This window comes from Zalophus californianus, chromosome 5, assembly GCF_009762305.2.
Source record: "Zalophus californianus isolate mZalCal1 chromosome 5, mZalCal1.pri.v2, whole genome shotgun sequence".
NCBI classification, from domain to species: Eukaryota; Metazoa; Chordata; class Mammalia; order Carnivora; family Otariidae; genus Zalophus; species Zalophus californianus.
In genome coordinates, this window is record NC_045599.1 from 14,661,532 (window position 1) to 14,805,710 (window position 144,179).

At 41.5% G+C, this 144,179-nt stretch overlaps 2 protein-coding genes and 1 non-coding gene across 3 annotated transcripts; 2 read left to right on the forward strand and 1 right to left on the reverse strand.

Annotated features, from left to right (window-relative positions):
• The first annotated feature begins 8,838 nt into the window (after nt 1–8,838).
• HSD17B4 (hydroxysteroid 17-beta dehydrogenase 4) lies at nt 8,839–92,292 on the forward strand. Its single transcript, XM_027604844.2, has 24 exons — nt 8,839–9,028; nt 14,224–14,277; nt 20,838–20,948; nt 23,187–23,246; nt 24,601–24,622; nt 24,737–24,783; nt 25,822–25,906; nt 27,001–27,188; nt 41,376–41,467; nt 44,404–44,428; nt 46,272–46,400; nt 48,695–48,798; nt 50,746–50,982; nt 53,505–53,556; nt 56,073–56,144; nt 58,025–58,128; nt 60,971–61,036; nt 68,877–68,946; nt 69,551–69,657; nt 70,742–70,828; nt 73,826–73,912; nt 75,303–75,441; nt 84,911–85,038; nt 91,604–92,292. The coding sequence occupies exons 1-24, from the start codon at nt 8,971–8,973 to the stop codon at nt 91,691–91,693; spliced, it is 2,214 nt and encodes a 737-aa protein (XP_027460645.1). The 5' UTR covers nt 8,839–8,970; the 3' UTR covers nt 91,694–92,292.
• TRNAM-CAU lies at nt 13,012–13,084 on the forward strand. The gene has a single exon. It is a non-coding gene; the product is annotated as a tRNA-Met (tRNA).
• A 42,135-nt stretch (nt 92,293–134,427) lies between the features above and the next one.
• Nucleotides 134,428–135,277, reverse strand: LOC113929898 (inositol oxygenase-like). Its single transcript, XM_035727816.1, is given in 2 exon segments — nt 134,428–134,617; nt 134,619–135,277. Coding segments are annotated over 2 exon segments (849 nt in total).
• Between the last annotated feature and the right edge of the window lie 8,902 nt (nt 135,278–144,179).

Consider the following 144,179-nt stretch of genomic DNA (forward strand, 5'->3'; position numbering starts at 1 on the left):
GTGGTTGGAGGTAGAGGGTCTAGGAAGACTCTCTGTCCTTTATGCTCACTGATGCTGGAACCTTAAAACTGCTCTAAAAGGCTTCTTATTTTTAAAGAGATGGCTTTATTTATTTATATGTTATTTATTTTTAAATAAATCTGGCTTCTATCTTGGGAGTCTTCTCTTGCTCTGTCATTTGCTCACTCTGAGGGAAGCCAGCTGCCGTTGGGGATGGCCGCCCATGCTGCAGAGAACTGATGTCTCCACCCAATAGCCAGCAAAGTCCACCAATGGCCATAGGGGTGAGCTCACAGTGGATCCCTCCCCACAGGAGCCTTGAGATGACCACAGCCACAGTGGACACTTCGATGAGAGACATTTTGAGAGACTCTGAGCTTGAGGTACCCAGCTATACCATGCCCAGAATTCTAAACCAAAAACACCAAGATAGATGAATGTTTGTGATTCTAAAGGTTTTATAATAATTTGCTATGTAGGGTAGATAATTCCTATGCCTTTTAAGCTACCTCGCACAGGCAAATGTCAAAGAGATTCTTTAATACCGAGAAGTAGAAGAGAGGATGCATAGTTCATACCAGGAATGCCAGGCACAGTTAAAGATAAATATATCCAACTATCGGCAAGTATAAAGTTAGAATCACTGTGTTGTTCTAGAGTAAAACATCAATCCCTTCTCATAAAATAAAAATAATTTTCGATGGCACTTATGATTTACTAGACACTTAAATGGTATCTCTCAGGAGGAGATTGGGGTAGTTAAATAATTTAGATAGAAGGAGAGGAGATGGAAAGAAAAATCAAGTGTCACTTTCAAGTGATCAGTCTTTCCAGAAACTTCCCTTGAATCTTCTATATCCCCCAGTAACCCGTGACAAAGTTAGGCCTTCCCCATAGTCCACAATCATAGTGGGATAATTGATACATATTTTTCTCAGTAACCGATAGAACAAACAGGCAAAATGACAGTAGAGATAAACAAGACTTGAATAACATGATCTGCAGTCTTGACCCTGAACCCCAAACTTCAAAATACACATTCTTAAGTACACATAGAACCTTCACTAAAATTGACCGTGTGGTGGTTCCTAAAGCCAACCCCAGTATATCTAAAAGGATTGAAATCAGAGTAAGTCCTCTGATAATAATGCATTAAGCTCAAAATCAACAACAAAAAGATTACGAGGAAATTTCCTTATGTTGGATATTAAGAACTATACCTGTAAATAACACCTGTATCAAGAAAGAAGTGACCATAAAATTAGAAAACATTCAAAACTGGAAAACCTGAAAGTTTTCTTCGAGGAGTGTGCAGTAGGTGGAAGAGAAACAAGGCCGTGGATTCTAATGATGAACCACAGGGACTGAGCAAGGCCGAAAGAAGACAAGAGGCTGGAGGCATTGAGGGAGACGTGGGAGTCATGCACTGGAGGAGGTCATGATGATAGGGAAGAATTCCACAGGGGGAGCCCTTGAGCTGGAAAGGTAGCATGTTTGGACATATTTTTCAGACGTGGTAAGAGGCGATGAACATGTCCAGGATGTGACCGTAGGAGAAAATGCCAGCAGTGGATTGGAGAGAAAAAAAATCTCTGGAGGTGAGAGGATGAATAACGAGGAAGCACTGGACGGATGGTGCACACGTTCCTGAGGACTCCAAGCGGAATTAGGGAGTCGAGGGGAACAGGAAGGCAGCCGAAATATGCTGTGTGATGAATGCGGGCTTGTGAACGGGAAGCCGGGAGATTGAAAGCAATGAGGAGCTATGAAAGTGGGCGGTAAACCCCCAGGGGCTCAAGTGTCAAAAGAGCAGGTGTACGAGATAAGCCGGGTTTACTCCCAGAGCACATTTCGTCAGGTTCGTTCTATAAAGAAAGACAGAAATGGCAGCAACTCCCCATAGACTGAAAATGTTTTTCAACCTTTATGTGATGCCCTGGATTAATGGCTGCTTCCCCCTGGGAGAAACCAGCGAAGGTGCTAGTCCTCACCATGCAACCTCACTTAGCATGCCTCTTCTCGGTATTCTCGGCTTCCCCCTGCAATGATTTTGTTCACTGCGCAATACACACCCTTGCTTGCGATTTCTCTAAGGGAGATACGCATCCTGGAATTCAGGTGCAGCTAAAACAGGCTTCACAAGCCGCACAAATGTTGTGATTTCTTTAGCGTGACGTATCTGCTTGCAACTGAGCGGGTTTTAAGCTGCAACACATGGGATTGTATGGGGGTTCAATTGTTTATAAACGTTATTCACTTGTATAATAACACAGGCACATTTTCCTGTTAAAAACAGGTCAAGCCAAAGTCTCCTTGATCACCGACATGGTGCCCAACCCACGGTGAGAACTGACGAATTATCTGCTGTTGTGTTCCTTCTGGGCTTTTCTCTGCGCATTTATAGACTTATAATGTAGTTCGCACGTCAGATCATTTCACTTTCCTGCTTTTCAAGGGTTTCCTATTATACTTCGAATAAAATCTATACTCCCAACCGTGGCTTACAAGACTAGACACAATTGGGTCCTTGTCTATCTCTGACCTCCTCACTGTTCCAGGAGGTGCGGAGGTGTTTTCCCCCACAGGGCTCTGTATGTGCTATTTCTTCTATTCTGAAACCTCTTTCCCAATCCTTGTCTGACAGGTTCTTCTCACTGTTCAAGATACAGCTCCAAACTCACCTATTCACAAGCTTTTCCTAGGTATACACTCTCTAAATTAGTACCTCCCTCCTGTCTCTGCTTCAAATCTCTTCTGAATCCCGTTACCTTGTTTGAGCAACAGAGCTATACCCTGTGGGGGGGGGGGTGGGGGAGCAATTCGTCCTGGCTAAGTTATTGACCATTTTTGTGCTTTGAGGTTCCTCATCTGAAAACAAGGATAATGACAGTTTCTCCTTTATAGATTGTTATGAGACCATATAAGCTAATATTTATAAAACACCAAGAAAGTGCCTAGAACATAGTGGATTCTGACAAATCGCTCAATTTTTTCCTTGGCACTTGCAATCACTTGGAATCATTCCTTTATTTGTATGTTTATCATTTCTCTTCTCTCGAATGGAAGATAGGTAATTCCAGGGACTTTGTTTTGTTCTTAGCACCAAGAAAAATGCCTGACTCATAGTGCACAAGTATTAATAAATGAAAGTGGAATGTATGAATATTCAAATCTTGACTCCAGCATAGGGTTCTGTGTGCACAAGAGATATGTTTAAAACAGAAAACATGGTCTTCCTTTTAATCCGTGCTTTTAACTTTTTTTTTAAGATTTTATTTATTTATTTGACAGAGAGAGAGAGAGAGCGCGTGTGCACAAACAGGAGGAGTGGCAGGCAGAGGGAGAGGGAGAAGCAGGCTTCCAGCTGAGCAGGGAGGCCGATGTGGGCCTTGATCGCAGGACCCTGGGATCATGACCTGAGTGGAAGGCAGACGCTTAACGACTGAGCCACCCAGGTGCCCCCCCCCACCATGCTTTTAACTTTTATAGGCTGGCTACCACTAGGGGATTCCCCATAGCTTATGCATCTTACCCTAGAATGGCTATAACTCCTCCAAGACTGCAGAGGACTGAGCCAACTGCTGTTCACTCATATGTCTGAATCTTCCAGAAGAGCACCGGATACATAAGGTCAGGGTCATAGCAACCACCCTCCCATGATATTTATAAAAATACCGCCAGCAGTTATCACAGGCAAAAATAACATTTCCAGATCCCAGCACAATTCCAGACCTGTACTGCAGTTGCCAGCGCGTTGATTTAGGATTATCTGGGGAATGGAGAAAAGAGAAAAGCTTCTTGTCTGAGCTGTCAGCTTACCAGTCACACTGGGCAGGTTAACCAGGGTCTGCGAGCCTGAACACAATGGGTGAGACCTCCTGTAAAGAGGTTAGCTGTGCTTGCACAGACCCTGGCTTTCTTCAGCTGCTTTGTAGCCCACTGTCACCAAGATGGTGCTTTTGAGGTCCAGGAAAGGCACGCTCCCAGAAACTTGCCTACTCCAAAAGAAGCATAAACCTTTCTTTCCCGAAAATATCTTCTTACTGCATCGAGTCTAACCTGGGTCATCTATCCAAGGCTGAGAAACAAGATAAAGGAGAAAACAAATAACAAAAAATCCATTTGACTTCTACCTACTAAGTTGAGCTTGAGAAAAAGCCAGGTGTGAAGGGTTCCATTCCTGCTACTAGCAATGGGTCTGAAGTTCACACAAAGGACAGTTGCTCTAAGGTCCCCCCAGAGAGCTCCTTGTGACTCAGAAAAGAAATGTCTGTCTCCATCCAGGACTTGATTCTGACTTAGGCAGTCTGAGTTCCTGGAAAGCCTGTGTTGATTCCCAAATGGATCTCTTCTTTTATTAAACTCAGCTACTGTGGTCTTTAACTGCACTAAATCAGCCTGCACCGGTACCATCTCAAACCAGCCATGGGGAATACTGAAGTTTTCATCATTCCTGGTCATCTTTTAGTTCCAGGGGGTGATTCTTATCTTTTGCCACACTGGGCCCCAGTATATTTGGGGTTCAATGTGGACCTCTCCCTATTTCACAACCCGAGCTCTGCCCAGTACAGGGTTGGAAGAGGTATGCCCACAGGAAAAAAGAAAAGAAAGCAGATTGTGAAAAAGCATGTGTTTGTCCTAATGCCCAATGCCAGGCAGCCTAGGTGGGCCACTCCGTGGCTCAGGTGATTGTGGAGACCAAGTTGCCATATTGGGAAAGAAAGGACAGTCTTGCCTGGCTTGCTGATCCATGTGATAGATGGGAGGAAGCAGAAGAAAACCCTCTGTGTGGGTGCAGGAGGTGAAAGAGACATGGGGCTTGGTTACCGCCTTTAGAGCCTGGTATCATCACCCAGTAGTAAATGTGGTTCAATGTGTGTCTCCTTGGCCATTCAATCAGGTTAGCCAGTCTTCCTTCTTTGGGGGATATATATTAAGTGGGGCCCATATGAAAGAGGGCCTAGATATGTCCTCTTGTTCATTGTTGTTAAAGGTGTTCTCCAATAGGTTGGGGCGCCTGGGTGGCTCAGTCGGTGAAGCGTCTGCCTTCGGCTCAGGTCATGATCCCAGGGTCCTGGGAGTGAGCCCCGTGTCGGGCTCCCTGCTCAGCGGGGAGTCTGCTTCTCCTTCTGCTGCTCCCCCTGCTTGTGCTCTCTCTCTGATAAATAAATAAATAAAATCTTAAAAAAAAAAAAAGGTATTCTCCAATAGGAAGTGGCTTCTGTCTGGCAGCAAAAAGAATCCCCTTTCTCTGCCCTGTTATAAACCTCTGTGCTCTGCCCGCTCTCCATATACCAGTAGAACTAAGCCATAAAGCTCACTCAGTGTGTCCCTTGGAAGAGTAACCCCTTAGAAAAGAGACATCCGTAAGGTGGGAGCAAAGAGGACAAACTTAGGAGAAGTTCTGACTGGCAGGAAAGATGAAGAAGAATTCTCAATGGCAAGAGGATGGAAAAAGAGGAGGAAGGTAGCTCTTAGGGGGTGGGCTTAGCATGGGTTCCTCAGGGACCCAGCCTCCCTGTTCCCTTCCCGGGCCTGAGCTCGAAGAAATAAGGCCGTGAAAAGGATAATTCTGAGTCTGAGAAGTCACTGCCAATGCAAGTAACTTGAATCAGCAGAAGGTAACCACCTGTGGCAGAATGGTAATGGCCCTGGCCTGGGCTTATGGGATGGGGGAGCCGAAGGTCCTTCTCCTGTCTCTTTGGCTCCTGGCTGGCATGGAAGAGATAGAGACATATATATTTTTAGTTTGTTTTAAAATTCTGTTTGAACCATTTTTTTATTTGCCTACATATGTTTGTAAATCTAGACTTACATAGAAGTTGCTACAATAGTTCAGAGTGAGAAAGAACACCCAGCAGATTCTAGAAATATCTAAGCCCATGCCCTTTATCAGTAGCTACACAGAAAGCAGAGGGCAATATGGCTTTAAGGTCCACCCCTGCCTCTGCCAAACCTTTCCTCTATGTCAAGGTGACATTTAGGCAAGAAGGAGGAGGGAGAAATCTTGAAAGAGCGCATTTCCCCCAAACAGACCGAGTTACCTTTAACTGGCAAGTTTAAATGTCCTTTTTTGCCTCTCCTCCCACAAGAATGAGGACTTGAGAGCAAGGTAAGATGCCTAGAGAATAATCTACACCTAATGTAGCAGCTCTCTTGCAGAATATTGAGTTACACACCTCACTCTACTTCCGAGACTTACATCCTAAATCTGCACCACCTCCCATAGTGAGGACATATTTATTTGGGGACTCACTGCACCAAACACTAGTATTTACTCAAGCCCCATGCCCGTTGGCCCTGGTCTGGGACAGGTGAGCCCCAGTGTGAGTCTTGGACTTGGACGTATTGGAATGGCTCCCCAGCAATGGCTGAGAAACCTTTCCTTCTCGCTCCTGTTGCGAGCCTTAAGTTGAAAGCACTTCATCCTCAGTTACAACTGGGTTGATTTTGCACTTGCATTTCTAAGAGTAGGAATCACGAACCTCGCCTTTGTTTTTTGCCTTGTACTTTTTTTTTCTTTTTTTAAACAGAAGAACAGGGTTATTGGATTAAACGAGAAAGATTCCAACACAAGATAGAAACAGATGTTCAGCCATTGGGATCTGGGCCCTGAAGCCACAGGAAGCTTGGTGAAGGGGCCAACGCACCTCTCTTTAGGCCCCCTTGTGGGCTGGGGTTTAAGGCATTTGGGCTGTGCTCAGTTGTCCTAATTCCATCCTTCGCGGGTAGGGAGCAGGGACGTGGAGACCAGGCTGAGTTGTCACATAGGCTCACTCTTGAACTGAGGATTCCCATTCGGTTGAGCCCCAGGCTCACTTTCACTCGAAATGCTTGTGGACAAAGGCCAGGCCTTCCTGGTGACCAATGAGCAAAGAAGTTTGCGGTTGGTCAGGTCGGAGGACAGCGTGGAGGAGCCTCTGGGGAGAGCAGAAGGTGGGGTAGCAGCAGTGCCCCTGGGGGACTCAAGTGAGCTCCGTCTCCAGGCATAATTTTTCCCAGTAGGTTTTTGCTCGTCTTGTTTACTTCCTCAATAATAGGGCAGAGTGAACTTTCCGCGATGCTAATGTGTAGCCTGGAGTAATCTTGCTTAAAACAATTTGAAGCAATCAATTCAAACATCTAAACGTGATCTGACTGGCTGGTTATTTCCGCGGCTTTACCACCCCCAACCTCCCACCCCTCAGCCCCATCTAGCTTGTGTTTGCATCGCCTGTAATGTTCTTTATTTGCAGAGCTCCTTCTTAAGGTGCTTTGTGTGTCATCTCCTTTGGACATTTTCCTTTGTCTCCAGCAGGGCTAGGGACCCTTTATTTTGGCACTATTGATGTGATGTTTTGGGGTGGGGTCCGGGAGTGAACTCTCATGAAAGAATTCTTGAGATGTTTCAGTGCAAAAATGTGGTTTTATTAAAGCACGAGTGTGATGCCAAAGCGGGGTGTCTCTCGGTCGGATGGGGCCCCCCAAATGTGGGGCGATGATCTGGTGGAGGTCAGTGGTGGGGCTGTGAAAGTATTCACCTGAGGCAGAACAAGGCAATAGAAGTTTGTTGAACACACTGCAAGGAGCGGCTATCTCCAAGGAGGTAGGGGGTGGGGGCTGCTTTTAAAGGGGGAAGATTGTGGACTTTGCTGCTATAAACATCGGGGTGTCCACAATAGCCAAACTATGGAAAGAGCCAAGATGTCCATCGACAAATGAATGGATAAAGAAGATGTGGCGCGCGCGCGCGCGCACACACACACACACACACACACACACACACACACACACACACAAATGGAATATTATGCAGCCATCAAAAGGAATGAAATCTTGCCATTTGCAACAATGTGGATGGAACTGGAGGGTATTATGCTGAGCGAAATAAGCCAATAAGAGAAAGACATGTATCATATGATCTCACTGATATGAGGAATTCTTTTTTTAAATTTATTTGACACAGAGAGACACAGCGAGAGAGGGAACACAAGCAGGGGGAGTGGGAGAGGGAGAAGCAGGCTTCCCACCGAGCAGGGAGCCCGATGCGGGGCTCGATCCCAGGACCCTGAGATCACGACCTGAGCCGAAGGCAGACGTTTAATGACTGAGCCACCCAGGCACCCTGGAGATTTAATTTTTCTACATTTATTTTCCCTTTGTTCTCCACATCACTGTTAGCAGACCTGTGCAGATTTATCATGGTTTAATCATGATGCATTGTTATGAAAGGTTTACCTTTAATAACTTTGAATAGCTCTGGAGGAAATTATTCATCTGGAAACTTGTGCTTACTACCCATAGATGCTTGATAAATGTTAAATGAATGAATTACAACATATGACCTTTCTCAATATTCAGAAGCAAAGATCATTTAGAAGCACTTGTTAAGAGCTTTTTTTTTTTTTTTCTGCCCCAGAGATTCTACTTTGGGAGATCAGGGTGAGGGTTCAGGACTTTCTGTTTTTGACAGTTCTTGGATGATTTTCATGCACGAGATTCATGGATTACATTCTAAGACATCTTTACCCATTGGTAAAGGGTGCCTTTTTTCCTTTGGGGTTTATGTCTGAAAGCTATTTGAGGATAGGGGCTGCCTCCTATTTCTCTAGGCTACCGCCTAAGTCCAGAAAACACTTGTTGAATGAATGACAAAATGGTGGGAGAACGGATGTACGCTTGGTGCCGTGTCAGCCATTTACCACACAGGTCCTAGAGGATCCCATTACTTCTAACAGCGAAAGTGCCCCTTTGAAGTCAAACCTCTTGAGGAGGCTCCCCAACCCCCTGGAAGCACCCTGGACTACATTTCCCAGAGTTCCAAGGGATTCCTGCGCAGGCGCACTTGCAAGACTGCGGCGTCCTTTTCCTTCCCTGAAACCCGCAGGTCACTCCCATCCCCTCCCCTCCAATTCCCCTTTCCTCCGTGTCTCGCAGTGCCAGCTGCAGCTGTTCGGCTGGTGTGTGTGTCTGTCGCAGCAGGCTGGACTCATGGCCTCGCCCCTGCGATTCGACGGGCGGGTGGTGCTGGTCACCGGCGCGGGGGGAGGTGAGCACGCGAAGGCCGGAGGGCGGACGCCGGCCTAGCTCTCGCGCCCGGAGCCCCCCGTTTCGTCCCGGGAAACGCGCGCAGCCGCAGCTGCTGCCCCAGCGTCGGGGCTGCGGGCCCCGTGGGCCGGCGGGGGGAGGCGGCTTGAAGAACCAGCCAGTGGTCGGGTGGGCAGGGTGCGAGGACGGGTAACAGCAGCGATCGAGGCGCCGACTCTGCCGAGGAGGGAGAGGGGGGCCTGGCCAGCGTTGAGTCACATAGTCCCGTGCAGCTCCCCGAGGCCCCGGGTCCTGCAAGAGAGAGGCCGGCCTGGGCCGTGGTTGGCGGGACTCGGTAAAAGTTCTCACTGATGCTCGATCGCCTCTCTTCTTGCTTGTCTTAGGCCTCAGTCAAGTAGACTAGACCGCAGAGACCGGTACGCGGCAGGAATCACCCCCCAGAGGAGTAGGGATGTCAGCCCCTTGCCTTTGAAAACAGTCAGCCGTGCAGCGTTCCGCTTCCTCTTTGGGATGGTTTTAAGTTCTTGAGAGGTTGTTCTTTAGAGAGGGGATCTGATAAGAGTCTTCTCCTTGGGGTTTGTGTGCTTATCAAGCCAAGCACCATACTGGACTGACTGGAGTCTTGGTGCGAGTTGTAAATTCAAAATGCCTACGGGAGTCAGGCAGGTGCTAGGGTGGGGTAGGGACAGTAGGAACTGGGGAGCACACGTACTTCTGAAGTGGGCCAGATCTTCTAGGTTTCAGGAGAAACAAAATGGGGATTTGTTAATGTAACCCTATCTTGAAGGAGAGGAAAAAAAAAAAAAAGAAAGAAAACTGCCCGTACCCATGGTGATGCTCTACAGTGCGATTTTGCGCTGTTTCCCACGAGCAGGTGACCTCAAATCTTGACCTTCCTTGCCTTTGATTCCCACTGGTGGTACCTTATATCTAGAATAGACCTAAAGTGTAATTAATTCAAATTGTGTATTAAAAGTCACAACAGTAGAATTCTGTTAATCCATTTGTAGCTACATCTCCCATTGATAGAATGGATTCTAATGCCACCCTTCAGAAGGTGCTTTTACTATTAATTGGTGGCCAAGAATTTTATACTCATAGCTATATTCATCCTAAAATGATCATATGTTTTTGGAAAACTTTGTTTTGTTTTTTAAAGTAGGCTCCCTGCCCAGCATGGAGCCCAATGCGGAGCTTGAACTGATGACCCTGAAACTGAGACCTGAAATGAGATCAAGAGTTGGTTGCTTAACGAACTGAGCCATCCACGTGCCCCTGGAAAACATTTTGTTTACACTTTGCTTTCCATGGAAATAATTAAGTGATGTACTCGGTGTTTTAAGCCTGTTTAAACAGTGAGTGAGTCACAGTATGAAATACATTTTGCACCATGACCCAGGGACACCGATACACCATTCATGACACAATACATAGTAAATGAAGTGCACTCTAAAATTTTGTTTCATTAAATGCACATTGCAATGTACTAAATTGATTTTATGAATCATTAATGAGTTGTGAGTAAATAGTTATGGACTTAGGACCTCCTGTTTATAGAGCCCTGCAGACTTTCCCTTGCCTGGATTATGGTACGGTCGCTAGCTCTTGTTGATCTGAGGGAGAAATACAATTTTGTAGTGAAGTTGAGACTGTCCTAGGTCATCATTGAGGAAGGGAGACAGAGATCAAGTTGCAGTCCTATAATGGAGGCTGTTATCCTTGAGGTCTTGGGTTTCTCATTTGGAGATTCCTACCCATAGAACTGAGGCAGTGATGAACATCCCAGGAGGGTGTCCGTGAATGCCTGCTGGGCCTGTGTCTGAGAATTAAGTCTGACTCCAACCCACTCCTATTCTACAGATAAAGAGAAATATATCAGGGCGCCTGGGTGGCTCAGTCGGTTAAGGTCTGCCTTTGGCTCAGGTCTTGATCCCAGGGTCCTGGGATCGAGTTCTGCGTCGGACCCCCTGCTCAGCGGGGAGCCTGCTTCTCCCTCTCCCTCTGCCTGCCGCTCCCCCTGCTCGTGCTCTGTCTCTCAAATCAATAAATAAAATCTTTAAAAAAAAAGAGAAATCTATCTGTCCTATTGAGGTGCTGTTGTTTAGCTTGAAATATAGATTAGTTTAATGGGAGAACTGGAAGGAGAGTTACAGAATTGTTCAGACAATTCTCTGCTTATCAAGCCAAGCACTGTACTTCGACTGGAGTGTTTTGCCGTGATTGGTGGTATTACAGGGGAATAACGGTATAATAGCCATTTATTGATTGACTAAAGTGGTTGTTGGGGATGTAACTTTTGAGGGTGGGGGATTTGGGCCATGGAAGAAGGAAGGAAGTACAGCCATTTTGAATTTCAGATGGTTCTGAGACAGCAGATGTTGGATCTGGAGCTGGTGAGAGTGTGAGTAGCTGGAGATTCTGAAGTCACAGGGAGATGTTGAAGTCATTTGAATTCCTTCAGTTGGTAAAGCTGGAAAGGGAAATAGTCTAGGAAGCTATTTTCAGGGGCTTTGTTGTTAACTTTAGAGTGTAAACCACCTAACCCTGAACGAGCAGTCTGAGTTAAGAATCAATTGAGATTTGACAGTGCTAAAGAAATTAAGGTCAAATAAAAAAAAAGAGAGAAATGGAGGAGGAAGAATTCGGAGAATTAAGAAGGTGTGGGAGAATTAAGAGATTATGACAAAATGGAGGCTCTTGGATTTAACTCTTTGTGCTTTTGACTCTAAAGCTGTGCTGGGTGTTGTGGGAAAGGCAAAAGAGTGACATATTCAATCTCACCCATCAAGGACCTTCTAGTTTAATTGGGGAGGCGGATTAATGGACATAAAGTATTTACATAATGTTTATTTAAACACAATATTAAAACATGCAAGGACCCTTCCTAATCTGCTAATGAGCTAGTGGTGTTGGAGGGAAAAGAAAGGAGACTGTCACTTTTTACTTTATTTGCAGATTTGTGTATAGTTTATACGGGCCTTGATGATAAAGGAACATCACTGACATTATCTTTTGAGAGAACTATATAACTTGATTTTAAGTTGAGACAATTCTCTGATTAAATTAGGTCACTCTCTCTACCAGAGACCCACCCCATTCCTTTCATCTGATGATTTTCTACTGTGTTAACCATTAATTTTACATTCTGGGATTTCTGGTCATAAGCGTTTGATTTCCTTAAAAACACAATGTTTAGAACACATGCTTCAGCCTTGATCTGATAAGATATGAGAAGAGTTATTTGTATTGGCCAAAGACTTTTATTTATTTATTTATTTATTTATTATTTATTTGTCAAAGAGAGAGAGAGAGAGCACAAGCAAGGGGAGAGGCAGAGGCAGAGGGAGAAGCAGACTCCCCGCTGAGCAGGGAGCCCGATGCGGGGCTCCATCCCAGGACCTCGGGATCATGACCCGAGCCGAAGGCAGACGCTTAACAGACAGCCACCAAGGCATCGGCTAAAGTCTCTCTTATCCATTCAAAGTGAATTAACTTCTAAAATAAATTATTTGGTGATATCTTTCAGTTTTGGATAACTTTATATTTCGGGTTCTTTTTAGAAGAGTGTGATACTTTAGCGATCTTGGTTTGTTATTTGTATGCTTCTTTATCAATTTAAATTAAATTTAAACTACTAATTAAATTTATCAGGTAATTTAAATTAAAAAATTTATACATGTTAAAACGATTTAAATAATTTAAAAGTAAGCCTTCCACTCTTGGTTGCTAGTCACACAGTTCTGTTCCCCAGAGGTAGCCTCTTAATTGCTAGTTTCTTACATATTCTTCCTGAGATACTCTATGCTTCTAAAACCTACATAAGTATATGTATATATTTTGGATAACAAATTTACACCTTGTACCTTTGAGTTGGAACTAAATATTTTTTGTATTTGGTAACTGTGTAGGCAAGGTTCAGTACAGGATACAGAAATCGGTAGATATTTGAAGCAGGAAAGGATTTAATACAGATATCTGGGGGGTGCCTGGCTGGTTCAGTTGGTAGAGCATGTGACTCATAATCTCAGGGTCGTGAGTTCAAGCCCCATGTTGGGCATGGAACCTACTTAAAAAAATAAAATTAAAAATTAAAAAACAAACCACCACAGGCAGTTGGGTCTGCCACTTCGTCTTGCAGTGGCTTGTGGAATAGTTGCAACTGGTTCAGTAGGGGACCTCCTCCCTCGGAGGCAGCTGTTAGAACTGCTACAGCCCAAACAGCCCCTGGATACCAAGGGTCTAGAGAGTGGAGGCTGCTAACTGGAGCTCGATCAAGAAGTTGGCACTACACGCTCTGTTTCTTAATACCCGGGAAGCATCAAGAAAGCAGCTTCTTTTTTAAATTTTATTTTATTATGTTAATCACCATACATTGCATCATTAGTTTTTGATGTAGTGTTCCATGATTCATTGTTTGCATGTAACACCCAGTGCTCCACGCAGAACGTGCCCTCTTTAATACCCATCACCAGGCTAACCCATCCCCCCACCCCCTCCCCCTCTAGAACCCTCAGTTTGTTTCTCAGAGTCCATCATCTCTCATGGTTCGTCTCCCCCTCCACTTCCCCCCCTTCATTTTTCCCTTCCTGCTATCTTCTTTTTTTTTTCTTAACATATATTGCATTATTTGTTTCAGAGGTACAGATCTGTGATTCAACAGTCTTGCACAATTCACAGCACTCACCATAGCACATACCCTCCCCAATGTCTATCACCCAGCCACCCCATCCCTCCCACCCCCCACCACTCCAGCAACCCTCAGTTTGTTTCCTGAGATTAAGAATTCCTCATATCAGTGAGGTCATATGATACATGTCTTTCTCTGATTGACTTAAGGAAAGCAGCTTCTTAACCAGTGGCAACAGCCTGAAGTCGCCATAAGCTAACTTCTGCCTTATTTCCACCTTCCGGATGTGCAAATGCCTATAATGGTGGAACCCAGTTCCCTTGGAGCTTCGTAGCAGCTAGGTAGATGGGTAGGAAATGGTAGGCAGAATAGGTGGAAAATACAGTTTTAAGCTTTCTGACCTCTGTAAGTAGAAGAGGGTGAGTTAGATGGGGAGAGTACCAGGGAAGGCCCGTCATTGTAATACAGTTAATTGCTCGCCAGTTACTTTAAAATAGGGGTTGATTTGAAGGGACCCCCCCAAAGTGCTAACATTTGCTCAACTCTCTTATGCTTTTGTTTTTTATTAGGACTGGGCCGAGCCTATGCTCTGGCTTTTGCAGAAAGGGGTGCATCCGTTGTTGGTAAGTTGATACATTTTTCTTTTCTTCTCTTTTTTTTAAGATTTTATTTATTTATTTGACAGAGAGAGACACAGCGAGAGAGGGAACACAAGCAGGGGGAGTGGGAGAGGGAGAAGCAGGCTTCCCGCCGAGCAGGGAGCCCGATGTAGGGCTCAATCCCAGGACCCTGGGATCATGACCTGAGCCAAAGGCAGATGCTTAACGACTGTGCCACCCAGGCGCCCCATTATGTTTTTCTTTTTAATGAGCAGCTGGCATGGAAAGTACTGTCCTCACAAGTTAGTCACCTTTGTCTTTACGTCAGATAGTTTGTCAAGGTCAAATTTCATCACTAATTATTTCTTCTGCCAGCAAAGCTTTTCCTCCTTGAGGCTGATTCTCTAACTTACTTTTTTAAAGTAGACTAGTTTCACAGAATTTGCAGCCAAACAGAATTGATAAAGATGGTCAGGCATTCATTGTATAAAAGGAAATTCTTGAATTTGGTAAACTGTGAGCTGTAATTTTTTGAGACAAAAGGCTGGTTCTAGATGAATCCCTTTAAGTATAAATACATTGATGAGAATAAATGCATTTTGAGGACTAGAAGTTTGGAGTCACGGAGTCCAAAGTATTTTTATTTTTTTCTTTTTAAACCTCTTTCATCAAAATTTTTCATATGGAAGCTTTTTCCAACAAATTTTTAAAGTTTTTGTTAAGGGACAGTTGCATGAGTTTTATTATGGATCATCAGTTGGAAAATGCTGTATTGAAGGATCACAAGGTGGGAGGTTTTAGTAATTTAAATGCTTTGGCCTGGCATGATGTGGTGTGCACGCAGGGGTGGATTTGTCTTCTGCCAAGCCTTTGTGGGCAATAATTGAATGAGTGCTCAGGGCAGGGTAGGTAGGTAGGACAGACGATAGGGCCTAATATTTATTAGTCTCTAATTATTCCTGTGCAATATTCTATTTATTGCACAGGAAATATAATATTTCCTGTGCAAAGAAGGTACTTTGTTCATTGGATCTTTTTTGTTGTTTGACATAGACTCTTCTTGGAGGGGGGGATGGGGGAGGGGACAGGTGTGTCTTTGAAATTGGTTGAATAAATTCCTATTTTTTGTGGGATTAAGATATAATCTTAGTTTATAGATTATAAACTAATAATCTGTTGGGATAAAATTGTTGGCCCACAAGGACTTCCTAATGACGGTTTTTCTACCTCTTACTAAGGAATAGAGAGACACAAATTTCCCCCAATTTGTTTATGGAGACATGCATAACAAAAAGGTTATACACCCTGGTTTTCTAGACAAACAACACCCAAGCAGGACATTTAATTATACTCTTCTCCCTCAGGGTGGATATGTAGCTTATCTTTGTGGAAGGGACACAGAATCTTTGGATGTTCCTTGTTTAAAGACATATCTACTGTCTATTAATCCAGTCTGCTTCTTGTGGCAAGCACAAATTTTGACATTGTGGTGTTTAGCCAGAGGGTGTATAGCTCAGGCCCTGTTTGCCAGATTTTCTTAAGATACTTCATTGTCAGGGTCCACAGACCCATGTTGGTACTGTTTTTGTTTTTTTTTGCTATCCGTTACTTAATATTTTTACCTTATAACTTCTGATTTATCTACATTTTTTCTGCTCAATTCTGTACATATAAGGACTCCATTTTATCTTCTGTAGCTCCTAAAGGATTTAGAATATTTCCTGTGCAAAGAAGGTGCTTTGTTCATTGGATCTTTTTTGTTGTTTGACATAGACTCTTCCTGGAGGGGAGTGGGGGAGGGGACAGGTGTGTCTTCGAGATTGGTCAAATAAATTCCTATTTTTTGTGGGATTAAGATATAATCTTAGTTTATAAACTTATTTTGTAAAGACTTTACAGCAACGTGTGTTCGTGTGGATCAGTTTTCCTGTATTGATCTCTACTGCTGAATTTATTAAATTCAGAACAGGAGTTTTTGAGTTCTATCAAAACGATGAAGAGGTCCAGTGTGTCTTTTTATTTTGTCATTGCAGCAAGCGCTGGTGAAATCCAGCAGGACAGAAAGTTTGTATCTTGGAAAATCATTTGTCATCCTTGGCTGAAGAGCGAGATTTTGTTTGGTTAAGGGGAAAAGTTGATCTATGTGAGATGGCTTAGCTTTTGCCTGGTTTTTTTCTACTGCTTTTTTTCTGCGACCTACCTGTGAACTTTCTAGACCAACCGCAAGTTGTGTTCTTCCTTGGCCACTGCTACCCCCTAGTTTAGCTTTTCAGCTGCCCTGCTTCCAGCTTGCATCGCACACACTACTCCTTCTCCTTTGTTAGTTTTTCTTCTGCCCAGCGTATTTTTTTACACGAGTAGGAAAAAGTAGAGGAATAAATAAACCTGGGAGGGTATGACATCAGAGTATCTTGTCTATGAAAAAGTGATTCCTCCTAATTTTATGGCTAGCTCAGAGTTCCATAAGAAGTAAGACCAAAAGGATAGAGTAGCTTGTTTCTCATATAAGTCACCTTATGCTGGGTTATGCTGGGTTAACAAACAAATCTCAATGGCTGACAATAGTAAAGAATTATTGCATGCTTTTGTGGCCTTTTAGCCTCTAGTCAACTGTGTCTCTGCTCTCAGTGTCTCCCTAATTTAAGGATCCCAGCTAAAGGAGCAATGTCTGGGACATTGCCGTTCTTGGGATGGAGAAAGAATACCAGTGGATCCACTTGATGCCTCCTAAATCTCTTCTGTGATAGCATGCCCCTGCCCTTCCCATTTCGTTGGCCAGAGGAAGCCCCTGGGCCAAGCATCACAAAAGATATTCTCTAACTTCATGTTAATATGATTGCTGTGTTTATGGGAGATCTCATTCTGGTGTAAGAAGTGCTCAGCCTTTGGCTGATAGTTACAACATGGATGTTCAGTGTTGTATAAACTACATCTTACAGGAAATGTTTGCACATGCCTGAAGTGAATGTTGACAATGGAATTGTTTTGGGCTTTTCTCAGTAGGTGAGTCATAGGCAGGACTCTTGAGTCTTGAGTGCATGAACACAAAGATGACTCAAGTGGTCCAGCAAGAAGAACCTCTCTTTTGACCATTACAATGGCAGAACCTTTTCAATTCTTGGAGTGGAGAAGTAACACCTTTGCGTAGTTGAAATCCTGATCCTTTTAGATGGGCATGATTTCTTTCCGTTGCTGCCGTGGCACAGTGGTTGGTAAAGATGACTCTTAGGTTCCTGAGTCCTGATGCCAGCGCCCATCTTTTCAGCCCCTGTGTGATCCTCACAGCTAAAAGGGGAGCCGTGGTGGGCACAATGCCCTGCCTTTGAAGTCAGGTCACACTTCCGGCCCTCGCTGTGCTGCCTAACCACGTGACCTCTCGTGCTATTAGTAGCCACCTTATCAAACTTCGAGGATTATGGTGGGGCTTAAGTGACATCAAAAACTAAAGGCCTTTGTAAAGGGAGAAGAATGGAGCCAATGGTAGGGGGACTGCCTGCTGTGTGCTAGGTGCTATGCTCAGGACCTGGATATGTCAAAGTGAGCCTGAGGTCTTGCTCACTCAAGGGCATTCTAGCCTCCTTACATAAGACATGTTTCTTTTGCAGATTCTTTTTTTTTAATTTAATTTTATTATGTTATGTTAATCACCATACAGTACATTGTTAGTTTTTGATGCAGTGTTCCATGATTCATTGTTTGTGTGTAACACCCAGTGCTCCATGCAGAACGTGCCCTCCTTAATACCCATCACCAGGCTAACCCATCCCCCCACCCCCTCCCCTCTAGAACCCTCAGTTTGTTTCTCAGAGTCCATCGTCTCTCATGGTTCGTCTCTCCCTCCAATACCCCCCCTTCATTTTTCCCTTCCTACTATCTTCTTCTCCTTCTTCTTCTTTTTTTTTTTAACATATAATGTATTATTTGTTTCAGAGGTACAGGTCTGTGATTCAAGAGTCTTTTGTAGATTCTTAAAGAAAAGAGCCTGCTTTAGGCACTGATGTATTCTCTCAAGTGTAAGTTTAGTGCTTTGCTTAGTGATCAATCAAGACATACATGCTGAGACTGGTGTGGCCACTCTGGAGAAGAGTATGGCAGTTCCTCACCAAGCTCAAAATAGAGCTATGGTCTAGCAATTGCACTAGTAGGTATTTACCCAAAGAATACAAAAATACACATTCGAAGGAGTGCATGCACCCTGATGTTTAGAGCAGCATTATCATCAATAGCCAAACTGTGGAAACAGCCCAGATGCCCATCAAGTGAATGGATAAAGAAGACACACACACACACACACACACACACACACTCTCACACACTCTCACACACTCTCACACACTCTGGAATACTACTCCGCCATCAAAAAGAATGAAATCTTGCCATTTGCAGTGTTGTGGATGGAGCTAGAGCATGCTGTGGTAAGGGAAATGAGTCAGAGAAAGACAAATAACAGATGATTTCATTCATGTGGATTTTAAGAAACACAACGGATGAACTTATGGGAGAGGGAAAAAGAGGGAGGGAAATAAATCATGAGAGACTCTTTCTTTTTTTAATATTTTATTTATTTATTTGACAGAGAGAGATAGCGAGAGCAGGAACACAAGCAAGGGGAGTGGGAGAGGGCGAAGCAGGCTTCCCACCGAGCAGGGAGCCTGATGCGGGGCATTGGGCATGATGAATGGGGCCAGTGTTCATGGAGTACATTCTAATATAGAGACTTGTCTTGAATAAATCTGTTCTGATGCTGTTTTAACTGCATGGCACTGATCTCAGTAAATTATTTACCCAGGCTTCAGGGCTTACCTGTTTGGTTGCACTTTGAACAATTTCCACTTGAGGGTAGTGTTCCATTGCACAATGGAGCAGTTCTTTCTTAAACATCCCGTTTGCCAATTTGCTTTTGGACTTTGCCCTACTTAGTTAAAAAGGCTCTTAAAAGACTGTTAGCTGCATGTCTTAAACTCCTGATATTTTTTACTGGTTGTTTCCTGTCATTTGAGTAATTTCATGCAAATGAACAATTAAGAGAATTTAGTCTTGAGAATCTTTTTTTTTTATCTCTTGAGGGATAATGTAAGCCTCTTTCCATTATTTTGTGTCTTCATACCAGTTTTTATTTGCAGTAAGACAATAAGACTACATTGGTAGAAAATGTATTCCAGTCCACCTTCTGAAAAACCTTTTTCCTTAAAAAAATTATATGAAAACATATTTGACTTAGCTGATTTTCTGTGTGGCTAGGCATTGGCTTTTTCCCTGCCTCATTCCCTTATCTTTAACCACCCAATCACATCGAACCTTCACCGGAATGAAAAAAAGAAAAAAAAAAAGGGATTGAGAGAGAGAGAGAGAGAGAGAAACATTCTTTAAAAGAAAAATAATCTTGTTTTTTTCCCCCAGCTGTGGCACCCATCAATTTGATAAAAGGCTTTAAATTTTAGTATACTACCATGCATTTATTAACTAGTAATTTTTTATTGTTGTTTCTCTAAATTTATATAATAATAATATTATAAAATATTCATTTTCAATGTAAATTATTTATTTGTACCAAGTATTTTTATTAAATTGTTTTTTTCAAGTTATTTGGAATTGGGACGCCTGGGTGGCTCAGTAGGTTAAGCATCTGCCTCCGGCTCAGGTCATGACTCTGGATCCTGGGATCGAGTCCCACATTGGGCTCCCTGCTCCGCGGGGAGCCTGCTTCTCCTCTCCCTCTGCCTGCCACTCCCCCTGCTAGTGTTCTCTATCTCTCTGTATGTCAAATAAATAAGTAAAATCTTTAAAACAAAAAAAGTTATTTGGAATTGATCTCTGTATCTTATTAGTTTTGGCGTGTTATTTTGTAAATTTTACCTTAAATTGTGACATACACTAACTTTGTTATTTGTCCCCGTTATTTAGTTCTGTGGTCTCTGTGTATTTGTTGCTAAAATCTGTATATTACTCTATAGCCAACTCATACTTTAACGTTTAGTAGATGAGAAAGCCTTTGAGGACCAGCACCGTTCTCCTACGTCTTAGTGCCCCTCTGTAGTACAGTTTCCTTGCGAATAGTAAACGCTTGATGAATGTTTGTATCTGTATAATTGGACACAGCGAGATGTTATGCGGTGAGTATGGTCAGTTGTTAAACATCTACCGATGGAGTCATGGTATCAACTTGTGGCTGAACACGTTTGAGTTCTGTATATAGTTTCTGATCTCTTTTAACAAATAATTTTTATTTCTTTTATGGTAGGCCCTGATATCGTTTGTTTTATGAATATTTCTCTTCTTTTTGCTGGAAGTGGGTTGAATCATGTTCTTTTGTCTTTTCAAAAAAGAAAAAACATTGCAAAGTTAAAAAATCTTGTGACCTGAACCCGCGTTTAAATATTTTTGCTGCTTCATATATATCTCTCTCTAGAAACCAAGGGCCATGTTTGAAAGTATATATATATCTCCTGGCATGTTTCATAAGACGGGGATAGGGTCGGAAGGAACTGAAGAGATGACAGAAGAAATACACTCACAATGGGATTTTATTTCCAGTTCATATTTTGAGATTGAGAAATGAGTTCTTGTTTGTTTTTGCATTGCAGTGAATGACTTAGGTGGGGACATCAAGGGATTGAGTAAAGGCTCCTTAGCAGCTGCTGATAAGGTTGTTGAAGAAATAAGAAGTAAAGGTGGAAAAGCTGTGGCCAACTATGGTATGATATTTGAAAGACCTATACTGTTCTTGCGTTTTCCTTCAACTAATGCTATTGTTCACCTTAATAATCATTGAGCAAATGTCTCAGCATTCCAGTGTGATTATGAGATTAGATTTTCTCTGAGTCAGCCAAATCTGTTTGGCTGTCTATTTTATATAATATATGAGGTTTTTAAAAACTTTTGGTGTAGGTTATTTCATGAGTCTTAACTTTTAGCATATTTAACATTTTTATTAATCAGTGCAAGATAAAATCAGTAAATTTATTTATTTATTTATTTTTAAAAAGATTTTATTTATTTATTTGACAGAGAGAGACACAGCGAGAGAGGGAACACAAGCAGGGGGAGTGGGAGAGGGAGAAGCAGGCTCCCCGCTGAGCAGGGAGCCCGATGCAGGGCTCGATCCCAGGATCCTGAGATCATGACCTGAGCCGAAGGCAGACGCTTAACGACTGAGCCACCCAGGCGCCCCAAAATCAGTAAATTATTAATGATGTGGATAGGAATATGCTCTTGTTCTTGACAGACCCATTTTAGCTACAGAATAACATTAGATTCTTCTTTTAAAAATTGTTTTAGAAAAATTCTTACGTAATATAGCGTAGGAAGTAAAATGCCTCTTTTCTGGTATCCAAACACCGAGTTCCATTTTGCACAAGTAATCATTGTTCTTTGTAACTTTCTTACCTTTATAAAAACATAAGAGTCAAAGTTAGGCATTAAAATAAAGCCATGAGGAAAAACAGCATTTGATGTATCCATTCTGATAGTATCTGTAAGGAACCTTCTCAAATAGATTTACTTTAAAAAAGTGAGTGCTTATTGACTTTTCTGCAAATTAGATTGTTTTTATTAGCCAGAGGTAAAATTAGATTGCCAGTCACTTGATTTTGAAATTTTTAAAGGAAAGGAAATAGGATATGATTTGTTTTGAGTGTTCTAGGGAATAATGAGACAGATATTTTAATATCTTCTTTTCTCACTGAGGATCTACAAAAGTGTTTTCAACTTTTTTTTTTTTTTTAATTTCTGGAGTTTAAAAAAATCTATTTTATAATGCGAAAAATTCCAGACTCTCTCCCTTGCCTCTCCCCCCAGTTTTGTTATGCAACCCATATCAATCAATCAAGATGCAGTTAGGAAAACAGAAGCCCCTGCAGGTGTCCACGTGTGAAGGCTTGCGTAACCATTGGAAGGGCTGGGTACGTGCATCAATCAATCAAGATGCAGTTAGGAAAACAGAAGCCCCTGCAGGTGTCCACGTGTGAAGGCTTGCGTAACCATTGGAAGGGCTGGGTACGTGCATGTCAAGGGAACTGTGGATGACCTTGTCAGGTTCTCACGGCTCAGCGCTCTCTCATCTGCACCCTGCTCCAAGATTTGCCTGCATATGCAGGCTTCTCCTACTTCTTCATTCTTAGATGGGTGCCTATTTTTGGCAGATCTAACTCAGGACTGTATGGATCTCAGGGAAGGGAATATATTTCCTGGCTCCTCCCCAGTGATTGCAGAGAATATAGAGAGAGACAGTGGGCTGTTGATACCAGACCATTTGACACACAACTCTGGGGATATGAGCTCTTCCCCTGGGGCTGATGAGCAGAAAAGAAGAAAGCCACTCTATTTTATTGAGCTTTGCTTTTTGTACTTAGTAAGGTACAAACAGTAGGTTTGTTTCCATATGTAGTTATAGAGCATTGAACATGCTTTTTCAAATTAAACATGTACCTCCTTGCCTCCCTTGTAAATTCTGATTTGCATCTTTAAGGGGAAGTGCCTCTGGGACTATTTAAAATTAAATACAAATTGAAGAGTTAAATACTCAGTTTATCTGCCATACTAGCCATACTACCCCATTTCAAGGGCTCAGTAGCCACACGTGGATAGTGGCTACTGTATTACTATAGTAATAAAGACATTGCCATCCTCACAGAAAGTTGTTTTAGACAGTGTTGTTTTGGATAGTATTTGCCAAAATGTTATTTATTCCCCTCTCCATTTTTTTATTTTTATTTTTTGGTACTTTAAAGAATTGTTTTAGGGGATACATTTCCTCTGTAACATTAGATCGTCTATATTTTGATTTGTTATGTGCCTGCAAATATAAATTTGTTTTTGTGGAAATGAATTCTGTTGAGTGAGTAGTATTTGTCATGTGCTCTGATCCACAGAATTTAGAAGTTATTTCTGAAGGATATTACTGATGTTTTGTAACTAATTTTCCTTTCCTCCAGATTCGGTGGAAGCAGGAGAGAAGGTTGTGAGGACAGCACTAGAAGCTTTTGGAAGAATAGGTGATGTTTCTTTGCGTTTATGGTACTAACAGAGCAGTTCTACCTTCCTAATCAAATTTTTTTATTTTACTTTTGTTTATAAGAAATTCCTTCTTTCTTTATAGCCAAGGTTTTATTTATTTATTTATATAGCCAAGTTTTTAGATTTCCTTTACAAGTTAATTATTTTACATACCCTATCTTATTCCACAAAAGACTCGAGGTGGTATTTTTTATGCAAAAATGTGTTGAGTTTGTTTTATATTTTTTTGGACTTAAAAACTTTAAAAAACTTAGCATTTTCTAAGTTATTTATGAAAATTTAATTATACCCCAAATATGTTTATAAAATAAATACTTTGGCAGTAGAGGACCCTGTGGAATCTTTCAGACAATTATGATTTGGATCATAAAGATTCAATACCTTGTGAATTAATTAAGATGAATTATGTGTAATAAAGATCTTTATTTTTCAGAAAGAAGGATTTTAAATGTGTCGTTCAGTTTATCCCTCTCTAGATAGTCTTCCTGGTTTAGTTCCACACGTTCCTAGTAAAAGGTTATTTTTAAAAATTTTTTTATTTTTAGTGAAAGGTTATTGAATTACTGTAGGGAAACATTCCTGCGGATAAGTCCAACGTGTTTACATTCTGGAAGACATTAATTTTTGTAATTTGAATGTGCTCCCTCCGCCTTTCTTTTTTGGTTGTCTAGCAGATTTGTTTTTCTGGTTATGTTGGGTTGAGCTTATAAGGGACTTGTTCACATGCAATTTGACAGAGGGATGGAGGCCACAAAGGCATATGAAGTTATAGGGTGAGAACAGCCCTAAGATGATGGTTGAGCCTTAAAAAAAAAAAAGATTCCTTTTTTTTTTATAATAATAATGAGAATACAATTATGTATTAAGATAGGCCACCAGTTTCTAACTCTAATAGTTTCCTTTCTGGAATTTTGACTCTTGAGTGGCAAAGAAAAATCTTAAACTTTGAACTTTCTGAGTGAATTCTGAGGTTAAGTGAGGGATGGCTTATGGTTACCGTTGAATGCTAAGAACCTAAGCGTTGGGCAACAGCTGATTCTATCAATAAGCTGGTAGAATTTTGGCATAAGGTGGAGGTGGAGACATTTACATATGTAAATTTGAGAGGAAAACTCTGACATGATGAGATACTTGTGAATCAGGTTTTTTTGTGTGTTTTGTTTTGCTATAGGTATAAAATTTTGTTCTGATAGACTCTTCTGCTACTATTATTATTTACTTTTCCATGGTGGGGAGAAAAAGCCCAATTTTGAAAGAAACATGAGTTGTAAGCCCATGCAGGTTAATGTGCTTGTTTTTATGTTCGTGACTTGGATTTTTTTTATATTGTAGATGTTGTGGTCAACAATGCTGGGTGAGTATTTCTTTTTTTCATTTTTGAGTAGAATAATAATGTGCATGCACAGTTTTTGGGTTTTTTAAAAGTGGATACTCCTCCTTCTAACCTATGTAATATCATTGTTTTTAGAATTCTGAGGGACAATTCTTTTGGTAGGATAAGTGACGACGACTGGGGTAAGTTGTTTGTAACATAGGTCTCTGTGGGGCAAAGCTATCCATTTAGCCTTTTACGATTTGAGACATTTGTACATTTAAGGAAAAACCTGCTTCTACCTACTTTTGCTTCTGCTGATGTCGATGATGAACATGATGAATAAGCTTTACAGCCAAAAATGACCACAACAGTTGGAAGTAACCTATTTTCTTTTAACATTTGATAAATGAAAACTTTTAAAATCATTTGGCAGAAGTTACCTGAAAAGATTTTGTGTCTTTCAATTCGCTTTCCCCTTTACCTTCTTGAGAAGTTGTTTGCATTTTCCAGCCATATTAACTCTAACAGTCTGACACATGCTTAGCTACTTGTGCGATTTTTATTTCAAGAACAAGAGCAGGATATGGAAGGGAGTCTGGGGCCCTGAAAATGTTGGAGATCTGAGAATTGGGGGGGGACCCCTAGATGTAATTTTGAGGCTTCTAATGAGTAGGGGAAAATCCCATTCAGAATGCCACGTTGGAAAGATTGAGTTTAAATAACAAATCACTTTTTATTTTCTGTTTGCTCTTCATACCTTTACAGTCTTTTCTTTTTTTTAAAGATTTTATTTATTTATTTGAGAGAGGGAAAGAGAGAAAGAGCACAAGCAGGGGGGAGGGGCAGAGGGGGAGGGAGAGGCAGACTTCCTGCTGAGCAGGGAGCCCAATGCTGGACTTGATTCCAGGACCAGCTTTCTGTGTAAAATTCTTGGATGTTTGTATTAGTGGATTTTTATATAAAGTAGGCTTAAATTAAAGATGGCATTGTATTTAGATGTGTGCAGGGATTACAGTAATTTTATCATAAATTATAGGGAGAATGGGTATGAACTGTTGATTGGTTACGTAATTGGGACAGAAGCAAAAATGGTTACTCAGGGAGCAATATGACAATAGTTGATTTTGAATGCTCAGTATAAAATGAACATCTTTGTATAAATAAATCATTGCTTATGTTGATTCTGAGACATGCCTATCTAATTTTTGACAAAGTATCTAATAAAAATATTGTTTTAGATATAATCCACAGAGTCCATTTGCGAGGCTCGTTCCAAGTTACCCGGGCGGCTTGGGATCATATGAAGAAACAGAAGTTTGGAAGGTAGAGTTGTGTGTCACTGTCGGGGGTGGGGGGTCAGGGATGCTGTGTGTGGGTCCTTGTGTACAGGGAGAGATAAGTGCTTTGATATTGAGGAAGATCTAGTCAGAGAAGCGCAGGCTTTTAATGTACTCTTGGCATATACCCTCTCATTAAATTGGTATCACTTAGTCAAGGATTCGCTGAGCTGGCCAACTTTATATTTCTTTTCACCTCCTACTTTTCAGTTTGAACAGATTTCCTGGTGTTCTCTGATATTCTAGCAGTATACAAACGGTGAGAATTCAGCAGTACTTCATTCTCTAACTGAAGTATAGTGATACTGTGTCCACGGGCTAACTGAGGACAGATGAGCGCTGTGTCCAGCTTGCTAGTGCTGGTCCGACCTGGGTTGGTCTTTAGAAACTGGGAGCTGTAGGAATGTGGCTGAGTCTGTGTGAGTGACTGGGAGCGTGGCAGAGCCAGGAGGTGGCTCCGTGGACTCTGTCCGCCTCCTCCTTGTTAACCTGAGTTTCACACACCTCTACTAGCAGGAAATTGTTTGTGATACCTGTTCCTCTTGGAGAGTTCTAGCTTCTCCTCACTCTCAAAGTTTCTGAAAATAAATGATAGAAATTATTTTACTTGGTCTACTGAATAGGGTGAGATGTGGTTACGTTTTGGAGATGGCATTATTTTAATATGAGGCATTTAATATTATCCAGAAAGAGAGGGGCAAAGTAATGAGAACTAAATAGTTAGAACTAATTTTTCTGATGTTTTTTACCATAACTTATATGTTGCCCTTTATTTTATGTTTATAAATATTTATTGCTGTTTTCAGTAGATAATGAATATATATTCTTGTACTTGAATTCATTTGGTCTTGATCAGGGATTCTTTTTAAAACAGTTAAATCTTGTAGTTGAATTTTGAGAGATTACTTTTATTATAAATATTACTTTGCATATATGAATCATGACTGTAGGAACCTAATGACGGTATGCAGAATTGCTTTTGACCAGCGTAATAGGACAGAAAAAGAAAATAAAAGGCTTAGAGTTGCAGTGTTATCAAAACATGGAAAAGAGATTTTGAGACATTGATTTTCCTTTTAGGATTGTTATGACTGCATCAGCTTCAGGAATTTATGGCAACTTTGGCCAGGCCAATTATAGTGCTGCAAAGCTGGGTCTTCTGGGCCTTTCAAATACCCTGGCAATTGAAGGCCAGAGAAGCAACATTCACTGTAACACCATTGCCCCTGCTGCTGGATCACGGATGACCCAAAGCATTATGCCTGAAGGTAAGTAGCTTAAATTTTGCAGTGGCTCTTAGCCACAAATCTATGCAGACTGAGCTTTGCAGAAGTATTTAATTTTCTGAATAGTTTAAAAAGTTATTTATCTTACCTTTTCAAAAAGCATTATGTATAATTTGTGTTCATTATGGAAAATTTAGAAAAGCACAAAGGAAAAAAATTTAAAATGACCCATAGTTCTACCACCCAGAGATAAACTTTCATTCTTTTTCTCTGTGTAGGTGCACATAAATACATATATATCTTTGTTTGTTTTTTTTTTATAAAATGAAGCAATAGCATTTTGACTATTTTATAGTAATAATTATTTTTTAAAATTAATAGACTTATTTTTTAAAATTAATAGACTTATTTTTTAGAATAGTTTTAGGTTTATAGAAAAATTGGGCAAGATGGTAAAGACAGTTTTCCCTGTTATTAACATCTTGCATTAGTGCCCTACATTTGTTATAACTGATGAACCAGTATTGATCCATTATTGTTAATCAAAGTTTGTAGATTCCATTAGGCTCACTCTTTGTATTGTACAGTTGCATGCGTTTTCACAAACACATGATGTTCTGTATCCACTGTTATAATCAGAATTCTATTATATAGAATAGTTTAACTGCCCTGAAAATCCCCCATGATTCACCTCGTCATCCTCCCCTCTTCCCAAATGTCGGGCAGGACTGAAGTTCATTTCTTTTTACCGTTGAATAATATTCCCTGGTATGGAGGGACCATAATTTATTAATTCATTCACTGAATGAGGCACATCTTAGTTGCTTCCAGCTTTTGGCAATTATGAATAAAGTGGCTATAAACATTCATGTCCTGGTTTTTGTGTGAACATAAATTTTCAACTTGGAGTAAATACCAAGGGGCATGGTTGCTGGATTGTATGTTAAGATTATTTAGCTTTGTAAGAAATTTCCAAACTGTCTTCCAAAAGGGCTGTGTCATGTTGCATTCCCACTAGCAATGAAGGAGAGTTCTCGTTGCTCCACATCTTTGCAGGCATTTATTGTTGTCCATCTTTTGCTTTTTAGTCCTTCTTATAGGTCTGTAGTACTGTCTCATGTTTTAATTTGCAGTTCCCTAATAACATGATGTTGTGCATTTTTCCTATGCGTATTTGCAGTTTATCTATCTTTGGTGACGTGCCTGTTCACATCTTTTGCTTATTTTTAAATTGGGTGGCTTGTTATTGTCGAGTTTTTAGCACTCTTTGCATATCTTGGAAGTAAGTTCGTTATCAGATACATGTTTTGTAAATGTTTTTTTCTCAGCCTGTAGCTTATCTTTTTATTCCTTTAATCTCTTTCAGTTTTGAAGGATAATTTCACTGATACAGGTTTTTAGATTAGTAGTTTGTTTCTTTCAGCACTTAAATATCTCACTCTACCCTCCTCTTGCTTCTTACATGGTTTCTGAAGGGAAGGCTGACATAATTCTTTCCTTGTACCTATAAGCAAGGCATTTTTTCCTCTTGCAAGATTTTTCTCCTTGTTTTTTTGCAGTTTGAATATAAAATACTTAGGTGGAGATTTTTGGCAATATACTGCTTGATTGCCTGTGAACTTTTGGATCTGTAGTTTGGTGTCTTTCATTAATTTTGGAGAACTTTCAGCCATTACTACTTCAAGTATTTTTCCTGTTTCTCTCTTTCTTCTCCTTCGGTATTCCCTTTATGTGCATGTTATATCTTTTGTAATTGTCCCACAGTTCTTCGATATTCTGTTCCTCTCTCAAAATTCTTTTTTATTGGGGTGGCTCATTTGGTTAAGCGTTCTGACTCTTGATTTGGGCTCAGGTAAGGATGTCAGGGTTGTGAGATCGAGCCCCACATTTGGCTCCGAGCTGGACATGGAGCCTGTGTAAGATTTTCTCTTTCCCTCTCCCTCTGCTCCTCCTCCACTGCTTGAGCACTCTCTGTAGAATGAATGAATGAATGAATGAATGAATAAATAAATAAATTCTTTTTTATTTTTGTATTTTAGTTTGGGAAGTTTCTGTTGACATATATTTAAGCTCACTGATTCTTTTTTCATTTCCATTACATTGTTTTGGTTTATAGCATTTCCTTTTGATTTTTTTCTTAGTTTTTCTCTCTCTGCTTACAGTGGCCATCTGTTGTTGCATGTTATCTACTTTTTCCATTACAGCCCTTAGCGTATGATTTATAGTTATTTTAAATTCCCATTGCTAATTCCGAAATGTTATATTTGAGTCTGGTTCTGATGCTTACTTTGTCTCTCCAGCCTGTGCTTTTTTTGCCTTTTAGCATGCCTTGAAATTTTTGTTTTTAAAGCTGAACATGATGTATCGGGGTAGTAGAAAGTGAGGTAAATAGGCCTTTAGTGTGAGGATTTAAGTTTATCTTGTGAGGAGTTAGGCTGTGTTTATTGTTTGCTGTAGCTTTCTGTGTCGGAGGCTTTTTTTCCTCTCTGTCCTTGTTTTTGTGTCTCCTATTGTCTTTGGGTCTCCCTAGAAATTCCTTGTTAACTAGAATGTGTGTCTTGGAGCCTTCTAGTTATAATCCGTTGTTCCTGTACTGGAGTCCTGCTGATGTGGCTGTAAGGGGAAATGTTCTATAATCTTATGATAAAATCTCCATTTTGTTTATTGAGTCAGAGTCCTGGGTTGTGACTTTCAGAAGAGTTTCTTAGCCAATTCTTCCCTCTCCCCTTAATTGAGACAAGAGGGCTAGAGAGGCTCCACTTGTCTAATTGCCCTTCCCCTAGGTCAGATAGGGCTCTGGTAGTCTCTCGTGAGGCTGGCCCTTTGTTTTTTTTTTTTTTTTAAAGATTTTATTTTATTTATTTGAGAGAGAGAGAATGAGAGATAGAGAGCACGAAAGGGAAGAGGGTCAGAGGGAGAAGCAGACTCCCCGCTGAGCAGGGAGCCCGATGCAGGACTCGATCCCGGGACTCCAGGATCATGACCTGAGCCGAAGGCAGTCGCTTAACCAACTGAGCCACCCAGGCGCCCCGAGACTGGCCCTTTGTTAAGGAAAGCAGAATGCTCAGGTATGTTTTAAAATTATTATTATTATTTTTTTTTGGCCATTCTCTTCCTTTTTATTCTGTCATATTTCACAGTAAATCTTAGACTTTATATTCCACCTAATAAATTCTTGGAAATGTATCTCTGACAGATAGGGACATTATAACCATAATGCCATCATCACATTAAACGAAATAACTCTTTAACATCACCTAATACCAAATTAGTATTACAGTTTACTAAAAGATATCTTTTGAGTTGGCTTATTCCACAGGGATCCAGATAAAGTTCACAGGCATTTTGTTACTAGTTCTTGTTTTATTTAATACAATAGTTTGTTCTTTAAAAAAAGCCACTTATTTGTTGAAGAAACTAGTTCATTTGTCCTATAGACTAGTACTCATTCTTGGTGTGGGTTACCTCTGCCATTTGGAGAAAATCACTTGACCATATAGGTGTGGGTCTGTTTCTGAATAATGTGTTCTGTTCCACTGATCTCTGTGCCTGTCCTTTTACCAATGGTTTTGATTACTGTAGTAAGTCTTGAGGTCTTGTTTTTGTGAGTCCTCCAATTTTGTTCTTTCTTTCAAAATGTAAAATGTAAGTGTATGAGAGCCTATGCTTGTACTGTTATATAAAGGATACTGCATTAAATATTTACCTAACATCTCTAGAGGTAGAGATCTGTTCACATAAGTAAAAACTACATTCTCAACACAAAACAAATGTAAAACCTAAAGTTTTAGTGTTTTTTTTAAAACTTACTGCTTCCCAAAGAGTGTACAGTCTGTGGCCAAAAAAAAAATGACTAAGGTAGAAATCTAGCAAAAGAATGATAAACAAAAAATTCTGAATAGTGTTTATCTCTTGGCATGAAGCAGAGGGGTAGATTAAAGGGTACAAAGTTAGATTGCCATGTTATCGGTAAGGCTCCAGTTCCAGGGCTGACTGGCAAGTTCATGATGATTCATTATATTTTTATGCTTTTCTTCTTCCCGGTAGCACTGTGACTTGTTAAACAGTAACACTGTTTTGCATATATGTGTCGTATTCTACTTTAAAGGAAAAAACATAAATACTTTATCATTTGGTTTGCTTGTTTTTGATCCTCATGATATTATAATATACCATATTTTTCTTTTGTGGATTCCTCTTTTTTTCCTTGCAGTGTTAAATCTTTAAGATTAATTTATGATATGTATAGCTGTAGGTCATTCATTTTTACTGCTGTATAGGAGTCCATGGTGTGAATTTATCTAATTCTTATTAATGGACATCTTAATTGTTTTAAATTTATTTGCTTTTTTGAACAGTGTTGCCATTCTTTTACATGTATCCTAGATCACATGAGCAAGAATTTTTCTAGGGTGTGTACCCAAAAGTAAAATTGCTGAGTTGCAGAATATGCAAATGCTGAACTTAAACTAATGCTAAATTATTTTCACATGGGTTCAACCAATTTAACATCCACCAGTGATTATAGAGTTCTCACTGATCTCTGCTTGGGTTAAGGTCTCTAAGATTACCCTCAGGCTTGATGATTCTCTAGGGAAGTTACAGAACTCAGACAAAGCTGTTAAACTCAGTTATGGTTTTTTACAGTAAAAGGATACAGATTAAAATCTGCAAAGGGGAAAGACACATGGGGTGAATTTCAGGAGAAACCAGCCCCAAGCTTCTAGATGTCTTGGATGCACCTTATTCTCCCAGCAGTGATGTTTGAAGAAATGTGTAAATATTGCCAACCAGGGAAGTTCACCTGAGCGTTGGTGTTCAGTCTTTTTACTGGAGGTCAGTCACGTAAGCATGCACCCCCTGTGTGACTGACCTCGGCCACTCGGACTCCAGCCCTTTGGAGCAAAGATAGGCTTTCTCATAAATCACGTTGTTGGCACAAACTGATCAAACTAGTTCAGCATGGCCCAAAGATTCAGGCATATTCTTATTAGTCAGAAAGCTCAGAGCTCATCTCCTAGGAACTGGCCAAGGGCCAGTTTTGAAGACTGACCTTTCTTGGGAGTCTGCAGAGTGTGAGCAACTCAGGCCTGTTGAGTTAACCCTTTTCCTACACCCTAGTCTTGTCCAGATCATGGCATTGTCAGTATATGCCATTCTAGTGAGTATAAAATGCTATCTCTTTGTGTTACTAATTTCTATTTCCCTGATTACTAATGGCCTCATGCTTTTATTAATATGCCTGTTCACTGGCCAGACATGTTCTTCTATGAAGACAAGTTTTTTGGGCCATTTTGCTGTTGAATTATTGTCTTTTTCTTATTAATATGTAAGAATTCTTATTCTGCTATTTTGTAGACATATATTTTGCAAATATATTTTCCCCCATATGTGGCAACATACTTTTAATTTTCAAATAAATTGGAATTTAATATTTTTGTTACTGGTTTCAAACTTAATAGCTTTGTAGCCTGAAAATGTGGTCTTTGTAATAGTGGTTATTTTAAATTTCTTGGGATATCCTTAATAGGCTAATACAATTCTTATGAATGTTCATTGTGTTCTTGAGAAGAAAGAGTATCTTCTAGTTGATAGTAGCAGAGCTCTTTATAGCATAGCAAGACTGGTAATTGTATTTTTGAAATATTCTTTATATTTATTGGACGTTTTTAAGCTCAACTTTTCAATTATCAAGAAAGATGTATTGGTTTTTGTGCTTTGAAAATAATATATAAATGAATACGAGTTTCCTCCTGTATGTCTGTCAATTTTTGACTTGTAATTTTTCAGGCTGTTTTATTGATTGCTTGTGTGTTTAGAATTATTAAATCTTTCTTGTTAACTGACTTGTTTATTATTGTCTTATGCCCTCCACTATCCCTAATTTTTTTTTTTTAAGTCTTTTTTTGTCTAATGTTAAAATAGGTGTTTTTTTGTGGGTAGGTATTTTCCTGGTATTTCTTTTCTTTTTAATTTTTACTTTCAGTCTTTCTATATTTTTCCATTGTAGACATTTCTTTCGTGAACTGCCTATCTGGGCAATATAAAAAATCAATTCTGGCAGTGTCTTTTTTAACTGATGAATGTAGTTTATTTACATTTATTGTACCACTGATAAATTTGAATTTTTTCTACCATTTTGTGTTGTGTTGTCTGTTAATATTTTTTCTGGGGAGCCTGGGTGGCTCAGTCGTTAAGCGTCTGCCTTCGGCTCAGGTCATGATCCCAGGTCCTGGGTTCGAGCCCCATATCGGGCCCCCTGCTCAGCAGGAAGCCTGCTTCTCCCTCTCTCACTCTCCGAGCTTGTGTTCCCTCTCTCGCTGTGTCTCTTTCTGTCAAATAAATAAAATCTTTAAAAATATATATATATATTTTTTCTGCGCATCTGTTATTTCTTGTATTTTTTTATTACTAGAGATTGTTTTAAAATTTCATTATTTGCTCTTTTCTATGAAAATGTATATACTCTCTCTACTTTAAAAAATATACTTTATTTTTTATATTTTTTTTATACTTTATCACTAAAGTATAGGTGACATATAGTGTTCTAATAGTTTCAAGTGTACAACATAGTGATTCAGCAGTTCTGTACATTACGCAGTGCTCATCATGATAAAAGTGTAGTTACCATCTGTCACTGTATAATGTTATTACAATATTACTGACTATACCCACTGTGGTCCAGTTTTCTTCTCTGGGACTTATTTATTTTGTAACTGGAAGTTTGTATCTATCTCTTTATTCTCTTCACCTGTTTTGCCCATCTCCCCACACTCCTCCCCTCTGGCAATGACCAATTTGTTCTCTCTTATTAATGAGTCTGTTTCTGTTTTTTGTTTTTTGGTTGGTTGGTTGCATTTTTAGATTCTACATATGAGTAAATCATATGGTATTTGTCTTTCTCTGACTTATTTCACTTAGCATAATACATTCTAGGTCTTTCCACGTTGTCGCAAATGGCAGGATCTCATTCTTGTTTGTGGCTGAGTAATATTCCATTGTAGATATATACCACATATTCTTTAACCATTCATTTCTTGATGGACACTTAGATGGCTTCCATATCTGGGCTATTGTAAATAACACTTTTATAAACATAGGGGTGCATCTATCTTTTTGAATTAGTGTTTTTGTTTTCTTTGGGTAAATACCCAGTAGTGGAATAACTGCATCATATGGTAGTTCTCTTAGTAATTTTTTGAGGACCCTCCATACTGTCTTCCACAGTGGCTGCACCAGTTTGCATTCCCACCAGCAGTGCACGAGCGTTCCTTTTTCTCCACATCCTCACCATCACTTGGCAGTTCTCGTGTTTTTGATTTTAGCCATTCTGACAGGTGTGAAGTGATATCTCATTGTGGTTTGGTTTGCATTTCCCTGGTGATGAGTGAAAAGATGTTGAGTATCTTTTCATGTTGTCTGTTGGCCATCTGTACGTCTTCCTTGGAAAAATGTCTTTTCAGGTCCTCTGCCCATTTTTAATCTGATTATTTGTTTTTTTTTTGGTGTTGACTTGTATAAGTTCTTTATATGTTTTGGATACTAACCCCTTACTGGATATGTCATTTGGACATACCCTCTCTCATTCCATAGATTGCCTTTTTGTTTTGTTCATGGTTTCCTTTGTTGTGCAAAAACATTTTATTTTGGTGTAGTTCTGATAGTTTATTTTTGCATTTGTTTCCCTTGCCTAAGGAGACATATCCATAAAAATATTGCTAAGACTGATGTCCTACAGATTACTGGATGTATATTTATTTCCTTTTTATGGTTACTTTAAATGATGTTTTAACTCTTGTTCTGAACAGTATAAGGATTCAAGAACACTTTAAACCTAGTCAATCATCCACCTTATGACTTCTGTGTTATTACTTTCCATTATTATAGTTTTCTTTTTTGAAACTCTTTATAAATTAGATATTATTATAGTTATTATTACTTTTTAAAGATTTTATTTATTTATTTATTTACTTATTTATTAGAGAGAGTCATGTGCACAAGTTGGGGAGGGACAGAGGAAGAGAGAGAGCAGACTCCCTGCTGAGCAGGGAGCCTGATATGGATCTTGATCCCAGGACCCCGGGATCATGATCTGAGCCAAAGGCAGACACTTAACTGACTGAGCCACCCAATTGCCCCATCGTAGTTATTATTTTATATGGAAAACATTTGTTTAGATTTATATACATTTACCATTTTTTATATCTTTTACCATTTCTTTTGGGTCATTTTCCATCTCCTTAGAATATGTCCTTTAGAAGTTCCTTTAGTCCCAGTTTTTTGTATATTTTCTCAGTTTTATTTATCTTAAATGTATTTATTTCATTTTCATATGTTTTTTTAAAGATTTTATTTATTTATTCATGAGAGACGGAGAGAGAGAGAGAGAGAGAGAGAGAGAGAAGCAGAGGGAGAAGCAAGCTCCCAAGGAGCAGGGAGCCCAATGTGGAACTCGATCCCAGGACCCTGGGATCATGACCTGAGCCGAAGGCAGATGCTTAACCATCTGAGCCACCCAGGCGCCCTCATTTTCATTCTTGAAAGAAAATTTTTCTGGGATCACAATTCTAGTTTGATAGTTACTTTTTCTCGACCTTTTTGATGAGTCTGATCCACTTTCTCCTGATTCCATTAGTTGTTGAATTGTCATTTTTTTAATAGAAGATTTACTCTTCTCACTGGTGCTTTCAAGATCATGTCTTCCTCTTTTGCGTTGTATTCTTTCATTGATGTATCTGGGCGTGTATTTCTTTTTATGAGTCTAGCATATTCGGTTTAGTACATTATGGTTTCTTGATCTGTGGTTCCATGGCTTATATTTTTGTTTAGTTTTATAAGTTCCAGAAAAATGTTAGCCTTCATCTTTTGATGCATTATTCCTCTGCTCTCTTCTTTCTTTCTGTATGTCAGTTAGATGTATGTTAGACCTAATTCTGCCCTTTTTCTTTAATTTCTCATAATTTCTCTTTAATATTTCTATATTCTCGCCTCTTACATTGAATTCTGACTATTTCATCAAATATATCTTTCATTTAACTAATTCACTCTTCATCTGTCTAATTTACTCTTTAACATATTTAAAAATTTTTTTCCTTTTAGTAATCCTTCCCATACCCCACTTCCAGATCTACTCTACCTATTTCCTCTTGATAGCTTCTTCGTGGTTGCTTACTGTTGTGACTGTATTCTTTATTTTTTAAATCACTAATTTGCTTTCGTATATGATATATTTTAAATTCCAACATCTCTATCTCACTGTAGTTTACATCTGTTTGTTTCTTTTGATTTTCACTTATGGTGGTTTTCCTTTATGTGTTCTTGGTGATTTTTAATCATGAGCTCTTTGTCTCATCTTAATCTGTGTTTATTCTGCATTATGAAGTGGTGGTGTTTTCTTCAGAGAGGATTGGTCTTTGCTACTGCTGGTAAACAGGATACACAGCCAACCTTGGACTACTTCGGTCTTCCTTGAGCGTTGAGGTTCAGTGTAGAACACTAAAGGCTCAGGACACCGTCTTGATGCTGGCCTGCCTCTAAGTATCTATATATTAGCGCTGTTACTGGTATCTGTATTCAGAGTAATCTTGTCTTCACTGTAGTGCAGAGCTAAGGACTATTTTCCTTATTTCTTTCTGGTTGAGGGATACTTCCTCTATCTCAGCAATGCTTCAAAAATCTAATTTCTAGCAACAGAAGGGTTCTTCAGAGTATGTGGCTTACTGGAATGCTAGAAATCCTGTCATCTGGTATTGTGGAAGAAACACTCAATTGAGTAATGAATCTTAAGGTTTAATTCTGTTTTCACATAACTTTGTATGTATTAGCTATGGTAGTTCTCAGGAATTTCACTTACCCCCTTAAACCTTGTAAAATTGAGTTTAATAAGATGTGAGTTAACTAGAAAATTTGGGATATGTTTGGAGAACTGGAAAGCAGCATATTTACTTAACATTGTTAGTGATATTATGTGAAATAAGATGCAAGGCAGAAGTGTTTTTGCTATGTGACTTTTGTTCTTTTATTCTTTTTTCTCACCTAAGGTAATATATGCTCAGTTGGTTTTCATAAATGCGTTTTTTGTTGTTGTTGCATTCAGTATAAAGTTAGTCACCTCAACCATGTGAATCTACACAGATATCATCTAACTTTCAGTTTTGTCAGTTGATACATAAGAGAAATGAGAGGAATGGTATGTATTGAGATGAATGGTATACAGGTTAAGAATTTGCTTTTTCGTGTAACTTGAGGTGGTTGGAGTCTACCTTTGTATAATAGGGAATGGAGACAAGTGTGCCATTGGTTTTTTTTCATACTTGAGAGCTATTTTAGAGGGTATAAAGTAAAAAGTTTTTGGAGCTGCTCTTTAATTTACAGGGACTGTAAATGTCATCTTTGTTGCTTTAGCATATTAACCTAAAATTCTATTTTGTCATTTCTCTTTAAAGATTATAAGGTATATTAACAAATCATATCTCACTTGAGCCTTGGAACAGGTTGGTGGAATAGGCAGGGAAAGTATTTTAATTAGCATCTTTCTGGTGAAGATACGCGTCCAGGGGGTTGAGTCATGTGCCCCAAGTCCTATGTTTATGTACATGGCAGGGCTAGCGGTAAAATCCAGGTCTTCTTACTCCTGTGTAGAGTAGGTATACCTCATTTTATTGAGCTTTACTTTGTTGTACTTCACAGAAATTGCAGTTTTTGCAAATTGAAGGTTTGTGGTAACCCTGCATCAAGCAAGTCTGTTAGCACTGTTTTTCCAACAGCATTTGTTCACTTCATGTCTCTGTGTCACATTTTGGTCATCTTGTAGTATTATTGCTATATTTATTACGGTGGTCTGTGATCAGTGATCTTTGATGTTACAATTGTAAATGTTTTAGGGTGTCACATAGAAGACACCCATAGAAGATAGAGAACTCAATAAATATTGCGTGTGTTCCGACTGCCCCACCAACCAGTCATTCCTCCATCTCTCTCCCTTTCCTCAGGCCTCCCTGTTTCCCGAAATTAAACTTAATAACCCTACAATGGCCAATACGTGCTCAAGTGAAAGGAAGATCACATGTCTTTCACTTTAAATCAAAAGCTAGACATGATTAAGTTTAGTGAGGAAGGGATGTCAAATGCCAAGGTAGGCCAAAAGCTAGCTAGGTCTCTTGTGCCAACAGTTAGCCAAGTTGTGAAGGCAAAGGAAAAGTTCTTAAAGAAAATTAAAAGTGCTGCTCCAGTCAATACACAAAAGATAAGAAAGCAAAACAGCTTTATTTTTATTTTTATTTATTTATTTATTTTTTGAAGGAGAGATGGAGTGCGAGCGGGGTGGGAGAGGGGCATAGAGACTCTCAAACAGGCTCATCCCTCAGTGAGCAGCCCAAAGCGGGGCTTAATCTCACAACCCCAAGACCGTAATGACCTGAGCTGAAGTCAAGAGTCGGACGCTTAACTGACTGAGCCACTCAGGTGCCCTGCAAAACAGCCTCATTGCTGATACAGAGAAAGTTTTAGTGGTCTGTCCAGAAGATCAAACCAGCCCCAGCATTCCCTTAAGCCGAAGCCTAATTCAGAGCAAGGCCCCAACTCTGTTCAATTCTGTGAAGGCTGAGTGTGGTGAGGGAGCTGCAGAAGAAAAGTTTGAAGCTCATAGAAAACAGAATTAAACCTTAAGATTCGTTACTCAATTGAGTGTTTCTTCCACAATACCAGATGACAGGATTTCTAGCATTCCAGTAAGCCACATACTCTGAAGAACCCTTCTGTTGCTAGAAATTAGATTTTTGAAGCATTGCTGAGATAAAGTATCCCTCGACCAGAAAGAAATAAGGAAAATAGTCCTTAGCTCTGCACTACAGTGAAGACAAGATTACCCTGAATACAGATACCAGTAACAGCGCTAATATATAGATACTTAGAGGCAGGCCAGCATCAAGACGGTGTCCTGAGCCTTTAGTGTTCTACACTGAACCTCAACGCTCAAGGAAGACGGAAGTAGTCCAAGGTTGGCTGTGTATCCTGTTTACCAGCAGTAGCAAAGACCAATCCTCTCTGAAGAAAACACCACCACTTCATAATGCCAATGAGGTGTAAGGAAAGAAGCCCTCTCCGTATCATCAAAGTGCAAGGTGAAACACTAAGTGCTGTTACAGAAGCTGCAACAAATTATCCAGAAGATCTAGTAAAACAGTTCGTGAAGGTGGCTACAGTAAACAAAATATTTTCAATGCAGGCACGTGAAAGTGGCTACAGTAAACAAAATATTTTTAATGCAGGCATGACAGCCTTCTATTGGTAGAAGATGCCCTCTAGGATCTTCATAGCTAGAGAGAAGTTGGCCTAGCTTCAAAGACTGTCTTAGGGGCTAATGCAGCTGGTGACTTTATATTGAAGCCAGTGTTCGTTTACCATTCTGAAGATCCCAGGGCCCTGAAGAATTATGCCAAATCTACCCTGCCTGGGTTCTATAAATGGAACAGCAAAGGCTTGATGACAGCACATCTGTTGACAGCATGGTTTATTGAATATTTTAATATTCAAGAACTTTAATATTGAATATTTTAAGCTCACTATTGAGGCCCAGTACTCGAAAGAAAAGATCTCTTTCAAAATATTACTCCTCATTAACAATGTACCTGCTCACCCAAGAGCCCTGGTGGAGGTACGGGAGATCATTGCTGTTTTCAGGCCTGCTAACATCATCCATTCTGCAGCCCGTGGATCAAGGAGTCATATCAGCTTTTAAGTCTTATTATTTAAGAAATACATTTCATAAGCTATAGCTGTCATAGATGGTGATTCCTCTAATGGATCTGGGAAAAATAAATTCAAAACCTTCTAGAAAGGATTCATCATCTAGATGCCATTAAGAACATTTGTGATTTGTGGGAGGAAGTTAAAATATCAACATTCACAGGAGTTTGGAGGAAGTTGGTTCCAGCTATCATGGATGACTTTGAGAGGTTCTAGACTTCTGTGGAGGAAGTCACTGCAGATGTGGTGGAAACAGCAAGAGAACTAGCATTAGAAGTGGATCCTGAAGATGGGAGTGAATTGCTGCCATCTCGTGATAAAACTTGAATGGATGAAGTGTTGCTTCTTATGGATAAGCAGAAAAAGTGGCTTCTTGAGTTGGAATCTACTTCTGGGGAAGATGGCGTGAAGACTCTTGAACGACAACACAGGGTTTAGAACATGACATACCCTTAGTTGATAGAGCAGTAGCAGGGCCTTAGAGATTGAGTCCAATTTTGAAAGAAGTCCTCATGTGGGTAAAATGCTGTTAAACAGCATTGCGTGTTACAGAGAAATTGTTTGTAAAAGGCCGAATTAATCGATGAGGCAGACTGCATTGTCTTATTTTAAGAAATTGCCACAGCCTTCGGCAAGCACCACCCTGATGGGTCTGCAGCCATCTACATGGAGACAGGACCATCCTGTAGCTAAAACATTGCAGCTTACTGAAAGCTCAGGTGATGGTTGGCATTTTTAAGCAATAAAGTATTTTAAAATTGAGATGTGTACATTTTTATTTTAGTCATAATGCTACTGCACACTTTAACTGATTATAGGATAGCATAAACATAACTTTTATATGCAATGGGGAACCAAAAAATTCACTTGCCTAGCTTTGTTGGGATATTTGCTTTATTGTGGTGGTCTGGAACCAAACCCACAATATCTCCAAGGTATGCCAGTTCCTTTCTACTCTGTTAAGTTGCTCATAGAAAAGCGTGCACTGGGAAAATACTTCTTACACTTTGTTACTCATCAGAATGGTTGCATTTCATGTCATTGTCTTACTGCCATTACAGTTGTTAATGCTGTTGTGTAGTTTTCTGGCTTCTGGTTAAATTGCTGGGAGAATGAAGTGGTTTTGGGAATGAATGGTACTTCAGTTCCTCATGTTAAATAGAGTTTTGTTCATTATTTACTCCCTAGGTGGCTCTAACTTGTCTTCACCTGAATGGTATGTTACCATTCTTGGAAAGGTGTGTCTGTTACTTTCTAAGAAGCTTGAGGGAGCTTTTGGAATATCTCCATTGGGATGCAGCAGTTCTTCCAGAAGCTTTGAATGTTGGGCTGATTGATTATATAGATCTAATTTTGTTCTTACTTATTTAACAAGTCTCTGAGTTACCTATAATTTATAAGGAAGGAATTTTCAGAAAGCACAATCATTGATTAAGTATGTAGACATTCTTGTTCATAACCTTTTTTTGGTCTTTCTTTCAGATCTCATGGAAGCTCTGAAGCCGGATTACGTGGCCCCCCTGGTCCTTTGGCTTTGCCATGAGAGCTGTGAGGAAAATGGTAGCTTGTTTGAGGTATTCCACACCTTCCTGCTTTCTCTCAAAGCAGTACTTGTGTGTTATATGTAAGAAATGGTCGAAGCATTAATATTTTCCAGTTGCTCACATTTGTAAACATCTGTAAGAGTTGGTATCACTTGTGTCTTTTTTATTATCATGGTTAACTAAGGAACAAATGTTGATGAATGTCTTTCCTAGAAGAAGTAAAAGCAACTTCATACCTTCTCTTTTTCCTTATTTCTTCATTTCTAGTATTCTTACCAAATGAAAACATGGCTGGTTTGATGTGTTTACTCAAATGGAGAAAGTTTTATTCGGTTTGGGAACTTGGATGTTGCAGTAGAAGGATAAAGAGTAGGGTTTAGAGTCAGCGAGGCTGAGTTTTGAATTTTGAAGGCAGCCGCTCAACCGGCTGAGCCACCCAGGCGCCCCATATTTTTATTTTTTAAAAAGATTTATTTATTTGAGAGAGACATAGAAAGTGCAAGCGGGAGTGGGGCAGAGGGAGAGGGAGAGTGAATCTAAAGCAGACTCCACACTGAGCATGGAGCCTGGCACAGGGTTTGATCTCATGACCCAGAGATCATGACCTGAGCTGAAACTGAGAGTTGGACACTTAGCCAGCTGAGCCACCAGGTGCCCCGAAATCATATTTTTAAAATTTTGGCATTGGATCTAGTATGTAACAGTCACACTAAAGGGGCGCCTGGGTGGCTCAGTCATTAAGCGTCTGCCTTCGGCTCAGGTCATGATCCTGGGGTCCTGGGATTGAGTCCCGCATCGGGCTCCCTGCTCAGCGGGGGAGTCTGCTTCTCCCTCTGCCTCTGCTGCTCCCCCTGCTTGTACTCTCTCGCTCTCTCTGTCAAATAAATAAAATCTTGAAAACAAAACAGAAAAATCAGTCACACTTCAGTTGTAACTATTATAGCACGATAGCAGAAGTTTAGTCTGGGTATCATATATCAGTAAACATAACTTATTATTTTAACTTTAAAAATAAACATTTCCATTTTTCCTTGTTGCAGAGCTTTGAATGTTTATTGTAAAAATAAAAAGCACACATCCAGTGAGATCCAGTTTTCACTCCACAAAGTCCTTTTAGATTTCTTTATGCCAATTTATACATCTTTTATTTCTCATTTGGGTGTGATCTCCTTTTTCCTAGAAGTGTTATATTTTAGATCGGCGCCCCCAACCCTTACTTTATTCTCTGTGGTAATAATGAACGTCTTCTATGAAGAATACTAGGAAATCCAAAAATATATCTTGGTAGCAAAATAAGCTGGCTTAGTTTGAAGTGAACGTTATATTAATCTGATGCATTTGAATAAAAAGCTGCTTAAAAACAGTCTGCATATGTCTAAGCAGAAATGTGTGCCCTCACTTCCTCATCACAGCCATTGAATGTGAATTGTGGAAAATTAGAGGTGGAAAGAACTTTATAAGACCTTTGCAAATTTAGTAGTATTAAGCTACCTGGGGCTCAGAATTTGGCCTACTTGTCTTTTATAGCATTAAGGAATTTTAAAACTTTTTGTGTTTTATATTTACATTTGTTATTAATTCTGTGGACAAAAATCATACATGCCTTTGTAGAAAACTTAAAATATACTGGGAAGTGTACAGAAGAAAATAAAACTCGTCAGCATTACCCCTATCTAGAGATAACTGCTATTAGTATTTTTTTGTATCCTTCCAGGCTTTTATTAGATGTGCATCTTATATGAATGATCTCTTTTCTTAGATCTGCATTTTATGTACACAGCCAAACCTACCGAGACAACAAGGTCATTTTGTAGATGAAGTTTAATATGTTGTTGCTCTTTTACTATGTTGTGAACATTTTTAGTGAGGAACCTTTGGTGTGCATGATTGATAAAATGTAGTAAGAAACATCTGTGATATTCTGACTGAAACCTTGAAAATAAATTTTGCCACTTTGTTTGCAACGTTCTGAGAGGTATCTAGAAATGTAAGCCAGAGATTCTTTGGCTCAGCGCCTGGGAGGAGCTTACACCTTGTTGCTTCACTCCCCAAATATGGTAAAATATGATCTCTCTCTTGTCTGTTACATAAAACCACTGTTGATGTGTGTACTCTGCCAGCATCAGGACTGATGGGTCTATTGTAAAAGTTGTGGGCATATTCACACAGAGGCAAAGGGTGATAAAAAACCATACTTGACCGAGAGCCCTAAGATGTGTTCTGTCTACTGATACATTTTCTGTTGTCCTGTTCAGGCGGAATTCTCAGGATAAATTCCAGCACACTGTAGTTGTGCTTGAAGATTGACAACAAGATTTTTTTCTTTTTTTAATCACTCTCCTCTGGGGATTCCCTTGCATGACCTCTAGAAAAAAAACTGATCTTTCCAGGTAGCAGTTAATGTATTTGGTCATTTGCCTTCTCTCTATAAAGATGCTTTATTAAAATGACTATACGTAGTTCATTAAGTCAAGCCCTACTTTTATTTTTCTCTCCTTTTTATTTTTTTATTCACGAGAACCGTCTAGAGGGATGTGTTCTTTCACGTCTGTGTTGTGCTGGGCAGTTTTACTATTTTATATTGTTTCACCTTCATGGTTATCTCATGAAGAGTAGTCTCATTATTTTACATAAGGGGAAATTTGGATTTAGGGAATTCAGATAATTTGATGCGGGTCACACAACTAGTCAGTAGAAGAAATTAGTACAAAGCCTTGTTTTCTGACATCAGGCCTGCTTTTCCACCGTTCACGTTTCTACTACCTTGTTGTGCTTTGTATTTCTACTCTAATAAGACGAATGTCGCTCAGTCCTGGAGGTCACTGGGCTTTTGTAGGGCTGTCTTCTTTTCATTCACTGTGATCTAGCCCTCTAATACTCTTATAGAGGTAGATGCCTGTTTTTCTAATTGTATTTCGAGTGATTTCACTCTTGATGGTATAACTGTGTTTTCTTCTTTTTGGTAGGTTGGAGGTGGATGGATTGGAAAACGTAAGTCTCCTTCAGTGTTTGGTTTGCTGTACGTTGTTTCTGTATTTTTAACCCCGCACATCCGATTGGAGCTGCATAGAGATCTTGCCAAAATGTCTCACTCTTGGAGCTCATGCACACATATTCACACTCAAACATGGTTCTACCAACAGGTATTCTAAAATGTGGAAGCTGTTCTGCAGGCCTTTGGCATTTTCAAGAAACTTTAGTTTTTGTGGTTGTTTTTCCTGTCAGCAGCTCTTATTCAGGACTTGTCTGTTCCTTCAGACAGCACGATCTCTTTTTATATTGGTGTTTGTCCTCCTGTATCTCTGGCGTCCCACATGATGGTTCTCGCTGTTTCTGCACAGAAGTGAGTGGGAGAGAGGACTGTTTGGAAAAGCTGGGAAGAGCCCTGTGCTCGATGGCACAGCGGGAAGATTCTCCAGTTCTCTTATTGGATTCTTTTCATCCTTGGGGCCATGAGGCAACAGGAGGTGACAGTGAGGAATCACAGTGGACAACTTGCTGAGACAGAAATTGCAGTTGATGTCTGGAAATTATTCCACTTCAGTCCAGTAGGAAACTCAGTGTTTCCTCTCTTCAACCCTCTCTTTCTCCAGCTCTCAAATCTTTTGTGCTGCAAATTGGATAATTGCTTCATGACATTTAAAAAAATATTGTGAAAATTCCAGTATCCCAAATCAAGTTTTCAGTTGGCTGCTGGTATCAAAATTAATTGAGTTATTTAAAAGGTGGTCATTATTGGAGGGTATTGTTATAAGATAAGAGTATCAGTATTTTCTTATTTTTTTTTAAAGATTTTTATTTATTTTTTGAGAGAGAGAGAATGATAGAGAACATGAGAGGGAGGAGGGTCAGAGGGAGAAGCAGACTCCCTGCCGAGCAGGGAGCCCGATGCGGGACTCGATCCTGGGACTCCAGGATCATGACCTGAGCCGAAGGCAGTCGCCCAACCAACTGAGCCACCCAGGCGCCCCAGAGTATCAATATTTTCATCATTAATGACTGTTCTTTTTGCTTATTAAAGTAACATATACTATTTAAGCATTGCTCAGTATAAGTGTCTTGGGATATCCATTTGGAAAGAAAATCAGTTGTTGAAATAAAAGCTTTTTCTGGGACTTTATCAATAGGAAAGCTCTAGAAGCAGGCTTTTCTGTTATTGCCTGAAATGGATCTTCAGTTTAATAATTGTCAAGGTCTGACTATTGTGTTTAAATAAGGTTATTAGTGGCTATTTTATTCCTTGGGCTCTTTGAAAAGAAAACGGTATTAAAAATTCTCCTCCTAGAACTTTTATAGCATTAATGATTTTTGTGCATCTGCCCTATTCTAGTTGACTTCCTGTGGAAAAGGAACAAGAGCAAAGTGGGGGGGGTGGGGCAAGGGAGAATTATTTGGTGCTGTGTGATGTATTAATTTGGTTATCTGGAGTCTTTGACCTGTTATCACCACCTGAGTGATCTGTGGTCATGAAGTCAATCTTTTGGTGTGATTATGTATAATTTAAATTTTTCTGGTTCTATGTATAATTTAAATTTTTCTGGTTCAGCCTCACATTCTACCTTTAGGAGTGTCTGGCATAGTCAGAGGAGAGGTTTTTCCCTTCAGCTTAAATTTTTTTTTTTTAATTCACATTACCTAATGGGTTTGTTATTTCAAGAAAAATACATTTAAAGGCTTGTAGTAATAAAACTCTTCAGATGTTAGAATCTGTTTTTCCCCCTGAATTCCCTTTCTCTTAAAGTTAAAAAAAAATTCAAAGGGCTCGGATGAATTTTACTTTCTTTGTCCCTCTTAGACTCTGTGCTCAGTGTCTTCATTTTGTTTCTGTGACCAGTACGCTGGGAGCGGGCCCTTGGAGCCATTGTGAGACAGAAGAATCAGCAAATGACTCCTGAGGCCGTGAAGGCCAACTGGAAGAAGATCTGTGACTTTGATAATGCCAGCAAGCCGCAGAGAATTCAAGGTACAGTCCCAAGTCCGTTCACTCCCGGCTGGGAAACCAGAGGCAACAGAGCGTTCTCTGCTCTTTTGGAATTGTCTTCTGTTTTAACTAGGGCATGTTTTCTGCTCTGGTAGCTATTAGAACTCTTCAAATTTAAGATATCTGTCTGTCTGTCTGTCTGTCTATCTATCTATCTATCTGTCTGTCTATCTATCTATCTATCTATAAATCAGCCCCGCTGTCCATTTTCCTGGTTTGTTGTAATCCTGTTTTTTTTTGGCGGGCATCCAAATTGGGGATGGTGTGAGGTGTTCACCCTTTCATGCTCCACGCATCTACTCCCTGTCTGACGGCCCGTTTCAGAGTCTTCTGTTACCTAACCATATACTCTTTACCTCACCGGATTTTTCTCTATTGCCCTAGAAGTTGGTTTAGGCCAGTTTTGTTTAGGCGTAGCTCTTTTCCATCTGGTGAGTAGATTTTGCTTTGTTTTAACACTTTGTCTTTGCCGCTGTTTCTCTCCCCTTCTCAAACGCCCCTTCCTCCCTTTATCACCTCTGCTAATTTTAGTGCTTCTTTAGAAATCTAAGCTCAAGCCCGGGATGTTCACCAAACCACCCCCATATATTTCATGCTACGTTGATGTCTCTCTCAGCTCAACTCTGACCACTTGGCATCGCATCAGAGCTGCTTTTGTTTCATAAGTATGTGGTTTCTTAACTGTGCAGTATGTTCCTTTGGAAGCAGAGACTGTCTTGTATGCACTGCTCTTGTATTTGGTGCCGAACTCAGGAAGGATTCAGTAAATGCTTGTTACCATGAATTATTGAGTTTTCTGTGGTCTTTCACAGGAATAGCAATAAGTAAAAGTCACATTTTTTTCTAGTATAACTCACATATGCATATAGTATATGATGTTTAATGGACTTTTCTGGGAAAGATAATGATTCAGGGTTATTTTACAGACAGATCTTTTTCTTTTTTTCTTTTAGTAATTTTGTATTCAGTGTTTGGTAGGAGAATATATCTGAGAAACTGACTATTCTGGTTTTTTTTCCCTCCTTGATGACACTTTCCGGCCTGCTGGTACACTCACTGAAATTCTCATTGTGCTCTTTCTCAATCACATGATAATAACATCGTTGTTAAGTCGTTGATGGGAGCATTTGCTGTTTTCCATATTTTGATGTTGGAGATAAATTTAGCCTCCGAATAACAGTCACCCATTGATGAAAAGGAATGAAAGGAAAAAGGAAGAAATACAAAAACTTTCCTCTCATGTCCAAGTTCCACTTTATTGCCTTAAAAGTATTATAAAGAAAAAACTACCTAAATGAATCATGTAGTTATAAATGAAAAAAATACCTCTAAGTATTTGAGGTACAGTTAGAAGAAAAATCTCACATTTTCTATACAGCTGTTCTCATCTTAACAGATGACACAACTAAGCCCCCGACAAATACAGTGATCAGCCCAAGCTTGCTCAGCATCTGAGCCGAGTTAACTCAGGCTGCCTGTGTCTGGGTGCTGTACTTTCAGCCTGTAGCAAGGTGACTTTCAGTTACAAGCCTCCCTCTGGCAGCAGTCTGAATGGGACGGTGAATCGTCCGATTCAGTGGCCCCAAGCCTCTCCACTAGTGTTGCCAGGAATGGCAGATTTCCCTGATCACATCGCATTCTGTGGTTTGCTGAGAGGTTTTGTCCGAGTTTGGAAGGAGGCCCATAGTGCCAGGGTTTGTTAGAGAAGTCCCAGAGTCTTTGGAACCTTATGGCCTATGTGGATGCCCCGTGAATCTCCTTCGTTAACCTTTTTGACCCCACAACAGCAGCTTCTGAACCCTGTCAGGAATCTCTGGTCATAGTGATGGTTTTCCCTGGAAGAATTTTTAGTACTGTCGTCAGAGCTATCACTTGAGACGTGGGGGGCTCAGGGGTAATCTTGCTGTTGTTCCATCCCGGAGGAGGGGGTGTTGGTGGGGAGAAAAGGGAAGTTAGCTTTTCCTTTACCAAAAATTGCATGTCTCTGGTCGAGGGTCCCAGTCTACGGTCAAAGACATTGCGAAGCTCAGAACCTCCTTAGACTCATAATCCAGGAAGAGTATGCTGGACGGTGCCTTGTTCTCCAATGAAAACCCCCACTTACCCTTGGTCTGTTTCAAAGTCTTTGACGGTTTTTTCCTGTAATAGCCCGACCTCTCATTCAGTAGTGTGGCAGGCTTGCCCAATGTCATAGGAGCGATTAGCGAGTACGTCGATAGCTTTTCTTAGTCACATCTTTAACAAAAGCATCATTGTTGTTGTTATTATTTTTTTAGACTCAATTGGCAGTATAATTGGAGTTCTGAATAAAATAGATTCAGAGAGAGGAGTTTTGACAAATCCTACGAGTCACGCAGCATCAACAGCTACATCGGAATTTGTAAGTGGGGGAGAGAATCCTATGTTTTTTCTGAAGATTCTCTCTTTTCTTTTTTTCTCTCTCTTTTCTCTTCTTTCACACAAAAAATGTTATTTTCCAAGCTACTAATTTATTGTTAAATAGGAAAGATAAGTGATGACAAAACTTTTTATAAAATATGTACCGAATAGTTATAGAATTTGAATGATCATAAAGCTAAGATGTAGCCTTGTGTAACTTTTATTTCTTTTTTAATTTTTAATTAATCAATTTATTTAGTTATTTTTACTTTTGCTTCTTTAGTATAATTAGACAAGTACTCCCCCCCCCACTTTTTGTACTGTTGTTGATAAGCCTACTTTAGTTACTATTTTTCTAACTTTTTAGAAAAGGATATCTATTTAAGTGCCCCTTTGGAGCCCCCTTTTTTTTTTCTCAGGGAAAGCATCAATAGATTGTATTTTGGAACTATTTCAACATGGCTGCAAATAAAGAACCTCCCATTGTGTCCGAAATTCTAATAGAACTGTGGTTATAGCTCATGTAAAGTTCCCTGATTTACTGTCTCCCGTATTTAGCCTTTAAACAAAAAATTATAGTGCATAAATAGTAAGAAATAAATCATTTGATGCATTTGATTTTGGAGTTTTGTGACTCAGGGCAAACATAGTGATAAAGTTAACAATCTAATTTTAACCCTAAAAATATGATCAGGTTATAAATATGATTTTACTTTATTTTTTATTTTTTATTTTTTTTAAAGATTTTATTTATTTATTTGAGAGAGAGAGAATGAGAGATAGAGAGCATGAGAGGGAAGAGGGTCAGAGGGAGAAGCAGCCTCCCCGCCGAGCAGGGAGCCCGATGTGAGACTCGATCCCAGGACTCCAGGATCATGACCTGAGCCGAAGGCAGTCGCCCAACCAGCCAAGCCACCCAGGTGCCCATGATTTTACTTTAGAATAGTATTTGGCAAACTTTTTCAGGGAAGGGCCAGATGATAAATGTTGTATGGACCACATACTATTTCTGTCACATATTCTTCCTGTTTTTCTTTTTTTAACCACTCCTTAAAAATGTAAAAATCATTCTTAGCTCTCAGCCCTTGTTTACTGACTCCTCTTTCAGAATGAACACGGTCAACAGTTGGACATCATTCTTTTTTAACCTAATACATACTTTACATGTTAGCTAGACATATCATAACTAAGTAGAAAAATACAATATCAATTAGATAAGGGACATTCCTAGCGAGGAACTTAAGGTAAAATTGCAATTTAACTAAAACCATTATGAGGCAGTCTCATTTACAAGCATTATGCAGTGTTTTGCTCCTCTCTTTACAGTGAATTTTATACAGTAGCTCTTATAGGGCAATTCACTATCCCTATTTATGACACATTCATAATAATAATTATTTTTTTTGTATTTTTGAGTTGCTAATAGTTGCCAGATTAATAGGGCTTCTCATTATCAGATATAGGAAATTTGAAAATGAGACAAACTGTCGGTAAGAAGCAAACAAGGGGCTCCTGGGTGGCTCAGTGGTTAAGGGTCTGCCTTCGGCTCAGGTCATGATCCCAGGGTCCTGGGATCGAGCCCTGCATCGGGCTCCCTGCTCCGTGGGAAGCCTGCTTCTCCCTCTCACACTCCCTCTGCTTGTGTTCCTTCTCTCTCTGTGTCTCTCTCTGTCAAATAAATAAATAAAATCTTAAAAAAAAAAAGCAAACAATAAAAAAGTACTTATCTGTAAATGAAGTCCTTTTCTACACATTTTCTGATTGTTTGCTATTAAAATATAATGAAACAGTTAAGAGACCCCATGGATTTCACCAACATGGCATTCTATTCACATCTCTTTGAAAGCAAAATAGGTATGCAGACAGTTGGTAGTTTTGAAGAAGTTAAAATGTTAAGTATTGGACAAAAATATCAGTGAAAAAATAATTTTCTACACTTCTCTCATAGGCTGGAGCCATTGGCCATAAGCTTCCTCCCTTTTTTTCTGCTTACACGGAACTGGAAACTATTATGTATGCCCTTGGCGTGGGGGCATCAATCAAGGAACCAAAAGATATGAAATTTATATATGAAGGAAGCACCGATTTCTCCTGTTTGCCTACCTTTGGAGTTATTATAGCTCAGAAACCTATAGTAGGTGGAGAATTATCAGGGATTCCTGGGTTTTCGGTCAACTTGGAAAAGGTATGCGTAATAAGAAAACTTTATTTTGCTTTTTTTTGGTTTCTTTAAATATCTCTATCACACGTGTGTGTGTGCATGCGTGCATGTGTACACACACACGTGTATTAATAAAATTGTGGCACTTGATTCAGGAATAAAGACAGCATATCTTTTGATTTTTCTTTAAGCATAAAAGAGAAGAGTTAGTTGAAAGGGCAAGCAAAAAGAAGAAAACAGCAATCAGGCCCTGTCCCCAACTGTGGCATCACGTTCCTAATTCTCCCTCTGCCATTTACTTACTGTTCGACCAAGGGTAAAGAACTTCACTAAGCTTCAGTTTCCTTGTCTGTAAAACGGGCGTGATAATTTTTACCTGATGTTACTGGTGAAGGAGTAAACCAGGTGATGATCTTGGAAGAGTATTTGAGGCACAGAGAAGAAGTGCGGAAGGCCCTGAGGCAGGTGCATGCTTGGCTTGTTTTGGGAACAGCAAGGGGGCCAGTATAGCTGTCGGAGGAATGGGAGGGCAGCGGTAGGAGAAGAGGGCCTTGTGGTCATTAGAGGGATTCAGCTTACTCTGATTAACATGGGGGGAGGGGGGCGGTTTGGAGTGCTTTGAACGGAAGAGTGATAGGATCTGCCTGTGATCACTCACAGGCTCATTTCTGCTACTGTGTAGATTATATGGGAGCCCAGCAGAAGCAGAGAAACCTGTTAGGAGTCTCTTCTGTAATTTAAGCAAAAGGCTGGATGTGAGGGAAAGGAGAAAGGAGTCAATGATGAAGGTTTTTGTAACTGGGATGATATATGTGCATATATGTCTCTATACATTATAAGTAATTACATATAACACATTTAATATGTATAGTAGTTACATATAACACTCTGTATGGTAAGGTAGATATATACAATTACTTTAAGGTGGGGATGACTTGAGATTCTATTAACTTATTCAGGTGGAGGTATACAATTATAAAATGGGTAGTTGAATATGTGAGTCTTGAGTTTGGGGGAGGGGTCTCACTGGGGTTCTTAGGCTTTCAACGATGTATAAAAACACCAGACTAGATGAAATCATGTAATGTATGAGTGTAAGTAGAGAAGAGCCTGAGCTCAGGGACCCTGCAAGTGTTGAGAAGGTGAAGACATGAGGAAGAATTAGCAAGAGAGACTGAGAAGGAATGGCTGGTGAGGTCTAAACTCTGACGAATATCAGGAGGATGTGGTATTTGAGAAGCAAAGTGAACAAATTGTTTCAGGAAGGAAGGAGTCGAACAACTGTGGGAAAGCTTTTGGGGTGGGGTAGATTTCATTTTTTTGGAGTAGGGTTCAGATACTGAGCCCAGGGATAGCTCTTGAATCATAGAGCTGTGAGCCAATTTCTCTGACTTTGGTAATTAGAGGACCCATTTACTAGAGGATCAGTTAGCCCATTGCTGCTCTGAATCTGTGAAAAATGATTTTATTTGAGCATCTGATGAAGTTGGGAGGGAGACAAGAGAATTGTACCAGGTGGTTTGTTGTTTTAGTCCCCGTGCCATGGTATTCTGTTTGGATAATTGAAGTACAAACAATTAAAGCAAATGTTTCAGAATTCTGCAAATACTCCTTCAGAGTTGGAAGGAATTGGAACAATCATAAATGGTGTTCACAGTCTTCAGCGGGGAAGAATAGCCATCTTGAATTGAAACCCCCGTCTTCCCAGCTTCAAGCTTCCAGGCCATGTGATACAGTGGGCTGGCCTGCATTTGTCCCATTTGTTCCTTTCTGGCTTTGGAGGAAGACGCAGAATTAAAGCTGCCCCCTGCCGGTGGGGTGTGGTCATTTGACTATGTGGGTCAGGTCTTGTTTTTCTTGTCCTGTTATTTTCCTACATGTACTGGTGTGTTCGTGTTTCCATCCATTGAGGTTAAGGGGCTATCAAGTTACACAGTGTCCTTGGTATCTACTAATAGATGATTTATAAGATACATCTTATGGATGCACATGTATCTATGGTTATATCTATAGATATAGATCATTTATAAGATACTACACCAAGGAAATGTGGACCGTGATAGTTTTTTACTTTGAATGTGTCGTAGGGTTTACTTTCATGTTTTAGTTGAGTTGTTTGTATGTGGTATGTGTGATTTGAAATTACTTTACTTGCACTGGACAGTTTGTTCATTTTTATTTAACAGATATTTATTAATTACCCAGTATGTTCCAGGCACAGTGGTAAGCACTGGAAATATAGCCTAGTTTAGTGTTTGCATTGGCAAACAATCCATAATTAGCAGTCAACAAAGATTTGTGAATGTCACGAAAGAACACAAAGGTATCTTTTGTGCTCCAAAAGATCTGACAGTCTTTAGATTGGGGGACTGATTAATTTTGAATCATATGATTAAGAAGTAGAAGCCAAACTGAGACAGATAATTTGGGGGAAGTAGTGATGTGAGCATGTGGGCTGTGAAATATCACTTGTGATTAGCAATATTCACAGCAGAACCTGTGAGACATGAAAGTCTGCTAATAAAATTTTGTTTACTCTGACATAGGTTCTCCACGGGGAGCAATACTTGGAGTTATATAAACCACTTCCCAGAGCAGGTGAGTGCGTGAAGCACTGATTTCTTAATCATACCCTCATTTTATTTCCTGACTAACCTTCCATACTGTGTCATTGTGTTAAGCTGGTGCAGAGTGACTTAAATAAATCATATGGCAAGGTATTGAATGGCTTGTCAGCCGTTAGAGTAAATTGATGTTAAGGAGTAGCTGCTTTGGTGACCTTAGACTTTGTCCTTTAGTAGTCTAATTTAATAAATTACTTCAGAATACTGACAGTTTATCTCCATTGATGTGTGTGTTATTAACAACCGAAAGTTTCTTCTAAGTATGTGTGTTCTGAACTTGGTAATTGTGTGTAATCAGCTATGATTCCTATGAATATGGTTTTTGATTCCTTTCTCAGGTATTTATGTTGGTAGTGATTTTCATAAAGCAAACCACATTAAAAGATACAGACAGAATTTCTTGTAATTAACTTTTTCCTGCTTTCTTTTCTAAAAGTAAAAAAAAGTAAATAAAATTCACTTCTGCCTTAATAATGAATTTTCTTTTCCTCAGTAATATGTTTGTTCAGTAAAACTGCTTTTCTCATTCTTCCACTGTAATTTGATAGATTTGTTTTGTTTCACTGCTCTAATGCCAGCATATTGTCTAATTAAATACCACATAAGATGGAAAGTACAAAAAAAGTGTTTATCGTTTCACATTATATAATGTAGAGGTCAGCAAGTAGCTGGACTTCTCCTTTAATGTTTCCCCAATTCTTCTTATTTTACTAAAAATTTTGTGAGCTTCTCCTTGCGTAGAGCCAAATAGCTTTATTTCAGTGTTACAGCCTACGTTTTCTGTGAGGCGGTGCCCAGCGTGTGGCAACCTCCTTCGTCAAGTATCCGCTGGTCACCTGCCATGGGCAAGGCACAGTTTTCAGTTTTGGATGAGTTCTCTAACCTGGCTACATACTGAAACAGCCTGTTACTACATCATATTATATTATCTGTTATTTCATTTCATTTTATTTATTTGTTTTTTAAAGATTTTATTTATTTGACAGAGAGGCAGTGAGAGAGGGAACACAAGCAGGGGGAGTGAGAGAGGGAGAAGCAGACTCCCCACTGAGCAGGGAGCCCGGTGTGGGGCTCAATCCCAGGACTTGGGATCATGACCCGAGCCGAAGGCAGATGCTTAACGACTGAGCCACCCTGGCGCCCATATTTCATTTTTTTTTTTAGAGTGGAGAGAAGGGCAAAGGGAGAGAGAGAATCCCAAGCAGGTTTCATGCCCAGCGTGGAGCCCTATGTGGGACTCGATCCCACAACCCTGAGAGCATGACCTGAGCTGAAATCAAAAGTTGGACACTTAACGGACTGAGCCACCCAGGTGCCCCTACCTGTTTTTTTATATAAAATACGAAGGTTTGGTGTGAGTGCATGTGTCGTGTGCGTGCGGTGTGGTGGTGGTGCTGGGGGCCGTGGCAGAGGCCCGGAGGGTCCCTCTCTGTTGAGTGTGCCACCAGCCTAACATGGGTTCACTTGGGAACTAGTGCTATGCGGAAAGCAGAAATGTGTGAGATTTCTGCCTTTAGTAGGGATTTTGAATCTGAAGACAGAGCTAGAGGCATATACTCAAAAGTGATTACAACAGCAGTGCCTGGATGGCTCAGTTGGGTGAGCGTCCAGCCCTTGATTTTGGCTCAGGTGTGATCTCAGGGTCCTGGGATCGAGCCCCGCATCAGGCTCCATGCTCAGTGGGGAGTCTCCTTGAGATTCTCTTTCCCTCTCCCTCTGCCCCTTCCCCTGCTTTCACATTCGTGTGCTCTCTCTCAAAAATAAATAAATAAGTCTTAAAAATGATTACAGCTGAAAAGAGATCTGAATAGGAAGGTGTGGAAAATATTTCTCTCAATTTCTTGTACCTTCCTAGTCTCAAGTGATGTTTCTCATGATTTATTTTTGTTCAGTAGCTTCTGTACATTTTCTTTAAGTAGTGTTAAAGTTTCCTTTCTAGTAAATATGAACATTCAAAATCTGAGATGCTTAAGTTTAAGAACCTCTTTAAACTGTAGAAAATCAAGGTATGACTGCTATTTATGATCTTCCCTTAAAACTTAGGTGATGCGACATAAGGCCACAAACATCGGGAGACTGATGTCAGCATCTCTGTGTCTCGGTTCATTTGTTAGCTGCGGTGGCACAGTCAGAGGCTGAGTGACCCCTCCTTGGGTTAAAAAAAATAAGCATTAGATTGAATACCAAGAAACCTGACCGCAGCACTTTATTTTCCATCGAGTTTGGGGTATGCTGGTCCTTAGATTTTCTGGGTATTAAAAGTTTGATCTTATGTTGCTACTTGTTGTTTCAAATGTAGTGACTTAGGTATGCTGTTTCCTTTTAATGTTGAATTATTCAGCATTATATTGAAAATTATTTCAAAGCATAACTTTTTAGTTTTCCTGAACTTACAGTGGAAATTATGTTACATTCTCTCCTATCTGGATGCAATAACTTGATGGTCTTCAAAAGTTTCTATTTATTTATTTATTTTGCTTTTCATTTTAGGAAACTTAAAATGTGAAGCAGTCATTGCTGATGTCCTAGATAAAGGATCCGGTCTAGTAATTCTTGTGGATGGTAACTCACTTCCAGTTCTTCTCATAATATTGTTAGATTAATAGGCCTCGTATGTAACCTGATGCTTCACCCTAGAATCTGATCATTGAGTTTGTGTTCATCTTCTAGTTTGTGAGAAATCAAGATGAGCATTCTAAAAATTTGTAAGTTCTTAGAAAAGAAGCGAAGATGGGGAGAAGGAGTGGGTTGGGGCAGGGGTGGGAAGACTGGGGCGTTTCCGACACAGGACCAAAGCACAGAGGTGAGAGGTGTGGCTGGTATACAGAGCGTGGTGGTGAGCTTAGCTTGCTGGAGTACGGACTTCGCGGGAAGGAACACATCGACAGCCATCGGTTGATAATGAGCCTATATTGTAGATATTCTCGTCTTTGTTAGCTCTTTGCAACTTGGAACGTATTTGACTCCTGAGACGTTTTCATAAATGGTAGTTAGGTTCCTAATGTTGCGCATTCAGGCCTGTTGAACTCAAATGTGGCTTCAACACCGGAGCCACATTTTATTTGCAGTGGGGAAAGAAAAGGTTACAGTAGTTTAATACATGTTGAAATGCTAGTAATTAACATCGGCTAAAGATCCATCGCTTAAAATTCATTTATTCTGAAGTTTAAGAAGATAAGAAATAGATCTTTATTGTTAAAAAATTTGGAAATAAATTATAGTGGAAAGTTTAATATTATCTGATAGTTGGAATATAGGCTTCACCATTTCTGTTCTAAATAGATAAATAGAAAGTTTTACTCTATATGCTGTTGAGGAGCTTGTCTTGTTTTTACTAAATAATATGCTGAGAACAATTTTGATGCTCTTAAATATTCTACTGCATTGTGTTAGCTCATAGAATTTCATCGTATGTCTCTTCTCTTTTTCTCTGTCTCCTCTTCCTCTTCATCCTCCCTTTTCTGTTGTAGGTTTTTGTGTTTTCTTGTCATTCCTGAAGTTGGCCAACATTTGGCTTCAGCTCTCCTAGTTTTCTTTTACTCTCCTCCCCATGCTACCAAATACGTAACATACCACAAAACAGAGGTTCTGCCGTGACCTTAGCTACCCTGTTTACTCTTTTCCCTTGACCTACACCATTGATTTAACTCCAGCTTGGTAATGGGTAATAATGTATTAGAATTTGTAGACAAAGTGTATATGAAATGAGACATCCCATTTCCTGTGTAATGAAGAGAAAAATCTTATTTTAAATATAAGTTGCCATGACCTTCCTTATTTTTTATTGTAATTAGATTTTTGCTTAATCTGCCATTCAAAGTCATATTTCTAGTTTTCTAGAGCTGGAGATACAAGATAGTACTCATACTGTCACTGGGAAATTAGTTAGTGGGAAGAGGGATAGTTGTCCTGCATTCATCCATTACTCACTCACTGACTTGCTCACTCATGTCATATATTCGTTAATTCACTCGTTAATTTAGTAAATATTTATTGGGTGCCTTTTCAGGCCCAGGGACCATTCTGTTTGCTGGGAATAGGATGGTGAGGAAAACGCCACGATTCTCCTCTCCTGAGTCTTACACCTTCATTCTCACTATTTCTTTTATACTCCAGGCTCTTTTTGAGTCCTTTGGCAGAACGTGTGAGTGTTTGAGAGTGTGGATACCTGCATTTCATAGTGGGATTTTTGGAAATGTTTGAGATGGAGAGAGTTGAGGTACAATAGGCAGTTGAGGTTTCAGAAGAGGCGAGAGATGCTGTTTCGTGATGAAGCGAGGGTTTGTGAAGGTGCTCTTCACTCTGCCTTCCAGAGACTGGTAGTGAACGAATTGAAATCATGCTTTGTAAACCAAACTTTGAAAGGAATCGCTGATCATATATTGGTTAACTAGTCATGTCTTTTGAGAATAACTTTATTTTTGCTTTCATTTGCTTTTCAGTCTATTCTTACTTTGAGGAGGAACTTGTATGTTATAATCAGTTCTCTATTTTCGTTGTTGGCTCTGGAGGCTTTGGTGGAAAACGGACGTCAAACAAAGTCAAGGTAGGCTCTGGCCTTATAAGCAAAATATATGGGTATTTAGGTGTCCTTATCTATATTTTGAATGCACATATTACTGTATGTGCAAACTACACATAATACCATATGTATAATTTCATAGCATAGGTCCTCAGTAATTCACACTTCTTTGAATCAGATTACGCTTCTTGGATTGGAAGTGCTGTTTATGTGTGGATATTTTGATCGGTAACACATGTTATATATAGAAAAGTCTGGCTGATAAAAATATAATGTACCTGAGATAATTATGGGAATATTTTTAGTTTCTTATACAAATTTTGTAGCACCCAGAAGTCTTTAGAAAAACCCAGTGCATGCAAGTGATCCTTGTATAAAATAAAATCTTTATTAAATGACTTAAGCATTTCTTTTATGTAAGACAATGCTAGTTATTCTTTAGTTCTCAAATTCTACCTAAAAACATTTTTTTCTAAAAATACTTTATAACTTGGATTTGACACTAATTCAACCTGGGCTTTACCTCTGATGTGTTTTGAGGTAATAAGATTCTACTATAATAAATATTCTGGAGTAGATAAAGTATACTTAAAGCAGTATGGAGAAACTGCTTCTGGAACGACGGTGTGAGGAGTTCCCTGGACCCTCTCCCCGGTGAAACGATCATGGCATTGTAACTGGTAAAAATTAAAACAAACATTTGAAGTGTCTGGGAATTGTCCTCAGGGCATAGAGCAAATGAGGAAATTTTTATCTTGATGAGAACAGTGAGACTCTGTGGCCTTTGAGCCACAGATCTCCCCTTTCTCCCTCGTCCCCTGGTTCAGCCTGGTGGAAGCTCCACTCCAGGCGTGTGCAGCCAAAACACATGATCCATCTGCCCTGGCTTCCAGAATAGGGCCATGCTGTCTTCCCAGGAGGAGGAGGTCATTAGTTTTTCTTACCCTGCTGCCACGCCCGGCTTGTGTTGCTGAAGCTCTTTGAGGTAGAAATAGCCCAGGGTCAGGGGATTCTTGTCCTCTGTCCAGCTCCCACTTAGAGGGTGGGCTCAGGCCCCACTCCCTCTTGCCCCAGCTTGCAAGATTCTGGAAGAGGAAAGCTGAGGAGACCAGTAGCTACTTGCCTTGCCCAACACCACTTCTTGTAAAGTGAGGCTGTCACCTGGAGATGAGCGGGCCACTCTCTTTGCCCCTCCCCCTACTGCAGTCGAGGAGGGGTTTTGCCCAGGGGGTAAGGCAGGCTGTCGTGATAAGAGTTGGCCGAGGTTCTTCCGAGGAAACTGACTTGTCATGGAACAGAGTATTTGGAAATTCAAAAGGAAGGGTGCCCATAGAAACTAGATCACGTTAGTGATAAACAATCAAGAGGAGGCTGGTAAGCTCCATGAGAGCAGGAAGCTAACAACTGGCCCAATTAGAAGTTTACTAGAGAGAACCATGGAGACGGAGCTCAGGAGAGTCCTCATGGGATCGTAAAACCTCAAAGCCTGGCTTCAAAGACTAGCTCTGTGAAGAGGCTTGTCTTTAGAGCAGTTTATGCCCCATGGCACTGTTGAAAATAATAGAGCAATCATCTGGCATGTGGAGCCTAACAGTTAGGTATTATGTTACCAAACGAGGCAGACAATTGAACAGAGAGCTCTAGGAGAGACAGTCGCAGAGACCCCTGCAGAGACCCCTGCTAATAACGTGGAGCTCCCAGGGTGACTGTGTTCTTGCCCGAGGCTCTGAGGAGCACCACCAGAGGCTGCTAACGGTGGGGGACTGTAGACTTAGCTAAAACAGTCTAGCCAAGGCACTGCACAAAGAAACTAGTGACTGGTCACAAGAAGCCTGCCGAGGGGAAAGGAAGTCAGTGTCCGGAGTTGCTGTAACAGGTTATCTAAAGTGTCCAGTCATCAAAAAATTACAAGACACACAAGAAACAGGAGCACGTGATCCAGAGACAGGAAAAGAAAACCAGAACAAAACGGGCAAGAGAAACTGCCTTTGAGAGGTCTTCTTCATAGACGAAGACTTCCAAGCAGCTATTCTAAATGTGTTCAGAGATAAAGGAGAGCATGCTGAAGGAAGTCACATGTGATGGCAGTGACTCTCAGAGAAAATCAATAAAGAGAAATTATGTAGCAGCACCAAACAGAAATCCTGGAGCTGAAAGTACAATGAGGGAAAGGAAGAATTTTCTAGAGTGCTCAGCAGAAGACTTGAACTGTCAGAAGGAGGAATCAGAAAGCTTGAAGAACTGTCTCTCTCTTTGTCCATTTGTCTACCTCCCTACCTACATCAGTCTCAAGAACAAAGAGAAAAAAGATGGAGAAAAGAAAGAGAATGCAGAGCCTCAGGGAAACGGATACCTCAAGCATAGCAGCTGCATGTGGTGGGAGTACGAGCGAGAGAGCAGAGAGAGAAACAGGCCAAACGGTGGAAGGAATACTGGTTTTGATGAAGAACTTTAATCCATACATCCAAGAGTCTCAGCCAACTGAGAGAGACCCACACCCTTAGTAAAGTCCATTTAAAGAAGAAATCAATTTAGGTTTGAGTTGTTCGTCTGATTTTTACAGTTATTATCGCCTTTTGCCCTGGGAGAAGAGTCTTCACCTCTTTCTCCTTTGTGGCCTGGAGAATGGATCCAGCTGTATAATTCCTTTCATTAAACGGATCATTTCAGGGAAATCACACAGATGAGGCCAGCACTTAGGAAATTTGAAATGTTATCTCCTGAGCAGGAAATATTTTTACAAGCTTTTTATCCAACTTGCTGATTTTATTACATTGAAACATGGCTGTTCATCAAATACCAGTTTGAGTGACAAGAGTGACTGTTACTTTGTTAGTATTTAACGTGTGATGTTCTTTGATTTCAGGTAGCTTTAGCCGTGCCTAATAGACCTCCCGATGCCGTGCTTAGAGATACCACCTCCCTTAATCAGGTAAGATCGTAGTTTCAAAAAGTGATAAAGCCCCTGTTTGCTTTGTTGGCAAGGGGTTAAAGAGACTGCCTCGCTTAGTAGTGAAGAATTTCATTGAGACCTTGGTGGGCAGGATAAAAAGGAATAGAAGGGAAATTTTAGTCACCTTTTTCTCTTTCCGGAAAGAAAATTGAGCTACATTGCTTGAAAACAGATTATTTTAGGCCAGTTTTAGTGGACAGGCAAAAAGAAAGCATCTTAGGAAGGGTAGGTGGTTTAATCACCTTTGTTTGGCATAAATAATTTGTTTTCTGATGAGGAGATAAAATGAGTTGACAGATTCTGTGAGCACCCGAAGATTGATTTTAGAAACAGAAGGTAGGGCGCCTGGGTGGCTCAGTCGGTTAAGCAACTGCCTTCGGCTCAGGTCATGATCCTGGAGTCCCGGGATCGAGTCCCACATCGGGCTCCCTGCTCAACAGGGAGTCTGCTTCTCCCTCTGACCCTCTTCCCTCTCATGTGCTCTCTCTCTATCTCATTCCCTCTCTCAAATAAATAAATAAATAAATAAATCTTAAAAAAAAAAAAAGAAAGGTAACCATGAAGATGCAAAAGGCCACTTTGTGTGAGTCCCCGAAGAATCTTCCCTGCAGTGGCCAGAGGACGAAGCATGCAGATAGAGAACAGAATACATAAATCTCTGATGGTCCTCTGTGAGGGAGCATCTGTAAGGACAGCAAATTATTTATGTTTATGTGGTTTTTGATGCTAATTTTGATATGCTTGATACGAGAACTTCTGCAGGATTTATGTTTGCGGGCAAAGAGTAATGTAATTTCATGAGCCAGGAAGAATTAAGATCAGTAAATATGTAATTGTGTTTTTTTTTTTTTTTCTGCAGTATGGAGTCAGGTGATGGAAAGAAGAACACTTTTTTTTTTTCCTGAGATTCGTTTTTGCCTTTCAGTGTTTTTCCCATCCCCGTTTCTTACCCATTTCTTAAGAATGCACCTATGTTTATGTTTAATTAAAGCATCATAGTGAAATTAATTTTATTAAGACACTAAAAGGACAGAAAAGGGTTGGTGATTTCATGGTTCGGAAAACCCAGCAGTGCTCCTCTTATTATTCTTGGGTTACTGAAATAACGAAAGGTATCTGCTGTAGATAAGAAAAGCTGAATAGTTTCCAAGGCTTGAATTTCTACGCACAGTAAGTCGAGAGATTTTTTTTTGTTGTTCTTTTACTCTTTTTCAGAGAAGTAGAACTTTTCGTTAGTGCAGAGTTGACTCTTTTGCTGTGTGATGAAGGGCAGTTTTTAAGTTAACAAATATTTTTGGTGTAAATAACGGGCACCCATCATTTGACAGAGCATTTTGTCTCTTATGGTCATTTGAGAGTACGATGAAAGCCACATTCTATTTCTTCAAAAGCCATTTTTCATAAAACTTTGCATACGCTTCAAGGGATTTAGGGCTGTTTTAAACTGAATCGGTGCCATAGGAGCTCCAGATCAAGTGGAAGAAATGTGATCTGTGGTCATGGAGATGAAAGGACACTTGGATACTCAGGATGTAAATGTCGGAACAACTAGGGCACCCGTTCCAGGCAGCGAACGATTAAACACGGGCTTTGAATTGGTGCGTAAGTGCTGTAGACATTCTGAGAAGGGACACTCATGAGGGAATGGTGTTCGGAAGGTTCTGGTAGGAGAGCTGGCACTTAGCTGGGCTAACATGGGGTGTAGCCAGAGATGTAGGGCTTGCAGTTTGGCCGGGCCAGGGATGAGAAGTAAGGAGAGCTCGTTGTAAGAGAGGAGGAGAGCACGGCGCTGTAGGAGGGCTGAGCATGGGAGCGACCACGTGAGACAGTAGTGGGAGATGGTTGTGGATGGGCAGATCCAGAAGGAGAAGGGGAAGGAAAGAAAAGATGATGCAGTTATAGCATCAACTCTGTGCTAGGTGTTTATGTTAAATCAGTAACTTTTTGGTCACTAAGGAAACTGGCAATCATGTTTTTAGCTCTACCCCGTATCTCTTCTGGGACGGTCTGTTTATCATGTCTTTAGGAGCATTTCTTCATCTTCAAACTGGTATGACATTACAGGTGTCCTCTGTCGTTTTTCATGATTAATAAGTAGAAAATGCATCCTTAGTAATCTAGAAAGACAAGAAGAAATAGATATTAGATGTCAGGCTTTACAGTTGGGGAGAATGAACCAAACATCTAGTTGCCCCAGATACATATTTTATACCACTTATTCTAACATTAGCTACTATCATTATTAAATAGAGTTAGTCTTGGGTATATTGGTTATACCATCCATTAAAATATTTTTTATTAAGTTACCAGGTGTATAATAAGTAGTACCTTTTTTGTTTGTTTTTTTATGATTCTGTTTGTTGCCTGGATGTTCCTTCTGCCTTCACTCATGTAGCTGTTCTCCGATGGTGGCCGGGCCGGGCCAGGAGGTCCAAAATGACATCTTTGATAAGTGTAGGGTCTTTGTTCTGACTTCTGCCCGGAGTGCCTCTAAACTCCGCAAGGCCTCTTTCTTCATGTGATGGCTCATCTCCCAGGGCCTTTCTCTACTAGGGCCCTCAAGGGGGCCAACGTCTGTTTAGATTTCTGGAGCTCTCTTCTGTAGCTTCCCCCTCTCCAGTGCAGACACATTCCAGGGGCACAGTCTCCCAGAGCTCTGATCTTTATCTCTTTAAATCATTGAGATTGTTTTGCTCTGTTTGGCTCTCCCTTTTTGCCCTGCAGTCTGAAAGTGCTGTTCTGCAAGGAGCTGTGCTCTCCTGTTTCTATCTCTTCTATCAAGAGACACAAAACTGCTGGCTCTGCAATGTTGAAGAACAATGCCTCCCTTAGATTTGCAAATGAGTATATCAGTCCTTTTGCTCAATGTTGCCCTGTCACCTCTGTGTTGGATAAAACTCCTCCTGTGGTAGATTCCTGAAGAAGGGCTCATGTATATAGTGTTCCTTTGGTTCCTGTGTATTTAAAACCGTTTTTCCATACCCTAGATGCTTAAAGAACAACTTGGTTGGATATGAAGTCCTGAGTTTCTCAAAAATGGTGTTCTGTCATTACCTTGCTTTTATATGTGGCTTTTGAGAATTTTGATGCCAGCCTAATTATCTTTCTCTGAGTTACTTGGTCTTTATCCTTGAAGCCCTTAGGATATGTTTCATATATATATATATATATATATATATATTTTTTTTTTTTTTTTTTTTTTTTTTTTTTTTTGAGAGAGTGAGTGAGTGCTCGGGCAGTGGGGAGGGTGGAGGGAGAGGGAGAGAGAATCCCGAGCAGGCTCCATGCTCAGCACAGAGCCTGATAGGGCTCTATCTCATGACCCCGAGATCATGACCTGAAATCAAGAGTCAGACGCTCAACTGATGGAGCCACCCAGGCACCCCTATTTTTCTTTATCTTTAAAGCCTGATAGTTCTATTAGGCTGTGTCTCAGTGTTGCCTGTTCCTGGTCAATTTCCCCATGCCGCTGGTAGGCCTTTTTAATAGGTATATTTACATCTTCTTTTCTTTTCAGCAAGTTTTCTATAATTTTAAATAGTAGTTCTCATTCATTCTTTTGTTTTTCTTAAGTACTTCAGTCTTATGTGTGTTGGATCTTTTTCTGTCTTCTTTTAGCCACTTTGTCTCTGCCTTTTTTACTTCCTTCTTGGTCTCATTTCTGTTCTCTTGATTCTTTCCCTCCTTTTCTTTTATGTCCCATGTTAAATTTTGATTTGCATATGTTTCCCTCTAGGCATCTTCTAATTTTTTTTAAAGATTTTATTTATTTGAGGGGGGAGTGGCAGGCAGAGGGAGAGAGAGAATCTCAGGCAAACTCCCCACTGAGCACGGAGCCCCATGCGGGGCTCGATCTCACGACCCTGAGATCATGACCCGAGCCAAAACCAAGAGTCAGGTGCTTAACTGACTGAGCCACCCAGGCGCCCGTAGACATCTTATAACTTAGTCTTCATTACCGATAGAATTTCCCCCCTTCCCTTTCTTTCCTGAGTTTAATCCTATCTTATTTCATTCCTTCATGTTTGTTGTCCGTTTGATGTTCTTGGTTTTTGAGTTTTAGATTCATGGTGTTTGTTTCATATCCCCAAATGCTTTAGTGTTGTGTTATAGTTTTCTTCTGTTTGGTAGTTGTTTTGTTTGGGGAAATTTCATTTATTGTAATGCTTTGGTTCTTATTTCCTCTGTTAGTCTTACAGTAGCTTTCTACAGATGGAGGCTGCTTACCTGTTCGCAGTTTGTGGGTAAGATTGGTAGTTTGTGATGGTTTACAAGACTCTCTCGTTAAGGAATTCAGGACTGCCCACTTCGTCAATGCGGCAAAGTGTGTTTTCTTTGAGAGATGGCTTTTTGGAGTGGGACATTGTCAGGAGCTGTTTTATTTTATTTTATTTTTTTAAAGATTTTATTTATTTATTTGACACAGAGAGACAGCGAGAGAGGGAACACAAGCAGGGGGAGTGGGAGAGGGAGAAGCAGGCTTCCCGCGGAGCAGGGAGCCCGATGCGGGGCTCTATCCCAGGACCCTGGGATCATGACCTGAGCCGAAGGCAGACGCTTAACAACTGAGCCACCCAGGTGCCCCAGGAGCTGTTTTATTCAAATCCTTATTTTTTTTTTAGTTCTCTTTATCTTAAATTTCCTGTCTTGCTTCTTTTTTCCTACATTATCCAGTCTTGAAAGCGGACGTCTTTGTTTTATCCTCTTCTCCCCCAGAAATGTTGCCTTTCTGGACTGTCACTTGGAGGCCTATACACTTCTAATTCTTTTCTTTGTAGTCCGTGCTCTCATCTGTCAGGATTCTCCTCAGGACTTTTCTTTTTCCTTAAGGGGGACTTTCTGGAAGTGATTTTTCTCTCTTTTCCTCTCCTCTCTTCCACACTGCTTCTGCGCTCCCCTTCTGACCCCCTCCGCTCTCTCCAGTAGCTTTGAGAGGGTGCTCAGAAGGTAGCTCTGCTGGAAATTGGTGTTATTTTTCTGTGGATAGCAATTTGAAGTTGGCAGTGTTCTCCATCTTCAGTTACTGTATATAGGCTTGGGATCTGTTTTATTTGTTCTTTGTGTTGATCTGTATGCTTTTTTGGAGCATGTGAGGATTTGGCAAGTACACATTTCTGAGCCTTTTGATTTAGCATTTAGTTTAAACTTAATGATACAATTTTTAAAAATAAAATTAACTAATTTCCTGATATGTCGAAGAGCCTCCCACTCACATATAATACACAAGTTAAGGCAATTTATAGCTGTTTTTCTTAGTTGTGTGTGTACATGTGTTTGTGAGTTTTAGTGATTTTTGTATCTAGACAGAGATGAAACAAAAAACAAGATTTTAGCTTTCCTTCTGAAAGCTGAAATATGAATGTCTGTCAAAATATTCAGAAAGTAAGCCTTGATGGTATTCCTTATTATTTGGAAAACAGTTATTTTGCATTTATGATTGAATTTAGTAAAACATCCATCCCTTGACTTTAGTCGTGTCTCATGCTGGCTCTGTTCTGTCTTTGCTTTCTCTGCCATCTATAGGAAGCAATACTGTCATTGAAATAATATGAAAATTTTCATATTCCTTTAAAAGGATTTCTTTAGGAGAATTAGTTGTTCTTCATTTACAGGAATGATATCTGTGGGGTAAGAAGACTGGTACTAATCTTAAAACTTGGTTGTTGTACCCTTGTGCACAAACACTGCTGTAGGTGACAGATGTGACCTCAAGTGACCTCAAGGAGGAATAAAAAGGAGGAACCAGAAAACCAGTTCAACTGAGACATGCAAGCAGTATTTTTTATTTATTTATTTATTTATTTTTATTTTTTTATTTTTTTTAACATTTTTATTTATTTATTTGACAGAGAGAGAGCAAGAGAGAGAGCACACAAGCAGGGGGAGTGGTAGGCAGAGGGAGAGGGAGAAGCAGGCTCACCGCTAAGCAGGGAGCCCGATGCGGGGCTTGATCCCAGGACCCTGGGATCATGACCTGAGCCGAAGGCAGACGCTTAACCACTGAGCCACCCAGGTGCCCTGCAAGCAGTATTTCTTAAACAATCAGATGTATAGAAACATCATGTATTACGAGGACCCTAGGGTCTTTCTCTTGTCTGTGTGGAAATCAGAAAAACCTTAATTTCTACATTCATAACAAATTATACCTTATGACATGCAAGTATTTGGAGAAATGCTTGCAAGCACGTGTTCCCCTTTCCCCTTTTGTATGTATAATCTCCTGTAGCTAACAAGCTTCAGGACAGTTCTTCAGAGCAATCTGAAAGACTGTTTCCCAGGCTAGAGTCCTCAGTAAGACAACGAATAAAGCATTTACTCACCTACTTTGAGCCTGGCTTTCTTTCAGCCTGCATACTGTTGCTAATACCTTTTAAAATAATAATAAGAGCTCACATTTATTGAGGTATAAATATTTATCAAGGATAGTGCTTTGTAAGAGGTGTATTACCTCTCAGTTTTTGAAATGAGGAAATTGAGGTTCAGGGTGGTAAGGAAACTTACACATTAATGGCAGAGCTGGATCTGAACCCAGGTCTGTCTGGCGTCAAAGCCCATGATCCATCATGTTTGACAACTTGCCCTTCAGGCTCTGAAATGTATCTTTGTTTTCATTTGTATGCAACACAGTCCTGTATATTTGCCTAGTGTTTTATTGTTTGCAAAGTGCTTTTTAAAAATGATCACTTAATCCTCTCACATATGACACAGAATCTTGCAAGTCACCACTATACAATAATTGTTGATTTGTATTTAGTTATTTTTAGAAGGCCATCTAAAGGGAACAATGTTGAGTAATTGAGAAAATGAATCATTTATAGAACTATTACATAGAGAGATGGAGAAGAGAAAGAGCTTATTAAAATTGTACAAAGCGTATTTAAAAAGGAATGGCATTTTCCTATGCATTATGGAAAATGTTTTCTAGAAATAAAACGTATTAAAAAAGAATCAATAATTAAAAATAATAAGAATCCGGTAATTAAGAAAGTCAGATATGCTGACACAATGAGTCTTTATGCAGCATATCAACAGTCTTGGAAAGCCTGACGTAGCAACTGATGAGAAAGGGCAAAAGTACCGAGGCAGGTCCCAGGGGGAGAGTTAAACAAAGATACACAGAATACTAGCTGTTGGCTGTTTGGTGAGTCTCTCCCCGTCAGTACTGAAAAGTTTGAACGCTAAACAAGTTAAATGCTGGGAGCTATGGCGACTTTTTCCCTGTTGTTTTCTGTATCATTCTGCTCCTCCTGCCTCATTGAAGTAAAGAAGTGACAGGAAAATCTGGCCTAAGTAGAAATTTCATCTCCCCGGCAACCTGTCAGTTTTCTTGCAGGATGAGCTCATGCTCAGGATTTAGGGTACCAGGAGAGTGAAAGTCGACGTTCGTCTTTGATGTTTATGTGTCTACTGTTCGTTTACAGGCTTCATTTCAAATTACCCCGTTAAGAAAGTTGGCCTAAATTTTGCTTGGTTAGAAGAGGCTGTACGTATCTACCTTGTCTTCGTCGTGTTTTAATGAGTAGATTGACAGATTCATTTCTGTGACTTGCTCCTTGTCCAGATGTAGTTCGTGGCTCCCCTTGCCATTGTCTGATGGGTCACCTCCTCCCCAGCTGGGTTCAGTGGCAGGTGTTACAAAACACATTTGATTTACAGTTCATCTTTCTGTGTTAGAAATAGTTACTTTTTAAAATCAGAGCTTCACTTAGAATACGTTTCTTATTTAATAACCGGCCATATATCCTGTTTTTCTTTTAATGTCTTCTCAGAAACTAGTTACTGAGAATAGCTCATTGCTTTTATAATTCTTTCTCTGCAGGCTGCTTTGTACCGCCTCAGTGGCGACTGGAATCCCTTACACATCGATCCTAACTTCGCTGGTTTCGCAGGTGAGTTGCTCATGATATGTACCAATGAAAACTACTAGCGTGGTCATCTAAGTAACACTTAGAGACATTGCTACTTAGGAGAGCTAGTTTGAGTAATATTTTAAAAATGGCCCTCTCCTAACACATTGATGCTAAGGATGGGGAAGGGCAGGATACAGGGTTCCGAGGATGGGGTGCTTGGAGTTCATAATTCAGACTGTGGAGGAGGGAAGCTAGTGCAGACTTTCGATCAGATCGTGTGGGCGGGTGTCTGAGTTCTCCTGACAGGCAAGGACGTTGGAGGTGAGAGCAAGGGCCTGAGAGGTGACAGAGGGATCGTCTGATACTGAAATCAGTATGGATGACTCCATGGGTACAGCCCCAGCTAAACGTAACAGTTCTTTGTGTTCCCACATCTCTAACATGCATTCCTTTCTTGTTTCTTCTCTGTTTGTTTATTTCATAGTTTTCCCCCCAGAAGTATTTTTTACAAACTCTTTTCCACGTTTCTTAAAATAGATGGTATAATTCATCTGAGTGCCGTTTGAAATCCTGAATTAATTATCCTTGGCTTTTAAACAGGAAATGTGCCTATGTCTAACCAAATTCTCTTTCTTTTTTTTAGGTTTCGACAAGCCCATATTACATGGATTATGTACATTTGGATTTTCTGCCAGGCATGTTTTACAGCAGTTTGCGGACAATGATGTGTCACGATTCAAGGCAATTAAGGTATGTGTGTATTATTGTGTAATTTGAACATTAGTTCCTTTTTTATTTTTAGAGCAGAAAAGGAGTTTTAGTGACTTAATATAGGTACCGTACTGAAACAATACACATTTCTGTTATTTCACTGACTGGGCAATCAGCATGTGTTCGTATTGCAGCTATAAATACCTCTCACACTTGCACCATGAGGATATTGTATGCAATTATAATTTCAACAGATTAATTGGATTGCTTCATAAATTAATCGGGAGCATACCCACGTCAGCCTATAGGCATTAACAGAAACTTGAGATTTACTTTTTTTTTCACTCTTTTGTAATTTGCTCTAACTTAATTAAAAATGTTAAGTGGCTGCATTTGAACTCTCAGAAACATACACCAGTGTCGGCATGATGGCTGCTTACTGATTTTCACATTTTCATCCCTTGTAAATGACAAAAAACCCCTGTCTCTGCACACAGTACCTTTGTGGAGGTGTACGTCAAAAGACAGACACTGAAAACAACGTTTAAGACGGTGTCAAATAGCTCCAGAAGCTTTTATCGATTTGTGCTCTGTGCAGCAGTGAGAATGCATTTTCTGATGTGCTGCCTGTAATAACACTGATTATTTTCATGATTTTCACTTTATTATAACTACTTGTATTATTACATAATCCTGTGTACACAGAGCAAATACAGTGGTAGAGAAAATGATGAAATGAGAAGTGGCACTATTTTGTCACGCATGCCATCCCACATCTTATTCCCCAGACGTGCTTGGTACCACTTTCAGCTGCATCCTTTATGTTGTCCTGGGGGTACCTGTATCACTCTCCTCAATATGATGGTGCTTCTGTTTCTTGCTTTGTCAAGATTAAAGACTAGTTATGGACTCTTTTATTTTGAAAGATAAACTAGCTTATACAAACTATATCCATTGTCTTAATTTTATCATACTACTATTTGTGTTCCTGTATGAGTTTAAATGTATTTAAACCTGTTTTCTTCCTTTTATGTTCTCTAACATCCATCTGAATTTCTGTCCCCACAAGTAGGAAGGTTTCATTTTAAAACACGTGTAACCCTCAAACTCATTTCTTTTAAAGGTTCGTTTTGCAAAACCAGTGTATCCAGGACAGACTCTACAAACTGAGATGTGGAAGGAAGGAAATAGAATCCATTTCCAAACCAAGGTATGAGTCATGTAGTTAGAGGTTCCTTATTTTGTTACCTGCATCACCACACCCTGTAACCCTGGTCAATCCTACAGCATTTTTTCAGTGAATACTGGGGGTATGACAGAAAACCTAGAAGGTTTTTTTTTTTAATCAGCGGTACCTTTTAATTGAAAATAAGATAGCTTTGTACCTTCTTTTTTATTTTGTTTTACTTTTTACTAAATTTGTGCCTGTATGTAGGAATGGCACAGCTGTTTGGAAAACCCAACCAACCCTATCTTTTTGGCTCAACCGGTCAACCAAGTCATTGTCAAAATATAATCTTCAGAATATTAAAGGCGTGACTCTCACACAGATATAAAATGAAAATACGACAGAACTCTGTTTAATTGCTTAATGAGGGAGCTGGCTAGATGATAAAACTGGTTCGGAAGAGAATTAGAGCAACAGTGTTTGTCTGGTCCACCAGGACCTGCTGCCGAATAATCTTGCTGGATTAGACGCAAAGCTAATTAATGTCCTACAAAACAGTAAAACCATACCCTTTATGGTTATGTTTTCTACTGCACAGGAATCATGTGCATCTTGATCACACCAGAATCCAGAAAGTAACACCTTATGTCACAGAGGTTGGGCCTAATTAAGAGTAGGTGACAAGACAAAAAATAACTATGTCTCCCTAAAGAGCTAAGTAATGTTTGGATGAGGCTGTTAGCAGTGTTCCAGTAAAATACTAAAAGGCCATGCAATCATCCCTTTATTTGTAAGATTTTTAAAGATAATTTTTATCAGCATGGTTGACCAGGCTGGGGTACTTTTTTGCCCAATCATTTTGTACTTGTTAAAAATCAGATGGTGTGTGTTGAGCTGTGTAGACACCACCATAATAATAATAGTAGCTGTTAAATACCTCTGAGCAGGCTGTACTCTTGTCTCTGATATGCCCAAGACCTCTCCATTCGCTGGAAGAAAATCTAGGTTCAGGGCTCTTAAATACTTGCTTACGGTCACACAGGAAGTGGTCAAGCTGGGGGACACACCCAGGTCTTCCTGGCTCAAAGCCCCAGTCCCAGAGCCCTCGCTCTTACTGTATCACAGTTTCTTTCGTCAAGAAATAACTGTAGAACTCAGCTTTATGTGGCTGCCTTACTCCCCATTAATTCCTGCGGCTTGCAGTGTCACTTTCCTGCTTAATTTGTGTATACCCTTCATTTCCCGTGGCCTCCTGTCCTCTCTGCTCGGCTTCCTTTCAAGCTCTCCCTTGCCCTGAGATGCGACCCCTTACCACTCACTCCGTTTCCTGCCCCCCCAGACTCACATATGGCCTTTCTCTGAAATCCTCTTGCAGTTAATATTTGTGGCACCTCTTCTGGAGCCTTCCGCTTTTCTTTCTTTTTTTTTTTTAAAGATTTATTTATTTTGAGAGAGTGAGAATGAGAGAGAGAGAGAGAGAGAGTACATGAGAAGGGAGAGGGTCAGAGGGAGAAGCAGACTCCCCGCCGAGCAGGGAGCCCGATGCAGGACTCGATCCCGGGACTCCAGGATCATGACCTGAGCCGAAGGCAGTCGCTTAACCAACTGAGCCACCCAGGCGCCCTGGAGCCTTCCTATTTTCTAATTATTTTGAGTAAATTTTATTTTTTGAGTAAGATGAAATCTACAGGCGGTCAGGTCTATGACCACTTTACGGGTTTTTATTTTCCTCAGTTGCAGTAATGGACAGCATAGAAATCATCTCCATGGATACAGACTTAAAGGTCTGAGAAATAATTTAATAGCTAAATAGAATACCTTCTTGCCATTTTGGTAAATTCTAAACATATCTTCCTCTCTTTTCACTGTATTTGCCTCCCCCCCTCCAGTGATTAGAGGTACTCTTTCCTATTAGTTATAGATAGGAATCCTTCTTTCTTTCCTTCCCTCCTTCCTTCTTGTTGTATTTTAAGAAATATTTTATTTAATTTTTAAAAATTTTTTTTTGTATTTTAAGAAATATTTTATTTTATTTTTTATTTATTTATTTTTTAATAAGAAATATTTTAAACGAATATTCCAAAATGACATGCTTGGCTTGGTTGCAAGAAAGTAATTTACTAAAGTGTATTTTGTTCATAAATTGTCTGTTTCCATGCTTTGCACTGGAATATAATTAGAAATAAATAATTAGAAATAAATTATAATAATTAGAATTATGTATAATATATAATTAGAAATAAAATGAACAAATTGTTTGAAAGATCTTTTTTCTGAAGTACAATGGCGAGTGGTCAAGGGAGAATGATCTCAATTGTTAAAAATCAGTTTTAATAAATGCTGCCTTAATTTTTAGACCTGGTCCTGCCCATTTGTAGCAATACCATAATTTTATGAAAGAGTAGCCATTGGAATAATTTTAGATGAAGGATTAGGGATTCGAATTAGAGTTCCTTTCATGAGTATTTTGATGAAAGTCTATTTAAGCATTTAGTTTATGCTATGTACCCTTCCTATTTGAAATAAGAACTAGAATTATTACTTAAAAAGCGTCACTCTGGTCTGTTCCAGAGGATTTTATTCTCTCTGAATAGAACAAATGCACTTTGAGCATCACTACCTCATGTGGATACTCGCCATGCCTTGTACTATTTATAAGAATTCAGCAGTTCTCACCCTGGCTCCCCATGAGACACGCTTATGTTTAAAAAACAATATCCCCAAATACCAATGCCAAGGGTCCACCCCAGGGCATTTAAATTAGAATTTTTGGAGATGGGACCTCATCATATGTATATTTTAAAAGGGCGCCAGTTGATTCTACAGTTAGGGTTAATAACAGTTGTATTAAAACAGCAAGCCTTCGTGTTTATTCATCTTGACAATTTATAAACTTGATTTAATTTGGATTCTTATTTTCTTTTTCTTATGAGGAAAAATTGTTTTCTTTTAAATGACTGTGTACTGTTTCGCAATGATACTGTGTTTTCATGGGAATCATCCGAGTGAACTGGTTTTTTTCCCTCTTAAATCTTAAAGATCGAAGAAACCGGAGACATTGTCATTTCAAATGCATATGTGGATCTCATACCAACATCTGATACTTCAACAAAGACACCCTCTGAGGTGGGTTATTGAAACTGGTAGCCAAGTCATTTCCTGATTGATGAATTTCAGTTAAGATTACTTTTAGAATGTTCAGGCTGCTTTAGAAAATTAAGAGCTGTGAAAGATTCTTAATTCTTGAAGGATGTTAATCCAAAACTGCTTCAGGTAAAAGGAATATTTTGACAACTTAGGAATTTCTTAAACATTTTTTAAGGGAGATACTGGGGTGCCTTTCAAGAGAAAATAATTAATTTTCTAGTTTTAGAGTAACTGAATCAGTCATTTAATGAGAAATCTTTTTTTTTTTTTTTAAAGATTTTATTTATTTGTCAGAGAGAGAGAGAGAAAGCAAGAGCACAAGCGGGGGAGCGGCAAGCAGAGGGAGAAGCAGGCTCCCTGTTGAGCGAGAAGCCCAAAGTGGGACTCGATCCCAGGACCCCGGGATCATTAACCTGAGCTGAAGGCAGACGCTTAACCAACTGAGCCACCCAGGTGTCCCAGTCATTTAATGAGAAATCTTAAGCTAACAATATTTTGGAGAAAAATAGAGGAAAAAGTTAACTATCCTGTACCTTTGCTTGATTTAAAGATTTGTGTAAAGCGGTGTATGCAAATATAAAAACAATAGCATGGGGCGCCCGGGTGGCTCGGTTAAGCGACTGCCTTCAGCTCGGGTCATGATCCCGGCATCCCGGGATCTAGTCCCGCATCAGGCTCCCTGCTGAGCAGGGAGTCTGCTCCTCCCTCTGACCCTACCCCCTCTTGTACTCTCTCTCTCACTCTCTCAAATAAATAAAAAAAATAACAATAGCATGTATTATTTATTAAAACATTTCTGTTATTCTCTGTTAACATAGGCTTTTAATATAAATGTTTCCAGTCTCGGGCTTCAGAAGAGTAACTTTGTAGTATTGAGACGCTCAGACCCATGATCTTTAATTGTCTATTGTAAGCTACATCATCACATAAAGGCCTGGAGATTAAGGTCCCTTAAGAAGAATTTAAGATCAAAAACTTGAGAAGTGTTAGAGCTATAAGGAGATGCGGGCTTCACATAACTTAATCCCATTTTACAAAGAAAGAAACGAGACCACAGAGGCTGATTGATTTGTCCAGTATCTTCCTGCTCACATTAGTTAGGACGTAGGTTGTATAGCTCCTAGGGTTCTCTTAAAATATTATTTCTGAATGCTGGTAAAAGTAAAATCCTCTTACTAAGACTGAGGTCGTGGATGACATGAATAAACATAAGAAGAGTGTGAAAGGAGCCTGGTGTGAAAAAAATGAGTTTGCCTTATTTTTATGCAGATTTAAAAAAATCACTTTATTGCACATACATTTTGTAATCGTTTTCCCCCTTGAGTCATTCTTATAAAACTTTTCAAGTTATATTTTTTCTTTTTGCTAGGGTGGGGAGCTCCAGAGTACCCTGGTATTTGAGGAGATAGGTCGCCGCCTGAAGGATATCGGGCATGAGGTGGCAGAGAAAGTAAATGCCGTATTTGAGTGGCATATCACTAAAGGTGGACACACTGCAGCCAAGTGGAGTAAGTCCTATCTCTGACTTTATACTATTCTGAGGTAACTCTTAGTAAGTAGAGATAAAGTATCCTTCTTAACATTAAAGCCTGTCTTTTTGAAGGAGGGTCAACCCTACCTACCTACATACCTTCTCGTGGGAAATACCAGGTTTCAGGGCACTCGAAGATGTGTGTTTTTCCGAGATGTAAAAGAATCCATTAAAATGAAAATACCTATTTTAAAGATTTCATTGTAATACCTGAAATTAGTACTTTGAAACAGTCATGTTAGCTATATGCTCTTTTCATCTTTAAATGCCCCTTACACAGAAAGCAAATTCATCAGGTCAAATGAAATATTTTTAGGTCATTGTATTTTGAGACTTTCAAAACTGTTTTCTTCATCCCACAACATTAATAATTTGGATTATCATCTTAATTATCAGAATGCTATTTAGACTGCATATTTGAGTGCCTTGGAAATCCGTGTGTTTTATTCCTCACTACAATTAAAGATCGCTGTAAATGCTCACTTAGAGCAAAAAATTAAAATGCATCTCTGAGTCAACTGAAATTTTTTGAAATAGTCTTCTGTTTGTTACGTATTCCTAGAGAAACATTTTTGAAGTTTTGTTAAACCAATTTTGGATCAGTATTAACAACCTTCTTTTTAATATGACAGTTGTGGTTTCTGTTAAGCCTTGTATGTTGATGGCCTAAAATTGGATAGATAAAGGTATAAAGAAGAAAATAATGATCTGTCTAATTCCACTACCCACCGTTCACATTTTGAGGTTTGTTCTTCTGGAGACCTTGTGCTTCTAGGAAGTTAGCTCAAAAGGTGGGGGGGATAAGGCAGAAATGTTAATAGGTATTTAATCCCCCAAATTTCAAAGCGTCTAATTTTTTTTCTCAGGAATTTCATAGACTAACACTGTGCAGGTTTTATCACGTGCCTTTCTTTATTCTTTCTGTCCTTCCCTTTTTCTTTCTATCTTTCCATGATGGAATTCAACTTCTTCCCTAGGGATGAAGGTATATTGGAAGTTGAGTGACAAATGTATAGCACGGGATTTTTGAAGATACGTATATTGGAAGTTGAGTGACAAATGTAAAGCACGGGATTTTTGAAGATACGTATATTGGAAGTTGAGTGACAAATGTAAAGCACGGAATTTTTGAAGATACTCAGGAGAGGAATGAGGTCTGATCTGTAAGAGTGAGAGAAGGTGCTGGAACCATGTGTCTCACAGGTGGCAGACCAGAACCCTGTAGGGATTGGCACAGTGTACATGTGATACACTCGTGGCCAACAGGGTAATTTCTTTCAGTTTAGTGGCTAACTCGGATTTTCCCCCTTGTCTTGGTGACACTTTCCTTGTAGGCAGTATTAGAAAATGTGCTTCCTTTTACAAGTGACCTTTAATTAACTTCGGAGAAGGGTTTTTCCTGACATTGCCACTGGACAAATGGGAATATCGATATCCTGTTAATAACTACTTATTATTGATATGCCTGGTGGTCTTATCATCTCTTCTCTACGGCCTTAGTTATTGAAGCTCATTGTCACTTGGGATATGAAAGCTTTCTCTGAAAGGGTTCAACGTTTCCTTTGGTCGTCGGCCTGTCATTTGATTCTCAGCGGTGTTGTAACTGTCTTCACTTGGGGCTGTTGTTTTCTTCCAGGCTTTGTGTCAGATACCGTGGCTGGCAGCAGTAGAAGTGTCCAGGCCTCTAGGCTTGTGGTATCTTAGAGCACGATTCCACGTTGGCATCTCTCTTTTTCATCTTGGTGCTTAATGACATGAAATTGAGGATTGAATGCTTTAATTTAGGGAATAGATAGCATTTCTTTTTCACGATCAGCTTTAAAAAATCACTTTAATACCAAATATTTTGTATTTTATGGATTTATTTATTTGAGAGAGAGCGCGTGTGAGTGCACGCACAAGCTGGGGGAGGGGCAGAGGGAAGAGAGAGAAATCCTCAAGCAGACTTCTTTCCAAGTGTGGAGCCAGAACCGGGGCTGGATCCCAGGACCCTGAGGTCATGCCCTGAGCCGAAATCAAGAGTCAGGCATTCAACCGACTGAGCCACCCAGGAGCCCCCAAATATTTTGTATTTTAAATTGCTCTTAGTTATCACAGCCTGGCTCACATCTTGGCAGGCCAGAACTGGTTACAGAGACTAGGCTGAAGCTCCTCAGTTCACCTTGGCTGGGCTGAGGTGTCCCTGGAGTTGCACGGGTGACTGTGCACAAGTCTCGGAACCAAGGGGTTTGGGCTTAGTGGCCTAGGAGGCGTATTCTAGCCCACAGATCTTCCCCTCTGTCCCCCACCACGCCATCCAGACACCACCACCGCCCCCAAATCTCTGGGGCAGCATATGTGTTTGGGGGTGGGGAGAGTACAGAGAGTCTTTTTTTTTTTTTTTTTAAGATTTATTTATTAATTTTAGAAAGGACAGCGGAGGGGCAGAGGGAGACCAAGAGTCCCAAGCAGACTCCCCGCTGAGCACGGAGCCCCACATGGGGCTCAATCTCACGGCCCTGAGATCATGACCTGAGCTGAAACCAAGTCCCACACTTAATTGACTGCACCATCCACGTGCCCCAAGGAGTGTCTTTTAAAACCAAATTAGTGTCAATCTAGGGAGAGTTAGGTGAGTTCTGGTGTCAGTGCTGGGTCAGGGTCAGTTTGGGCTGTGGAGGAGGAGTCATTGCTGTACCTTTGAGGTTAGGCCCCCTCCGAGGCCTGTTCTGCATGGTCATGCAGGAGCAGGAGGGCGAAGGCCAGTGTGGCCTCTGCCTCGCCAGGCTGAGATGACCAGAGAGAGGCTGGACAGCCTGTCCTTTCATTTCTCGCGGGCTGAGAGCGCAGAACAGAGCGATGCTGGCTCTGGATCTGCCTAAGAAGCCAGAAGCAGGGTCTTGGTGAGGGACTTAGGGGAAGGAAGCCCTATCTTGGAATGCTCACTGCACGTTCCTATTCTACCTCTGGAGACAATACAAAGTATTGTTTTAGAGTTATTAAAAACATTCTGATCCACACATAGTGCTTCTTTACATAGAAATCAAGATAGAAGCCTGTTTTCCTCATTTCACCATTACTATTATATTACTATATAATGTATAATATATAATTACTATATATTGTGTAAAGTAGTATTATATAACATGTAACAATATAATAATATCAAGGACATATGATCTTGTTATCTCTTTTTATTACTCTAAAATATAATTGAAAGCCTTACCATGTTGGAACACCTTTTTCAAAGATGCTATGGCTTCGGGTATTTTACCCTTTTGAATAAAGTTTATCCTTTGGCTTTTTACTTTCCTAGGGATTCTTTGATTAGGTTGCAAAGGTGCAGATGGACCATCAGCTGGAGAAATAAATCTCTGAATTTCCTTTGAACAGTCTATTGCTTGTCATGGTTCTCTTACTGTGTTACGATCATTTATAATTATATGTCACCTCCCATTTGACCTTGGGTTTCAGCCTGAGAAAGAGCTGCAGATGAATTTTTTATTGCTAGCTTCTGGTACAGCCTGTAACACAGTAGCCTCTTTCCATGTCTGTTGAATAAGTACTAAAAGCCAGGTAGAATGTGTCATCTTAGATGGAATCATATGTCAGCTTTAAAAAAAAAAAGGGTCAAAATTAGTGTCTTTCCCTCTCTTAAAGCAATAATGTGTTGTGTGGATATTTTCTATTCAATATGAGTGAAACCTTTTATAAGTATGCAGTGTAACTTACAGTATTTATTACTGTTAATTTCTAAAGCCAGCCACAAGTGTTTTTCTGGTAAACCCTTTGGATCCCATTCTGTTGTTTTGAGCAGCAGGTACAGTTCAGAGGACAGGAAGGCAGAAAGAAGGTAAAGAATCAGAGGCTGTATGAGGCCCAAAGAACAGCCTGCTCCTGAAAATGAAAACACAGCTGCCGCTTTCAGCAACTCCAGAAACCAAAAAGTCTAAACATGGAGAGGTGTTTGGTTTTTGTTTTTTGTTTTTTTCCTCCTAACTCACTGAAGGCAAAGCCTGGCTGGAACTTAACTGATGCAAATGACTCTCCTTATCTCTCTCCTGGTGAAAGAGTTGAGTACAGAAATCCTGTGTTTGTTTATGGAGTGTGGCATCAATGGAACTCTTCCGTACTCTGTGATACATGTTTTATGCACCGTCTTTCCTTCCCGAAATCTGAAAAATTCTGATTTCTGGAACACATCTGGCCCAAAGGAGTCCAAATAAGGAACCTACTCATCTCTATAAATAATCCTGAACAGGATTGATAAGAGACATGGAAGAGGTGCTGTCGGCTTTCACAGAATGGGAGGATTGGTTCATTCAAGTAATAATTGAGTGTTTAACATGTGGTAAGTTCTCTGCTAGGTTGCAGATTACAAATATGAAAAGATAGGCTTTTTTTTTTTTTGGTCAGCAGGAATAACTCTTAGCGGCAGTGTGCAGGAAAGTTTGAATACAGAGGTTGAAGAAACAAGGTTTGTTGCATTGCAGATGAAAGGGAAGGAAGACCTAAATTGATGTCATGGCAAGAATGGAGAGAGGAGGGCCTCTGTGGATAATGGTTAAGAAGAAATGACCACCTTGGCTACCGATGATGTCTGAAAAACAAGAGGCACGAGACGGTGTCCAAACTAATGCCCACGTTTGGAGCCCTTGGGGTGGGAATGTTGACTCCATTGCTAGATGCACAAAACATGGGCAAGGAGATGAGTTCAGGGAGCAGGTGATAAGTCAGGTGTGTTTGTGCTTACCTGTAGCAGACTGAGATCTGGACTAGGGGGTGGGAACGGTGGGCTTGGAACGTGGGATAGACTCTCGGCTGGGACAGAGACTTGGAAACCATGCTTGTGGAAATGGTAGTTGGAACTCAGAGCATTAGCTTTGCTGCTGGGCATCATGGCCGGCAGGAAGAAAATGGAGGGAAGTTCCTGTTGATCCTACGAGAGTATCTGCTCCCAGCTCATGGCTCCAGCATTCTCATTTGTCTCTAAATAAAGTGAGCATCTTAGAATGTGGCCCACGAATCTTAAATATGCAATTTATTGTAACTTTAGGCATGAATATTACCCCATTTCCAAGTAAGAATCTATTTGTTGTTTTGATTGTATCCAATGGCTATAAAATAGCCCTACAACTGAAACTTTTGATGAAGACAGCTTTATTTTCTTGTGGTAATGACACAGTGCTGCTGTGTAAAAATATGTTCCATTTTCCTTCGGATGATAGGTTTAAGCTGGTTGGCATTGAACAATTTGGTTGTTTTTTTACCCCTAACGGAAATTGAGTTTCTTTTCCTGTATTTGTAGTCTTTTCTATCACAGGAACATAATTGGAATGGCATTTATATAGCAAGGTTATAGACATACTATGCAGTATTGCTTGACTGTTGCTGGTTAAGTAATGAGGTTATTTGGGTCTAAAAAAAATACATACTGAAATTAATTGTGTAGAGCCAAGTCTGCATACTTGGACCAGACCCAGGCATCCGTTATGCATCATGTGACAATGACTGGATGAAGATGTTCTTTAAATGTTAGAGGTCATTTGTTTTGGATCTTGGAGACTGGTCAGAATGTGGAAACATTTATTCAGATTTGGCAACGGGCGTTCTTTTAAGAGCAGAATACATTCATCCTGGAGGACACACCAGTTGGTCATTAGAACCTATTATTAGCTCCTGGGTCAGTGCTCATCTTCTAGCGGCCAAACCAGCTCGCCTTTTAGGGTTTCTCAGCTGTGCTAGAAACCAGATCTTAAGGAGGCTGGTTCCACATTTTGGATTGGGATCCAAAAGCGTCTCATGGGTTTACATAACAGACTTGGAAGATGACCTTTGGAAAGAAATATGGTGTCCGGTCAGGGATGGGGACCTGTGTGTTGGAGTGGTGTCTGCTTCGGCTCCATTCCCTTAGCGGTGGTGGCTGCTTCCCCCCGTCACAGCATAGACCCTGACTGCGTGCCCATGCGCATTCACACACAGAATCGCTTAAAACCGGTAGGGCTTTCCATCTTGCCGTGGGTGTTATTCATCTTAATAACTTTGTAGTTTTTTTTATTTTGAAATGATTTCTGACCTACGGAAAAGTTGCAAGGCTCACACAGAGAACTTGTGTCTGTCCTTCACCCAGTTTCTCCAAATTATTATTTTATTCCATATTCTTTACTATTTTCTTTTCATCATACATCTTAGGATCATTTTTCTGAAGCATTTGAGAGTTAACTTGCAGATACAGTGTCCCTTTATCTCCAGACACTCCAGTAACTTCTCCTAAAAGCAAAGACTTTCTGTTCTCTGGTTGTAAAACCATTATCAGTATCAGGAAAGTAACATTGATACAGTATTATTTAATCAACAGACCTTATTATTTCACCAGTTGTCCCACTAATGTCCTTTATAGTCAACGAATACTAATTGTAATAATAATAACAATAATAGAGATGGAGAAAGAAAAAGAAAGAACTGCCTGGGGTCCGGTTTGGGATCAGATAATACATTTCGTCGTTAGGTCTTGTTAGCCTGTTAATCTGGATGAGTTCCTCAGTCTGCCTTTGCTTTTTGGGGACTTGACATATTTGAAGAGTAGAGCCCAGGTATTTTATAGAATGCTCCACAGTTTGTATTTATTTGCTATTTCCTCACGATTATTAGATTGAGTTTTTGGCAGGAACGGCACAAAAGTATCGTGTCCTTCATGGTGTGATTTAAAAGAAATATGTGTTATTTGACTTAAGTTTTCCTTTTGTTGTTGTTACTTTTTTTTTTTTAAGAGAAGTGCTTCTTTGTGCTTTCCTAATCATCCATTAACAAATAGTTTCTAAGTACTTTCTATTCAAGGAGGTGTAGTGGATACAAACACAAAACATTCTTGTTTCAGCAAAGAATTTATCATCTTAAGGGAAGGAGGCATCAATAAAAGCAACTGCTTTCTTTTGTGGTATCCCTTTGTGATTTCTAAGGTACATATATCCCAAGAGTGTCAGAGAGCCCTAAAGTTCCAGATGCCCTGTTCTCACCTGACACCTCTCCCCCATTAAATGCTGTAAAGTATGACTGAAATTATTTATGTATTTATTTATTTTTTAAATTTTTATTTCTTTTTAAAGATTTTATTTATTTGACAGAGAGGGAATGCAAGCAGGGGGAGTGGGAGAGGGAGAAGCAGGCTTCCCACCGAGCAGGTAGCCCAATGCGGGGCTCGATCCCAGGACCCTGGGATCATGACCTGAGCTGAAGGCAGATGCTTAATAACTGAGTCACCCAGGCACCCCCGACTGAAATTTTAATGGACTCTTTCAGAGCCTCAGTGATTATATAACTACAGAGCTAATGTCAGTCATATAAAGCTTTTAAAATCATTTCTACCAGTAGGAGAAAATGCATGCAATCTGTTTCTTCATTTCAGTAAGATTAGCCATGACCGTACCATTGTCTGTAAACTCAAGGTGATGGTGGTAGGTGATGAGGCTCCCGCAAGAGCCATGTTGTAGACCATGACCTGAGCTACCATGGGATTGGCATTTCCACTCCTTTACCTTGACCTCCTGTGTTCTTGCTAAGAACCTTCCCTTTCCTCGCCCTCTTTTCTGTTACCAACCCTAGTTACTAGCTTTCCACAGAAGAGTTTTACTGCTTTGCAAGAGTCAGGGCTGGGAAGCCACACGTAGACCCAGGGAGAGTGCGAGGGCAGGCGGACAGCGATGAACCCCTGTCAACTCAGAGACTCACTCGCACACGTGAGCATTAAGATGTGTGCAGTCCACCTTCATGCTTCAGCGGGTCGTGTGGACTTCAGACCTACTTGTGAAAAATTAAAATCATGAAGGTTGTCTGTTGAACACCAGAGGTTTGCTTTTTAGAGTTTAGAGGCTTTCCTTCCTCCCTTCCTTTCCTTCCCCAGCCTTCCTGGATCGCTCCCTCTCTTTTTCTCTCTTGTCTTTCTTTTCAACTATACAAGCATTACATATGAAAACACATGTGTACTAGGGAAGTGCCAGTAAGAACAGAGCCTTTGCTTTGCACGCCTGACTTTGAGTGCCTGGCATATCGTCTGACACCCATGGTGGAAACTCAGCAGTGAAGTGAGTGAACGAAGCATACAAAGCAAAAAGTTGCCCTTCTCCTTCCCAATGCAACCATGATCATCAGGTCACTACTGTTTTACCTTAGTTGACAAAATTCTGTTCTCTCAGAGTTGGCGTGATTTAATTTTCTCTCTGGAGCAAGTGTTGGTTAAGCAGCATTTCACTGAACCCTGTGGGTTTTCCTCATGCATGTGTAGCTTCTCCTCGGCTCTCAACTCGGAGTTCTGTACACAATCTCAGGGCCAGCTCCTTCGCTGTAGCAAGAGAGAGCACCTTCCAGAAGCTGACGCTGTCCATCACATGTGAAACAGCTAAATAAACTTCCTGACATGTCGCTTGGGCATCCAGCTCTATAAATGATCCAGAGAGAGCCATGAAGGTGGTGTTTCATAGCTTTCCCAGTTACCCAGCCTGTTTCTGGGGCACTTGATACTTCTGTCAAAAGCAGTTAAGGGAAAAGAAGCTAATTTTAATGTTTATTTGCAATAATGAGGGCAATAAATATTTTATAAATCATAAGTGCAACAAACTATTAGAACATTTTTACGAATCTGTTTTGACTGTCTTGCTATGCATGACAGAACCGTTTGATGAAGGCAGGTATTTGAAAGGTGACTAGAGTGTGTATTTCCTTCCCCCAACCCGACCCAACCAACATGCACCTGTTTTAAAATTCAGCTTTCTGGGGTGTCTGGGTGGCTCTGCTCAGTCAGTTGAGCGTCCAGCTCTTGATTTCAGCTAGGTCATAGTCTCAGGGTTGTGAGATTGAGCCCTGTGCTGAGCTCCATGCCTAGCATGCTTGAGATTCTCTCTCTTCCTCACCCCCTGCTCCTTCACCCCCACCCCCTGCTCACGTGCTGTCCCTCTCAAAATAAATAAATAACTAAAATAAAATAAAACAGAATTGAGCTTTCCTCCTTTGTTGACTAGAGTGTCTGTATTTGAACCTAAAGGCCTTAACCATATAACCTCCAACAACTTAACTGCTTTATATTATTCTACATTAACGTTTAAAATGTCTCTGTTGTATAAACTTCTTCACTGAGGTGAAACTATTGATCTGTTTCTTTTAAGGATTTTATTTTTAAGTAATTTCTACACCCAGTGTGGGGCCTGAAGTCACGACCCTGAGATCGAGTCACATGCTCTACGGACTGAGCCAGCCAGGCTCCCTTGATTTGACTATTTTGAACTTCTTTATAAAAAAGTCATCTTGAAAAATAAAGGATTTTCTAAATTTTTCTAAATGACAGATAATGTATAATGTAGAAAGCACCACATGAACTTGGAAACTATAAAAATGTTCACATTTCAGTTGGTTTATTTTACTCTCCTATTGTGAAGAAACAAACAAACACATTGCTCTCTTCCTACTTTTGACAGCTGTTGACCTAAAAAGTGGTTCTGGAAAAGTGTATCAAGGCCCTGCAAAAGGCTCTGCTGACGCAACCTTCACGCTTTCAGATGAAGATTTCATGGACGTGGTCCTGGGCAAGCTCGACCCTCAGAAGGTAATGTCCTGACATGCCCATTCATCATCATTGCCTCCTGTTTGACCAGACAGTTGTTAGCTGGCTCCCAAATGCTGACTTAGAAGACAAGTTCCTTACCACTGTGAAGGAGACTCAGGGGATCTCAGTATCTGGGTTGACAGATCATATATATTTTTAGTGGAGTTCCACATAACCCCCTTTAAAGCAGAATTTCTTCTTCAGCATAGAGTGAAATAGTATAAAACCCACACCTAGACCTTTACATATATTCTGCCATTAAGTTCGAAGGTGAAAAACCATATATTAGTAGATACTTCCTAAAATTTGAAATTCATTCCTGGTGTACAAGACTAAGAACTTGTCTTAACAATCATCATTGAAAACTGGAAATAGTAGAATAGGCCAATAAGAGCCGGTGTCTTACTTAAGGTGAGACCCTTAGAGGCCTATCTGTGGAGAATAACGATGAGGAGAAGAGTGCCCTCTCTGACCATTATTTGTGAATATCGTTCTGAAGCTTTTTGGCCAATCCACAAACACACAAAATTAAAGAAACTGATGTAACAATTAGAATGGAGGAAACACCCTTGTTACTTTGAAACCCTGATTATGTAGCTAGAAATCCCAAGAGAATCAACTACTGATTCTTAAAATGAAGGACTTCGAGCCAGTGGTCGAATGCCCGATCATTATTAAAAAAATCGCTTTCTCATAGCAGCAAACCCAACTAGAAGATAGCACTGAAAAAGAAGTTGTTTATAATCCCAACCCAAACTACGGAATACCGGTGACTTCCCTAAGAAGGAAAGCTTGTTTGAAGACAGCCATGCACGTTTACAGGGAGCAGAGCTGTTTCAATACATGAGAAAGTATAGTTTTCCTGGATTCTTAGAAGGACTAATTTAAAAAGAATTGTCAAGTAGTACAGTAGGATCTTCGACATCAGATAGATCCGAGTCTGAATCTAAGCTCTGCCACTTCCTCTCTCAATCTCGATTTTCTCATTGGTAAAGTTACTACAATAATTGTCATAATCCCAAAGGCCGGTTATAACTCAGTCTGATAACATATATGAGAGCTTAGCACAGCACTTGGCACCCCGTGACCTCAGTCGATTCCTTCGCAGAAACGCATTCAGCACTTACTCTGATTCGGGTGCTTGGTGTGGCGGAACAAGGCGGTGCCCCTACTGTCTGAGCTTAGTTCTAGAGGGGAGTGGGAAGGAAATCTGATTTCGGGTATGAAGAAGAATCCGGCAGAGCAATGGGTTAGAGCCGTGCTTGGCCCCCTTTCTCTGTGAAGGGTCGCCTCGTGAACGTTCTTGGCAGTGTGGCCCGATGGTCTGCAGTGCACATGCGCAGTCCACCACTGTAGAGGCAAAGCAGCCGCAGATAATAGGGAGACAGAGGAGGGGGGCTGTGTCCCAGTAAAAGTGCACGCGCAGAAACAGGCAGCAGACCAGTTTGGCCCGTGGGCTGTGGTTTGCCAGCCCCTGGATTAGAGTGTGATGGGCTAGAGGAAGGGTTTCAGATGGGCCCGTCCAAAAAGGCCCAAGAGAGCAATGACCACCGTGAGGGGATGAGCTGTGAGGCCGAGGAAGCCGCGTGTGGAGGCAGGAGGGCTTACTGCACTACTGGAGCGGTGAGGAGGTCACATGAACAGTGGGGGCCGAGCAGGAGGTGATGGGAGAAGGGGGAAGGGCTAGTGTGCGCGGGACCTTCGGGGCCGCCTTGGTGGCTTCCTTCATGATTCCTGAAAATGGCTTCTCCAAGTGACTCATAGTTCATTCGTCTCACTTCTTACCATCCTCCACGCCATCCCCAGTCCGTTTTAGTCCTTATCGGCAGCATAAAGTGTGCAGCTTACAGGACATCTCTTGTTTCCCAACACCCTCACCTGTCGTTCTGTTCACTTGGCCTTTTATTCCTGCTCTTAGGGTTAAGCTTCACAGAGGCCTCCCATTTGTTGACAACCCTTCTGTCTTGGCTTCTCTCCCTGGTCCCCCATTCTCGTCACAGCCCCTGGAAATAACCTCCCCTCCCTTTTCTCTCTCTCATCTCCCTTGCCTGGAAGACTCCACCCTTTGAACCCCACTCTCCGCCATCTTTACATCCATCCCTGAATAGGTGAGTGGGGCGAAAAGCCACACATCGAGACAGATTGGCTTCCTTCGAAGTTCTGGACCCCAAGCCTCACACAGTCTCTCCGCGCCGTCCAGCGGTCTGACTCTGGTTCTCCAGCCAGCTTCCAGTCCTCTCGTCTGGGATGACTCGTTCGTACTTGTCTTCTCAAAGCTCCCACATGCCTGCCTCTCTTTCATTTTTGCCCGATGGCCTTTCTTGCTTCGTTGGAAAAAGAAGGTTTTTAGATGAAAACTTAGGCCAGTCCATCAGCAGGTCTGCTCTCGCAGCATCTGCCCCGTCTCCTTTTCTTCCCTTGCCTTACTTGAAGGAAGTCTCCCCCTTCCTGTCAGAGACTGGTCCCTTCTCTTCCGTTCCGGTCACTAATGCTTCTCCTCTCCTCTCCTTTCCCCACGAGTCTCCCCCGTCCCACTGCGCCAGTCTCCCGCAACCACAGGCGAGCTGACCTCTCGATTTTATAAACCAACACCCTCTTTGGATATCCGATCCCCATCCAGCATGCCATATCATGTTTAAAAAAACGTTAAAAAGAAACTGGTGAAACTGGTTTTAAATAATACATTTTATTTAACCCAGTACAGCTGATTATCATTTCAACCTGTAATCAGTAGGAAAGTATTAATGAGATATTTTATATCCTTTTTTAAAAGATTTTGTTTATTTATTTGAGTGAGAGAGGCCACAGCAGGGGGAGAGGCAGAGGGAGAGGGAGAAGCACGCTCCCCGCTGAGCAGGGAGCCTGATGCGGGGCTCGATCCTAGGACCCTGAGATTATGACCTGAGCTGAAGGCAGACGCTTAACCGACTGAGCCACCCGGGCGCCCCTTTATATCCTTTTTTAAAAACTAAATCCCGGGGTCTGTTTTATGCTGTTAGTGCATCTCATCCAGGACTCATCACATTTCCCGTGCTAGCGGCCCCTTTGTTGGGCAGCAGAGGCTTAAACATTTGGTCTTGACTCTGCTCTTCTGCCCCCCTTCCCTCACTCCCACACCCATCACGCCGCTGGTACTGTTCTTACAGAGCTCACCAATGGCTTCCACTTTACCAGCCAATGGATATTTCTCTGTGTCTTGTTCAACCTTTGAGTAGCATTCAACTCAGTTAACCACTAACTTCTTGAAATAATTTCACTCCTTGGCTTTCTTGATGCCATTTTCTCGTATTCTGTCTCTTCCTTTGGCTTTTCCTAATCTCCTTTGGTGCCTTCTTCTTCCACCCCAACCGTTAATTTTGGTGCCTCTTCTCAGGGCTCATTTCAGGGCTCTTCTGTAAATAACAGTTTTCCCACAGTGCATTCATCCGTCCTGTGGGGTTTGAAGTCTTGTATATGTTGACAGCTCGCAGGCCTGTGAATGCCTGCCCTACTTGTCTTCTCTGTGCTCCGCAGTGATGTAAGCAACTCTGCGCCTGACCTCTCTGATGCGCAGTCTTACTGGCATCTCCCACTGACTGTGTCTAAGATAGAACTCATGACTTCCTTTTCTCCCGTAGTCTTTTCCACCTCCGTAAATGGCACCACTGTCTATCTACCAGAGTTAACATGCTTGGTAACGTAAGAATTGTCTTGGCTTCTTCCTATACCTCTTACCTCTGTATTCTTTTTGTCCTTAATTCTGCCTGATCTTTTTCCAGAATATATCTTACGTTCATCCTTTCCTCCTCATCACTAGAGATACCACCACGATCCAAGCCCCCAAGCATCTCTGCTGGCTTTTGACAGCAGCTTCCCGGCAGGTCTTACTGGCCCCATCCTTGCCTCTCCCCGCAGGATCCAGAGTAATCCTTTAAAAAATGTGAATTAGATTATAGGTCGCCTCACCTGAAAACATCTCTAAGATTTCCTTTTGGACATGGAGCAAATCCAAACTACCTATTATTGTGTCCTACCTGATGATTTTCTTGCCGGTGTTCCTAGCTTCAGCCCACACCGCTTGCCTCCCCGCTTGAGTGCTGCTTCCATTCCCATTGTCCTTTCTTGCAAGTTCTTCCCATCAGCGTTTACTCCTTCGGTGTCTATGCATTTGCCTTTTCTGGAATTTGTCCCCCAGCTTTTTGGGTAGCTGGCTTCAGTTCATGCAAAGTAGTTCCTTTCTGTTACAGTCTCTGAGAGCATCCCATTTTCTCCTTCATAGCATTGATAACAGGTCTTAGTTACTTGTTTGCATTTTATTTTTTGACTCCCTTACTATAATGTTGGCTTCATGAGAACAGAGAGCGGTATCTGTTTCCTGCCTAGGATATTGCCTGGTATACTGTGGACCCTCAGTAATACTTGAATAGATTAAAGCAAGGATAAAATAAGGAGCAGAAGCTCAACAACAGCAATTTAGGCCGTGTAGAAACTGGGAACTTCACCATGTCAGACTCCATAAGATATTCCCATAAGCCTGGGGGAAATAATAAAGAGAACGATGATACATGGTATGGTGGTATTGATAACCTTTGCAAAATTCTGGAAAGCACTTAATATAAAAAACGGGGCAAAAGATATGAACCAGTAATTAGTAGAGAAATAGAAATGACTCACATGCCTAAGAAAAACTACTCTTTTTTCCCCAGTATCCACAAAATGCAAATTAAAGGATGTCATCTTGCCTCACATTTTCAGAGACTATGTTATAGTTGGGGTAAGAGAATTCACGTGTAGTTTCAGGGAACATACATTTGGAAGAGTCTTTCTGGAAGGCACTGTGGCAGAGGTTCCCGGCTTTCTTCCTTGATGGCAACTTACGGTCTCAGTACTTTTTGCCTGGCACTCCTAGGCCAAAAGAAATACCCAGCGGTCCAGTTACTAAGTAGTTAGGTCCAAACAAAAGTTGTGTGTCACCGCTGTCACCGTATTTGCCTCGAAAATTTTAAGTATTCCTTCCCGTGCCTGTGAATTTGCTGCCCAGCTGCGGTGTGTGGTTTGGAAGCTCTTGATACTGAGCGTGGTCAGGAACCTTATTTGAGAAAGGTCCTGATTTGGTAGTTTCTTCTTTAGGAACCTGCCCTAAGGAATACAGATCTATTCTGTCACTCCGTGACAACCATCGCATGTTGGTTTTGGTGGATTTACTTCAAGGAGTTAAGTGTTCTTATCTGAGGTTGCACGCACGTCCCTCTCGGAGCTGGTGCCGAGGGGGCAGGTGTCCGTACTGACCCCCCTGCGGGGTTGTGAGCACCGTGCCCGTAACTGTGCAGCAAAAGCGGTTTTAGTTTTGAAAATGCAGTCTCCCATTTGAACACTGAGCACTTGATCCCGATTGACTGAGTTCTCCTTTTATTTTTGCCGGGCTAAGAAGTTTAAGAGGTTTAAAGAGCTTTCGCTTCTCCTCTGGTTGATGAGGATCTGCTTCTACGATTAAGTTGCTGCTCCTTGCTAAGTGCGTGGCCTGGTCCCCCTTCCTGCTGGCTCGGGGGCCTGGCGTGGCTTGGGGAAGCTCTCGGACCTGAAGTTGGCCCCACTGTCCCCTGGCGGTAAATCGATGCCCAGTCTGCCCACTGCAGGCTCGTGGTTGTGCTTCTCGAGTGAGATCATCTTTGTAGGGCTGCTTTGCAATGGCAAGTAGTAGTCGTTATGGCTATTACTGTTTCTTTCAATCTATCTAAAAAATCTTGGGCCTTCTTTTCCCCTTCACATTCCATATACTGTTTTCTCAGATATACAAACTAATGGTTTTGTTTCTGTTGAGAGGGACGTTCACACTGAGCGGGATCTTAAGCAACTTGCACAAGTCTCTGCGTCGGGTGGGGTCCAGAGGTGATTCTGGAGCCCGTGGTGTTGGACCGCGCAAGGCCTGGCTTGGTAGTAATGACGAGTTTAATTTGCGCCTCCTGTCTGTCACACGCTAAGCTAAGCGCTTGCCACAATAATTCATTCAGCTCAGCAGCGGAGCTGCATTATTTAGGTCCTCTTGTCATGCCTCCTGGATACGAGGAGGCCGGAGCTCAGGGAGGTGAAGGAATTTGCCCCAGCTCCCCTTGCTTGTAAGTGGCAGAGCCTGGGTCTTAATCCAGCCCTTCTGAGGTGACAGCGCAGGGTCTCTCCGCTACTTTGTGACGCGACCTTATTTTGTCGGTACGTGGCTTTCTGTTTCATGAAGGTGTCATAAATATTTTTACTGTTAGGAATACAGCAAAGCCTTTTATTCGTAGGGTCTCAAATTCACATTTAAGAACATAGACTGCCATCCAAGCGTGGGTTGAAGCAGAACTCACAAGTCTGTCGGTTCAGACAGATTATTCTGTGGTTTTCTAAAATACAGTCCCCCCCTTAGATATCCAGAAATACGGGTGCTATCTATAATCATTAAAGTATCCTTGCTGGATAAAAGTTGCCTTTGTTGTCCAGAGTTGTTATCTCCATTGTATTCAGTGTGACCAATGATCTTTTTAAAAAAGAAATGAAATGTAACGTGATAAAGTCTGGCACTCTCTTTTTCCTCTCTCCTTTCTAGGCATTCTTTAGTGGCAGACTGAAGGCCGGAGGGAACATCATGCTGAGCCAGAAGCTTCAGATGATTCTTAAAGACTATGCCAAGCTCTGAAGGACACACTACATTGTGAATAAGAACAGAAAAATTAAATACTCTCATCACCCAGATATGCAAAACCGATTAAGCAAAAGTGATCAAAACTAAGATACAGGGAAGCTGCTTATCATTTTCAGGTTTTAGATAACTTCTGAGAATTTAATTTTTTACTAATTTTTCACGTTATTATTCTTTTTACAAGAACCTGTAAGCCAGCACGTAATATCTTTCTGTTCTTAGAGCTCTATCTTCATAATAAAAAATTTTCACCCAAGTCTTTAGAATTGTGATAGCATTTATAAATGGAAAGGAAAATTAGATGAGGAAAGGCCACTTTGAGGTCTTTTACACTTTGTTTTGTTATTTTCTGGTCTCTAACTTAGTGATACCCAGTTTTAACATGAATTGTCACACGTATTCACTTGTTTTTCATACTTTGCTGTAACAGTGTCCTGCTTTAAGGGAGGGGAAGGGTCTTTATGTTCCCAAATAGTTTTCTTTCTTCTCCCCTCTGTTTTGCTGGAAATCCTTTGTTTTCATATAATGCCTGTAAATACCAAACAGAGTTTTCTTGCTTAATCAGTAATCGCAAATCATAAAGATGTGACTGGCAAGTACTGTCATGCTAATATTTTCCCCACCATGTAGCTCAGGTGATAGGTGCTGAGGAGATGCCCTTCTGACGGGTTGGCTGCAGAGGTGACCAGCAAGTGGGGTGCTGAAGTCAGGGGAGGCATGAATGCCACTCATAGAGCACAGCTGAGGGGGACGGCGGGGGGGGGGGGGGCGCTGTTACAGGTTCAGTTCCCTGAGAGACAGACTTGGAGATGGAGATCTTTGGGCAGGAACTGTATTTGGAGGTGTTCTTGGGACTGACACCTGGGGGTGGTGGTGGCACAGGGAGACGTTCGGCTGTGGTGGGGTGCACTTACCACAAGGCCCTTCAGCATTGCCTGAGCGAACTTGTCACTGACAACGCCCTGGGGGGGGGACCATGACCTGGGGCCAAGCCGGGTGATGATTTGTTCAGCTGCTGGGGCGGGGGGGTCTGTCTTCGGTCGAGGAAGGCTTCTGGGAACGTGGCCTGGCACTTCGCTTCAGGGAGCAAGACAGAGGGAACTAGAGCTCAGGGATCCAAGGAAATGGTCTCAGAAATGTGGAAATGGAATATTTACGCAGTCGTGGAGCCTGGAGGAGCGCCTTCATACATTATGGCCAACTTAAGGAAGGAGCAGGATGTGTAAAAAGGTACAGAGGAAAAGTTACATATTTGGCAATTATGCCTTACCCTCATGATCTCTGAATGCTGTCGTAAAATTAACTAATTTAGAGTGATTTATTGTTATACCAATTGAATTTGTTTTTAAAGTAGCAGTCTTTTAACACTGGTCTTTTATAATAGAAGTTGTTCCTGTTGAGCTTGGAAGAGCTTTGTGTCCTTCCAAATGGAAATCGCATATTAAAATTAATCAAATGCCCCACATTAATGTTGAATATATACCCTAGATACTTAAAACATATTAAGAAAGATGTTTTAATTATCTTACTAACCTATCTCCGTCAGTCTTACAGGTCAGAGTATCCACATTTAGCAGCTGCTTCTTAATCCTTGTGCCCCTTAATCTTTTCTGTAATTTCAATATTGTTGATTTCACCATCCTCCTTAATTCTTTTCTTCCCTTTGATCCTCCCGTGAGAAAGGTATTAACTTCTTAACGAACCCGTGGGTTAATCTCCCTGTCTTCTACTTGTCTCCTTTGTAATTTCCTCTAACTTTTCAGGATTATCCATTGAAGTTTCAGCCCCCCTTACTTTTTGCTAGACATTTTCTTCCTGGTTCATTTCATCCCCTGTTCTGTCTTCAGCCATCACCCGAGTGCTGGTCGCTCTGAGTCTGTATCTTAGCCCTGATCCCTCCATCATCCCCCAGTCCCATCCAGAGCTCCAGATCATTACTGGACTGTTGTCCGCTGGTTACTGTGCACGCGTGTCCAGGACAGACGCGTGATCCCCTGCCCCACTCCTGAATGTGTACAGAGGCCAGCGAAGAAACCAGTCACCTTTGACTTTTCTCATCCTCACCTGCTCCATCCCCTCCTTCACTTCCACTTCCTGAGTATTCCAGGGCTTTCCAGCTGCCACTACCCAAGTGTGCCCTCATGGTGGATAGCTCATTGTAGTGGCTTTCCAGCTGGTCCCGGTTTTTCACCACCCACCCTGCCACCCATCAGAGAGGAGCCTTACCTGTCCTCACCCTGAATAACCATGTGACTTCCCAACCTAAAAACCTGCGAAAGTTCCTACTTGGTCACCTTCCCATCAAGGCTCTGGCATGGTTCATCATGGTCCATCAGCTGGGATTCTTGTTGTGGCGGCCAATAATGAAACCAGTTCAAATTGGCACAACACAACTTTCCCGCATAACTGAAGAAACCTCTAGAAGGGTGGGTTTGTTTTTGAAGGGGCTTCATCAAACAATTCACTGTGATCCTGGCCCAGTTCCTTGTCATCTCTCTGGCTACTTTATCTGCAGGCTTCCATGTGGTACCTCCCTGGCAACTCCAGGTCATTCCTGTTTGATCACATGAAAGCAACCAACAGGTGCCGCCTCAGAGTCACGTTCCAAGTCAACCAGCAGAATAAGAAGCACTGGGTTCTCTCAGAGAGATGTTGGATAGGCTGATTGGCTTGTGTGTATCACGGCCCAAAAGGATAGCTAAGCATAGTGTTTTGGAGCTCCCTCAGAGGACCCTCCTGGTTTTGATGATTTGCTGGGAGGACTCACGAGACTCCGCATACAGTCATATTCGTGACTATGATTTATTTTATCAAAATGACACCAAGCAAAATCAGAAAAAAGAGCGAGGTCCAGAGGAATTCAGATACAAGCTCTCAAGACTTCTTTTCCCAGAGAGTCACTCAGGACATGCCTAATCCCCCCAGCGTCAAATTGGGACCACATGTGTAAAATGCCTACCAAGACTCAGCGTCCGAGATTTTAACTGAGAGGCTGGTCACAGAGGCCATGCTTCTCTTGCCAGAGCACATACCAAAATTCCAGACTCATGAAGGAAAGCAGGTATTTAGCATAAACCCCATTGGGACAGTTTGGGAACAGAGAGCCGCTCTTCTCAGGGAGGGAGTAGGGGGAATCCTCCCGAAATCTAAGTTCCCAGATGCCAGCCGAGGGCCAACCTTGCAAGCAAACCTTTCTAAGGACAGCAATCTCAGGGATGCCCTGTTAGCATCCAAACTACATGTCCTGAGAGCTAATCAGGTGTGATATCTGAGGACATCGAGACTACGGGGGACCCAAATCACAAGGGTCCACTCCGAAGGCTCCTTAACTCTCATGTCTCCCAACTTGCTTTTTTAACTTCATCACCTGATAAACTCTCTATCCTTAAGCTTCCCAAATGTGCACCTGCATGAAGCTGTTCCTAACATGGTGAGAGCAATCTCTGACTTCTCACAGAACTTGGCTTATCTATTTTAAAGCGAACAATCTGAGAAAGCAGACTTTTATACTGGACAGAAATAGATTTGAGGAATAATGTATTTGGTAATACCACCCCAACAAAAAGTTTACCCTTTAGGCCAACAAAGAAAGCAGCAAAATTAAATGGTAACCCAGCTCCACTGAGAAGTTCTGACATTGAGAAACCTCAAAACCTGAAAGTTACGGAGAGTGATTTTCTGAAGAGCAGAGCATTTTAGGTCCGTGTGGACTAAGCTATTTAAGAGGGGAGAGGAAAGAAAAAGAAACTTTAAAAACCCATAGATGGGCAAGAAAGAAAAAATTTTCAAGCCTTGGCTAAAAGTGGAATTAGATTTACATTACACGTATATGCAGCATGTTGTCTTTTGACGTTACAGGTCAGTCTTTAAAAGGACCAGATAGTAAATATTTTAAGCTTTGCAGGCCACATACGGTCTCAGTAGCATCTTTTTTTTTTTTTTTTTTTTTTTTACACAGCCTTGCAAAAAATGTAAAAACTTGTACAAAAACAGGCTGGGAGTTGGATTTGGCCTGTAGAGTGCGTTCCCTGGGGATAGATGTTGAGTGCTGATTAAAAAAACAATATTTATGGGGCACCTGGGTGGCCCAGTCGGGTAAGCGACTGACTCTTGATTTCAGCTCCAGTCATGATCGCAGGGTGGTGAAAATGAGTAGAGCTGTGTGTGTAAGTGACTCAAGTCTTTGGCCTTTTCGAATAATCACCGGAAGCTGGACCCAGTGGCAACCAAGCCTCAATCCAAAGTGAGCCACCACCTCCGCCCGTGTTCCGATGGGTGACACATGGACTGTGAGAGTAGAGGGTGCTTTACCTTTGGGTTCCGATTGGGAGATGAGAGGTTGGGGTGTTGGTACCCCTATCTTCTCTCCTACTGTCGCCTGTCAAAATAGGGCTCTCTTCTCTTTCTCCTGCCTACTTCAGAGTCCTCCATTTTCTTGGCCTGTGGAGGTGAGTGAGGACACATGGGAACACATCATTTCTCCTCACTTTTCGCCTGTCAGCTTAATATGGGAGCAATGCCCGCTATCTGGTTTCTGCTACATAGGACCATATGGATTCCCAAAGAACAAGTTTCAAGACCCTTAATGGACGGATCCTCAGTCAAGGAGTATTCACTGGACTCCTAACGTGTACTGGGCATTGGAAATTTAGACATGAACAAGGAATAGAGAGTATCTGTTGTAATGGAGCTGATTACATCGAATGAGGTTATGCAATTTTACTCTTACTGTTTCTTAAGACATTAAGAAATTCCTCTTCTTTAGCAGACTGTGGCTTCTCAGGTTTAATTTCAGCTGCATTTTTTAATCAGAGAATAAACATTTGCCTATGAGTTGTTTAAGGAATATGTATTTCGAGGCGCCTGGCTGGCTCAGTTGGTGGAGCGTGCAACTTGATCTCGGGGTTGTAAGTTTGAGGCCCATGCTGGGTGTAGAGATTACTTAAAAAATAATAAAATAAAATAAAAGAAATAGGTATTTCCCCACCTGTGAACTGTCAGTTTCTAACTTGTTGGAGTTGACAATGAACAAAACCCATTTGGGGGCGCCTGGCTGGCTCGGTGGTAGAGCATGCAACGCTTGGTCTCAGGGTGGAGAGTGCAAGCCCCGGGTTGGGTGTGGAGCCTACTTAAAAAAAAAAAAAAAAAAACAATAACCCCAACCCATGTGGCCATTGGCCATGAACCTCTGACAAGACAATGAGTTGTGCCAGGTCCTACTGGGAGAGGCATGAGCACCAGACCAAGAAACAAGGTCACCAACTCCTACTTTGTCTTTATTCTACGATGCACTTGAAGCAATACCTCAAAACGTACTTCTCCATCTCTACCTTCTGCAGATCATCGGATTTGTCTTAGACTCCTCAATTAAGGGGAATGGGGCCCTGAGGAGTGATGTTTCTATAAAGCCAGCGGTACTTGAACTCTATAACTTTGGCATTATAGAAAATTTTCTAAAGCAGAAATAGGAGAAGGCTGGGCATTGCAGAATTACTTGGACCAGAGAAGCCCCTTTATCTCTGACATTTTTTATTGCTTTTTTTTAAAAATAACTTTTTGTTGTGATAAAAAAACTTTTTAATATTTTATTTATTTATTGGAGAGAGAGAGAGAGCACAAGCAGGGGAAGCGGCAGGCAGAGGGAGGAGCAGGCTCCCCAAGGAATAAGGAGCCTAGTGTGGGACTCAATCCCAGGACCTGAGCCAAAGGCAGACGCTTAACTGACTGAGCCACCCAGGCGTCCCTATGATATTTTTTATTTCTGATTTTCCTTGCAGAGTTGAAAATGTGTCCCTAGCTTATCTCCTCTAGCTCCTTTATGTATTAAAGTTCTATCCCCTAAATGCCTTTTCACAATACCTCAGGGACTCCTCTCTTCTGGACCATCACCCCTACCCCAATATCCAAACAAATATCATTTATCTTTTCCTGATAAAATCTTATAGTTGACAGTCACATTTTCTCTTGAATTTAATTAGGTTTATAGCTCTAACTATTATAAAGACAAACAGAACATAAGACATGGTCTATTAATTTCAAGTTCTATACAGTAGCTCATCTTGGTCTGTGTATATCTTGAAAGTAAAATTATGACATAAACATGTCGCATTGCTGAGGGAGTATGACTTTATCATGCAGCCATTTTGTAAAAATCACAAGTTTAAAATCTCCAAATTAAGTTGATTAAAATGTTTAGTCGATTTGCATTTCATAAATTCGGTGACAATTAAACACACATTCAATAATTAGACTACAGCGACAAAAATTTTTCAGTCTCATATTCTTTGTAAAGGCATCGGATTTTCTAACTTTGTATTCACTTTGTTTCAACTCATCAGAAAATCAGTTCAAGACACAGAAAAGCAAATGAAAACTTTAGAAGTACTGATAATCAAATGGGCCTGTTTTCATACTTAATTCTACTTTCCTATGTCCAAGAATGAGTTTCATCATGGTATTTTATCCTCAAAAGAACATTAATTTGTTATCCGAGTTACCTGATACAATAAGACAGAATTGATTGGTGCAGTGGAAAGAAGGAGATTATCTGTTGCTGAAATGGATTAATATCTCCACTCTAGAACACCTGTGGGCATCCAGTCATAGCCCCCTGGTTTCTTGAGCCATCTTATGCACACACTCATTTTTATACTCTTTCTGACATGAAACAACCAGCCCAATGATAAGGAAGGGGATGGCTGCCCTTGGTTGAGAACTCCAGTCCATTGGCTGCTATAACTTGCTCTGAAGACTGGGCACACCATTCTCCAGGCTGGTTTCTGAGCTGTTAAGAGCTTAGACTACGTCACTGTGAGAAGGTCTTCTAGCTTCAAGATTTTAGGACTCTTATGAGCATTAATTTTCCAACGTTGCTTTGAAATCAAGTACTTCACTTTCTCTGGTAAGAATCATACGTATGTCCAGTTAAAAGCCACTGATGCAAATGGCACAATCAAGCTGTTAGCGGTCTTGGTGGGTGAAGGTGGTCAGGCCCAAGTTTTCCAACTCTCTTGGTCACCTCTCATTTAATAATTAAATCCAGAGTCCCCATCCTGCTTACAGTGAGAAATCCTGGGCCCCTAACAATGTGCCCAAGTATTCTTCGGGGCGGGGTGAGGTTAATGGCTTTTCTCATCACCTTTTGATATGATTTTCTGATTCCATTGACTTATCATCTCTCATCTCCCCCTCACTCAGCCATCCTGTTGCTGTCAAGTGGCAGATCTGGGATGTGGACACAAAGACTACCTGTGTAGTAGTAAAATGCTGTAAAATGCTGCTTTATCCATTATGCTAGTGCCCACACTCATTATTGCAGTTTATTCCTGTGACTTAACATGCAATTTTCATCACTTTTTTTTTTTTTCCAAAGAAGAAACTTCGCCAAAGTCACAGAGTTAGGATGTAGTGGTGCCAGGAGTCAAACTCAGCTCGCTCAACTCCTAAGTCTATGTGGCATGTTGCCTTGACGGGCTTTCCACTTAAAATATTAATGCATCTATACTTGGGTTTAAAAGAAGAATTTTTTATAATGATTCCCTTAAAAATTTGCAGGCTTTTATAACAAATATCACAGAGTTGATGCATATGGACATTCAGGACTTTCATTTTAAAACTTTACAGTGTGAACAATCGAAAAGAAAAGGAGAAAGAGTACAATTAAAGAAGATAAAAGTAAACACTTCCAAATAGGAAAGACGCCACTGGGCAAGAAATACACCCACTTCGGATTTTGAGGTACTAGTATTATTCTAATTTTGGAATTCCAAACCCGTGGATTCTGGTAAGAAATATCTTCCTGGGTATGTCCACTTATCAAAAATGAACTAACTGGCAAGTATGAAAAAATCCATTGCCATTTATGTTCACTGTTGCAATGAAAATAAGAAGCTTTCATTGTCCTTTGAAATTAGTGTGTCCACAGAAACATTTTACACATAAAAGTGACAGGGTGATAGGGATATTGAGTGTGTTTTTCATGAGTAGCCTAATGGAGAAATTAAGAGAATTTAGAATCAATAGAATCAATAGCATCTGTCAATATCCATCCCACTGGATGCTTCAATCCCCTTTTTTAAGTACCTGGTGTGAGTAGTTATGGAACTTTTACTTGGTTATCTCAGTGTTGGAGAACTCTGTTTTTCCTAAGGCAGGGGAGGGACCTTCTTAGGGTGATGAATTGTGCAAAGAGTTATTAAGTTCAGTGCAATGATGAAATATGCCTCCTGGATAATCTGTTGATTTGGGTTCTTGCTCAGTGAAGCAGGGAAGATTAAGTTTTTCCTCTTCTGTAGAGTTGGTTCAAATCCCTTTTAAGTTTTTAATGTGGTCTAATGAGAAAAAATAGTAGATGTAGCATCAAGAGGCCAGTCTTGGAACCATGAGGCTAGCTTCAATTTCACACAGTTGTGGGGCTGAGGGCCAGTCATGTGATGCATGGGAATCCCTTCTCTTTCTTGTTCTTTTGGTACATCTCATGGAGATGTTTTAAGAGTTACATGATGGGGGCGGAGCAAGATGGCAGAGGAGTAGGAGACCTAATTTCCTCTGGTCTCAGGAATTCGGCTGAATAGGGATCAAACCATTCTCAACACCTACGAACTCAACAGGAGACCGAAGAAGAGAGTAGCAACAACTCTCTGAACAGAGAAGCGACCACTTACTGGAAGGTAGGACCTGCGGAGAAGTGAATCCGAGGCGATATTCGGGAGGATAGACGGCGGGGGAGGGGGACTCCGTCGGCCGCTTCTGGCAAGTGCTAGAGCCGCGGAGCACAAAATCGGAACTTTTAGAAGCCGGCTCCGCTGAGGGACGTCGCTCCAGTGGCTAAGCAGGAGGTGGAACCCTCGCGGGACAGCGTGGTCTCAGGAACCTTGGGGTCACAGAAAGACCGGGGGTGCCTGAGTGCGGCAGAGCTCCCAGGTATCGGAGCGGGGAAGCCGGCTGCAGAGACGGAGCTGAGGCGCGGCTCTCAGCTCAGGGTTGCCATAAACTGTGATCTGTGGCCCAGTCGGGCCACTGCTCCTCCAGCAGGGACCCAACAAGCGGCAGAGCCAGGGAGACTCCCCTTCCTCCCCCGGGAGGAGTGGTGCGGGAGCTCACTGCAGGGATCTGCTGGGTTTGGAGACTCCACACGGGGTCGGGTGCCAGAGATAGAAACGCTCGGTCACAAGCCAGGTGAGCGCGGAGTGCGGCCAGAGACCGGGGACATGGGAGTGACTGACTGCTTTTCTCTGGGGGCGCACTGAAGAGCGGGGCCCCGACTTCTTGGCTCCTCCGGGCGGAGATTGGGAGGCCACCATTTTCACTCTGGTCCTCCAAAGATGTACAGAGAGCTTGAAGGGAACAAACGCTACCGAGAGCAAACCCGAGCAGCTTGCTTAACCTGGACCGAAAAGGGTGGAGCAATTCCGCCTCCAGCAAAGACGTTTGGGAACCACGGCAACAGGCCCCTCCCCCAGAAGATCAGCACGAACAGCCAGCAAGCCAAGACCAAGTTTACCGATCAAGGAGAACGGGAGAACTCCAGCGCTAGGGGAATACTGCACATAGAATTCATGGCTTTTTACCATGATTCATTAGTTTTTCAAAGTTAATTTTTTTAACTGGTTCTGTTTTGAATTTTTCTTTTTCCCTTTTTCAACCAACATCTTATCAATCCCTTTTCTTAAAAAAACATTTTTTATTTTTCTTTTTTAGAGTCGTATTTTATCCCTTCATAGTAGTTACTCTTATTTTTGGCATATATATATATATGTTTTTCTCTCTTTAAAATTTTGAGATACAGTTTCTTCTAACAGATCACAATATACCCTAAATCACTGGTGTATGGCTTTGTTCTAGTCTCCTGCCTGATCACATTCTCTCCCTTTTTTTTTTTTAAATCTTCTTTCTTTTTTCAAACAACTTCTTATCTTATCAATTCCTTTTATAAAATCATTTATAATTTTCATCTTTATGGTCATCTTCCATCCCTTCATTGTATCAACCCTTATTTTGTACATAAATAAGTCTTTCTTCCTTTAAAATTTTAGGAGGCACCTTCTTCTAACAGACCAAAATACACCCAAAATCCAGTGTGTGGCACTGATCTATGCACTAGCTTGATCATATTTGATCATATTCTGTTTTTGTTTTGTTTTGTTCTGTTTTTGTTTGTTTTTATCTTTTTCTTTTTCTTTTTTTTTTTTCTCCTCTTCTTTCCCTTTCTTTTCCCCTGGTTTCAGGTCTTTTCTGATTTGTATAGAGTATATTTGCTGGGGACGTTGTTAACCTGTTAGCATTTTTTTCTCTCATTCATCTATTCTCCTCTGGACAAAATGACAAGACGAAAAAAATCACCTCAGCAAAAAGAACAAGAGGTAGTACCGTCTGCCAGGGACCTACTCAATACGGATATTAGTACGATGTCGGACCTAGAGTTAAGAATCATGACTTTAAAGATACTAGCTGGGCTTGAAAAAAGTGTGGAAATTATTAGAGAAACCCTTTCTGGAGAAATGAAAGAACTAAAATCTAACCAAGTCGAAATCAAAAAGGCTATTGATGAGGTGCAATCAAAAATGGGGGCACTAACTGCTACGATAAATGAGGCAGAAGAGAGAATCAGCGATATAGAAGACCAAATGATGGAAAATAAAGAGGCTGAGAAAAAGAGAAACAACTACAGGATCACGAGGGCAGAATTCAAGAGATAAGCGATACGATGAGACGAAATAACATTAGAATAATTGGGATCCCAGAAGAAGAAGAAAGAGAGAGAGGGGCAGAAGGTATATTGGAGCAAATTATAGCAGAGAACTTCCCTAATGTGGGGAAGGAAACAGGCATCAAAATCCAGGAGGCAAAGAGAACCCCTCTCAAAATCAATAAAAATAGGTCAACACCCCGACATCTAATAGTAAAACTTACGAGTCTCAGAGACAAAGAGAAAATCCTGAAAGCAGCTCGGGAGAAGAGATATGTAACCTACAATGGTAGAAACATTACACTGGCAACAGACCTATCCACAAAGACCTGGCAGGCCAGAAAGGACTGGCATGATATCTTCAGAGCACTACACGAGAAAAATATGCAGCCAAGAATACTATATCCAGCTAGGCTGTCATTGAAAATAGAAGGAGAGGTGAAAGGCTTCCAGGACAAACAAAAACTAAAGGAATTTGCAGACACCAAACCAGCCCTCCAAGAAATATTGAAAGGGGTCCTCTAAGCAAAGAGAGAGCCTAAAAGCAGCATCGATCAGAAAGGAACACAGACAATATACAGTCACAGTCACCTTACAGGCAATACAATGGCACTAAATTCCTATCTTTCAATAGTTACCCTGAATGTAAATGGGCTAAATGCCCCAATCAAAACACACAGGCTATCAGATTGGATTAAAGAACAAGACCCATCCATATGCTCTCTGCAAGAGACTCATTTTAGACCCAAAGACACCCCCAGATTGAAAGTGGGGGGGTGGAAAACCATTTACCATGCTAATGGACACCAAAAGAAAGCTGGGGTGGCAATCCTTATATCAGACAAATTAGATTTTAAAACAAAGACTGTAATAAGAGATGAAGAAGGACACTATATCCTACATAAAGGGTCTATTCAACAAGAAGATCTAACAATTGTAAATATCTATGCCCCTAACATGGGAGCAGCCAATTTTATAAGGAAATTAATAAAAAAAGCAAAAAAACACATTGACAACAATACAATAATAGTGGGGGACTTTAACACCCCCCTGACTGAAATGGACAGATCATCAAAGCAAAAGATCAACAAGGAAATAAAGACTTTAAATGAAACACTGGACCAAATGGACTTCACAGACATATTCAGAACATTCCATCCCAAAGCGACAGAATACACATTCTTCTCTAGTGCCCATGGAACATTCTCCAGAATAGATCACATCCTAGGTCACAAAGCAGGTCTCAACCGGTACTAAAAGATTGGGATCATTCCCTGCATATTTTCAGACCACAATGCTTTGAAACTAGAACTCAATCACAAGAGGAAAGTCAGAAAGAACTCAAATACATGGAGGCTAAAGAGCATCCTACTAAAGAATGAATGGCTCAACCAGGAAATTAAAGAAGAATTAAAAAAATTCATGGAAACCAATGAAAATGAAAACACAACTGTTCAAAATCTTTGGGATATAGCAAAGGCAGTCCTGAGAGGAAAGTATATAGCAATACAAGCCTTCCTCAAGAAACAAGAAAGGTCTCAAATACACAACCTAACCCTACACCCAAAGGAGCTAGGGAAAAAACAGCAAATAAAGCTTAAACCCAGCAGGAGAAGAGAAATCATAAAGATCAGAGCAGAAATCAATGGAATAGAAACCAAAAGAACAGTAGAACAGATCAACGAAACTAGGAGCTGGTTCTTTGAAAGAATTAACAAGATTGATAAACCCCTGGCCAGACTGATCAAAAAGAAAAGAGAAATGACCCAAATCAACAAAATCATGAATGAAAGAGGAGCGATCCCAAACAACACCAAAGATATACAAACAATTCTAAGAACATATTATGAGCAACTCTATGCCAGCAAATTAGATAACCTGGAAGAAATGGATGCATTCCTAGAAATGTATCAACTACCAAAATTGAACCAGGAAGAAATAGAAAACCTGAACAGACCTATAACCACTAAGGAAATTGAAGCAGTCATCAAAAATCTCCCAAGAAACAAAAGCCCGGGGCCAGATGTCTTCCCAGGGAAATTCTACCAAGCATTTCAAGAAGAATTAATACCTATTCTCCTGAAACTGTTCCAAAAACTAGAAATGGAAGGAAAACTTCCAAACCCATTTTATGAGGCCACCATTACCTTGATCCCCAAACCAGACAAAGACCCCATCAAAAAGGAGAATTACAGACCAATATCCTTGATGAACATGCATGCAAAACTTCTCACCAAAATACTAGCCAATAGGATCCAACAGTACATTAAAAGGATTATTCACCATGACCAAGTGGGATTTATCCCTGGGCTGCAACGTGATACAATACATTAAGAAAAGAAAGAACAAGAATCATACGATCCTCTCAATAGATGCGGAAAAAGCATTTGACAAAGTACAGCATCCTTTCTTGATCAAAATGCTTCAGAGTATAGGGATAGAGGGTACCTACCTCAATATCATAAAAGCCATCTATGAAAAACCTACAGTGAATATCATTCTCAATGGGGAAAAGCTGAGAGCTTTTCCCCTGAGGTCAAGGAACGCGGCAGGGATGTCCACTCTCACCACTGCTATTCAACATAGTATTAGAAGTCCTAGCCACAGAAATCGGACAACAAAATAAATCAAAGACATCCAAATCGGCAAAGAGGAAGTCAAACTCTCACCCTTTGCAGACGATATGATACTGTATGTGGAAAACCCAAAAGACTCCATCCTAAAACTGCTAGAACTCATACAGGAATTCAGTAAAGTAGCAGGATATAAAATCAGTGCACAGAAATCAGTGGCATTCCTATACACCAACAACAAGACAGAAGAGAGACAAATCAAGGAGTCGATCCCATTTACAATTGCACCCAAAACCATAAGATACCTAGGAATAAATTTAACCAAAGAGGCAAAGGATCTGTACTCAGAAATACTCATGAAAGAAATTGAAGAAGACACAACGAAATGGAAAAATGTTCCATGCTCATGGATTGGAAGAACAAACATTTGAAGATGTCAATGCTACCTAGAGCAATCTACACTTTCAATGCAATCCCCATCAAAATACCATCCACTTTTTTCAAAGAAATGGAACAAATAATCCTAAAATTTGTATGGAATCAGAAGAGACCCCGAATAGCCAGAGGAATACTGAAAAAGAAAAGCAAAGCCGGTGGCATCACAATTCCGGACTTCCAGCTCTATTACAAAGCTGTCATCATCAAGACAGTATTGTACTGGCACAAAAACAGACACATAGATCAATGGAACAGAATAGAGAGCCCAGAAATGGACCCTCAACTCTATGGTCAACTCATCTTTGACAAAGCAGGAAAGAACGTCCAATGGCAAAAAGACAGTCTCTTCAACAAATGGTGTTGGGAAAATTGCAACAGCCACATGCAGAAGAATGAAACTGGACCATTTCCTTACACCACACACAAAAATAGACTCCAAATCGTTGAAAGACGTAAACGTGAGACAGGAGTCCATCAAAATCCTAAAGGAGAACACAGGCAGCAACCTCTTCGACCTCAGCCGCAGCAACTTCTTCCTAGAAACATCGCCAAAGGCAAGGGAAGCAAGGGCAAAAATGAACTATTGGGATTTCATCAAGATAAAAAGCTTTTGCACAGCAAAAGAAACAGTCCACAAAACCAAAAGACAACCGACAGAATGGGAGAAAATATTTGCAAATGACATATCAGATAAAGGGCTAGTATCCAAAATCTATAAAGAACTTATCAAACTCAACACCCAAAGAACAAAGAATCCAATCAAGAAATGGGCAGAAGACATGAACAGACATTTTTCCAAAGAAGACATCCAAATGGCCAACAGACACATGAAAAAGTGCTCAACATCGCTCGGCATCAGGGAAATCCAAATGAAAACCCCAATGAGATACCACCTCACACCCGTCAGAATGGCTAAAATTAAGAAGTCAGGAAATGACAGATGTTGGCGGGGATGCAGAGAAAGGGGAACCCTCCTACACTGTTGGTGGGAATGCAAGCTGGTGCAGCCACTCTGGCAAACAGTATGGAGGTTCCTCAAAAAGTTGAAAATAGAGCTACCATACGACCCAGCAATTGAACTACTGGGTATTTACCCCAAAGATACAAATGTAGGGATCTGAAGGGGTACGTGCATCCCAATGTTTATAGCAGCAATGTCCACAATAGCCAAACTGTGGAAAGAGCCAAGATGTCCATCGACAGATGAATGGATAAAGAAGAAGTGGTATATATACACAATGGAATATTATGCAGCCATCAAAAGGAATGAGATCTTGCCATTTGCAACGACATGGATGGAACTGGAGGGTGTTATGCTGAGTGAAATAAGTCAATCGGAGAAAGACATGTATCATATGACCTCACTGATATGAGGAATTCTTAATCTCAGGAAACAAACTGAGTATTGCTGGATTGGTGGGGGGTGGGAGGGAGGGGGTGGCTGGGTGATAGACTTTGGGGAGGGTATGTGCTATGGTGAGCGCTGTGAATTGTGCAAGACTCTTGAATCACAGATCTGTACCTCTGAAACAAATAACGCAATATATGTTAAGAAAAAAAAAGAAGAAGAAGATAGCAGGAGGGGAAGAATGAAGTGGAGTAAGTCGGAGGGGGAGACGAATCATAAGAGACAATAGACTCTGAAAAACAAACTGAGGGTTCTAGAGGGGAGGGGGGTGGGGGGATGGGTTAGCCTGGTGATGGGTATTAAGGAGGGCACATTCTGCGTGGAGCACTGGGTGTTATGCACAAACAATGAATCATGGAACACTACATCAAAAGCTAATGATGTATGGTGATTAACATAACAATAAAAAATTAAAAAAAAGAGTTACATGACAGTGAATATGGAAGTGTTTCAGTAACTTTGCCTCATGGTTTTAGTGACTTGTCTTTCATTTAGTTGGTGTAGACAGTGCTCTAACTATATAGGTAGATGGGTGTAGACTTCAGTGATTCAGGTTTTTTGCTGTAAAGATCTGGGGGGCACTTGTGGGCAATGGTTTGTCTGGGGGTGGGGTGTGGGGTGGGTTCTGATACCAGGAGGGGGCACACAGGTTCCAGCCCACCTGCAGACAGATCAGGTCTTTCTCATAGGTAGGAGATGCTCCCAGCTTACTTGCCCTGAAGCAGTCTCTCCAAAATTAATTACTCAGCCCCTGAGGACCTTCCACACACATTCCTGATTCCCTTAGGGGCTGAGGTCTTAATCTCATTGCAGCAGGTGGATAGTGGCTGCGTAGGACCCCTCCCCTCCCTAGTTGCCTTTCAAGGGTGAGGCCTTATTTGTCCCTTGATGGGGATGGGCCTGCCGTAGGGGGCAGATGTCTGGGACTCAGCCATTAGCCACCTACTTCCTGTCATTGGTGGCTTTGTTTTCTCTTTTCTTTGTGTTCTGCTTCTTGGAGTGGACTGACCTAACACCAAAACATTTCCTAAACAATGCCTCAGTTTACTAGAGTTTGGAGACACTATGTCTTCGATCAGTCATTCTCAGAATATGGTCTGTGGACTGTAGTATCAGCATCTGGGTATTTGTTAGGCAAGTTTGGGGGCCCACTCCCAACCTCCTGAGTGAGAAACTCTGGGAATAGGCTCCCGCAGTCTATGTATTAGGAATGGAATGTGACTACCATTCATGATTGAGCACCTCATCCTGGGCTGTCTGGTTGCCGTCTGTGAAGGCAGATTGGGCCACTTCCTTTCCTCTCCCTGTCCTTGTTCTGGAGAAAAGTTTCTGCCTGGCGTCACCTTTTACTGTATCTCTACCAGCCTACTGCTAAAATCCATCAACAGGATCACCATTGTTTCTAAGGTTCCCGTGAGAGCACAGCAAGCCACGTACCCTGGTGCTGGGATTTACAGGTTTTCCTCCTGATCTGCATGAAGTGGGCACTTGCTCTGAAATGGCAAATAACACACAGTCCTCTTACAAACCAAAGAGATGCCACTTGGGGGTGGGGAGTGGAGGATGGAGGGGCTTTAGGGATGGGAAGTCAGGATATTTCGTTGTTTCACACTCAGGATAATTTTCCTGTACCTCCTGCTTTTCTCCTTGGCTCTTCCTTTCTAGTTCTGTTTTCCTTTCTTGCTACAGGAACACTTGAGTAGTTTGACAACATTATTAGCTTACAAAAAGAAGAGAGCATTACCTTATTTATAGACTTGGGGCATTAATATCCAGGGGTTTAAGTGTGAAAGCTGAGGTAGGTCTTCGCGACTGCTACTTAATTTCCTCAGGAATAACTAAGTGGGAGCTACAATACATCTTTGTTGAGCAGCTATGGTTTTCATTAAATTTAATTAAGTCTCCCAGAAGCTTTAAATTTAGGGCAACTTCAAAATGCAGGTGGTTTCTGTTAAATATAATTATATTCCCTTAGGACCTGCCATGGTTTGAGAACGCTGGGCTGTCAGACTTAAAGTCTTGAACAGGCTCACCAGTGTTTGGGTTTCAGAGAGTCTATTTCCAAGCACATTGTTTAGGAAATGTTTTGGTGTTAGGTCAGTCCGATCCAAAAAGCAGAACACAAAGAAAAGAGAAAACAAAGCCACCAATGACAGGAAGTAGGTGGCTAATGGCTGAGTCCCAGACATTGGCCTGCCTGGCTTCCCACCACCCTCCCTCCCTGCCTTCCATCTCTCTCTTCCTGACTCCCCTCTTGCAGAAGGCTAATGTGACTTAACAAAACCTGCCCAGTTAATGCTTACAACCTCACTAACAAGTTAGGGTCAACATCACAGAGGTTATTTTGCCAGGATTCTAAGCCAGTCTGTTGACCCCTGGGGCAGGTTGGGGTCCTTGAGTTCACTAGGTTCTGTGTCCAAAGAACCAAGTGGCCACAAGGCCCGGAGAGGATAACAGAGATCTGGGGCAGCCTTCATGGCAAAGGCCAGCTGCCCCCTGGAAGACTTAAGTGCACAGAGCTCCCCCTAGCCTTCTGTCGGACCCTTTTCCTTTGGACTAAGTGCATCCTTTTACACAGGGACTTAGAAAGGACCGTGCAAATGTGTTGTGTAGGTATTCTGGTAGCATAGCAGAAAGCCTTCTGGCGGAACCATCAGTGTCCCCCAGATGACAAACTGAGTTACGGAAGGAACGTGCTCAAGGTCTGTTTTCTGCCCCTTCACCTAAGTTCAGTCCTGCAAACCTAGGTGTGTGTAGGGAGCAGAAGGGGCAGGATGAGGAGCTCTTCAATAGCCACTTTGCAAAACCTGCCTTCCAGCTCCAACACGTTCATACAAAAAAAGAGTTTCTTCTCAGAGATGCCAGAACAAGTGCGTTTCCTGTCATTGTGTTGGTTTGGGGCTCAGCATTTTTCCCGCCTCGCCAAGGGCATAATACATCATTGCAAAGGTAAGGAGAGGGGGTAGGAGTTTTCTGGTGCTCCTGATATCAACTACACTTCCCTGGGTCTGAACACAGATTATCTAGGTCAATTCGATTTTGTTGGAAGCAAACAATTTTCCTTTGAAGTTGCAAGCAGATGCCATCACTCTTCATGCATAGTTTACTTGATTCCAACTCTGATCTGGTGAACACTTAATTACATGCGTGATCGTTATTACGATCTGTGGTCATTGGGGGTCAGTGTCAAGCAGTTGGATAAATTGTTGTGATTCGTGTTAATTACCAAATGTTCGTTAAGTTTTGTTTCTCTTTGAGGGTTGTTCGGTATCTATAGTCAGTGTTACTATAATTGATTTTCCAATATTATCAGTTTTCTCGTGCTCCATACAAAATAAAAACATGTCTTCCCTCAGGATTGAATGTGGACTGGGGATGCCAGATAATATCGAGGACTTTTATTAAGGACAGCAGTGGCGTCTTGTTTATGTCAGAAAATGTCATGTTATAGAAATGACATACTGAATTATGTAGGGTGGAAGTGACAAAGAGTTGATGACACTGTTCTCTTTTGAACCTTTTCATAATAAAGAGGGAGCCCCCTCAGACATGTAAATGCAACGCAAAGTGATTGCATCTCACCCACCCAAATATGTGGTTCCAGTCATGGTCCTTGTACCAACAGTGACAATCACTGCTGATTTACTCACACTCCCTTTTTAGGAAACTGCCCTGTTCATAATTCTTGCTATCCTTAATTTTAGGTTATATCCTTTTCCATTACATTGACTTCCTGGACACAGTAGGTTGAGGGAAAAGCCTACACTGTGACCTCAGGCCTAAGCTGTGTTTTCCAAATCTGTTTATCAGAAGCTGCTCGTTGAGGGGAATCGCTGCACATTTGTGTGACGCAACGAAAGCCGTTGACAGAGTGACCTACTACCCTCCGTCTGGTTTGAAAAGATGAGTAAAGAATCTGGGAAATGCTAGGCCTCCTCCTGAGTTTTTCTGATAACCAGAGACACCGCCACGTGTCCAAGCGGGCCCGGGATCCTGGCATCTGGCTGGGAGGCACTGGGGTGGGTGGGGAAGGACAGGGCCTGCTCTTTGCATTTGGGCTGACACCCGGCGACAGTTGGGGCATTTATGCTGGGGACCAAGAGGCTCCGGTCCCTCAGGCTGTGTTTATGGGGTGCCACTTTCCACTGGCTCATGCCTCCCACCTCCCTTCTATTTCCAGGAAACGGTTCTTAAGTATTCCCTACAAATTTGCCCTCCAGGTACCTGCTGCTTCAATCTGTACCCAGCGATAAGACGTATAAAAGTCACAACCTGGCTGGGATGAAGCCTGGGCGTTCATTTACCCTGAGGTATAATCAGTCAACAAAAGTTAAGTGGTGATAGGAGAGGTTTTCTCATGAGTGGGGAGGAAGATGGCAGAGGTGGGGCTGGGAAGCAGAAGGGACTGCTTCCAACTCTCTCCTGTGTGTGGACCGATGGGGCCCTTGCTCTCTTCTCTGGCCTTTCCTGCCTCCCGCAATGAAGACCCCGAGGGGAACTCCCCACCCTTGCTTTGGCAGCTAGGGGGCTCCCGGTTAATTTGGCCGATGCCAATGAATTTCACGGCTCTGCAGTGTGAAGTTGTCTTTCTCCAAACGTGACCGGGGATAAGCTGAGTCAAGGCGGCAGCTACAACCAGAGGGTGGGGAGCATGGCTGACAGGGTGCTCTCCATGGACTCAGGGGCCAGGGTGGCGGGCTCATTTTGGATATTGTAAGAGTTGGGTTTTCCTCCTCTCTGAGTCTGTCACGTAGAGGGTGGCGGGGGGGGAGTCTGCATATATAACCCGGGCCAGCTCTGGGTCCCAACATAAGGTCTTCTGACTTAGGCTTCATCCGCCCTCCTTGCCAGAAATCACTTGTAGTTCTTAATATGCTTTGGCAGTGTCTGAAATCATGGTGTTAGTTTGTGAGAAGATAATTCAGAAGGGGTGGTTTTTTTGGGGGGGGCGATGTTTGTTTGTTTGTTTTTAATAATTTTTTATTGTTATGTTAATCACCATACATTACATCATTAGTTTTTGATGTAGTGTTCCATGATTCATTGTTTGTGCATAACACCCAGTGCTCCACGCAGAACGTGCCCTCCTCAATACCCATCACCAGGCTAACCCATCCCCCCACCCCCTCCCCTCTAGAACCCTCAGTTTGTTTTTCAGAGTCCATCGTCTCTAATGGTTCGTCTCTCCCTCTGACTTACTCCTCTTCATTCTTCCCCTCCTGCTATCTTCTTCTTTTTTTTTTTTCTTAACATATATTGCATTGTTTCAGAAGTACAGATCCATGATTCATCAGTCTTGTACAATTCACAGCGCTCACCATAGCACATACCCTCCCCAATGTCTACCACCCAGCCACCCCATCCCTCCCAACCCCCACCACTCCAGCAACACTCGGTTTGTTTCCTGAGATGAAGAATTCCTCATATCAGTGAGGTCATATGATACATGTCTTTCTCTGATTGACTTATTTCACTCAGCATAACACCCTCCAGTTCCATCCACGTTGTTGCAAATGGCAAGATCTCATTCTTTTGAAGGCTGCATAATATTCCATTGTGTATATATACCACATCTTCTTTATCCATTCCTCTGTCAATGGACATCTTGAATCTTTCCACAGTTTGGCTATTGTGGACATTGCTGCTATAAACACTGGGGTGCACGTACCCCTTCGGATCCCTACATTTGTATCTTTGGGGTAAATACCCAGTAGTGCAATTGCTGGGTCGTATGGTAGCTCTATTTTCAACTGTTTGAGGAACCTCCATACTGTTTGCCAGAGTGGTTGCACCAGCTTGCATTCCCACCAACAGTGTAGGAGGGTTCCCCTTCCTCCGCATCCTCGCCAAATCTGTCATTTCCTGACTTCTTAATTTTAGCCATTCTGACAGGTGTGAGGTGGTATCTCATTGAGGTTTTGATTTGGATTTCCCTGATGCCGAGCGATGTTGAGCACTTTTTCATGTGTCTGTTGGCCATTTGGATGTCTTCTTTGGAAAAATGTCTGTTCATGTCTTCTGCCCATTTCTTGATTGGATTATCTGTTCTTTGGGTGTTGAGTTTGATAAGTTCTTTATAGATTTTGGATACTAGCCCTTTATCTGATATGTCATTTGCAAATATTGTCTCCCATTCTGTCGGTTGTCTTTTGGTTTTGTGGACTGTTTCTTTTGCTGTGCAAAAGCTTTTTATCTTGATGAAATCCCAATAGTTCATTTTTTGCCCTGGCTTCCCTTGCCTTTGGCAATGTTTCTAGGAAGAAGTTGCTGCGGGTGAGGTGGAAGAGGTTGCTGCTTGTGTTCTCCCTTAGGATTTTGATGGACTCCTGTCTCACGTTTAGGTCTTTCAACCATTTGAAGTCTATTTTTGTGCGTGGTGTAAGGAAATGGTCCAGTTTCATTCTTCTGCATGTGGCTGTTGCAATTTTCCCAACACCATTTGTTGAAGAGACTGTCTTTTTGCCATTGGACGTTCTTTCCTGCTTTGTCAAAGATGAGTTGACCATAGAGTTGAGGGTCCATTTCTGGGCTCTCGATTCTGTTCCATTGATCTATGTGTCTGTTTTTGTGCCAGTACCATACTGTCTAGATGATAACAGCTTTGTAATAGAGCTGGAAGTCCGGAATTGTGATGCCGCCAGCTTTGCTTTTCTTTTTCAACATTTCTCTGGTTATTCGGGGTCACTTCTGGTTCCATATAAATTTTAGGATTATTTGTTCCATTTCTTCGAAAAAGGTGGATGGTATTTTGATGGGGATTGCATTCAATATGTAGATTGCTCTAGGTAGCACTGACATCTTCACAATGTTTGTTCTTCCAATCCATGAACGTGGAACGTTTTTTCCATTTCTTTGTGTCTTCTTCAATTTCTTTCATGAGTATTTTATACTTTTCTGAGTACAGATCCTTTGCCTCTTTGGTTAAATTTATTCCTAGGTATCTTATGGTTTTGGGTGCAATTGTAAATGGGATCGACTCCTTGATTTGTCTCTCTTCTGTCTTGTTGTTGGTGTATAGGAATGCCACTGATTTCTGTGCATTGATTTTATATCCTGCCACTTGACTGAATTCCTGTATGAGTTCTAGCAGTTTTAGGATGGAGTCTTTTGGGTTTTCCACATACAGTATCATATCGTCTGCAAAGAGTGAGAGTTTGACTTCCTCTTTGCCGATTTGGATGCCTTTGATTTCTTTTTGTTGTCTGATTGCTGTGGCTAGGACTTCTAATACTATGTTTAAGAGCAGTGGTGAGAGTGGACATCCCTGCCGAGTTCCTGACCTTAGGGGAAAAGCTCTCAGCTTTTCCCCATTGAGAATGATATTCACTGTAGGTTTTTCATAGATGGCTTTTATGATATTGAGGTAGGTACCCTCTATCCCTATACTCTGAAGAGTTTTGATCAAGAAAGGATGCTGTACTTTGTCAAATGCTTTTTCTGCATCTATTGAGAGGATCGTATGATTCTTGTTCTTTCTTTTCTTAATGTATTGTATCACGTTGATTGATTTGCGGATGTTGAACCAACCTTGCAGCCCAGGGATAAATCCCACTTGGTCGTGGTGAATAATCCTTTTAATGTACTGTTGGATCCTATTGGCTAGTATTTTGGTGAGAATTTTTGCATGCATGTTCATCAAGGATATTGGTCTGTAATTCTCCTTTTTGATGGGGTCTTTGTCTGGTTTGGGGATCAAGGTAATGGTGGCCTCATAAAATGGGTTTGGAAGTTTTCCTTCCATTTCTAGTTTTTGGAACAGTTTCAGGAGAATAGGTATTAATTCTTCTTTAAATGTTTGGTTGAATTCCCCTGGGAAGCCATCTGGCCCCGTGCTTTTGTTTCTTGGGAGATTTTTGATGACTGCTTCAATTTCCTTAGTGGTTATAGGTCTGTTCAGGTTTTCTATTTCTTCCTGGTTCAATTTTGGTAGTTGATACATTTCTAGGAATGCATCCATTTCTTCCAGGTTATCTAATTTGCCGGCATAGAGTTGCTCATAATATGTTCTTAGAATTGTTTGTATTTCTTTGGTGTTGGTTGTGATCTCTCCTCTTTCATTCATGATTTTGTTGATTTGGGTCATTTCTCTTTTCTTTTTGATCAGTCTGGCCAGGGGTTTATCAATCTTGTTACTTCTTTCAAAGAACCAGCTCCTAGTTTCGTTGATCTGTTCTACTGTTCTTTTGGTTTCTATTTCATTGATTTCTGCTCTGATCTTTATGATTTCTCTTCTGCTGGGTTTAGGCTTTATTTGCTGTTCTTTCTCCAGCTCCTTTGGGTGTAGGGTTAGGTTGTGTATTTGAGACGTTTCTTGTTTCTTGAGAAAGGCTTGTATTGCTATATACTTTCCTCTCAGGACTGCCTTTGCTGTATCCCAAGGATTTTGAACAGTTGTGTTTTCATTTTCATTGGTTTCCATGAATTTTTTAAATTCTTCTTTAATTTCCTGGTTGAGCCATTCATTCTTTAGTAGGATGCTCTTTAGCCTCCATGTATTTGAATTCTTTCTGACTTTCCTCTTGTGATTGAGTTCTAGTTTCAAAGCATTGTGGTCTGAAAATATGCAGGGAATAATCCCAATCTTTTAGTACCAGACCGAGGATGTGATCAATTCTGGAGAATGTTCCATGGGCACTAGAGAAGAATGTGTATTCTGTTGCTTTGGGATGGAATGTTCTGAATATGTCTGTAAAGTCCATTTGTTCCAGTGTTTCATTTAAAGTCTTTATTTCCTTGTTGAACTTTTGCTTTGATGATTTGTCCATTTCAGTCAGGGGGGTGTTAAAATCCCCCACTATTATTGTATTGTTGTCAATGTGTTTCTTTGCTTTTGTTATTAATTGCCTTCTATAATTGGCTGCTCCCACATTAGGGGCATAGATATTTACAATTGTTAGATCTTCTTGTTGGATAGACCCTTTAAGTGGGATATAGTGTCCTTCTTCATCTCTTATTACAGTCTTTGTTTTAAAATCTAATTTGTCTGATATAAGGATTGCCACCCCAGCTTTCTTTTGGTGTCCATTAGCATGGTAAATGGTTTTCCACCCCCCCACTTTCAATCTGGGGGTGTCTTTGGGTCTAAAATGGGTCTCTTGCAGACAGCATATTGATAGGTCTTGTTTTTTAATCCAATCTGATAGCCTGTTTCTTTTGATTGGGGCATTCAGCCCATTTACATTCAGGGTAACTATTGAAAGATAGGAATTTAGTGCCATTGTGTTGCCTGTAAGGTGACTGTGACTGTATATTGTCTGTGTTCCTTTCTGATCGGTGCTGCTTTTAGGCTCTCTCTTTGCTTAGAGGACCCCTTTCAATATTTCTTGTAGGGCTGGTTTGGTGTCTGCAAATTCCTTTAGTTTTTGTTTGTCCTGGAGGCTTTTGATCTCTCCTTCTATTTTCAATGACAGCCTAGCTGGATATAGTATTCTTGGCTGCATATTTTTCTCGTGTAGTGCTCTGAAGATATCATGCCAGTCCTTTCTGGCCTGCCAGGTCTCTGTGGATAAGTCTGTTGCCAGTGTAATGTTTCTACCATCGTAGGTTACATATCTCTTCTCCTGAGCTGCTGTCAGGATTTTCTCTTTGTCTCTGAGACTCATAAGTTTTACTATTAGATGCCGGGGTGTTGATCTATTTTTATTGATTTTGAGAGGGGTTCTCTGTGCCTCCTGGATTTTGATGCCTGTGTCCTTCCCCACATTAGGGAAGTTCTCTGCTATAATTTGCTCCAATATACCTTCTGCCCCTCTCTCTCTTTCTTCTTCTTCTGGGATCCCAATTATTCTAATGTTGTTTCGTCTCATCGTATCGCTTATCTCTCGAATTCTGCCCTCGTGATCCTGTAGTTGTTTCTCTTTTTCTCAGCCTCTTTATTTTCCATCATTTGGTCTTCTATATCGCTGATTCTCTTTTCTGCCTCATTTATCGTAGCAGTTAGTGCCCCCATTTTTGATTGTACCTCATCAATAGCCTTTTTGATTTTGACTTGGTTAGATTTTAGTTCTTTTATTTCTCCAGAAAGGGTTTCTCTAATAACTTCCACGCGTTTTTCAAGCCCAGCTAGTATCTTTAAAGTCATGATTCTGAACTCTAGGTTCGACATCGTACTAATGTCATTATTGAGTAGGTCCCTGGCAGACGGTACTACCTCTTGTTCTTTTTGCTGAGGTGATATTTTTCGTCTTGTCATTTTGTCCAGAGGAGAACAGATGAATGAGAGAACAGAATGCTAACAGGTTAACGTCTCCAGCAAATATACTCTATACAAAGCAGAAAAGACCTGAAATCAGAGGACAAGAAAGGGAAAGAAAGAAGAGGGAAGAAAAGGAAAAAGAAAAAGATAAAAACAAACAAAAACAGAACAAAACAAAAAAAAACAGAATATGATGAAATATGATCAGGCTAGTGCAGAGATCAGTGCCACACACTAGCTTTTGGGCATATTTTGGTCTGTTAGAAGAAAGTGCCTGCTAACATTTTAAAGGAAGAAAGACTTATATATGTACAAAATAAGGGTTGATACAATGAAGGGATGGTAGATGAGTGTAAAGATGAAAATTATAAAAGATTTTATAAAAGGAATTGATAAGATAAGAAGTTGTTTTTAAAAAGAAAGAAGAAGCTTTAAAAAGAAAAAGAAGAAAAAAAAGGGAGAGAATCTGATCAGGCAGGAGAATAGAACAAAGCCATACACTAGTGATTTAGGGTATATTTTGAACTGTTAGAAGAAATTGTATCTCAAAATTTTAAAGAGAGAACAACTTATATATATATGCCAAAAATAAGAGTAACTACTATGAAGGGATAAAAATACGACTCTAAAAATGAAAAATAAAAAATGTTTTTTTAAAAAAGGGATTGATAAGATGTTGTTTGAAAAGGGGAAAAAGAAAAATTCAAAAAAGAACCAGTTAAAAAATTAACTTTGAAAAACTAATGAATCATGGTAAAAAAGCCATGAATTCTATGTGCAGGATTCCCGTAGCACTGGAGTTCTCCCGTTCTCCTTGATCGGTAAACTTGGTCTTGGCTTGCTGGCTGTTCGAGCTGATCTTCTGGGGGTGGGGCCTGTTGCCGTGGTTCCCAAATGTCTTTGCCGGAGGCGGAATTGCCCCGCCCTTGTCGGTCCGGGCTAAGCAAGTTGCTCGGGTTTGCTCTCAGGAGCTTTTGTTCCCTGCAAGCTCTCGGTACAGCTTTGGAGGATGAGAGTGAAAATGGTGGCCTCCCAATCTCCGCCCGGAGGGGCTGAGAACTCGGGGCCCCACTCCTCAGTGCGCCCCCAGAGAAAAGCAGTCACTCCCGTGTCCCCGGTCTCCGGCCGCACTCCGTGCTCACCCGGCCTGTGACCGAGCGTTTCTATCTCTGGCGCCCGACCCGGTGTGGAGTCTCCAAACCCAGCAGATCCCTGCGGTGCGCTCCCGCGCCACTCCCCCGGGGGAGGAAGCGGAGTCTCCCCGGATCTGCCGCTTGTTGGGTCCCTGCTGGAGGAGCAGTGGCCCGACTGGGCTGTGGATCACAGTCTATGGCAACCCCGAGCTGAGAGCCCGGGCCTCGGCTCCGTCTCTACAGCCGGCTTCCCCGCTCCGATACCTGGGAGCTCTGCCGCACTCAGGCACCCCCGGTCTTTCTGTGACCCCGAGGGTCCTGAGACCACACTGTCCCGGGAGGATTCCACCCCCCGCTTAGCCACTGCAGCGACGTCCCTCAGCGGAGCCGACTTTGAAAAGTTCCGATTTTGTGCTCCGCGGCTCTAGCACTTGCCAGAAACGGCCGACGGAGGCCCCTCCCCCGCCGTCTATCCTCCCGAATATCGCCTCGGATTCACTTCTCCGCATGTCCTACCTTCCAGTAAGTGGTCGCTTCTCTGTTCAGAGAGTTGTTGCTACTCTCCTCTTCGATCTCCTGTTGAGTTCGTAGGTGTTCAGAATGGTTTGATCCCTATTCAGCTGAATTCCTGAGACCAGACGAAATCCAGGTCTCCTACTTCTCCGCCTTCCTGCTCTGCCCTCTCCCCATTATATTTTTTTAGAAATACATTGTGACTCAGATTTCCCTGTGTCATTTTTGTAAACAATGGTCTTTTAAATCTTTTTATTAAAATATGTGCTTGCTACTATTAGATGTCTAGAAAAAAAACCAGAGCCGTATATCTTCCTTGGAGCTCTAGTGAGGATTCTTTTATGTCAATAATGTTCTTTTTAACAAATGAAGCTTTGGGGTAAAAGTCTGTTCAGCAACATCTATGGGAAAGAAATGATAAGCAACAAACCATAATCAGACATGCAATCAGGAAACAGGCTAGGTTTTAACTTAGAGTTTTTTTTAAACTTGTAGGACATAAACTGATCCTAGAAAGCTGGAGATCTATGTCTATATGTAGTTATCTAACTAGACCAAAGTACCTCTTCCCATAGCAGGCAAGCCAAGGTCTTTATAATTTACAGTAGTGGAAGAATAGCTTCATTACATTTAAACAGTGAGCATCTGTATAAGAGACTAAGATGCTGGAAAGGAGAATGTGAGAATAAACAGTCAAATGAACGGGAGAGATCAAATATTTTAGCTAGAAGCCAAGTGTTCCTACACATTACATCATATAATCCTCAAGACAGTGCTGCAAGGACCCCATCTCCATTTTACAGATGTAGAGCAGAGGAATCAATAATATCCTTAAGATCGTGGACTAAAAATTGGGATTTATTTCAGAAAACCTAGCAAAGATTCAAATATTTCATGTTGGGATGGTAAAATCCAGACAAGGTCAGAGCCCCGATGGGTTAAACAGTTGATAAAAACACATGCAAGCTGGCCTATGCCCTTCTTAATTTACGGCTCCAACCTTTGCCCCTCCATATGCCCCAGGCTAATGGATTACTATCTCAGGAGACTCCCCTCTCAGTGCTGCTTCTCTCTGAGTAGAGGTAAAATCTTAGCCAAAGGAATTGTCCCAAGGTGGTGGATAAAGTCTAGTCACCAGAGTATATGTGGCTCTTACAACTCAACAAGAGACACATAACTCAATTTAAAAATAGGCAAAGAATGTGAATAGACATCTCTCCAAGGAAAATATGAAATGCCAATGCACATGTGAAAAGATACTCAGCATCATTAGTCATTAGGGAAATACAAATCAAAACCATGATGAGATACCTTTCCATACCCACGAGGATGTGGAGAAATTGAAACCCTTATTCATCTCACTGATGGGAATGGAAAGTGGTGTAGCCATGGTGGAAAAAATGTGTCAGTCCCTCAACAAGTCAAACAGAGGTTTATCATATGAACCCAACCATTTGACTCCTAGGTATATACTCAGAAGAACCAAAAGCATATGTCCACACAAAAACTTGGGCGTGGATGTTCACAGCAGCATTATTCATAATTGCCCGAAGGAGAAGCTCAAATGTCCACCAACTAAGGAATGGAGGAACAAAATACGGTTTATCCGTGCAGTGGAATATTATTCCACCATAAAAGGGAGGAGGCAACTGATACATGTTATGCACGGGGTGAAACTTGAAAACATAATGCCAAATGAAAGAAGCCACACCACCAAGGCCACATCCTGTGTGATTTATATGAACTGTTCAGGGTAGCAAATCCATAGAGATAGCAGATCGGTGGTTTCCGGGGGTGCAGGGAAAGAAGGGATGGGAAGTGGTGACCAATGAGTGTAGGTGCTCTTTTTGGGGTCATGAAAATGTTCCAGAAATAGTGGTAACAGCTGCATATTCTCGTGACTATACTAAAAAACCTGTGAATTGCACACTTTATAGGGTAAGTTTGAAAGCGCATGAATTATCTATCAATAAAAAAACCATTTACATCTCAATAAAAAAACAGAATGATGAACAAAATCAAAAGCCCTCTCTTTGACCAAATAAGATCGACAAACTTTTATCCAAAGCGATGAGGAAGAAAGAGATAAAATTAAATATCCTACAGAATGAGAATGGCCAAATAAGAGACAATAGGAATATTAAAAAAATAATAAAAAATTACCTTCACGTCTCACAATAGCATGAACACACACAGGACTTGATGGTGTATCCTGCCCTTATTCTCAAATGACTGTGGGCTCAAGTTTTTATCTATTCTGGGAAGGCCACTGTCGGGGAGTGAGATCAAGGTGGACGCATCTGTAGGCCACCAATGAAGGGGCTTCAAAGGGAGCAGGCATCTCTTTAGCCCAAATCTGCAGCATTGGGCAACCAGGGAAACTTCTGGAAATGCTACCAGTGACCTGGAAGTTTTGGCCAGCTTCTGGTCCCAGATTTATTCCAATGTGCATTTAAGCCAGAGCAGACAAGGACCACTAGATGGCATCACATTGCAGCGAGCCCGATATATGGGACCGTTGTAACTTGGAAACCTTGGCCCCTCCCTGGCGGCGCAGGTTCGCCTCACAATTCCACAGCTCTTCATTTACACAACCGATTTCTTTTGTTTGGGTGCACTCCACTTATCCAATTACGGGATTTACTCTCCTCTATGCAAACGAAGTTAAAACAGATGAAATGGCTATGTTCCTTGAAAAATCTAAGAGGGCAAAACTAGCCCATATACAGGAAACGTGAATAAAACCATAAAGTTTAAGTCAGTTGAAATGGAATTTAACAGCTTCTGCTCCCTGGAACCCCAGGCTCAGATTGTTTTTACGGTACATTCTACCAAACTTTCAAGAAAATAGTTTTTTCCTAACTCATACTAGACATTGCAGACAATGGAAGAGAGTGAAAACTGCTCAGCTCATTTTATGGATCTAGGCTAACGACTAAGGTTCACAGGATGTATGTGGGTGCACCCCTCTCAGGGATGTGTGGTTTCCTCAATACCAGCTGGACTTTTGGAGCCTGGGTGATGCCCACTGAGCCCAAAGATGTGCCACAGGGGAGCCAGGTCCTTCCTTTGTCCCTTCTTTCCCCCCACGTCCCCAGCAGATTAGAGCTCTAGGTACTCCGGCCTTGAGTGCTAGGCAGGGACCCCTGATTCACAAGGGGAGTGCAGCTGTGAAGGTGAGCCTGGGTGACAAAAAGAGACCCCTGGACCCTGGGAACCCCCGAATATCAGAACTGGCGGTGAGCACAGAGCCCACGGTTTGCAGGACACGGCACCATCGCTCCTCTCTGAGCAGGCTGAGGGAATGCCCTCTTCCCTGAGGTGAGGTTGTAACTACCTGTGAGCCACTCCCTCCCAGGACAGCTGCGACACAAGTCCTTCCGGGGACCGAGGTGAAATCTGCTTCTTCACGGGCTTCCCTGAGACCTTGATCTGCTTGAGGTGCTAAACCGGGAAAGCGATCAGCAACCAGCTGGGTAGAAACAAAGACCTCAGGTCTGGGGGGCAGAGCTTACAGACCGAGTTCTAAGTCTGTGCTGGCTTTCACACACCTGGGTTTGGAGGAGAGGCCAAGGACGTGAAGGGTCCTGACCGGAGGGGCCCATGCCAGCCGGGTCAGCTACTTTGCATACAGCTATTCTTGCCGGATAGCACCAGATATGAACGTATTGGTAAAATCCCATATTAGCTAGAGGCTTCTCTTTTACGCTGTAGTCTTCCCTTAATGCATGTTTTTTTACTTTATGTGGTTTCAGTTACTCGAGGTCAACCCGGTCTGGAAGCAGAAGGTGCTCCTTCTGGCCACTACTGTGCGTGGCCTGATGCTACATCACAAAGCCTGCTTCAGGCACCTAACTTCACGTCACCACACTGGCATTGTGTCATCTCGCATGGCCCCAAGAAGGAGGTTGAATGTAGTGCAAGAAAGACTGAATCTAGGAATTAACTTATTCAAGAGTAGGCACATGCTCTATGGAGAAAAGTTAAGATGTAAATAAAGAACATAGAAGATGATCTGAATAAGTGGAGAGATGTTTCATGTTCTTGGATGAGAGCACTTGATAACATGAAGATGGTGATTCCTCCTAAACGATCTCTAATTTCCATTCAATCTCAATAAAAATTCCACTTGGATTTTTTTTTTATGAACTTATCAAGTTTGACTCTAATATTTATGCAGAACAATGAAGTCCATAAATAGTAAGCCAGGCTTTTTATTTTTTTTAAATATTTTATTTATTTGAGAGAGCAGGAAAGAGAGTGAGCAGGGGGGAGGGGCAGAGGCAGAGGGAGAAGCAGACTCCCCGCTGAGCAGGGAGCCTGACATGGGACTCAATCCCAGGACCCTGAGATCATGACCTGAGCCAAAAGCAGGTGCTTAACTGACTGAGCCACCCAGGTACCCCAGTCAGGCTCTTTTTTAAAAAAATTCTGGAAAACACATCATAAGGGATCTACCCTTGTAACAATTTTTTTAAGCGTACAGAATATTGTTAGCTCTAAGCACAATGTTGTACTTTACATCTCCAGAAGTTTTTCATAGTAGGCCAATCTTGAAAGAGAAGAGTAAGTGGAGGTAACATTCCTATTAAGACATACTACAAAGCTATAGTAATAAAACCAGTATGGTACTGGTGCAAGGACAGACCAATAGATCGATGCAACAGGATAAAGAGCTTAAGACAGACTCAGACACAGATTAGAAATTGATATAATATGGAGGTGGCACCACATGCCACCCCATGGGAGGAAGGAAGGACCATCTAGTAGATGCTACTGGAAAAACAGGCTCATTATAAGGAGAAAAATAAGACTGATCTTATCCTAACACCACACACCATGGTAGATTACAGATGAATTAAAATTTAAATATGAAAGCTGAAATGATACCATTATAGGAAGAAAATGTAGGAGAATTTGCCGTGACTTTAAAGTAGGGAAGGATTTAGTAATACTTCGGATGTAAAATCCATACCAAAAAAAAAAGATGATTTTCATGACGTCTGGGAAATGTTATTATTACAAAGATTAGGGTGTTAACAGACTGTAAATAAAGTGGCAAAGGCCAAAAAGGGACCGATATCTAGAACACACAGAGAACTCCTGCAAATTAATAAGAAAATGTACAAACTCTAGTGGAAAATGGCAAAATAGAGGAAAGGAAAATGTACAGAATACCTACAAAATTCTTCAAGGACATAGGCAAAGAAAAGAATATACACTATTGCCTTTGGAGAGGGAGAGAGATACTAGTGAGATTTGAGGAGAAAAAAAAAAAAGAAGATAGCAGGAAGGAAAGAATGAAGGGGGGGAAATTGGAGGGGGAGACGAACCATGAGAGACAATGGACTCTGAGAAACAAACTGAGGGTTCTAGAGGGGAGGGGGTTGGGGGATGGGTTAGCCTGGTGATGGGTATTAAGGAGGGCACGTTCTGCATGGAGCACTGGGTGTTATAGGCAAACAGTGAATCATGGAACACTACATCAAAAACTAATGATGCAATGTATGGTGATTAACATAACATAATAAAAAATAAATTAAAAAAATAGTATCACACTGAAGAAAAAAAATATATATATATACATTCTGGGGCACCTGGATGGTTCAGTCATTAAGCGTCTGCCTTCGGCTCAGGTCATGATCCCAGGGTCCTCAAATCAAGCCCCGCATCGGACTCCCTGCTCAGCGGGAAGCCTGCCTCTCCCTCTCCCACTCCCCCTGCTTGTGTTCCCTCTCTCGCTGTGTCTCTGTCAAATAAATAAAATCTTTAAAAAGTATATATATATATATAATATATATATATTATATATATATATATATATTATATATATATTATATATATATATATATTATATATATATATACTTGACACCAGGGAAACACCTTCCCTTTAGATCATCAGGTAACCTCAGAGGCTGTCTTGATCCTTCTGGGAAGGGATGGATTTGGAGCACCTGGCCCAGAGCCTCAACTCAAATCTGAGTTTCCTCTTGCCATTTTAATGTTGTCTTTTTCAGCAGCTTTCCCGCCAACAGTTCTTTATTGAAGACATTTAAAAATCTATCACCATGGGGTTCACATTCTCTGGTTTTCTGGATGTCTTTTGAAGGGTGGTCCCTTTAGTCCTCAGCTGCTGGTGTGTTTCCTGAGGGCCCCCCCCCCCTTCCTGGGGCTCACCCGTCTGTGAATGCAGCCTGGGAAAGCATGAGCAATATGGGCAGCCACATCACCCTGGTGACTCAGCTCGAGGTACCACCCCCCAACCCTCCATCCCCGTGCTGGAGGTCCCTCACGGCACCCCTGCTGCTAAAGCCCTCTCTCCCGTATCTTCTGCCCTTGCCTGTGTTTCTTAGCACTAAGTATAATAAAAGACAGGACGCTGATACCTGTTGGATTTCATTCTCTTCAATTTGCCCTCAAATTTGCCTTCAGCTTGTCGATGTGCTATCAAAGAAATTCCTCTGGGTTTGTACCCTTCCCAAATTCGATGTGGATTTCCGTTATGTGGATTTCCGTGCCCCTTGTGGGTGGAGCAAGAACAAATTGGTGGCCGTTAAAGCAGGTAGGCGGAGCCTCCACATAAGGAAAACCTTTAAACCTCAGAATGGTCTCAATGTGGAATGGAATTCCGTGGAAGGTCAGTGAATTCTTCGTCTTCGGAGGTGTGTCGAATGTCAAAGGCTTGATCAAGGTGGGGATGATGGAGTCGAGGGAGAGTGGACCCTTCTGTCACATTAGCCTCTTCTGGGGGAGTTGTTTGCACCCCCTCCCCCAGAGCTTGCCCCTTTCCCTCAGATATTCTTATTTAATTGGTTTGTCGTGGGAGCAGATATCGGATTTTTTCCTTAAAGCTCCCTGGGTGATTCCAACGTGCCCCCATAGCTGAGAGCATCTTTTGTAGGAAAAAAAAATGAAAGCTCATATTAGGGAATTGCAGTCTGACACCAGAAGGTTCTTCCTTTCGTCTCTGACATGCTATTATTTTCACTTCCTATTTGGTCTAAAGATGGGGCTCAGGTGCTTTCTGCTGCCGACCGGCTCTTCCTCACCTATTTTCTTTCATCTAGGCTGTATCCACCTGGGGCTGGCTTTGTGCAGGGGGGAGGCAGCCGCTCTGACTCTGGGCACTGGTATTTGCGCCCTTGGAGACCAACTGCCTTCTCTCCACACCCTGGACAGCATGGCAGCCTCTCTCGAGGGACAATTTCCTGTGGAACTGGCTATTTAAATAGCAGCACGAGATGGAAGAAAACATGTTTCCCTGGGAAAAGTCCATCAGTAGTAGTGTGTTTTCTTTTGGGGGGTCCATGTGTGCAAATGGTTTAGAAAACCCCAAATTCGTGTTATCTTAGACAATCGGGAAGACCTTGAGGCCCGATGACAAGGCCTGCATCTCAGGGTGCTTGTTAATTACCTGCGTCCTGCAGGGAGGAGAGGAGTTTGGTAACAGACGGGGGAATGGGGGCAGAGAGAGAGAAAGAAATCAGTCACAGAACCCCGGCTTGTAATGGGAGGAACTACCTCAAGTCCCCTCATGAGAGTCTACCTCCTGTTTCTCTGCAGTGAACTTAGCATGAAATTTCACTTCTCAGGTGTTCCTTCCCCTCTGTCCTTTTCAGACTCACTGTTCTTTCTTTTTAGGTCCCCTGAAGGCAGATGGGTAGGCTGGCTTTGTTGTGACTCGGTGCCATTTTGTAGAGTTGATTCTTCTGTCTCTTTCCTCCTTTCTGGAAAAAGAGCAGGGCTTGACATTATAACAGGCCTCCTTAAATACCTGCGAGAGGGTCAAATTCACTAAAATACAATCGGTTGCTTGTAGGTGAGTAGCAACAATTCTTGCTCCAAGACCTTGACCTTCCAACCATTAAAATGTTAAATGTAAACAAGACCGACCCTTCCATTGCCTTAAATAAATGCCTTCTTTTAAAGAACTCATCCTCGGGTAAAATTTCCCAGCTACTTTCATGGATTTCTCTCCTGAACCTGACAATTGGCTATCTCTCTTCCTTCCTAAATTCTTGTGCTGAGTGTGGTGAGTACGCAGGAGTAAAATTTCTAAGGCATGAAGAAAATTCTGTTACCTTACTGATGAGCTCCTCTGTTTTTGCTGGCTTGGCTCTATTAAGCTACAGCCAAAAAGTGACTGTGTCACGCATGGCTGGAACTCTGGATGAGGAGGAGAAGCCGAAGGATGGGAACAGGTGCTACCTATTCCCATGAATAGGTATGAATGAAATGAATGGAATGAAACCCTGTCTTTCTAAGAGAGTAAAACGCCATATTTGTGTTCATAAGGATCATCTTTAATTCATAGGATTTGGGGGGAGGGACGTAAAAATGACGCTCACACAAAACAAGATGAGCTAGGCTTCAGCTATGTGCTTGTCAGTACCTTTGGGTGACACGCAGTGCCCAGAAGCTTCTAGAAAACAAAACACAGTCACGGTGGTGAGGTGGGTGAGGAGTGTTAGTTTTGGCCTTGCTCTAGTTGATACCCAAAGGTTTTGCTTTAGAATGCTGGTCCCCAAAAGGGCTAGGGATGGATCAATGCTATCAATAAAGGCTCCAGAAAGTTCTTCTTAGCAGTTCTGGGCTCCCTTAGGAACCATTTGCTTGACTTTAAGAACTAGGCATGAAGAACTTCCTCATCAGGGGTCAATGCCCCATGGCTTGGGGGATACTGACCATGTTGGCATGAGCCTTGTGACAAATACAACACCTCCAGCATTTCAGCATTGTACCCATGACTCTGGCCGAATGTGGTACTGTCGGGTGATTCTTTTAGGAAATGTTACTGCTTTCTTCTTAGCCCAGAACCGTGTCATCTAACTACAGTAACCCTAGGGGAGGTAGGGAAAAGTTTTCTGTTTGTTTTAGCTGAACATAGGATAGTTCCAGCAAAACTGAGTTCTGCTCCTGAGAAAAGAAAAGCATGGAGGTTCTGTGGGTGGCCAGTAGTTTCTGTCCCCCTTTATTTTCATTTCTGCAAAATGTTGAGTTTATGAAAGTGAGGTGCCCATTGATAATAGAGATGGTAATCCGGCACAAGGAAGACACAACTGATTTTCTGCCCTTGGGTCTAGCTTGGGGAGAGCTTTCTACCCGTGGAAAGGAGAGGGAAGAAAGAGGAGACTCTGTTAGTAACTACTGGACCCCTATGATCGGAATCTCTTGGTCTAAACCAGCATCCTTACTTAACAGATAAGGAAATTGAGGCCTAGAGAGATGAACCCCTTTTCCTGCAAGTATTTATTGAGTATCTAGAAGGGTCTCTTATAAGCTCTTGGGACTCATTAGTGAACAAAACAGAATTCTCTGCCTCAGGGATCACGTTCCCACCTGCAGGCCCCGGATGGAGACTGGAAGGCAGGTGTCTTACATGCCCATTGCTATATTTCTCTGGGCCAAAAGGACTGGAGCTTTAAAGTTCCTTGAAATTCAAGTAAAAAACAAAATACTGTCCTGGAAAACCATCCTTGGTTGATGTGGTTGCTTCAAGAGGTCTTGGGAGAGTCTGAAACATTCTCTGCCTTGTGGATCTGGTGGACCTCCAGGTCAAAAAACAGTTTGATGATACCTGTTGTCTACCTTCCTTCCACTTCCTATCCACCATCCACCAACTGTGGCTTTTTTTTTTTTTTAAATCCCTATCAGGTTTTTTTCTGTCCTATACATGGAAGGGATTCAGAGAAGACAGAGTAAGTCCCTTCCAGATAATACTTGAAAGGGACATAACCCATTTGGATGAAAATAGGTAGGTATCCAGTTCTTTAGGGATTTACCTTAAGTGGACAAGTTGTTTTGAACAAAATGGGAGGGGGTAAGTAATGGGAACTATTTTGGACCACCCTATCTATTTATAACAAGAAGTCTTATTCTTCACATTCATTTTGGAAAAAAGGTATCTTTTCTAATGATGCTGCCATTCGTAAAAACACTTTGGAATTCCTCCCATCCCACTGCCTTCAAAACCACCTCATAAGTCACACCAGAAATGTGAGGTCATTGCTGCACACGGAGACTCCAGTTGAGCAAAATACCACTTCGTGGAAGAACCATTTTTTAACCTTATTTTCCAGATCTGGCTCTGAATGTCTTTGTCTAGTCCCCAAATCAAATCCACCCATAATTGCAGAAAATTTCTCACCACTGAGGAGATTTAAAAGTCTATGTCACAAACTAAAGGCAATTTTAGAAGAGGTGTTGACAAATATTTTAAGTAATGGCAGTATTGTGGGATTAAAATCCTAGACTCCCAAGTTGCCTATTCGGAAAAAGACTAACTCTTTATTTCGGCAGATGTCAAACCACCTGTTCTGTGAATAGTTCAAATACATGTTCAGGAATCTTTCCTTCTCCAAATCTGAGCAAAGATTTTAGATGTTAAAATTTTGAATAGTGGTAACCTATGTCCTATTATCTTAAATGGGGAAAATTGGAAAGCATTTCTAGAAAAACACAGAACACCTTCCTCCCAAATCACTAAATCACTCTCACATACTTACACAAATACAGTGAAGTTTTCTGGAACCAACTGCAACTTCAGATATCTTCCAAAGTTTTCACACATAGGAAAAAAAAGTCATAGTTTTGGCAGATGGGGACACAGGTATGGCCACGCTTCTGTCTTTTCACTTCTAATTTTTGGGCTTTTCCATCCCTTTTAGACATACCTGCTTTCTTCACAGGCCTTTCTAGCTTTCTCCTCTTTTGGTAGAACTTTCCCTTAGTAACACGAGGGAGGTGACAGTGATACCTGTCACCTACAGTTATCTACACAATACTGTAGATCAAAGAGGGTGGGAGCCTGTCTGGAGAAAAGGCCAGAGGCAACTTTTCTGGGGGCGGGTGGGTTATGTGCCACCGAAATGTTTTTTCTGGCTTGCATATGCAGATTCGCTGAAGTGATTTTTTTTTTTTTAATTTGGTTAGTGAATTTTGTAAAGTTGTTAAAGTAGATATTCTGATGCCAAGTGCTCAGCAAGCGAGGAAACCCCTATAAAGTAGCATGTGTATCTACTTATCGCATGGTAACTGACTACCAATTTATAAGCACATCAAATACGTTTTATACTACAGGAAAATCTCAGTATCTCTTTGCAATTCACGATTGAAGTGTTTGTTTTGATGTCTTAAAAGAATTGCCTAAGTGACATTTACCATATAGTTCATACAATTTTTGTTTTGTTTTTGGATTCATACTCTATTTTTTTGTGGGGTTTTGTTTGTTTTGCTAAGCATGCTCTTTGTTGGATGATGGGGAAAGTTTCTATGGAGGTCCATTGACCTCCCAAAGCTGACTTGTGAATTATCTTTAATCTAGAGTAATTTGTTAGGTAAGTATTTCTCAAAACAACATTCTGGGAATGTGGCTAAAAAAAAAAAATGTTTCGTTGTGAAGTAAGCATGTTGGCATGTGTCCCTTCTTTAGAGATTCACCATTTATAAGAACATACTCATGGAGTGCCTGGCTGGCTCAGTTGGTTAAGCGTCTGCCTTCGGCTCAGGTCCTGATCCCAGGGTCCTGGGATTGAGTCCCGCATTGGGCTCCTTGCAAAGCAAGTGAGGAAACCCCTCTTCCTCTCCCTCTTCCTCTGCCTCTCTGTCTATCTCTGTCTCTCATGAATAAAATTAAGAAGAAAAAAAAAGAAACATACTAATGACTGAACAGTCTTGTAGAGAAAACAAAAACTTTTAATTAACTTTGTTGCAATAACACGTCCCATTTTGTATGAAATGCCTATTCATATCCGGCAGAACACCAGTCTGGGAGACATTCTATTAAATCAATTCTTTATTTCTACCACAGATTGAAGAGGCTGCTCTCAAATTTGGAGTTAAGGAATGTCATCCAGTTACACAGCTGCATTTCTCAGCTCTTAGGAATATTCTTGTTCTAATGCTAGACCTCAGAATTTGGCAAGGACAAAATGATGTAGAAGTTGGCAAGAAGTTATACTCTAATAATTAAAAGATTTTTCCATGTTAAGTATAGATCATTTTCAGAAAAGCCTGAGAAGTATTTGTTTTGAATTCTAATAAAAATTAAAGAATATAATTACAGTATACCTCAAATGTATTGTAATTATGAATAATTTCTCTAGGGATATTATATAAATATAGTATTTGATGCATTACTTCAAAATAATATTCATTGCTGTTGTGGAAGGGAGAGATCTTCACAGTAATAATATTGGTGTTGTTTTACATTAAATGTAGCTAGTTTTGAATTGGTTATTAGCAGAGTCAGATCAGTATACCGAGAGAATGGAAATTTCTGGAAATGATGAAAAAGAGCCATGGGAGCTGATCTTCCGTTCTGGGCTTTTTGTGTAACATCATACCCCCCCCCCCCAAGAACTCCCACTGTCTCCCCGCCCTACTGTACTATCCTCCCTATCTATGGGCATTGGCATATTGTTCAAAGCTTAACTTTTATCAGAGATACTACCTTCTCCATGAAGTCTATTATGATCTTCTCCAAGTGCCTGTTAATTTCTCTCTGTCTCTAGACCCGTTACAAGGGGGAGTTACCTGTGTGTTTCATGGTTTACATTCGGCCTTTGTTATGATCCTTGCATTCTTCTCAAGACCCTCTCACGCAACCCACACCCTGTCTTGAAACCCGTGTTTGTATTTCTCAATTTGGCCAACATGCAGCTGGTGTCCAATATTTATGAACTGAATAGTGACAAAAAAACCCACCTCCAAACCCAAGTGCTTCTTGTATGTATTCTCATACCCAGTATAATTGGTAAAAAGCAAAATGGGCATCTGAGGACAGTCACCTCAGTGTCTTGCTTTGGCCTTCTTTGTTAATGGTCTCACCAGGATACCAGTTTGTACCCAAGGAAGCACTTCAAGTATGTTGTTTCATCGTTGTCTCTCTCTCTCTCTCTCTTTTTTAAAGATTTTATTTATTTATTTGAGAAAGAGAGAATGAGAGACAGAGAGCACGAGAGGGAAGAGGGTCAGAGGGAGAAGCAGACTCCCCGCTGAGCAGGGAGCCCGATGTGGGACTCGATCCCGGGACTCCAGGATCATGACCTGAGCTGAAGGCAGTCGCTTAACCAGCTGAGCCACCCAGGCGCCCTCATTGTTGTGTCTCTTAGAGGCAATGCTAACTTAACCAGCGGAGTATTTTTCAATATTTCTGATGCATGGACTGGTTTTTTAGTGCATTATTATTGTACAGTATGTGAATTCTTGGTGGCTGTCTGGATTAAACAAAAACTAAAGATGCTCTGAAATAATACTTGTAAAGTCCATTACACCTTGACTTTGAGCAATGGCCTAATTACCTTAAGTTCGAAGCAGATTCATGGAATTCCACATAATAACGACTTACATTTTTCTGGTGTTTCGAGCTTTATAAGTTGATTTCTCTGTAACCATCCATTCAGTCAATCAACTAGTCGATTAACAGGTCAGTCCTTCAACAGACATTTTATTAGAACCCATTACATAAAACACATTGGGCCAGCATGATTTGGGGATTCCTAAAATAAATAAGGCAAGTTTTTAATCCGGAGAGGGGAGACAGAAATAGCAACAAGTGTGCTTGAATGTTGTGATTGAAGTTGGTAAACCCCACAGCAGGGACACAAGGTGGGGCATTGTTCTCGCTGAGGGAGGGGACAGTAGACAGGAGAACATTTGTAGGGGAGGGGTCCTTGCGCAAAGTCTTACTGGATTCTCACTAGGGGCACAATTGTCCGTGTTCTCCAGCTGGGAACCTGACTCAAAGCAGTGAAGCATCTTCTCCCAGGTGATTCTGCTCTTAAGATTTCAGAAGCCTTTTGTCCCACCCCACACTATCTCCCCTGCACCCCACATGGTTCCTGGAATGTGCATCTCATGTTCCAGCAGAGATGAGAAAGGGGAAGTAAAGGCCAGAGAACCTGGGACAAAGGATGACGCTTATTCAAAAGGAGCCTGGTTCCCAGAGTAACCAGACAAACAACATGATAGAAAATGTTATTCATCCGTAAAAAGAAGAGAGAAAGTCAAACCCAAAGACAGAGTGGAGAGCGGGGAACAATGGCTTTGCCAACATTTACAGGCCTGTGGGATTTCTCCGTTGCATGGAGTGTTGAGGAAAGTTATTTGAAAAATATTCGAAGTACTTTGACGTCATTTCCCTTGGGCAATGGGGAGCTTGTTTTTTTGGAGGTTGGGCTTCTATTAACATGAAATTGTGGAGGAAATGGGGTTTAAGAGGATGACCCACTTCTGTCACTGTCCACAGATTCCAATGTAATCTTTTTCTTATTCTCTTCACTGGAATCCACTAGTTTTCATGGGAAGGATGATTCTCTTTAGTCATACTCTTGGTGTGTGTGGCCATATTTCTTTCTTTCTTTTTTTTTTAACAAAAATACAGGATAATAAATCTTCACCTTTATTTATTTTTCATTAAATTTAAATCCTTGAGGGGTACAGCATCACACGGATTCTGTGGCCAATGGCTTTAGCAGGAAGGTTGCTTCGGAATTCGGCGTGAACCATGCCACAGTTTCCATGAGCACGAGTTACTTTTCCCCAGATTACTCTGGTTGGAGTCACTGTATTGTTCCTTGCTTTGTACTCATAAGAACATCTCTTGCCTAGACAGAATTCCGTTTCATCTTGAGCATAAACACCTTCGATTTTAAGAAGACCTGTGTGCTCCCTCTGGTTCCGGAGACCCCACTTATAGCCAGCAAAAATGACCTTGGACCACAGCCTTCCAGACGTTATTGGGTGTCATAGGAGTCCTGTTCCCAGCAGGCCTCCACAGGCTCCAAGATGGCGGAAAAAGTTGTGTGGCCATATTTCTTTAGGTTGGCGGCATATTGATTTGCAAAGAGCCTTAAGAAAACACCCACGTGCATTGAAGATGCCAGGGACAAAAGCAACTTGGTATTGGGACAGATTTTCTTTGTTCTTTGAGAGAAAGCTTAATATTGGATATTAGAATGAAGTGTCACTCACAGATTTCTAATATGATATAAACTGCCCAGAGACTGATGGGAAGGTATTTGATCTTCATTCTCTTTGCTCTGTACTTCAGGTAATCCCATGGGAATGGTGAGCCAAAATGATACATTTTATAAATTATTAAATTGTAATATCACAGTTAGGGAAACAATTATTTTAACTTACCTGAAAGCGAGGTCCTATTACTCCAATGGATGAGGTTGCCCCTTATTATATATGATCCTTTATAGGTTAAAAAAAATGTTTCAGATGATCTCTTGTGGCTCTCATAAGAACCCTGAGGAGATGCGTAGGAGATGTTCTCTGCAAGACTTTTTTTTTTTTTTTTTTAAGCCATGAAGAAACTGAGACCCAGGAAGGATGGGCCTAAGGCTCTAGCTAATAATAATATCTTTATTACCCTCTGGACCCGTGTCGCTTAGTTCTCTTAAAAAAGATAGACTAAGGCATATTACAGATTTTAAGTTTATTTGAGTAAAAACTGATTCAATCCGGAAGTGATTAGGAGTGCTCCACAGACAGAGGTTCCAGAGAGACTTTATATCATAGAGAGGATTCGGAAGCAACGCAAGGGAATGATTTGATTGGTTGTAAGTAAACATTTGCCTTATTTGGAGTGGGTTTACTGGCTGTCTGTGATTGATTGTCCTAGATTTTGATTTCTTTTTCTTTTTTTTTTTCGCAGTCTGCTTCAATGTCTTTATTAGCACTGGGCAGAGTGGTCAGGGCAGGGAGCGTTGACTTGGGTGTGCATGTGGAGTCCCAGGACAGCGGCCGTCCCCTCGGGCACCTGGGCAGGCTGGTCACCAGCTCAGCACACCAAGGCAGTACTTGTCGATAAGGCCCTGGTAGTAGGGCCGCCGTGCGTCCACATCTGGCAGTTCGGGACTCTTGGTGTAGAGGTCAAATTTGTTAAACTCCTGCACCCAGGGAAGCATGGCCAGGTCCTGCTCACTGCCCAGCTGCTGGTAGTTGCCACCCGTGTGCCAAGGAGTGGAATCGGACCATGTAGAAGGCCTCCGGGGGAAGAGAGAATTTGTTGAACTTCACCATCTGGTACATGTACTCGTCACGGCCCCAGGACATGAGGACGTTCTCCAGGCCGCAATGAGGCTGGTATATGCCGAGCTCCGTGCTGTATCGAGGATCCTGGAGGTCCGGGTTGTCTTGGAAGGTGGAGTCACAGAAAACCACAGAGGCCTGGGGACGGCAGCCAACTGGGAAGGTGTCTCCAACGACCGTCCCCTGGGGCTCCCCTGCCAGAACCAGGACCTTCCCCGGGTCATGCAGCAGCCCCATGAGATGGAACCAGTCCTTGTCAGGGTGGGCTTTCTGGATGCCCTCAGTGGTCTGGAAGGCATGGAAGGAATTGGGGAAGTCCATGTCTGGGTCCGACTCATCCACCAGCCTGTCCAGCCTGTCCACAGCTTCCAAGATGGTCATTTTCTTGTAGGAGAAGCCCCCAAACTGGGTGTGCTTTTTCCTGACAAAGTCCACGGTCTGCTGCGTGTGCATAAGCTTGTACGTGGCAAAGACAAGGTCCAGGAGTGGGCCAGATGTGTAGTTGCGGAAGCTGCCCTTGTCTTTGGCCACCTCTGGGTCCACATCAGGCCGGTAGACCAGGGAAGGGTCTGGGCCCACAGCCACCTTCATCTTTATCTTGAGGGAGTAAAGTTGGCAGGTGGGGACAAGTCCCACGGGCTGTGTGCCCCTGATTAGGACCCCGAGGCCGGAGTGTGCTGCCCTAGATTTTGATTTCTTAACCTTGAGGCATTTACAGGCTTAGGTTCTGGTTTGCTTATATGGACTGCTAAGGTATTAGAACCACCTCAGTCTAGTAGCTTCCTTGTTTAATTGACTTCATGGTTCTTTGCATTATATGGCTTCTTTGAAGAGAAATCCTCTTGTGGACACAGACGGTACCCCTAACCCTGACCTGCTATTTCTCAAATGTGTGTGATTAGTTGCAAGGGAATCTGAATGAGAAAATGGAGGATTCCGTTACCAGCCCATCCCACGCAGAAGAAAAGTAAGACAGATCATATACCCCACTGGTATAACAGTTTGAATTACTTCAGTATTTGAAGAGCAGTGCATAATTAAATTCTAAGAACCCAGAATCATATTTCTCTTACTGGGAACACCTGCAACAGAAAAGAGTGAGTTTGAATGAACACAGCCCACTAGGGATCCTCATTATAACCCTATGTAGAGTTTAAATTGTAGGAGAAGAACAGAAGGAGGTGATATTACCAATGTCAGCTCATTTTCTCAGGCCACACTAGCCTGGAGTTTTAAAAGGGGTCACACGAATGGTTATAACCCATATTTTTAGCTTTTGATCCCTTTGATGGTTATAAACCCTTGGCAGAGTCCCCGGGGCCTGTCTTCTATGCCCACTCTGGTTCCGTCCACCACCCTTGCAGTTCATGATGGGCTTCCTTCCTCCCCTGCTTCAGCCCCCTGTGGGTCAGGCTGGTTGTCCTCGGATGGGACACAGATTTTGCTCTGTTGGCAGCCTCCCCCGTTAGCAGTCTTGCCTCTGCCTCTGATTTCGTTCCAGGCATTCTTAACATAAGCAGATGATGCAGTCTTCTCCCTTTGGGGCTAAGTGTGGATCTCAAGGCAGGGCACAGTTGCGAGCACGCTGTCTCTCTTCTTCTTAGACTAGACCTCACTGAGCTGTGAGTCCGTGAGGATGGGTAGGCCAGAGACAAGGTTCATGCTCGGGCACCCAAAATATCAATATTTTGTGCTCAACCCAGGTTGATTTTTTTCCCCTTCTATTTTCTGTTCTCTCTTTCATTCTTGACTTCTGTTTCTTTGGTTAATTCTTTTTTTTTTTTTTTTTTTTTTAATTTTAATCCTAAGCTCATGAAGTGAGAGCTGCTTTGAAAGACAGAAGTCCTTAGGTCAGATCTATCTCCCTGACTGAAGGAAAAGAAATGAGGGAAACGCACAGAAGCAAAGTGATGTGTTTCCATTAAGAAGAGGAACATCCTCCTTCCCCCTGGGAGGTGAGTGACACCAAAGCAGCAGGAATGGGCTCTCATTCCTGGGGCTAAGAAGTAAGGGATCTGGAACTCGGTGATATTGTATGTACAAAACAAAACAAATCTGAATTGGGCTATAAAAGCAGGGTTTAAAATGAACCAAAGGCGGCAGAGCTGGCTGGCTGGATCCGTGGGTGGCAAGTTCCTCAGTGTCCTGCCGGTGTTTCTCTGTCCAGAGTGAGGGAAGTTACCCTGCTCTGAACTGGAACTCCAAGAAATATTTTCAGGAGGCCATTTTCTCCCTTTACATTCCCCAAACCACCCTGAGTCCATGTCTTTTCTTACCTCTCTCTTCAAAAAATTTTTTCTCATTCAAGTATAATGAACATAGTGTTATATTAGTTTTAGGTGTACAATATAATGCTTCAACAGTTCTGTACCTTTCCCAGTGTTCATCATGCTAAGTGTGCTCTTTAATCCCCTTCATCTATTCCCCCACCCCCCCACCCACCTCCCCTCTGGTAACCATCTGCTTGTTCTCTGTAGTTAAGAGTCTTTCTTTCTTTGTCTCTTTTCTCCTTTGTTCATTTGTTCTGTTTCTTAAATTCCACATGTGAGTGAAATCATATGGTGTTTGTCGTTCTCCGGTTGACTTATTTGACTTCGCAGAATTCCCTCTAGCTTCATCCATGTTTTTGCAAATGGCAAAGTCTCATTCTTTTTTTATGGCTGAGTAATGTTCCATTGCATATAGATATCTATAAATAGATATATAAAAATCTATCTATCACATCATGGACATACCATGGACATACCAACTGTCTATTCATCAGTTGATGGACACTTAAGATGCTTCCATATCTTAGCTATTGTAAATAATGCTGCAATAAACATATGTGTGTTTATATCTTTTTGAATTAGTGTGTTCTTATTCTTTGGGTAAATACCCAGTAGTGGGATTACTGGATCATATGGTATTTCTATTTTTAATTTTTTGAGGATCCTCCATACTGGTTCCCACAGTGGCTGCACCAAGCTTGCATTCCCACCAACAGTGCATGACGGTTCCTTTTCCTCCGCTCTTCATGAAAACCACAAAAAAGATCAGAAGCAACCTGACGGTTTGAACTCTGTTTGTAGAAAGGTGTTTCTCAACCAGGTAACATTTATTTAATTTATTATTTTTTAAAAGATTGTATTTTTAAGTCATCTCTACACCAAACATGGGGTTTGAACTCATAACCTCCGGGATCAAGAGTCGTATGCTCTACTCACTGAGCCAGCCAGGCACCTCTCAACCAGGTCACATTTAAAAGGCAGCATGGTGTAGGGGGAAAAAATGCAGTAATCTGGTTGTCAGAAGACCTTGAATTTTTCTTTTCTATTAACCCTGTCACATTTATCAGGGTAACTTGCCTCTCGACCTCCCCTCACAGCTCTCCCCCTCCAGCTCCGTCTCCTGCTGCTTTGTGAACAGGCTCAATCTACATGATCTCCCCTTCTCTAAAGCTCTTGAGCATTTAAGTGGAAAAGGTCCTCCCATCCAAGGAGTTTCTTCAGTCCCCAGTGAGAACTCTCTCCTTGTGGGGGAGAGGTTTTCTCTTACGTTTATTTGAGCACCTCCTATGTACGAGGCACAAGTCACTGTGCAAGATGCCCTTTACCTAAGTCATTAATCCTTCATCATGATGATGATAAGAGACACCTAGCGCTCCTCTGTGCCAGATCCTGTCCTCGTCTGTTTACATAGATTCATCCTCATTTAAATCCCCCTCATCATCTCTGTGAGGTTGATACTATTCTGATCGTCATTTCGCAGATGACCACCTGAGCCTTCAAGAAGTACTGAACACAAGCTAACACGCCCAAGGTCCTCCAGCTGATCTCAGCGATTCATACATCAGGGCAGGACAATGCTCTTCTCTTTACAGGTGAGGACCTTGGGGTGCTAGCAGCCTGAGGAAAAACGCTCAAGGTCACAGAGCAAGTACATCACACAACTGCAAATCGAGCTCACATCCCCCTCTCTCCACAGCCCAGATCCTTTTCATTTGGCTGCTGTGGTCTCCCAGAGGCAATTCTGCCTTGTCATAAACTGCAGACCGTGGCACTTCTAATGAAGGAAAAGTTTGCCAAATGAAAAGCAGATTAATGAGATACTTGGGATGCTTTGCAGTAAATAAATCTCTTTCAGAATTCTCATCTTCTCCCACTCAAATTGTGAAAGCCATAACAGCAACAATCACCTCAACCTGGTTGCGGCTGTGTGGGAGGGAACTCTCTGAATTTTATGGCTCAGGGTAGACCCCGGAGACCAACAAAACTTTCCTCTATCTTCCTGAGCCATAGGTCAGAAATTGGATATATCGGATGTTGGCTTTCCCTAGCAGCCTCCCCCGGCCCCTCCTGTTGTAGCCGCGTCTTAGAACACTATTACTGGGGTGCCTGGGTGGCTCAGATGGTTAAGCGTCTGCCTTCGGCTCAGGTCATGATCTCAGGGTCCTGGGATTGAGTCCCGCATCGGGCTCCCTGCTCAGTGGGAGGCCTGCTTCTCCCTCTGCCTCTCTCTCTCTCTCTCTCTCTCTCTCTGTCTCTCATGAATAAATAAATTAAAAAAAAAAAAAGAACACTATTACTGGAGGAGACAAATAGAGCTTAAAACTATTAGAAATATTAGAAATGTCAGGGCGCCTGGGTGGCTCAGTCGGTTAAGCGTCTGCCTTCGGCTCAGGTCATGATCTCAGGGTCCTGGGATCGAGTCCAGCATTGGGCTCCCTGCTCAGCGGGGAGTCTGCTTCCCCCCCCCGCCCCTCCCCCCCGCTTGTGCTCTCTTTCTCTCTCTCTCTCTCTAATAACTAAATATAGAACTTAAAAAAATATTAGAAATGTCAATGCCAACCTGTTTGCCGAAAAGTTGAAACCTAGAGCAGCATTTGATCGTGACTGCCTCAGACTTGAGGGCAGTCTTTTTTTTTTTTTTTTAAATAATGGGTAACTTTAGATACTCCCTGGGAATTTTTTGTAACTTTAGATACTCCCTGGGAATTTTTGGTAACTTTAGATACTCCCTGGGAATTTTTGGTAACTTTAGATACTCCCTGGGGGAACTGGGCAGTCAGAATAGACGTGTGATTATTTTTATGTGATACACAACTGAATTTGAAGACAGATACATTTATATTCAAGAAGGAAGTGTGTGTCTCCTCATGCTAGGTGTCGAGGTTATGAGGACAAGCAAGTCCCTGTCCCTTTCTCTCAGGGCTAGTAATCTATTAAGAGAAATGAGATGTACCCAGTAATAATCTGTGCTGTGAGGGGAAACATTACCGTTTACTGAGTATCTACATAGAGCAAGCATTGCATCCAGCACTTTAAGTTAGGACTTGGCAGGAGAAGAGGATTATCCCCATTTCTGGGGGAAGAAACTAAGGTTTCGTGTTAAGTTGCCTGAGCCAGTTTATTTATTTATTTATTTTTTAAAGATTTTATTTATTTATTTGACAGAGAGAGACACAGCGAGAGAGGGTACACAAGCAGGGGGAGTGGGCAGAGGGAGAAGCAGGCTTCCCGCCGAGCAGGGAGCCCGACGCGGGGCTCGATCCCAGGACCCCGGGATCATGACCTGAGTGGAAGTCAGACGCTCAAACCACTGAGCCACCCAGGTGCCCCTAGAGACGGCCATTTTTTGACTTGGGGATATTTTGAAGAATCTTGGGCCACCCAAATAATTGTCAGATTTTTAAAAGGAATGTGCAACACAGAATATTTCATCCATTCATTGTGCTTTTGTGTTTGTGGAGTGAGGCTTGTGGATGGTCTTTGGGTAGGGATAGAAAGGGTCTGCATACCATTTGGCTGTATTACTTGGTAACAAGTAATGGTTTTGAGTTGTGCCGTGTTTATCTTAGAGTGGCTAAGTCAGCCCTGCAGGACTTAACAGTTTGGTGTGCCTACCAAAAAGCCAGTCTTAGGAGAAGTATCTGTGGTGGGGAAAGTAAGAACCCTGTTCCACTTGGCTTTGGTCAGACCTCAGTTGGAATACTGTGTTCAGTTCTGGGGAATGCACGTTACGGCGAAAAGCAACTAGGGCACATTCAGAAGAAAGACGAAAGGCAAAGAGGAAATGAAAGATGGGTGTTTGGAGGAATAGGGGTCTGTAGTTGAAGGAAAGATTTGAGGGGCTGAGATAACAATCTTCAAAATTGGGAGGACTCGGACACCTGGTGCCTTAATTTGCAGATGACCACCTGCCTTAATTTGTTGAGCATCCGACTCTTGATCTTAGCTCAGGTCTTGATCTCAGGGTTGTGAGTTCAAGACTCGCACTGGGCTCCATACTGAGCATGGAGCCTACCTAAAAAAAAAAAAAGAAAGAAAGAAAAAAAGAAAAGAAAAATGAGAAGGACTATCTTACAGAAGAGGAATGTAGATTTGTTATTTGTGGCCCCCAAGGGATACAACTAGAAACAACAGCCTCTGGGGAAGTAGATATGTCCTTACAAGGAAGAACTTTTCATTATACCCACCCCCAAATAGAGAATTGTATTTTTGTTGTTTTGTGTTTTTTGGGAAGTGGTAGATTCTCAGGCCTTGAACATGTTGGAATCTGAGCCAAGTAACTGTTTGGTAGAGACATTGCATAGGAAATTCGAGATTACCATGGGGATTGGATTTCAGAAGCATCAAAGTTGTTCCCAACCCTGCACATCTCAGCAGCTAAAAGGACAGTGGAGGACTGTCCTTTTAGGCTTTGCCTCCACCTTGGTCAGGGTTGGGATCTACCTTTGGGGAGGTGGATGGATGGGTGGCAGGGGATGGCAAGAATCCACAATGGCAGAGAGGTTACTTGGGCCGTTCTCATTTGGTCTGCCATTTTTATTTTCCCTTTCCTTGGTATGCACAGGCTCGCCTTAGACTGTAGGCACGTGGAGGCCTTTGCTTGTAACTGTGTAAATCATGACCCTCAACTTAGCCCGCCTGCTCCTGCCACCGGGTTCTCTAAATGTTATTGGAAATGATTTTTATCAAGTGGCAAACCAGAGGTCAAGTATTGTCACACTCCAGCAGTCAGACAGTCTGACTTGAGTGCTGGTACAAATTCTAGGTTTGTGAAACTTGTGGATGCCTGCTCTCTCTGCGGAAGACAGAACTTGAATTCTTTTTCTGGGTTTCAATGAGATGGGAATTTGGGGTCATCCAAGAGACAGAGAACTAGTCAGAGGGTTTCGTACACACATCAAAGTAGCTTTAACAATGACTCATAAGCTTGTTTGCCGCTCTGTGTCAGGTAGGAACGTTCAACTGTTTCGAGCCTCTAACCGGCTTGAAATGGGCTTTTTACCCATTTAGGGACTGGATGAGATGGGCAGAAGGTTTTTGCTCACAGCCGACAGCCAGACTGTTAAAGAATGAACCAGTAAATATTGCAGCAAAAAAAAGGAGTTGCCCATTTTATTGCTTTCTTCGAGGCAAACACCGTGAGCTAATGGCCACGTGTCATCTTCAGTGACATCCCTCATCACGCCTAGAAGCAGGTTTCTCTCTCATCCATTCCAGGCCTGTAAACAGCAGAGAAGCATGACTTAGAGACCAAGCGGGCATTTTTAAGCACGGGATTTGTGGGCGCATTCACTCTCCCCTCCTCATTGAGGATCTTCCGCCCATCTTTTGGAAGGGACCCTGAGAGCGTGGATCTCATATAATTCCATGAAGTGATGTCAAAGGTATTAGGTTCGTGGAGATTTTCCAAGCCCTACTAACTGGGTTTAAAGGGAGATATGGCTCTATCTGGCTGAATCCTTTGGGCCAGGGATTTTCCTAGGCACCAATAATCATCTACCTCTGCTTCATCAAGCTTGCTTCACTTGCTTATAGTTTATACAGAGCAGCTGAGTCCCTGATGGACAGGTTTCCTTTCTAGTTGTGGGTTTGACTACAGTCTCCGGGCTTTTTTATAGTTAGACTTTGATTACTCTGTAGCTCTTTGAACTCCCTGAGTCTCACGTCAGTTTGTTAACATGACTAATTTGCAGTGGATATATATGTTTTCTGTTCTTCATACATGGCTTCACACAGGGGCACCATCTCAGGAAGAGCTAGTCTGTTGCAAATTTAGGAGGAAGTCAAATAATTATTTTTGGTCCTTTCTCACCACCACGCCCGACATCTGTCTCCCTGCCAGATACCGTTCCTTCTTTACCCAATTTCCACATCTCCTATCCCACAAAAAAGAAAAAAAAAAAAAAAAAAAAAGGCCAGTCTTAGCCTCTTTCCCCCTAGTCCTTCCTAAAACGGTGGCTTGTAATGGTTTAAGTTAAGGCGACACTTCTCGGGAAGTTTGAGTATGGGAAATACTGAATCTCTATGGCTGAATTTTAGGCAGTGGAAAAAAATCGTTTTAAATGCAGACGAGGGGAGTTGGGTTGATGGCACAGGACACAGGACGAAACAGGGCACTCACTTCAGATACCTGGGTATGGTGACAAGCTTGGGATAAAGCAGAGGTGGCCCTTCTGTGGGGAAAAATAAAAGAGGTATTTGGTCAGGATGTTGTTTGGTCTAGGGAAAAAGAAGAGCTTGTACTTGGGCACTTTATTTATTTAAGCTTTTGTTTTGGGGAGGCTGGCGGAGCAGGTAGGCGAGCTCCTACTAAGTGCAAGGAGCTGTGGAGACTCCAGAGATAAGGAATCACAGCCCCTCCTTTCCAAGGATTCATACCCTATTGTGGGGAAATCAGACACCTTCATTAGTAGAGTGGCCCAAACGCAGGATCTGAAAAGAGCTATCACAGAGGTTCAGCTAAGAGCCGTCCATTCTCAGTAGGCTATCTGGAAAGGCTTCTTTATGAAGTATGATTTTAGTTCTACTTAAAACCCTACTGTACTTTGACAGACCCATAAATACGGGGAGCACCCTGATGGTTGCCGGAGGGGAGGACAGGGAGGGGATGCGGAAAATGGGCGAAGGGAGAGGGAGGTGCAGGCTTCTAGTTACGGAATGAATGTCACGTGGATGCAAGTTACAGCACAGGGAGTGTAGTCAATGGCATATAATAGTGTTGTATATAAAAAAGAAAAAAATACAGAGTGTATTTTGAAAATCTGTACTTTTTAAAAAAGATTTTATTTATTTATTTGACAGAGAGAGAGAGAGAGAGCACAAGCAGGGGGTGCTGCAGGCAGAGGGAGAGGGAGAAGCAGGCTTCCCGCTGAGCAGGGAGCCCGATGGGGGGCTCCATCCCAGGACCTTGGAATCATGACCTGAACCATCGGCAGACTTTTAACTGACTGAGCCACCCAGGCAACCCTGAAAATCTCTACTTTGGAAAGAAACGATTTAGGCAAGGACCATGCTCTGAGGCGGGGAGGTCTGGTCCAGCTGAGCGATGGCAAGAAGCTGGGTGTTGTCCTGTCACCTGGAAAACTCAGTCGGGGTCTTAACCCTGCAGAGCTTTGAATACTAGGTGGAATGTTTTAGATTTTAATGCAGAAGCCATTGACAATTTGAACAGGACACTAAAAGAAAATAACTATGACCGGGCTGGGTTAAAGCCTGGGAACGAC

Excerpts from the sequence above, each read along its gene's own strand:
- HSD17B4 (XM_027604844.2), top strand. The coding sequence starts at position 8,971 with ATGGCCTCGCCCCTGCGATTCGACGGGCGGGTGGTGCTGGTCACCGGC. Across the intron at positions 44,429-46,271 it reads AGGTGGATGGATTGGAAAAC|TACGCTGGGAGCGGGCCCTT; the intron begins GTAAGTCTCCTT and ends TTCTGTGACCAG. Across the intron at positions 68,947-69,550 it reads TAACTTCGCTGGTTTCGCAG|GTTTCGACAAGCCCATATTA; the intron begins GTGAGTTGCTCA and ends TCTTTTTTTTAG.